Source organism: Bubalus kerabau, chromosome 7 (genome assembly GCF_029407905.1).
Source record: "Bubalus kerabau isolate K-KA32 ecotype Philippines breed swamp buffalo chromosome 7, PCC_UOA_SB_1v2, whole genome shotgun sequence".
NCBI lineage: Eukaryota > Metazoa > Chordata > Mammalia > Artiodactyla > Bovidae > Bubalus > Bubalus kerabau.
Genome location: NC_073630.1, coordinates 65179131 through 65323309, shown reverse-complemented (window position 1 = coordinate 65323309; position 144179 = coordinate 65179131). Strand labels below are relative to the sequence as shown.

The following is a 144179-nucleotide window of genomic DNA, read 5'->3' as shown; positions in this document are numbered from 1 at the left end:
AGTTGTGAGAGTCGGACTGTAAAGAAGCCTGAGTGCCAAAGAATTGATGCCTTCTAACTGTGGTACTGGAGAAGACTCCTGAAAGTCCCTTGGACAGCAAGGAGATCAAACCAGTCAGTCTTAAGGGAGATCAACCCTGAATATTCACTGGAAGGACTGAAGCTAAAGCTGAAGCTTCAGTATTTTGGTCATTTGATGCAAACAGATGACTCACTGGAAGAGTCCCTGATGCTGGGAAAGACTGAGGGCAGAAGGGGAAGAGGGCCTCAGAGGATGAGATGGCTAGATGGCATCACTGATTGCAATGGACATGAACTTGGGCAAACTCCGGGAGATGGAGAAGGACAGGGAGGCCTGGCATGCTGCAGGGCATGGGATCACAAAGAGTCAGACATGACTGGGTGACTGAACAACAGCAACCAACAATAAAAGACATTTCTAAAAACTCACGAAGTTCTTTTCCTCAGTTTATTTTCTTCTTTGTTTATAACAGTATATGTGCTTAGAAAATTGTGCCCTTAAATGTAGTTTAATGGGAACGGAAAGAAGGTGGTTAAAGCCATGCCATTCAGTTCTTTGAAATTCTTCTGAAGTAAATGCTCAGATCACAGAGTAACCATTTATCAAAGCTAAATTTAAAATTATATCAATTGAAAACCCAGTTAAACTCTATTGTAATTTACTTAAGTGCAAAGAATTCAAAACCATTAGATTTGCAAAAGATTGTACCCAGACATTAGTCATTTTCTTTCTCAGTGGTTGTGATATATTCTAAAAAGACTTTCTTAGGACTTACATGTTAGCTGCTAATTATACTAATTGTACAGGTGTTTTTGCTGAAAGACACCTTGTTTAACCTGAAATACTTAGAAAGACTTGGAGAAATTAAAATATCTATTTCAACACCCTACTACCAAGATATTTGTTATAAATTATTTTATTAAGTATATATTTTGATACAAATCTTAAGTTACTTAAATCCCTAAAACTATGCATAGGGAAATAATGGAATAAAATTTCAGTTGGTCTTCTCAACCACATCTTCAACAGTCTTAGTCATTTAACGAGGAAGTAACCTTTCTGTAGAAAGGGTCAACTAAATTGATAGCTCAAACTACAGCAGAAGTGGCAAAAAAAAATATGAAAAGACACTCAACATCATGTGTCATTTAAAAAATGCAAATTTAAACAATAATAAGATACCACTTATTTGCCTATTATAGTAACTAAAAACCGAAACACTCACACCACCAAATACTGGTGAAGACGTGAGGCAAAACACGAATTCTCATCACTGTGGTTGGGGATGCAAAATGGTACTGCTACTTTGGAAGACAGTTTCTTACAAAGCTAAACATCGTCTCACATCAGTACACGACTGCTGGAAAAAACCATAGCTTTGACTAGAGGGACATTTGTCAGCTAAGTGATGTCTCTGCTCTTTAATACGCTGTCTAGATTTGTCATAGCTTTTCTTCCAAGGATCAACTGTCTCTTAATTTCATGGCTGCAGTCACTGTCTGCAGTGATTTTGGAGCCGCAGAAAATTGTGTTTCACTGTTTCCATTGCTTCCTCATCTATATGCCATGAAGTGATGGGACTGGATGTCATGATCTTCATTTTTTGACCGTTGAGTTTTAAGCCAGCTTTTTCACTCTCCTCTTTCACTTTCATCAAGAGGATCTTTAGTTCTTCCCTTTCTGCCATAAGGGTGGTGTCATCTGCATATTTGAGGTTATTGATATTTCTCCCAGCAATCTTGATTCCAGCTTGTGCTTCATCCAGCCCAGCGTTTCGCATGATGTACTCTGTCAAAACCATAGAACTATACAACTGTACAACAGTAAAGTGAACCCTAATGTAAATGATGGGCTTTAGTTAATAATAATGTAGCATAATTGGTTAATCAATGGGAGCAAATATACCACACTAATACAAGATGTTACTAATAGGTAAAACTGTGGAGAGGGCTAGAAAGGAAATGTATACATGAGAATTCTCTGTACTTCCTGCTCAAGGTTTCTGTAAAATCAAAACTTCTTTAGAAAATAAAGTCTACAAAAGATCTCAAAAAAGAAAAAATAGAAAGAACCCTGAAGAGTCTTTAAAAGAAAAAGTCATAGAGAGTAGGGCACAAGAAATCAAAGAATGTCACAGGCAGAGGACAGTATGGACTACGGCTGGTGATGAGACACAGCAGTTCACAGTCTCAGAACTGCATTGAGTGCAAAGGGTTACGGGAGCAGATGGAAATCTGACTCATAAGACGTTGTGCACTGTGTCTCTTAGTGAAGTCAGCTTGAGCTGCTGTAACAGAATATCACAGACCAGGGGGCCTATAAACAACAGGAATTTATTTCTCAGTTAGGGTTAGGAGGCTAGGAAGACCAAGATCAAGGAGCTGGAGGATTTGGATTCTGATGAGAACAAGCTTCCTAGCTCACAGGTGGCCCTCTTCTCCCTGTGTCCTCATGGGGCAGAAGGGGCAAGACCCTCTGAATCTCCTCTATAAGGGCACTAATCCCATTCACAAGGACTTCACTCTCATGACCTAATCACCTTCCAAAGCCCCATCTCCCATACTGTCACACTGGGGATTAGGACTCAATACATGCATTTGGGGAGCACACAAATATTCAATCCATGGTGCCATGTTGAGGAGTTTTCATTTTACCCTGAGGGCAATCAGGAGTCATTCAAGGGTTGTAAGCAGGCAGTGTGACTTGGTGAGTTCCGCTTTAGAAAGAGCACTCTTGTCACATTATGGAAAATAATAAGGTGGGAAGCTTTGGAGAGGCCTTGGTGGTGCTGCCTGCTGTTTTCCTTACTCATCATTTGAGCCTCCAGATTTGCACCGTGCCCTGCTTTACACTCAAGGCTGTCCATGAGGTCTGCATCTTGGGGGTTCCCTCAACACGGCTTTCAGTTGGGTCTGGCCAGCAGGAGGTGCCAGTGGAAGGCAGGAGAAGGGGAGGAGAAAAGGAACCGCCTTCCCCACTTTGATGCTGCACTCCCTTCCGGATCCCCCTCTCCACCACAGCAGCTTCCTCTGGGGCTCTCACTGGGCTTTGGGAGCACAGTATCCTCGCAGGGTCCCTTGGCTGGGAGTGGTAATGGCACCCAACACTCCTGTTCCCTGGGTACCTCTCTCTCGCTCATTTGCTTCCTTAGCCCTGACCACACCCCTAACATTGCCTTCCCATTGAAGGCTTTGTCTGGGGTGAAATTTATTTTTCTATTAAACTCAACTGATACTGTTGCCTTAACTTGGGTAGTGGTGGTAGGAATAGACAAAAGGAAATCCCTGTAGAGGTGCTTACAGGATGAACTTGACAACAAAATTTGGACACAGCAGGGACAGAAAGGGAAGTGCAGGTAGGAAAAAGTGCAGCCATTGTGTGCAATGACGTTTAGCCTGGACCCCCGGGTGGGTGGTGATGCCATTTCCTGGCTTTATCTTGGTGCTGCTTCTTGATGCTGGTGATTTAGGAGAAACCACAATTAGAGTGACCATAACTTGAACATTAGTAAAAATTGCTTTTTGTTGGCATGTTGCTGCTGCTGCTGCTGCTAAGTCGCTTCAGTTGTGTCCGACTCTGTGCGACCCCATAGATGGCAGCGCACTAGGCTCCTCCGTCCCTGGTATTCTCCAGGCAAGAACACTGGAGTGGGTTGCCCTTTCCTTCTCCAATGTGTGAAAGTGAAAAGTGAAAGTGAAGTCGCTCAGTTGTGTCTGACTCTTAGCAACCCCATTGACTGCAGCCCACCAGGCTCCTCCGTCCATGGGATTTTCCAGGCAAGAGTACTGGAGTGGGGTGCCATTGCCTTCTCTGTGCTGGCATGTTTCAGTCACTTTTAAAACATACACTTCAGTGATTCACTTCGCTTAAGAGCCAGTAACTCTCCAGGCCTATTTAAAAGATTTCTGAAAACATCTGTCCTCGATTAAATAACAGATACTACTTACAGACCATGTCTATTTTCAAGGGTTTCAGAGCAGTAATTAATCAGGCAAATGAAAAAGCACAGACCTCATCTTTTTATCCAATTAGAGAAACCTCTTTAAGTCTAGGGCACCAAACTGTTTGGTTTTACTGAAATGCATTGTGATGAGTGACTGGTTTTATATCTTAGAAAATATCAATATTTACTTTAAACTTACAGCTAAATTAAAGAAAAACAAAGTTTATGAGTTAACTGTCACAGAATATATGGAGACTGCTATTGGGTGGCTACTGCAGGGCACCATGAGCGAGACGATGGACTCCCAAGCTCTTGGGCTCCCCTCCAGCTGGGGACATTTCACGTTTCCTCCCTGGCACTTTGCCCTTCTGTCTCCCATCCATCATCCACACATGATGGGCTTGCTGCCACCGCTGCTCCTTTACCCTCAAGTCCTAGGCTGTCCTCCTTCCTCCATATCCATCTATGCCCCACACTACCTTAAAAACATCACTCCAAACACCAATTCCAGGAAACCCTGTTAAGAGCCACCACAAGACTTTACTTCCTTTACTCAGCAGGTGGAAGAGCTATTCTCGGACTTAATCTGAACTGCCAACTTTCCAGGTAATTAAATCGCTCTAGTCTAACAAAGTCAGCTGAGGCTAATGGGTTGCCCTATTTCCCCAATGACTTCCAGAAGGCACCAAAGGTTCACTCCAGCCTAGTCCTGGAAGGGGTGGTAGACTACTTGTCTACCTAGACTACTACCTCTCAGGAGGCTGAGACCCTCAGTGTTTGGTGGTGTCAGAACTAGAACTCATCCTTGAAATTCCTAATTCAAAACTCTTTCCATTCAACTCTCAGATGAGAAGTTGGCTGGGTCTGTACTTTTGGTCATTAATCTACCTCCATCTCAGCTGGACACATCTGCCGTGGAGGAATTCCCAGGAGTAAAACAAAGTACAAACAAAAAATATCATAACTATTTGAAATAAAAGTTGTCTGTACTATACTGAAGGAAACAACTGTTCTCATAATTTAAAAATTAAAAAAACACCCACACATACGAATAAATTCTACTTCTTTTCATATTATAAAAGCAGAACATGCTTACTGAGGATAGAAAAGAATGTTAAAATAACCCATAATCACATCACCCACAGACTTGCTAGCATTTTACTATTATTTCCTCCAAGTTTTTTTTAATCTCTTCATGGCAAAAAAATTAATTTTAATTTTCTCCTCATATATAAATGAGAAAGTCATTTTAATTTTGAAAATCTCAAACATATTAAAAATCATACTGCTGCTGCTGCTGCTAAGTTGCTTCAGTCATGTCCGACACCATGCGACCCCATAGACGGCAGCCCACCAGGCTTCCCCATCCCTGGGATTCTCCAGGCAAGAACACTGGAGTGGGTTGCCATTTCCTTCTCCAATGCATGAAAGTGAAAGTGAAGTCGTTTGGTTGTGTCTGACGCTAGCGACCCCATGGACTACAGCCTACCAGGCTCCTCTGTCCATGGGATTTTCTAGGCAAAAGTACTGGAGTGGGGTCAAGTCATACTATATGTACTCAAAAAGGAATAAAATAGAATAACAGAAAAGAAAGATAGCATCTTGTGTCAAGGACGTGGGTAAAATGATTTTTTGTGAAGGAAAGAATAGAAGGTACTTCCTAATTTATGGTTATTCACATGGGATTCTGTTAAAGTGTACTTTAAGCCTCAGGATGGTCATTCTGGGGCTCCATGCACATGTGCTCTGTCTGGTCATTGCTTTGCATACTCTCAGGGTCTTGGAATCTTCTGGAAGGCAGCCAGAGACCCCAGCTGACAGTTGATGGCTTTGTCTGATGGCCCAATAGCAGGGACCATTACCCACTCTCTGGTCTCCTTTGTATCCCGTGAAGTTCAAACCAGGTCAGAGGAAGGGACAGGCTCAACAGGAGGCCACAGAGGGCATTCGTTTAGTTAAGAGGGGTTCTGTGTTCTCATCTCTAAAAGCATAACTGCAGAAGAGAGCGGCCACACCAATCATCCACAAAACTGAAAATGGACCTCTCTACTGAGTTGCAAGTGTGGGCTAGGTCCTGGGCAAATGTACTATAAATCCAAAAACACAAAGGGTCCCCAGGTTGAGGGAAGACGTGAGGTCACATTGATGCAGATGCCCAGATTTCACTGAGTTTTCTAATCACCCAGCGACGCGGGAGACCTAGGTTCGATCCCCGGGTAACAAAGATCCCCTGGAAAAGGGTGTGGCAACCCACTCCAGTATTCTTGCCTGGAGAACTCCATGGACAGAGGAGCCCGGTGGGGTATAGTCCACGGGGTCGCAAAGAGTAGGACACGACTGAGCAACTACAACACATTTGCAGGAATTCAGCTCCTCCCCACTCCGGGGCTCTCCAAGGGCAGAGGTGGGATGCTCATCTGTGCCCAGGAACCCTGACAGGGTCCCTGGTGAGGAGGCAATCTGGAGTAAGGGTCAAGAGTGGTGGCTCTGGCATCTGATGACCTGGATTCAGATACAGGCTTCCCTGCTCTTTGAAAGCAAAGTTTTCCTGTGAATCCTTTCTTAAGCTGAAATGGTGTAAAGTGAAGAAGCAATTACCTTAGGACACATCTTGCTAATGGATGTACAAAATCAGTTGGGATAAAGCACAGACGCTCACAGACACAGTCCAAAGCTATGGTGGTTTGATGCTGAGACACTGAGCGTAGTTCCTGGGGAAGGAGGCTGGCGGTACCACTCTCTGCTGGGGGTGCATGCTGCCTCTAAAACTGCTCAAGGCAAAGCAAACACTAAACTCGACCTGCACTTTTTACCTGTTTTCTTAGAAATGGAATCCTCTTTATATTTCTTTCAGTTTGCAAAAACAGATACTAATGGAGGTTTTTCATAAAAGCAAAGTGGCATAAAGCAAACATTCAAAAAGCAGGGTAGACCTGTACAGGTCCTGCCAGTTACTCTCTATCACAGTGGAGGAATTATTTAATCCCTTTTTGCCTCTGTTTCCCATCTGTAAACAGGGATTATAAATATACCAGTGGTTGTTGTCATAAGATTGCTGTGACCATTAAAAGTGATCGTGTATGTAAAGTGTTGGCAGAGTAAGGGAACCTGTGACTTTCAGTTGTTACAGTAGCTAAAGGACTCACCCTTCACCCCCTACACTAACTCATTCCATGTCCCCCTACTCTGCCCCCCACCAACACCACCCCCCCCCACCCAGGTTTCTGAACTTCCTGAAAATGCTGATCTCCCAGACACAGCCCTCTTCTTTCAGCGGCCCTGGAAGCCAGGGCAGAATGCCACAGCACGAAGCACATGGAGTGGGGGCTCCAAAACAGCCCTCCTTGTGCCTAAACTTGCACGGTCTTTCACTCAGTCAAGTCTTTCAGCCATTCCCTCTCTTTCTACTGGATCTCAAACCGGTGGGAACAAAGCCTCTTCTTATATGGCTCCTCTGAATAACTCCTATGGCCCCTCTGTGTGAATTTTCAAAGCTGACACAACCCTGTGTCCGGGCATGGATTTCCAGCCCACCTGCCCCTTTAGATAGGATCTCTTTACTGTGAACACCTGGACCATGTAGCTGGCATGGGAGGGTGGTGTTCATGCCACCAGCCCCTTCATTCTTCTCCTCTCTTTTCTCCCTGTAACCAGTACCCTACCCCAAACTACCCCTCTCCTTTTCCTGAGCCTCCCCGTGAAGCAACATGAACTATACAAACTTTAATGCATGTCAGCTCATGCAAACAGACACTTGGATGGGAGTAAGGAATATCAATTACACATTGTAATTGTACAGAATGTCAACCAGGGTTCAGCCAGTTTACCCTATTAATATGTATTATCTCATTTAATCCACTTGGCACTCTTACGAGTAAATTTTATTATGATGTCCACTTCTCAGATGAGGCCAGAGAAGTGATCTACCAAATGTAACACAGTGACAAGTAGCAGGGATTATCACACTCAGGCATGTTTTGCATATTATGCTTATAACCACTCGTCAGATATGTGTGTGTGTGCGTGAGCATGCTCAGTCGTGTCTGATTCTTTGTGACCCCATGGACTGTAGCCCACCAGCCTCCACTGTTCATGAAATTTTCCAGGGCAAGAATACTGGAGATGGTTTCCATTTCCCACTCCAATGGATCTTCCTGATCCAGGGATCAAACCCGTGTCTTTTGTGTCTCCTGCATTGGCAGGCAGATTCTTAATCACTTAGCACCACCTAGTCAAATATATCATAGCTAATATGATTCAACTTCCCAATGGTTAAAACAAGAGCTACTCAAAGCAATCAAATATTAAGATGCAATCAGATATTATCAAAGCATAGTTATACAAAGAATTCTGTGAAATAAAATATGAATCAATATATGTATCAAAAGTGATCAAAGTATAATTAGGATGGGTAATCAAATCAATCATGTATTAATATGCATTAGCATTTTCAACATCTAATCATAGAGCACATAATCAAAATATAATGGCAACAGGACTAATAAGCCACTCTTCAAAGTTTCTCATGTAAAAAAATCCAACATTCTTATCCACCTAGAGCCAGGTCCAAACTTTCTAATGAATCTGATGGGTGTTGCTCGGGATCCGGCCCTGATCCTACAAAGACCCCTCTAATTAGGGTGCCCCCAAATTTTATACTTTAAGTTTGAGAGTGACAGAGGAGTTTATTAGTACTTGCATGCTGTGCTCAGCCGCTTAGTCATGTCCGACTCGGCAACACTATGGACTGTGGCCCGCCAGGCTCCTCTGTCCATGAGATTTTTCCAGGCAAGAGTACTGGAGTGGATCACCATTCCCTGCTACAGGGTGTCGTCACAACCCAGGGATGAGCTCCCGTCTCCTGCATCGCATGTGGATTCTTTACCACTGAGCCACCTGTATATTTATATCATGTCAATAGGTTCTAGGCAAACATGAACATACGGACAGCCTACCTGTAATCAGCTCTGGTTCATTCCATTTAATTCAATTCATGCCAAATTTAAAAAACATAGTTACTAAGCCTATTTTTTTTTTGCAGAACTGATGCCAGATATTAGAATTATAATATGCAGCAAAATGTAGTTTCTGGCCTCATATTTTCTACTAGGAAAGACAGACAATAGCTATTAAGAAATTAAACTACAGTGTCATAAGGTCTCTGGTGGGGACAAAATAGAACACTATAGCAGCACAGATAGTATCGTTGCAATTATCTGCTGCTACATGGACTTCCCTGGTGCCTCGGTGGTAAAAAATCTGTCTGCAATGCAGGAGACTCGGGAGATGTGGGTTGGATTTCTGGGTTGTGAAGATCCCCTGGAGGAGGGTGTGGCAACCGACTCCAGTATTCTTCCCTGGAGAATCCCCATGAACAGAGGAACCTGGTGGGCTACAGTCCATAAGATCACAAAGAGTCGGATGCAACTGAAGCGACTGAGCTCATACGCACACACTGCTATGTAACAACCCCCCCCAGAAGCTAGTGGCTTAAAACAATCACCATTTCATTATAGCTCATGGTTTTGTCATCAGAAGTACACTCAGCTGGGTGATTCTATTCATCATGGCATACATGGAGGTCACTCACTGCTATGCATTTGACGGGTGGGCTGTTCTGGTGGGTACAAGGCAGCCCAGCCACATGCCTAGCACCTTAGTAAAGATGGCCAGAAGGCTGGGCCCACCTGAAACAGTCCACTGAGGCATCTGCATGTGGCCTCTCCAGCTGGGTGACCTTGGGTACTTGGATTTCTTACATGGCATCTCAGGGCTCCAAAAGTGAATATTTCTAGCAAATAAGGTGAAAATTACATGAACTGTTATGACCTTTAGCTTTAGAAGTTACCTGCACCCTACTCTATTGACTGAACCAGTCACCAGTACACCCAGACTCAAGGGGAGGTGACATGGTCTCCTCCTCTCTATGGATCAAGTGTCCAAAAATTTGGAGCCTTCTTTAAAAAATAGCTTTAGAAATGAAAGCCAGTCTTTGAGGACAGGGGAGGGACTCTTCAGCTCAAAGAGAGAGCACAGGGATGAGTGGAGCTTTGCAAAGGCCCCTGCGATGAAAGACAGCGTGGATTGTTCAGGGAAGTGAAAGTAGTGAAGCAGGAAGTGTAAAGAGGGAATGGAGGAGGAATTTGCAGTGAAAGAGATGTGCACCCATCAGCACAGGAAGTTCAGAGTGTGGCACATAGAAGGTGTGTAATAAGCGGGAATGAATTAACAGGTGAATAAAAGAATAAACCTCTTAGACTGGGAAGAGCAGTATGATAGTCCACTACAGTATTTTCAGACTTCTTCAAACAGACACCTCAGGAAAAATCATATTTGACATCACAACCCAGTATACACAAGCACATAAGGGTGTGTGTGTGTGTGTGTGTGTGTACACAATGGAAATGAAAGTTTCAAGAAACAATATCTACCCATATTATAGGTAATAAACTCTGAAATCTTCTAATCTAACACTGTTTCATTATTTTCCAAATGCTGGTCATAACCCACTGAGTTGATTTAAGGCTTACCAAGGCCTGGAGACCCACAGCTGAAAGACAGTTGCCCAAAGCAAATAGTTTGGAGACTGAGGGTTAAATCAAGGCCTGATTCCAGTAAATATGACTTGAGCAAGACACACTTATCTACTTCACTTCTGTAATATGTTTTTCACAAAGTTGTGAGATAAACAAAAGTCAACAAAAAATTTACTGAGCTCTATAAGGCATAAAATATGTAGGTTTCCTCTATTTCTTTCTTCCCTTTTCCCCCTAATCCTGGGAATCTGACTTTCTGGGGAGCATTGTGATTTTCAAGCTGTGGGTGGGGCTGGAAGTCTCCAGAAACTGGACAGGCAGATGGATGCCAGCTGTTCACCTGCCTGTCAGATCCTTCATCTTCCTCTTCTTCTTGGGGGCTCCCCACCTCCTCAAGAGGTTGACCCTAACCCAGCCTCCCTGGTCTCTGGCTTCTGTTTCGGTTTGACTAAAGGACAGGAATCAAGATTGCCGGGAGAAATATCAATCACCTCAGATATGCAGATGACACCACCCTTATGGCAGAAAATGAAGAGGAACTCAGAAGCCTCTTGATGAAAGTGAAAGAGGAGAGTGAAAGACTTGACTTAAAACTTAACATTCAGAAAACTAAGATCATGGCATCTGGTCCCATCACTTCATGGCAAATAGATGGGGGAAGCAATGGAAACAATGAAAGACTTTATTTTGGGGGGTTCCAAAATCACTGCAGATGGTGACTGCAGCCATGAAATTAAAAGACACTTGCTCCTTGGAAGAAAAGCTATGACCAACCTAGACAGCTTATTAAGAAGCAGAGACATTACTTTGCCAACAAAGGTCCATCTAGTCAAAGCTATGATTTTTCCAGTAGTCATGTATGGATGCAAGAGTTGGACTATAAAGAAAGCTGAGCACCGAAGAATTAATGCTTTTGAACTGTGGTGTTGGAGAAGACTCCTGAGAGTCCCTTGGACTGCAAGGAGATCCATCCAGTCCATCGTAAAGGAAATCAGTCCTGAATATTCATTGGAAGGACTGATGTTGAAGCTGAAACTCCAATATTTTGGCCACCTGATGCAAAGAACTGACTCATTTGAAAAGACCCTGATGCTAGGAAAGATTGAAGGGAGGAGGAGAAGGGGAAGACAGAGGATGAGATGGTTGGATGGCAACACTAACTCAGTGGACATGAGTCTGAGTAAGCTCTAGGAGTTGGTGATGGACCCAGAAGCCTGGCGTGCTGCAGTTCATGGGGTCGCAAAGCGTCACACACGACGAAGTGACTGAACTGAACTGAACTGAAAGGACAGGAAAAAAAAGAAACAAGAGGTGTAACCCTCCACTCCTCCCTGCCCAGCCACAGAGTTGGCAGTGGCTACATCCCATTATGGCCACAGTTCCCATCTCATGGGTTCAGTAACATTGTCCCACCCCAGCTTCATCAAGCCTGGGGACAATAATAGGTACCACCATTGCCAGTTCTGGGGAGCATCACCTCCTCTGAGGACTCCCTTGAGGAAATGGCCCCTTCACTAAACTCTGCCGTTGGACCTTCTGAGCATGCCATGTGTCCCTTGCATGATCCTGGCTAATACAAGAGGTTTGTGTAAACAGGCCTAGGACCCCCTGCACTTGTGGACATGGAAACCAAGAGAGAGGATCAGGGGGCTGGGTGACAGCCTTGCTGGGCACCCTACACCCCCCACAGTGTGTTTATCCCCTCACCACCTAAGGCGGACTATGATTTCAAAGCCAAAGGTGAGGCCTGCTCCCCAATCCCACACTCCCTCCCCTCTCTGAGCTATTTCCTGAAGTTACTGTAACCAAAGATAGAGTGGTCAATCAGGTGATCAGGTATCAGACACCTTGAAATGAACACGACTTGGTTTCAGGTGGGATCCAATTTGGAGGGTCAGCTCCCTTACACTCTGAACAAGCGGGACCTTGAGAAGGAGATATGTGTGTGTGTGTTTGAGAGAGAAGGAGAAAGTGTGTGTGTGTGTTGGGGAGGAAGGGGGACAGTGTCACTTCTAAGGATGAAAGAGATGTCAAAGCAGAGTTACACAAGGGGAAGACAAGCAGATGATAACACAGTCCTGCCCCCTGCTCTGGGTAACCTTCTCAACCGTAAGGGATAAAGCTCCACCTCTGCCTGGTCCCTAAAATCCCAGGACTCAGCCCACCTCCCTAGCCCAGCAGCTGGGACCTGAAGCTCCTCCCGGCTGCGAGGCCCACCACTGACCCTGTTCTCTCCCATCCTTTTCTGCCTCCCCTCTTTCCCCCTCTCCTTCCTTCCAAGTTCTTATACTGTTACTTTGGGAAACAATATTCTGAATATGCAGTACTCAACCAACTAAAATCAAGATGATTTTCCAAAGCTATTTGTTAAGCCCTTAATGGCCGGTGCAACACTGGGCTGGCTCTCAAGTATCAGTCATTTGTATATCACCTCTGCAAATTTTCCTGTGTCCAAACCATCAGTGTTTTTAAAACTTTCATTTGAAATTTATTGTTGATGTGCTCATTTCTATCATTTCTGCCTTAATCTTTTTTAATATTCTTTGAGTTTATTTGCTATTATTTTATTTTTTTTTATATTTCCATGCCAAACTGCTTGCTGGGATCTTAATTCTCTGACCAGGGATCAAACCTGTGCCCCTGCAGTGGAAGTACAGAATCTTAACTACTAGATCGCCAGGGGAAGTCCCTGAATAATCAGTATATTTTTTCTTTAAATTAACTAGTTAACTTCAACTTTATTTCAGCCTCATTCTAAACAGACATATCAGTGAAATTACAGACTTGATGTGCCCATGGTAGTTTTTATCTTATTAGACATTAGAATTAAAATATTTATAAAACATAATGCCATAAAATAAATATATTAAGAGAAAAATATTTGTTCACATCCCCCTTAAACTCGCCGCACTTACCACCAATGGTGTGTACACCATATTTGGAGACATATTGCTAAAAAAGAGATTTCTTTAGGAGTACAAGGCACAGTCTTCACAGTCACAAAGTTTTCCATCTTGTGAGAGATAAATGGAGAGGAAGATTTCACAGGAAGCAGTTAGAAGATGAACAAGGCAGACTAATTAAATCCCAAAGCGTGTGGCCAAGGCAGGGAAGAAATGGAGAGGTCAGAGAAACTGAGAAGTCAGTGGGGAAGAGGGGCTGCCTGCGAGAAAGCATGAAGCCATACCGAATATATTGATTTGGAGGTGAGACTTAAACTCCTCTTCTGCTGTTGCTGCTGCTGCTAAGTCGCTTCAGTCATGTCCGACTCTGTGCGACCCCATAGACAGCAGCCCACCAGGCTCCGCCATCCCTGGGATTCTCCAGGTAAGAACACTGGAGTGGGTTGCCATTTCCTTCTCCAGTGCATGAAAGTGAAAAGTGAAAGTGAAGTTGCTCAGTCATGTCCGACTCTTAGTGACCCCATGGACTCCAGCCTACCAGGCTCCTCTGTCCATGGAATTTTCCAGGCGAGAGTACTGGAGTGGGGTGCCATTGCCTTCTCCTCTAAAGGCCCCCAAAGCTGCAAGGCAAAGGGCGAACTCTTCAGCACACCCACCCCCTCAAGAACTGCTTCTGGTCTGGGATCTTAGGCTCTCCCAACTGTGTGTCTTTCTGCCAATACACCTGTCCTCTCTCCCTCCCCAGTTCGTCTGCACTCACTACTCCCTGTGCCTGCAAGACTCTCCACACTTCTGTCTTTCAGTCCATTTCTATCCAGTTTTTTTTATTCAAGGTAAATTTTCTTTACTAGAGTATAGTCACTCAGTCGTGTCCAACTCTTTGTGACCCGCCCCCCAACCATGGACTATTGCCCACCAGGCTCCTCTGTCCATGGAATTCTCCAGGCAAGGATACTGGAGTGAGTAGCCATTCCCTTCTCCAGGGGATCTTCCTAACCCAAGAATCGAACCCAGGTCTTTTTGCATTGAAGGCAGATTCTTTGCCACCTGAGGCACCCTTGCTAATCCTAAGTTTGTTTTCTACACACCTGTGACTCTATTCAATATTTTAAACTCAGTTCAAACGTCCTTTCCTCTCTCATGATAGCGTGGAAATCATGACTGTGCAAACTAGAAAGGAGTTACTTCCTCTGGGTGTTAGCATAAAATGCAACCCTTCCCTGGGTGTATGTCGTGTTGCATCAGGGTCCTTGGGCTGGGTTTCTGTCCCCTGGCTTGGCACCCTTGTGCAGGGCACAACATAAATGGCAGCCCTGCCTCCTCCCCACCACACAACTCAGGTAGAGGCAGCTGCATTCCGACCTCCACGTCTGCTGATTTATTCATGTCCTCCAATAAACAGTCAACAACTGAGGAGGGAAAGGGCTTCATCCACCTCTGTATCTCTGGCAGCTGAGAACTCATGAGGTAGAGCAGAACAAATATTTGTTGGGTAAATAGTGATCAATCAACAAATTCTTGTTGGAATAAATTTGAAATTGGAGTTTTAACTCTGCCTTTCCACATTGCCCAATACATAAATTGTGCTACCTTCTTATATAACGTGGGCAGAAAATACACACTGTGCAGTGAACAACAATGACAAATCTTCACCAGAAAGAAGAATGGCCTGCCCCTCCCTCTAGCCCAAAGATGCACCAGTTGCTTAGGGAAAGGACTATCCCTGTGCCAACTAAAGAATGTCACTTGCCATCTAGTTCTACAAGAATGAAATCACCGACTACTGTAGTCACCAATCTTCAACCCACCCTGAAAGGACTTCGAGGTGGAGATATATCAGAATGAGGCCCTCTGTGCTTGGGGGAAAACTGGCAGAACACACCATCAGATAGTAGGATATTTCCAGGAGAAAATTTAGAGTCCAAATTCTTACATCTTCTCATGCCTAGAGAAGCATTAAAATCATTAACAGTGACATCTGTTCCTAGTGACTAGCAGCAGCCTTCTGAAACCACAGAATACATCTCGGGACTTGGTAAAGCACAGGTTCTTCTGTCTCAGTGCAGAAAGAACTCAATGAAAGGCAGAGTGACAGGTAAGGAAAAAGACACTTGTGAAAGACACAAGTGGATGGGCAAGGTAGTACCACCCCAAGAACTTAGTGGGCTACAGTTTTACAATCAAAGGAAAAGTGGGAGTTGAGGGAGAAGACCACCTTCTTCCTCACTCTAAAATAGACATCAAACTTCCATTATTAGTTCCTCCTTCACGTCGGGCAGCAGTTTTCTTGTCCCTATACAGTCAGACTGATCTCGGATGGCCTCGGGCAGCAGTGGTTTGAAGCAGGGTTGCGGTTTCCAGCCACAGATTGAAGTCAGGCCATGACAGTGAGAGCTCTGAATCCTAGACCACTGACAAGGCCCTGGCCCATCAACTGCATAGAAATGGATTTCCACATAGAGACAGAAAGTAGTGAAACAAGTAAAGTGCTTATTAGGAGGAAAAAGAGTATAGTACATGTGGAGAAACACAGAAGCAGGCTCAGAGAGATAGCAGTCAAACTATGAGGTAGTCTGAATCACTTTTATGGAACATTTCTTCCAGATTTACTTTGACCAACCCTCTTGCTTTGCCTGATTCTGAGTCTATAATTCGTATATCTCGGGGCCCTCCCATGTATACGTGCATCTCTTAGTCCAGATGGATTCCAACAAAAAGGCTTATGGGTAGTTGGCATGGCTCACTGCAGGGTTGGCGCCTCCTCCCTTTTTGACCTCCCAGGAGCCTTTCTGTGCATGTGTAGTCAGGGAGGTCTCCTGATTTTGAGAATGAGAAATATGTGGTCTCTTCAATCCAGGCAGGACCCAGCCTCTTCCCTTGATTTCGTTTTTGTCTTGGAGTATCAGTCTACAGAGAACAACTCCAGCTGTTTGCCCCAGGAGCCCAACTATCTCCTGCCTCAAAACCGGGACTGTCATGACGCTATTCAAACCAGCAGAAGGGTGGTTTTGAACCAAAAGCAGAACATACACTAAAATATAGTAAATCATCTCGGGTTTCAGCATAATGTCATCTTATCTCTATGTTTCTGTTTTTGGTGAACCCAGAGAAGCATGTCCTAGGAATTATTAACTTACTTCCAGTGGGCAGGATGTGGGGCTCATGCCACCATTGTTTTATTTTGGGGGGGCAAGTCTCATGCTCCTGCTACATGGCTTTGTTGTTAAACAACCTGCTTTCTTGACTGATCATTAACTTACATGGGTCTCTCATATTTTTTCTCTATTTACAATCCTCTGGTTGGACTAGTTAATTGCCCACTTCATCCGTGTATTCTGCCCCTATCACTTCCACTGAGATGTGTGTTTGGATGCATGTATCCTCTTCACCAAAATCACATATATAATGACCTTTGGAGCAGTTCCTCAAAGCTGTCTGAGAGGCTGTCTCCTGGGCTATAGGCTACAGAGCCTTAAAGAAACTGAACTCACAGCTCCCACATTGTGTTTTTTTCCCAGTCGACACCTGTCGAGACACCTGTCTCATTCCATGCTATGACCTTACCCGTGCCCATTCCATTACTTATAGTTAAATAATGACGGGTAGAAATATAGGGGTTTAGTAGACCTAACACTGTAATAAAAGCAAAATTTACATGATGCCTCAGTGAAAAAAATAATCTATTTTGTCACTTTTACTGCTCACATTGTGATCTTGAGCCCCCTCTCCTATTGATTGTAGAAAAGAAACTTAAACTTGCAAGTTAAAAATAGTTCAATCTCTTCTCATTTAAAGCAGACCCTCTCCATCTAACTCAGTCTTCTCAGTGTTCACTTGATTCAAAGACTGACTTTTCTGTCAGGGCTCTATCCTTTTTCCAAAAGTCTGGCCAGAGTGCCAGGGGAAGCTCACACATCCTCATGATGGCCCTACTGTGGTGTGGCTAGTCTACTCTGATTTGTGGGTCCTCATTAAGGCCAATGGGTTCCTTCTTGAGCATCACGTGGGGTGACTCCCCAACTGCTGCAGGCCCATTCTGAGCCCAGACTCTTCCTTCTTCATCGCTCTTCTCCAGCATCCCAGGACACATATTCCCTGGCTTCTCACCTTGGTATCTTCCCCAGCCATTTTATTTTTATTTATAACTTTATCTATTAATTTTGGCTGTGCTGGGTCTTCTTTGATATGCAGGCTTTTCTCCAGGTGCGGAGTGAGGGCTTCTCATTACGATGGCTTCTCTTGTTGGCAAGTACTGTGGGCTCTCAGGCTTCAGGAGCTCTAACACATAGGCTCAGTAGTTGCCGTTCCCGGGCTCTAGAGCACAGGCTCAATAGTTGTGGAACACGGGCTTAGTTGCCCTGTGGCATGTGGGATCTTCCCAGACCAGTGGCAGGCAGATTCTTTACCACCGAGCCACCCGGGAAGCTCCCTTCTGCCATTTGCTAACTACACCCTGGGTGCCTCCATGAGGCTCCAGCTCCATGCTAAATATAGAGCTCCTCGAAGGGGCTGACAATTTTCCATGTTATTCTTAAGAAACAGGAACACGAGCTGATACACTAGGAACCCGCTTCTCTCTGCACTATATTTTATCACCTCTGCCCCTCTCCCAGGGAGAAGGGCCAAGATCCTCCTGTGAAATTTCAAGCTTCTTTCTTTCCCTTTCATGGATCTCCTTTTTGACTCCTGGCTCCCAAAACTGTATAACTTTCCTTATGGCACATCCTGAGTTGTCTGTCTTTGGTTTAAAATACAACTCTCAGTTCAGATCACCAAGTTGAATGCATTCCTTTTCTATTCTTGATATATAAAAGAAGCCTTTGTAATTGATAAATCCCTTTTTTCCTCTCAACAAAGCCCACTTTTCAAGACTATTGTTTGATTATAGAATTCAAGATCCTGCTTTAAATTCAAAGCTGAACACGATTCTTTTTTTATATTGGGATTCCTGCTAGGGTGCTTCTGGCTAAGTATGGAGAAAGCCCATTCAAGAGGATGAAGAGGAAACCAGACATACGTATATTCTAACAAGTAGAATCTGTTACATCAGCAAATTTTAAGTCATAAAACCTTCACGACATGCTATCTTCCGCAACCCTTGCTGAAAGGGTAAAAGGTCAGGTGACCCTAAACTCCTGTTCTGGTTTGATTGGACCAAATCCCTTTCCAGCCCAGCTTCTACTGGCTGGTCACTGACTAATCGAGGTTCTCATGAATATGAACCAAAGACACGGAGATGAGAGCCAGACACAGTAGATACTGGGCCCCAACGTCAGGTAAAGTCAGAGTCAAGGTCAGCATTTTGGCAGGATCACTTCAAGCACTTGCCCCAGAACCACAGGGAAGTGGAGGAAGAACGGAGCATATGCCCCAAGAAAAGCAAAACCCAAAGACCTCATGATCCTAGTGAGACAAGGCTTGCATGGCTTTCATAACTCTCCAGGCTGGACTTGATTTGCAAGAGATTCCCCTCCCCCATACTTTCAATAAAGCTTTGTGGATGAATTCTTGCCCCTTACCAAGACCCCTAACTGGAACACTTTAAAAATCCACAGGCACCTTGAGCCAGGGAATAAATGGAGAACAAGCTTTTGAAGGTGAGAGAGACCATGGACCCTTTGCTTTACCAAACTATTATTTCCTGAGCCATCCCTTGGGAGCTCTAGTTTCAGAACTCAAACACTCAAATCGAGCCAAACTGCTTTTCAGACTCAATAGAGCTTGTTACCCTTTCTTAAGGGATAACCGCCCAACCCTCCAGATGACAGAGGTTTGACAAAAGTTGGCTCCCCAAACATTACTAACACAAACTGTCGATAAGACAAACTGATTTTATCACCTCCTCACTAAGGGAGAATGTCATCTTGCAATGGTTTGGCAGTATTTCTGAGGGAGGAAGGTAAAGTAATCATTTATTGACAACTGAAAATTTGAGGTGGGCCTTCCAAAGCAGGGAGCCTGTTAGGATTAGGTAAGGATCATAACAGAATTGGCAGAAATAACAAGATGAGAATTTTAAGGCAAGAGATTCAAAGACGCTCTGGGGCACTAGTTGTCTGTTGATGTTGCTTTCCATTGAAGACTTGGGAAGACCCTTTTGGAAGTTCTTTGATAAACAATCAATCTACTTGCCTGAACAGAAAGACTTCAGGAAAAATAGTTTTGCTAAGAAAAGCAGCATTACCTCCACCACAGTTTGGCCTCAGGTCAAATAACAGGGAGGGAACACAGCCCCGCCCTTCAACAGAAAATTGGGGTAAAGATTTACTGAGCATGGCCCTGCCCATCAGAACAAGACCCAGTTTCCCTCTCAGTCAGTCTCTCCCATCAGGAAGCTTCCATAAGCCTCTTATCTTTCTCCATCAGAGGGCAGACGGACTGAAAACCACAATCACAAAAAACTAACCAATCTGATCTCATGGACCACAGCCTTGTCTAACTCAATGAAACAATGAGCCATGCTGTGTAGGGCCACCCAAGATGGACAGGTCATGGTGGAGAGTTCTGACAAAACGTGGTCCACTGGAGAAGGGAATGGCAAACCACTTCAGTATTCTTGCCTTGAGAACCCCATGAACAGTATGAAAAGGCAAAAAGACAGGATACTGAAAGATGAACTCCCCGGGTCGGTAGGTGCCCAATATGCTACTGGAGATCAGTGAAGAAATAACTCCAGAAAGAATGAAGAGATGGAGCCAAAGCAAAAATAACACCCAGTTATGGATGTGACTGGTGATGGAAGTAAAGTCTGATGCTGTAAAGAACAATATTGCATAGGAACCCTGAATGTTAGGTCCATGAATCAAGGCAAATTGGAAGTGGTCCAACAGGAGATGGCAAGAGTGAACATTGACAATTTAGGAATCAGTGAACTAAAATGGACTGGAATGGGTGAATTTAACTCAGATGACCATTATATCTACTACTGTGGGCAAAAATCCCTTAGAAGAAATGGAATAGCCATAGTAGTCAACAAATGACTTTTGTCAACTTTTGTCAACAAATGCAGTACTTGGATGCAATCTCAAAAATGACAGAATGATCTCTGTTCGTTTCCAAGGCAAACTATTCAATATCACAGTAATCCAAGTCTATGCTCTGACCAGTAGTGCTGAAGAAGCTGAAGTTGAATGGTTCTATGAAGACCTAGAAGACCTTCTAGAACTAACACTCCCAAAAGATGTCCTTTTTATATAGGGGACTGGACGAAGATCATGGCATCCGGTCCCATCACTTCATGGGAAATAGATGGGGAAACAGTGGAAACAGTGTCAGACTTTATTTTGGGGGGCTCCAAAATCACTGCAGATGGTGACTACAGCCATGAAATTAAAAGATGCTTACTCCTTGGAAGGAAAGTTATGACCAACCTAGATAGCATATTCAAAAGCAGAGACATTACTTTGCTAACAAAGGTCTGTCTAGTCAAGGCTATGGGTTTTCCTGTGGTCATGTATGGATGTGAGAGTTGGACTGTGAAGAAGGCTGAGCGCTGAAGAATTGATGCTTTTGAACTGTAGTGCTGGAGAAGACTCTTGAGAGTCCCTTGGACTGCAAGGAGATCCAACCAGTCCATTCTGAAGGAGATCAGCCCTGGGATTTCTTTGGAAGGAATGATGCTATAGCTGAAACTCCAGTACTTTGGCCACCTCATGCGAAGAGCTGACTCATTGGAAAAGACTCTGATGCTGGGAGGGATTGGGGGCAAGAGGAGAAGGGGATGACAGAGGATGAGATGGCTGGATGGCATCACTGACTCGATGGACGTGAGTCTGAGTGAACTCCGGGAGTTGGTGATGGACAGGGAGGCCTGGCATGCTGCGATTCATGGGGTCGCAAAGAGTCGGACACGACTGAGTGACTAAACTGAACTGAACTGGAATGCCAAAGCAGGAAGTCAAGAAACACCTGGAGTAACAGGCAAATTTGTCCTTGGAGTACAGAATGAAGCAGGGAAAAGGCTAATAGAGTTTTGCCAAGAGAATGCACTGGTCATAGCAAACACACTGGTCATAGCAAACACCCTCTTCCAACAACACAAGAGAAGACTCTACACTTGGACATCACCAGATGGTCAACACTGAAATCAAATTGATTATATTCTTTGCAGCCAAAGATGGAGAAGCTCTATACAGTCAGCAAAAACAAGATGGGGAGCTGACTGTGGCTCAGATCATGAACTCCTTATTGCCAAATTCAGACTTAAATTGAAGAAAGTAGGGAAAACCACTAGACCATTCAGGTATGAACTAAATCAAATCCCTTAGGACTATACAGTGGAAGTAAAATAGATTCAAGGGATTAGACCTGATAGACAGAGTGCTTGAAGAACTATGGACAGAGGTTCGTGACATTGTACATGAGAGAGTGATTAAGACCATCCCCAAGAAAAAGAAATGCAAAAAGGCAAAATGGTTGTCTGAGGAGGGCTTACAGCTATGAAAAGAAGAGATGAGAAAGCAAAGGAGAAAAGGAAAGATACACCCATTTGAATGCAGAGTTCCAAAGAATAGCAAGGAGAGATAAGAAAGCCTTCCTCAGTGATCAATGCAAAGAAATAGAGGGAAACAATAGAATGGGAAAGACTAGAGATCTCGTCAAGAAAATTAAAGATACCAAGGGAACATTTCATGCAAAGATGGGCTCGATAAAGGACAGAAATGGTATGGACCTAACAGAAGCAGAAGACATTAAGAAGAGATAGCAAGAATACACAGAAGAACTATACAAAGAAGATATTCACAACCCAGATAATCACGATGGTGTGATCACTCACCTACAGCCAGACATTCTGGAATGAGAAGTCATGTGGGCCTTAGGAAGCATCACTACGAACAAAGCTAGTGCAGGTGATGGAATTCCAGTGGAGCTATTTCAAATCCTAAAAGATGATGCTGTGCAAGTGCTGCACTCAATATGCCAGCAAATTTGGAAAACTCAACAGTGGCCACAGGACTGGAAAAGGTCTATTTTCATTCCAATCCCAAAGAAAGGCAATGCCAAAGAATGTTCAGACTTCTGCACAATTGCACTCATCTCACACGCTAGCAAAGTAATGCCCAAAATTCTCCAAGCCAGGCTTCACCAGTACATGAACCATGAACTTCCAGATGTTCAAGCTGGATGTAGAAAAGGCAGAGGAACCAGAGATCAAATTGCCAACATCCACTGGAGCATCAAAAAAGCAAGAGAGTTCCAGAAAAACATCTACTTCTGTTTTATTGACTATGCCAACGCCTTTGACTGTGTGGATCACAACAAACTGTGGGAAATTCTTCAAGAGATGGGAATACAAGACTACCTAATCTGCCTCCTAAGAAATTTGTGTGCAGGACAGGAAGAAACAGAACTGGACATGGAACAACAGACTGGTTCCAAATCGAGAAAGGAGTACATCAAGGCTGTATATTGTCACCCTGCTTATTTAACTTATATGCAGAGTACATCATGAGAAATGCTGGACTGAATGAAGCACAAGCTGGAATCAAGATTGCTGGGAGAAATATCAATAACCTCAGATATGCAGATGACACCACCCTTATGGCAGAAAGTGAATAAGAACTAAAGAGCCTCTTGATGAAAATGAAAAAGGAGAGTGAAAAGTTGGCTTAAAGCTCAACATTCAGAAAACGAAGATCATGGCATCTAGTCCCATCATTTCACGGCAAATAGATGGGAAAACAGTGGAAACAGTGACAGACTTTATTTTTTTTTTTTCGCTCCAAAATCCCTGCAGATGGTGACTACAGCCATGAAATTAAAAGACCTTTGCTCCTTGGAGGAAAAACCATGACCAACCTAGACAGCATATTAAAAAGCAGAGACATTACTTTGCTGACAAAGGTCCGTCTAGTAAAAGCTATGGTTTTTCCAGTAGTCATCTATGGATGTGAGAGTTGGACTATAAAGAAAGCTGAGAGCCAAAGAATTGATGTTTTTGAACTGTCATGTTGGAGAAGACTCTTGTGAGTCCCTTGGACAGTAAGGAGATCCATCCAGTCCATCCTAAAGGGAATCAGTCCTGAATATTCATTGGAAGGACTGATGCTGAAGCTGAAACTCCAATACTTTGGACATCTGATGGGAAGAACTGACATTTGAAAAGATCCTGATGCTGGGAAAGATTGAAGGCAGGAGGATAAGAGGTCGACAGAGGATGAGATGGTTGGATGGCATCACCAACTCAATGGACGTGAGTTTGAGTTAACTCTGGGGGTAGGTGATGGACAGGGATGCCTGGCGTGCTGTGATTCATGGGGTCGCAAAGAGTCGGACATGACTGAGCAACTGAACTGTACTGAACAAAAGCAGAGGAGTAGTAAAAAGTCAATTTCACAGAGACAGGAAAGTATGGTTCCAGTTCTCAGAGTCCAGGCTGAGTGTGAGGGTAGAGAGGTTTAGTTCTGAGGTAGATAAGAAGACTGACTAGATGGGTTTGAATATTCCGAAAGGCATCCCAGAGAAACCTCTTCATCTTTGAAGGCAAACTCTATGTCTCCAGGATTAAGGATAGAACAGAATGCAAAGATAACATAGGAATGGGCATCAAACCCACTCTTTGAGAGTCAGTAATGTTAGACTCTGATGCTGGGAGGGATTGGGGGCAGGAGGAGAAGGGGATGACAGAGGATGAGATGGCTGGATGGCATCACTGACTCGATGGACTTGAGTCTGGGTGAACTCTGGGAGTTCGTGATGGACAGGGAGGCCTGGCGGGCTGCGATTCATGGGGTTGCAAAGAGTCGGACACGACTGAGCGACTGAACTGAACTGAACTGAATGTTAGTGAACCATTGATCAAAACCAGCCACCTTGGCCAGGCACATTGATGACCACTTGCATGAGTTGTCTCCCAACAGGAGGTCCTGTCCAGGAGAATTCGGGAGGTGCCCAAAGAAGAGAGGAGACACCAGCCCATTACATTGTCCTGCCCACCTCCCAGAATCCTTCATGTTGTAATCCATCTTGGCTGAAAGATGTACATGCCACCAGAAAGACCCTGAGTCAGGCCAGAAAAGGGCCAAGCAACCCAGAAACCAACCTCATTACCACAAAACCTGAGACTGTGAGCCACGTGGCAGAGCAGTTCTCCTGGGTTCCCTTACCCTACTGCTCTCTGCCTGGGCACCCCCTCCCAATAAAATCTCTTACTTTGTGTCTCCTTGGACAATTCATTTCTGTATGTTAAATAAGACCCCTGAAATGGGTCTCCCTTCCTGCTACAGTAAAGCTTCTTAGAGGAACATGCACCCAAGCTGAGACTTACAGCAAGAAAAACATCAGCCAAGCTAAGGAACATGTATGTTGTGGGAGGGTACATTCAGGTGGAAGGGACAGCACAGACCTGGCGGTGAGAGATGCAGTGCTCTCCATTGCACTGGGGAGCTGCAGGTCATTCAGGAGGAAGGGCTGAGGGGGCAGATTATGAAGAGTCTTGTTAATTGTGTATGCTAGGGAGTTTGGGCTTTTTCATGAAGGCAATATGGAGCCTTTGAAGAATTTTAGGTGAAAAAGAAAACCACGATTCATATACATTTTTGAAAAATCATACTGGTTGCTAGAGAATGGTTTGGGGAGGGGCATGACCAGAGGCAAGGAAAACACTTATACCATTTACAATGCTGAAGTCACATGGACTCATTTTTATGTTCTCCTCACTTTAGAATCTGAAAATTCATGGAGTTATAGGCCCTAAGAGCTGAGTCTGACTCTTTTTGACCCCATGGACTGTAGCCTACCAGGCTGCTCAGTCCATGGGATTTTCCAAGCAAAAGTACTGGTGTGGGTTGCCATTTCTTTCTCCCCTAAGAGTTGACAAGAACCCTTAAAAATCATCCAGACCGGTACTTCCCTTGCAAATTATACTGCAGACTCGCAATGACTCACCCCTTCCCCTGACCTTGAAGGGGAGTGGGCAGAGGGCATGGAGGGGCCAAGCAAGCTCCCTGTGACTGGGGAGGCTGAGAGGCAGAGCAGAGCTTGGGAAACAGCATCCTGGTCCATCCACCCACCCAAGGAGTGATTGACTTCGCTCTACCCTGATCTCATCCAAGGAAAACACAGGTCTTTCAAAACATGGAGAAATGTGTACCCAGAGTGTGCTTCAGCAACTCAAAAGCCAATTATGGTCCATCTAATCTAACCCGAGCTGATTTTCTCAGGTGGCCAAGTGAGGGGTCAAGAGGCCATTCCTGAGGATTTCCACAGAGCTCAGCCAGAACGTGAAGTTCCCAGCACGTCCCCAGGGCCGACAGCTCAACTGCTGAAGAGTTAAGCAGTTGAATCTTTTAATTTCCCTCCTTCTCATGATAATTATAAATATGACACAGTGAACTACAGCACACTCCCTTAGAGGTAAGGATTCAGTATTCTTTCACAAAGGAAACAAGAAGAAATTGTCCATATTTTACATTCCCACATGTGCATGGTTTTCACTGATGCCTATTTGAAAAAGACAAAGAGGTATTATTTTCTAATGAAAAAAGTAATCTGCACATCCACGTATCTGTTTATGTGACTCTCTTTTTGCAGTCTGTGCCGCTTCTGTAAAACCGTGATTTCGAGAGCAGTTCATTCATGGAGAAGCTGTGAGTGCCCTCTAGAGGAATTTTGCCTCCATTGCCGCTACACACCGGTAGACTTGTATACATCGAGCCGCTCTTGTCTAGGCTGAATTATGGACAGCGTCCATTTCTCAGGATATGTGCGCAAAGTTTAGGTCCATTTTCAGCTTCTCTTTTTTTAATTCAGACCTGAAGTCAGTACTGCTGATCATAGTAAGAGCTGGGCTGGATGAAATTTGTGTGCATGTGTGCCCAGTAGCTCAGTGGTGTCCGCTCTGCGACCCCATGGACTACATGCAGTCCGCCAGAATCCTCTCCATGGAATTTTCCAGACAAGGATACTGGAGCGGGTTGTCATTTCCTACTGCAAGGGCTCTTCCCAACCCAGAGATTAAACCCATGTCTCCTGCTTGGCAGATGGATTCTTTACCACTCGAGCCACCTAGGAAGCCCAGATGAAATTTAGTGAACATTATTAACTATCGTGAAGATGCTTTTCTCTCTGCTGGGCTGATGCCAGAGCACAGCACAGCTCAGCCCCCGCAGAGGGATTTAACCAGGAAAACGTTAAGCCTATGGTGTGGACAGTCCTCAATTCCATGATGGCAAGAACCATTACTGCCCAAAAGGTGAATCTCTAACCCGTACAAGACCATCTTGTTCCCTTACTTGGAGGTTGCACAAATCAGGGCAGAGGACCAATCATTGCCATTTAGGATCAATGTCACCAGGACCCTGGGCAAGTCAGGTAACTTTTTAAAATAAAGGCTGAAAATATCCTGGAAATGTTGCATCAGCAGATTTGGGGATAGAGGGTTATAAGCCAATAAAATCTTGATAGAAATGCATTTTGAACTCTTTCCTCTGCTTGAATATGCTGCTGAATTTTGAGAGCAATCGAATGACACCAATGTGTGAAAATTCACTTCAAATAGATGAATAATTCGTATGTGAGAAGCTCTGATATATGGTGTGATTGGAAACTGTGTTATCTTGAAGTTATTTAAGTCTTCATGGGAAAAAATTATTTTTTACTTATAGAGAATACCTCTTTTGTGTAACACACTAAAAGTATTTTGAAAGATCCCTGGTGATTTGGCTCAATAAAATCTCATTAAGTTGAATGTAAATGGGGACTTCCCTGGCAGTCCAGTGGTTAAGACTTTGTTTCCATCACCAGTGAGATGGGTTTGATCCCTGGTTAGGGAAGTAGGATCCCACATGCCCCCAGGTGTGGCCAAAAAATAAGTAAATAAATGGAATGGAAATGAATTGACTTGGTTTGAATCGTGGAATATTTTAAAACTAATATTAGGCAGCTTCCCAGGTGGCACTAGTGATAAAGAATCCACCTGCCTACGAAGGAGACCTAAGAGACACTGGTTCAATCCCTGGGTCAGAAAGATTTCCTGGTGAAAGGAATGGCCAGGAACCCACTCCAGCTAAATTCCATGGGCAGAAGAGTCTGGTGGGCTACAGTCCGTGAGGCTGCAAATGCTTAGACACAAACATACACAGATAATTCAGAGACAGCAGTTGCTTCTGATTATGTCAAATTCTGGATCTGTTAATGCTGATTCCTTTTGATGTAGTGAAATGAACAGTTCTTAGAGCCAGAAAACTCCAGGTTCAATGCTGTTTGAGGCTGCAGATCCCAGTCCACAAACATGAAACTTTTTAGCTGGTCTAAGGATAGTTCAGCTGGTAAAGAATCCGCCTGCAATGCAGGAGACATGGGTTCGATCCCTGGGTTGGGAAGATCCCCTGGAGACGGGAAAGGCCAGCCACGCCAGTATTCTGGCCTAGAGAATTCCATGGACTATACAGTCGCAACGGAGAAGGCAATGGCACCCCACTCCAGTACTTTTGCCTAGAAAATCCCATGGATGGAGGAGCCTGGTAGGTTGCAGTCCATGGGGTTGCGAAGAGTCGGACACGACTGAGCAACTTCACTTTTCACTTTGATGCATTGGAGAAGGAAATGGCAACCCACTCCAGTGTTCTTGCCTGGAGAATCCCAGGGACGGGGGAGCCTGGTGGGCTGCCGTCTATGGGGTCGCACAGAGTCGGACATGACTGAAGCGACTTAGCAGCAGCATACAGTCGCAAAGAGTTGGACAGGACTGAGCCACTTTCACTTTCATTTTCAACTAAGCTTAATTTCTGTAATGAGCTCCTGTTCCACCAGGGGGCAGAAATGTGCTCTGGGTCAATCACAGCTTCTCTACGCTGGCACCTAATGGGGATGTAAAGGGGATTGTGCAATGACATAACATGGCAGGCTGGCTGCTAGTCTTGGTCATTACCTCTGCCCTCTGGCACATCCACTGAGCTGTCCCCTTCCCATCCAGTGTTAAGCTGCATCACTACACAGTCATTGCCAACATCCCCTGTGTTCCCAGAGACTCCTACCTTCCGGTCTGATCCTCCCCTTCAGGATCCATGCCTTTCCGGGAAAAACAGGAGATCACGCTGCTGCTGGGGAACTCAGTGAGGCTGCCCCAAGCCCCACTGCCAAGGCACACCACAGCCAAGCTCCTGGGGGTCTCACCGCTACCTGGAAAGAGGATCACAGATCACTCTGCACTTTGACTCTGCCCTGCCCCCAAAACTAGAGGGGCTCTTGTTTTCCCCTGATCCTCACCCCCAACCCACCTGGAGGATGAAGCATAAGGGCCTTTCTTTCTGGGGCACCCACAGTGTCTCCTCCCTTTCACTTCTCCAGTTCTCCCCACCCCACACCCCCAAGTTGTGATGGCTGATTTTACGTGTCAACTTGGTTAGGCTAGGGGATGCCCAGAAAGCTAAAGAAGCATTATTTCTGGGTGTATTTGGGAGTGTCTCCTAAAAAGACTAGCATTTGAATGCTACTAGTCTGAGTAAAAGTCAGCTGCATCAGTGTGGGTGGGCAGCGCCCAACCCCTGTCTCTCTGTCTGTCTATCATCTATCTATCTTCCCTGGTGACTCCGTGGTAAAGAATCCACCTGCCAATGTGGGATCCCTGGGTTGGGAAGATCCACTGGAGAAGGAAATGGCAACCAATTCCAGTATGCTTGCCTGGGAAATCCCATGGTCAGAGAAGCCTGGCAGGTTATAGTCCATGGGGTTGCAAAGAGTCAGTTACAACTTAGAGACTAAAACAACAACATCTATCTTATCCATCCATCCTTTACTATCTACCCTATTAGTTCTGTTCCTCTGGACAATCTTGACTAGTACACCCAGAGAATCTCTACCTGCCTGAGAGGGTTTCCCCCGAGTCATCAAGTTTTTCTGTGCCCTGTCCATTTCCTGTAAAATCCTTTCCTACGATTATGATGGTTGTGATGCCAGGGAATCTAGGTGCTACAGGAATTGGTGGAAGAATCAAGAAACACTGAAGAGAAAACAATACGTTACAGCTCCAAAACTTACTGTGGACCGTAGGCAAGCTCCTTATTCTCTCTGAGCCTCAGTCTCTTCAACAGTCAAAAGGGAAATGGTATCTATCCCATAGGGATGTGAGAAAGGTGGACTTGAAACTCTTAGCTCAGCTCCATGCGCACTGACTCCCACATCCTCTCCTCATTCTGTTAGCACTGTTGGACAGCAGAGAACAGAGGTCAGAGTGTCCAGAGCAACTGCTCTCCAATAAAGAGAAAAGGCTAGAGGGAAAGTACATAGGTAGAACAGTGGGAGAAAGAGGAGCCTGCCACACATTTGGGGAAAGGAAAGAACAGAGGTGCAGAGTGACCAGGCCCATAAGCGCTGCTCCAGCCTGACACATGCCATTCATTACCTTAGGAAGACAGCTCCAGAGGCTTGCTCAGCCGAACCCCGCCATCCGGATAATGCATGTACCGCCACAGTGCGCGTGCGCATGCTCAGTCGCCCCGGTTGTGTCCCACTCTTCGCAACCCTATGGACTGTGGCCTGCCAGGCTCTGTGTCCACGAGATTCTCCAGGCAAGAATCCTGGAGTGGGTTGCCAGGCCCTTCTCCAGGGTACCTTCCCAACCCAGGGACTGAACCCGCGTCTCTCATGTCTCCTGCACTGGCAGGCAGGTTCTTTACCACTAGCGCGGCCTGGGAAGCAGCCACAGGGACAGGATTTTAAAAACAGATCATAGCTCAGCAGCAGATACCTAGTCCTGAAGCCTCACGTCTGCCACCTGCTGGGCAAAGTCCTAAGATGGTGGTTTCTCTGACTTCTATTCTGATCCAATTGATTCCTTTCATGAAACTCGACCATACATTTCATCATTTCTCTCCCCAAGCTCATTTCATTTTTAAATGAGAGCTCTTTGGTTTTATATATCTTTAGCAACACTATCTCACCCAACCAATAATATGGTAATTAAAGAATTTCCCAAAACTCTGGTTCCTTGATGTCAGAAAGCCATTTGCTTTTCTCCGATGCATCTATTAGCCTATTATTTTCATTTAGCTTATTTTCTACACCACATTCAACTTCTCTAGACTCTCAAATTACTGATTTTTATGCTTTTTCCTCAGCACTTAATGCAGTTCATAAATTTTACTCTTAAAGTTTAGGCATAAATCACACTAAAAGCCCAAGCTGCTGAAGAAAAGTGGCACCAAATCAATATCAGCCACCAGCATCAGTTATCAGTTCTATATTCACACACTTCAGATTAAGGTTTTTCCCTGTTGTCTAAATATACGCTTTCTTAAAACTTTCCCTGACTTTATATCAAGCCCCAAACTTAAAAAAATTTAAAAAGAGAAAAGAAACTCAAAATATCCACTTGTTTTTTGTTGTTCTTTTTGCTGTTATTCAATACTGGACTTTCTGAGGTATATGCATAAAAATCACCTCAGGATAGAAAAAAAATGAAAAAAGGTGCTCCTGAATTAGAGCACTGGTTCTCAACCAGTGTATTGTAGTAACCTAGGGAGGCTTAAAAAACACTGATGCCTGGTCCCCACCCCAAAGATTCCTATTTAGTTGGTGTGGGTTTGGTGGCTATTTAAAGAATAAGCAATCAAGATGAGAACGGCATTAGAAGTAAAATATAATCGAAGTGTATAACACCAATGGCTTCCCTGGTAGCTCAGCTGATAAAGAACCCACCCGCAATGCAGGACACCCTGGTTCGATTTCTGGGTTGGGAAGATCCCCTGGAGAAGGGATAGGCTACCCACTGCAGTATTCTTGGGCTTCCCTGGTGGCTCAGATGGTAAAGCATCTGCCCACAATGTGGGAGACCTGGGTTCAATCCCTGCATAGGGACAATCCCCTGGAGAGGGCATGGCAGGCCACTCCAGTGTTCTTGCCTGGAGAATCCCAGGGACGGGGGAGCCTGGTAGGCTGCAGTCCATGAGGTCGCTAGAGTCAGACACAACTGAGCAACTTCACTTTCACTTTTCACTTTCATGCATTGGAGAAGGAAATGGCAACCCACTCCAGTGTTCTTGCCTGGAGAATCCCAGGGACGGGGGAGCCTGGTGGGCTGCCGTCTCTGGGGGTCTCACAGAGTCGGACACGACTGAAGCGACTTAGCAGCAGCAGCAGCAGCTGCAGAGCAACTTTCACTTTCACTTGTAACACTTAAAATGCTAATTTAGTGGTTCACAGAAATAATGTCATCACATTGGAGAGGTAGAAAATTTAAAAACTCAAGTTTGTAATTTTTGTTTTCATCATTTCAATATTTGTAACAAAGTCACCACTAAATCTAGCTAAACTAATACATGATTGAAGAAAATGTAATGACATTTTTAAAAAGAAAAGAAGAAAGATGTCCCTGAGAAACCACAACTCACTCTTGGCCAAGGTTGTAAGTGCAAAGTGTTCTGAAAGGGAGAAAAATTATATATACAGCTCTGAGACCCTGTATATGATTTCAGTCGATGTCAGTAGCTTTTGAGGTAACAGGTGACTGACAAAAGGCAAAGCCATCGGTGCTTCTGGATAAGAAGACAAACCCCTTGCTGACAATAGCCTGGACGTGGACCTTAACCAGGTCGCCCAGCTATATTCCATGGTGGCAACGTGGTCATGTCTTTTAAAAACAGATGAAAGAGCTTCAGAGGGCTATTTTATATGCTCAGTTGCTTCAACAGTGTCCGAGTCTTTGCGACCCCATGGACCCCACCAGGCTCCTCTGTACATAGGATTTTCCAGGCAAGAATACTGAAGTGGGTTGCCAATCCCTTCTTCCCAACCCAGGGTTCGAACCCGGGTCTCCTGCATTGCAGGCTGATTCTTTACCGTCTGAGCCACCAGGAAAGTCCATTCTATGTAGAGATATTTTTCTCTATTGGTAAATGAGTATTCCACCTGTGAGATGCAGAACATTCAAATGAAACATCAGTGACCATTCTGAAGCTCCCTTTAAATGCCAGAAAATTTCACTTAGACAACATAATAATAATAATAATCAGCACTTTGCATCCTCAAAGCAATTTTTGCACATTAACTAATCAATCTGTCCAACATTTGCGTGAGGCGGATGAATAAGGATCATTATTTCCATCGGGAAGTGAGAAATGATGAAAAAAGTTGAGTGGGGGGGTGCTCAGCTGATGTCTGGAATATCCTGGGCTGAAAGGCAGAACACCCCACTGCCAGACCAGTGTGGCTTTGGGATTATAAGACAAGAGAATAGAGGCTGAGGATCAATTCAGAAAATATTGCAATATTCCAGTGAAACCTCTGCTCTCCATGTGATGGGGACAGTGGTAGAAATGAAAAAAAGAGAAGCCAGAATGCCATGGGAGACTATCAGACCCTACCAAGAAAGCAGAGTTTCATTTATTAACTAACTCACTGATTCATTATTTGACTGTCTCCTCAATACCTCACTGAAGATGTGTTGGCTAAAAAATGGAATTTGTCCATTTACCATGTATTGGGTATCTGCCAGGAGCTGTGTCAGGTTTGGGAGATATTTAATGTAAAATACTCAACCCCTGATCTTAACTTCTTAATCTATGACATTGAGATAAAAAGAGCTGCCTTCTCCCTGTCAGAGATCACTGACTCCTGTCAACCCCTGTCAGCCTCTCTCGGCGGCCCAGCCCATCCTCTTTATCATCATCTCTGCAATGGTCCTTTCTCAGATCCTTGTCATCTCTGGCTATAGGTATCTGTCCTCAGATCCTGCTTCTCTTTTGTTTCTAGAGTGTTTTTCCAAATTTCAGATGTCATGCTAACATTCTCTTGCTTAAAGGCCTTCAGTTAGGGTTCATGTCTTCCAGAATAAATAAAGCCCTTTCCATTCAGATTGATGCCACTTCCTCCAGTCTCATTTTCCTTGTTCCTTATACTTCCGCCATATGGAAATATTTTCAATTCCCTGAACTCAATATGATGGGTGTGTGCGTGTGTGTGTTGCATCTCTGACTTGGTACATGTTTTTCTCTCTGCCTGAATTGCCCTCCACTGGCCCTCTCCACCCGGCCTGTGTGCTGAACTGCCACCATGCAGCTCTCCCTCGACCGGCCCTGCTCCCGTTTGGAGCAGCCCTCCATAACCTTTCCAGGCAGAGTCCATCACTCTCCTCTGTGTGACCATGTTAACTTATGCCCACTCCTCTGGAAATTACAGAGGACCTTGTTATCTGAGGACTCATTATATGAACATTTGCTGTAATGACTTGCAAAAATGTTCACCCATCAGTCTCTATCCAAATCAGGAAACCATTACAATAAATCTGCATAGTTATGCATGGAAATGCAGGCAACAGGGAGTACAGTGCCCTGTGGTCATATGTCAACTGTTCTCCCAAAACCATCTCATCATGAGCTTGCACTGTTCTGCACTGTGCATCATTGCTTTCACGTCTCTCCCAGTCTTAAGGGAAAATGTCACCAAAGATGTATCAGAGGAAGCATATTAATGGAAGATGCCTGGTAGAAGTCCATATATTAGAAGTGACAAAGAACAGAGAGAGCTAAACACACAGAGGACACAAGTTTGGCCGTGTATACATCACCATCTACTATGAGTATTATTTTTATAGCTATATTTTTCTTTGCAAATATTTTCCTTTTTATTTGTATTGAAGTATATTTGACGTACAGTAGTACACCATACAAAGATATTACAATACAGCTGACCGTATTCCCTATGCTGTACAATATATTCTCGTGGCATTTCTTCTTTAGATGGAAGTTTGCACCTCTTAATCCCTTCACCTCTTTCACCCAATCCCCCATGCTTTGGCCCTCTGGCAACCACCTGTTTTCTGTATTTATAAGTCTATTTCTGTTTTGATTTTTTTAGATTCAATATATAATCGAAACCATATGGTATTTGTCCTTTTCGCTGACTTATTTCACTTATACCTTCTCAGTCTATCCATGCTGTTGCAAATGGCGTTTTTCAGCTTTCAGCTTTTTACCATTGAATATGATGTTAGCTTATATGGTCTTTATTATGTTGAGGTATGTTCCCTATACACCTACTTGTTAAATTTTGTCAAATGCTTTTTCTCTATTGAAATGATCATATGATTATCTTCCTTCTCTTTATGAATGTGGTATATACCAAGTTGATTGACCATCCTTGAATCCTTGGGATAAATCCTACTTGATCATGGTGTATTTGATGTATATTTGTATTTGGTTTGTTAACATTTTGTTGAGAATTTTTGCATCAACATTCATCATAGATACTGATCTGTAATTTTCTTTGTGTTGTCTTTGTCTGGTTTTGGTATCAGGGTAATGTTGGCCTCACAAATGAGTTAGGAAGTGTTCCTTGCTCTTCTATTTTTTATAACGATCTGAAAAGGATAGGTATTAGTCTTCTTTGAATGTTTCGTAGAATTTACCTGTGAAGTTATCCAATCTTGGATTTTTGTTTTCGGATGTTTTTATTACTGTTTCAATCCTGTACTAGTGATCAATCTATTCATATTTTTCTGTTTATACATGATTCAGTCTTGGAAGATTGCATGATTTTAAAACTTCATTCATTTCTTGTAGGTTGTCCTGTTTGTTGACATATAGCTGGAGAAGGCAATGGCAACCCAATCCGGTACTCTTGCCTGGAAAATCCCATGGATGGAGGAGCCTGGTGGGCTGCAGTCCATGGGGTCGCGAAGAGTCGAACACGACTGAGCGGCTTCACTTTCACTTTTCACTTTCATGCATTGGAGAAGGAAATGGCAACCCACTCCAGTGTTCTTGCCTGGAGAATCCCAGGGACGGGGGAGCCTGGTGGGCTGCCGTCTATGGGGTCGCACAGAGTCAGACATGACTGAAGCAACTTGGCAGCAGCAGCAGCTGTTCATAATTTTCTCCATGGGAGAAGTTGTGCTCAGGATCTTTCTATTCCACCATCTTAATTCCAACTAATGCAGAAAAATTTTGAAAGTGTTTTTGGTTCTGGACATGGCAAGTTATCTTTTAAATCTATAGAAAGATCACACAAAGTGGACTGATGGCCACAATCTGAATGAGACACACTGAAATAAAATAAAAGTAAAACACGATTCATGTCCAGTGCCCATCCATATCACTATACACTTCACAAAACCATAAAGAGTTCATTAAGTGCTAAAAAATCACATGATTGACATTTAAGATGTTTTATATTAAACCAGAAATCTTTAGTGGATGGTTGCATAGGTGTTTAGAAGTGTTTTGAGATATTTTTTGGAGCAATTTATTGGGGTTTTTGAATGGGATTTCATTGTTCAGTCCTAAGTCGTGTCTGATTCTTTGTGGCCCCATGGACTGCTGCATGCCAGGCTTCCTTGTCCTCCACTATCTCCCAGAGTTTGCTCAAATGCACGTCCATGGAGTCAGTGATTCTATCTTACCATCTCATCTTCCACTGTCCCCTTCTCCTTTGGGGACACATTATTTTTCCAATTTAAAACAGTGGAGTATATTGAAATACACCTGACCTGAAAATATGCAATCCAGCGCTGTTTTAAAAGGTTAAATTTGGATGATGAGGATGCCTACATTCACTTCCACAGCCATCTTCCCTCTTCCTGACAAGACTGTGACCTCCCAAGCCAAGGACTTGGGTTTTGTTTACCTATATATCTCCAGACATCAACTCGATATCTGGCACCCAGTAAATGGGTAATGGATGAACGGACAGATAAGTGGATGTTTCAATTGCAATATTACTAAATGTCCATTTCCCTAGACTCTACCAGTGGACACTCAGCCTCATTCTGCTCTCATACATAGCCAAGAATATGATTTTTCTGTCTGGCTCATGGTGTGACGGTAATGGAAAAAGAGAAGGAAGTTCTTGAAAGGCTATCTTGAGAGTGCCAGACATTAAATAAATACAAGTGATTTAACAATTGTAGATGACTGAGTAGAAAATAGAAGCAGAATCCTAGCTGCATTATATTCACTCTTGACCCTTGTTTTTGTACTTGATTCAATTTACAGTGAGGTAGATTCTTCCAGGAAGAATTCCCCTCTTTCAGAAAGGAAAAACCAACAGGGTTCTTTTCCAATGCGTGTGTGCTCAGTTGCTCAGTTGTGTCTGACTCTTTGTGACCCCACAGACTGTAGCCCTCCAGGCTCCTCTGTCCATGGGATTTCCCAAGCAAGAAGGCTGGGGTGCATTGCCATTTCCTCCCTCATCCTTTCCCTGTTAGGAAAATTTCTCTTTGCATTATCAGTGTCCCAAAAGAGAATTATGTTTGCTCTCTGCTCAGGATTGTTTCTGTAGCCACCTACATGTTTAAGGTTCTGTTAATTAGGCCTGTAAATCAATAACCATGAAGCCACAGGTCACACTGCGCTCTGTATCAACTGAGTATTTATAAACAAAAATAAAAAGATCCCCTAAGGGTTTATTGGGTTTAGAAAAAAATATTCTGTAGCCTTAATTATAAGTAGTAACCTTTACTACCTATTATATGAGCTAAGAATCCAAGCACCAGTTACCAGGAATCAATATGTACTCAAATTCATCCATCAATATGCATGATCATTTATTCCCTTCAAGGTTATCTCAGTTCCTTCAGGGCAGATGCTCATTTTCTCCATTATAGCCTTGCCTTTTAGGTTAGATGAGACAAGAGGAAGGAAGAAGCCTTTCATACAAGGATATCATCTTGTGCATCTGCAGCCCTGGGAGTCGGGCAATGATGCCAGTAAGAGCGGTAGGAGTACATAGCCAGTATCTCCACTTGTTTTTCTGGTTTATCCATGGAATTTGTTCTCCTAAACACATCCTCCCCAGGCTCTCCTCAGATAGCATCAAGGTCACCAATCGCACGGGTAAGGTAAGAGCATAACCATCTTAACCTATTTTGTATTGGAGCTCAGCACTTATGCACATAATAAATGTTCATTGTGTGAATAAAACATGCTTTGTGGAGAGACAGTCTGGGTTCAAAATGAACCTGTGCTTCTTACTAAATTCATGTTGTTTAATTTTCCACAGAAGTTTCTGTTTGTGGGTCCCAGCTCTGGTAAGCTGTGATTCTCCGTATGTGTCTATCTCTCCAGCTTGGGGTACAGTGCCCTGTGATCCCACTGCTCTGACACACCTAAGAAGAAGAGTTGTTAATTTCCAGTTTTTTTCTTTTTTCGCTTGTTAGGATGGAGTGGTGACATCTCAGCTCCTCCATGCCAAACAGGAAACTGGAAGTTGGAGGCATGATTCTTACTTCATAAATCTGGACAGGCAAGAAACATCCCATTACTTTATATTTATTAAATATAAATATATATAATGCTTATTACTGCCAATGCAGGAGATGCGGATTCAAATCCTGGGTGGGGAAGATCCCCTGGAGAAGGAAATGGCAACCCACTCTAGTCGTCTTGCCTGGAGAATCCCATGGACAGAGGAGCCTGGAGGTCTAGCAACAACAACATGCCAGACACTTTCAAGTGCCTTATAATCATAAACTCATTTTCTTTTCAAAAGAGCTCTAAAAACCTTCAAAGGGAGGTTTTAATATCATCTTCATTTCATAGGTGAAAAAACCAAGAGGACACAGTGTTCTGGCCCCAGACTCTATGCAGGCACCCCTTTTAAAACTCAATTTAATTTGGTCTAAGCCCTCATGCTCCTAAACTGGAGGTTCCTGTTGCTGCTTGAGTGGTAGGGAGTCATATTCTGAGTAGATGGTGGGCTGAGGTAGGTGGGGGTAGGCGTGAGGGGAGGGAGGGTACCTGGGCTGTCCCTGAAGAGCTCCTGTCTGAGTCTAACTCCCCAGGGACGAGTAGCTCTGCTGATGTGTGTCCCCAGGTGGGCCCGGAGTTTGTTAAGGACTCTTGGAGGTGGTATGAACATAAAATCATTTCATTTCTTCCCATAATTTCTCCAACTGTGCTACTATTTCAAATCACCTTCCTTGTTTCTCCATCTCTCCTGGGTAAATTTTTATAACTTACAGTCCTTTTTTATTATTAAAGTCCAGTTCAATGCAGGGTTTATCTCAAAGGTACTTTAAATCCCACTTCTTGCCCTTTCTTCAAGCGCAGGCAGCAGGGTGCTGGCCTGAGGTCGTGCGGAAACATTTCCAGCCTCCTCCCAGACCTCAGTCTGGTCTGCTCTGGCTTTATCTGGCAGTCTCCTTACAGATGATGGAAGTGGTTTTCTTGGGGTGCTTTCTATTCAGCTTCATTCCAGCTCCGGTCTCCAGAACTATCTCAAAGAGGCAGTCCTGATTCCTGGCCCCACCAGGAATCCACCCCTTCAGCCAGTTCTCTGAGTAAAGACATTGCCTGGCCAGACCCAGAAGCTCCCAGGGTCCCTCCCCTAACTTCCTGCCCCTTCCTGGGGTCTGTGGGGAACACTTTGGTCCTGCTCCATTTCCTCCATATCCTCTAGAGCAGCAATCCCCAACCTTTTTGGCACCATGGACCAGTTTCATGGAAGACAACTTTTGGATGGGAGGGGTGGGGTGGAGGGATAGTTTCTAGATTATTCAAGCACATTACATTTATATGCACTTTGTTTCTATTATTATTACATCAGCTCCACCTCAGACCACCAGGCGTTAGATCCCAGAGCTGGGGACCCCTACCCTAGAGGCCTTTGGGATGTGCACAATATGGCCTTCATCCTTCACTTCCAAGATTTACTCATGACTTTCCTACTTCATAAAGAATGTGGGACTAATTTCCATGTTTGAACACAACCCCCACCTTCAGGTTATCCTGAGGGATCCTTCAACTCACCCAATTCTGCCCCACTAGAAGCTCCAGGGCTGGAATGATAGCTCAGTTGGGCAGCGAGATGCCTTCTTTTCTTTGGTACAGACACTCCCAATCTCTACAGAGTCTCTTGAAGCCCACTGCCTCCAGTTAGGCCTGAAAGTGCAGGAAGGCCCCCTCTTTCCTCTCCTACAGAGAAGAGAGGAAATCTTCCAGTGGCCAAGACCACACTCTGCAGATGGAAAAATGTGGCCACTCTCTCTCACCTCCACCCCATGCTCAATTCTGGGGAGGTGGTTGGTGGCTCAGTGTGTCATGGTGCTGGTGCCATCCCTAGCCCCGGGGAAAGCGTGGGGCACCTAGATTGTTGGCAGCTTGCTTTAGCACGTGCATGCATGCTCAGTCTCATCCGATTCTTTGCGACCCCATGGACTGTAGCCCACCTGGTGGCTCCTCTGTCCACAGGATTCTCCAGGCAAGAATACTGGAATGGGTTGCCATTTCCTACTCCAGGGGATCTTCCTGCCCCAGGGACTGAACCCGTGTCTTTTTGTCTCCTACAGTGGCAGGCAGATTCTTTACCATGGTGCTACCTGGCTGTACTTAGTTCCTCTAGAAACTGGAGGAAAAAATGAAATGGAAATTGAGTTTTCTACCACCACTTTCAGATGCTTTCCCAAGGTTACTCTTCCCGATAATCCTATGCACACTAGACATAGGAAATAAGTGAAGCCAGCAACTTGCCCCTGTTTTCAGACACCAGTCTGTCTCTGAAGTCTCTATCTTTCTAGCATAACCTGGCTTGTTGTGAGGTGAACTCCAAAAGCCAAAGAAATCCACGAGGGAATGGACTTAATCATAGGATATTTCTTATATGATCAATTGCTGTTGCTGTTAAGCTTCAGTGTTGATGTTAAACATATTATGCCTGTGTCTTTTATCTCCCAAACTATACTTTTTCTGAAATCAGGAACTTATTGATCTTCCCCAGCCCCATGGCATTTAGAACAATGCCTGATGAATGCACATGAAAAGTTCTACAGTGCTTGTTTAATGAAGTAATGAAAGATTCAAAAACAAAACACACTGTACCCAAATATCCAGACTCCATGACCTTATCTCAATAATGGTACAGTGTGAGTAGCAAGTATTCAATAAACTTCATGGAATGGAATAAGGTGCATAGAGTCTCCTGTGTGTGGCAGGTTTATGTTGACGATGAGTCTCCAAGGACACAGGTACTGATTTCACTGAGAAACAGAATTTGAAGATTAGGACCTAGGAACAAACCAGATACAGCTGTGACATAAATGAAATCAAACCCTATTTGTAAATCTTCTCCAGGCCAACCTGATTCTTCCCAACAATTTTAAATGAAACTATTAGTTTTACACTAAGCAAAATAATGCTTCTTAAAGCATGTGTTCTAATCTGACTGCAACTCAATCATTTCAAATTTTCTTAGTCTCTTACCCAGAATGATTATAAAATAATGAGACCAATATTTATGTGTGGCCTGTAGAATCAGTTTTGTTGTTTTATAGCTGCATATATTTGCGAAAGATCTTTCTGTAGAATTTGAAGCCATGGCATGTGATCGATATCCAATCAGTTTCTACAGAATATGATGATGAATTTGAGACCACTAGGGTCTGGAATGGTTTGATGCCCCAAAAGTCAATAAACCTCATTCATTCATTCAACAAACACCTACTGCACACTTACTGGTCACTAGGCATAGAAACATACAGACAACAGATGCAGTTTCTCTCCTGAAGATGCCAGAATTACTGGGAACTCAGATGGGTGGGCAGCCTGCCTAGAGAGGCAGTGGTTAAGTACCACAGCAGAGACAAGTAGGGCTGTCCCAGGAGCATGCAGGCTGGGACCTACTCCAGGTTTGGGGGTGTCAGGAGAGGCTTTCTGGAAGAGGTGATGGATGAGGAGTGTTTTGAGGGAAGAAGAATTTGCAAGATAAAGAAAGGGACAAAGTGTACCCAGGCAGAGGAGAAAGACATAGGAGAAGACACAGGTAAAGCTGTGATAGAAATGAATTAAATCCTATTCGTAAATCTTCTCCTGGCCAGCCTGATTTCAGTGTGAACTATGAGGACATGCTGTTCCCCCTGGAATCCAGGCAGAGTGAGAGGGAAATTTTCAAGCAAGTAGCATCCATTGCTTATGTCAGGAGTAAAAGCAAGGATCGTATTGCATTCTTGGCACTTAAAAAAAAAACAAAAACAGTGTGTATCTATAATAGGGGAAGATCCCCTCGAGAAGGAAATGGCAACCCACTCCACTATTCTTGCCTGGGAAATCCCATGGACAGAGGAGCCTGGTGAGCTACAGTCCATGGAGTTGCAAAGAGTCAGCCACAATTTAGTGACTAAAAAACAAAAATCTATACTAGACATATTAAAAAATCCAGGTTTGAACTGTGAGTAAGACAGGTGCACAGACCATGTATCATCCCAGGAACCATAAAAACAGAAGTGGGGGATGTTCCCAGAGTGTTTTGTTCCTGCTCCTCCCACCAGAAGCACTTGGGGATCAGGCAAGTGCCACCACTGCCATCCGGCTCACCAGCTCCCGAGGGCTCTGCGCATGGCTCTGGGCCCACCCTCAGCCCTTGGCACCCGGGGCAGGCAGCTCCACCCCCGCCATGATCCCCCTGTGCCCACATACACCTGTTCTTGTCCACGTAGATCTCAGGAAGCTAAAGCCTGGGTCTGGGAGGTCTTGTGTCACCTTTCCCAGCACCCAGCCTCAGGGCTGGGTGTGAGCAGAGAAGTTAGGGGCTCAGGCAGGAAGCCCAGGACAACCCACTTAATCTTGACACCAAGGGTCCCGCAACCTCGGTGCCCAAGCTTGGGAGGCAAGCTCAGTCATAGGTTTGCTTTCTAGGGGGAGGTAAAAGACACCACTCCATCTGAGTGTCTGACAGCACAGAGAATTCAGGTTACGTCTGTTCTGAAAGGATCTGGAGACTGGGAGAACTAGCAGAGTCTCTGGGCAAGAGGGTGACAATTTTCTAAGTCCAGGCTGTGCATTTAGGATGGAATAGGATCCCGGTCAGAACATGGGCAGTAGGATCCAGCCCTGATGGGGAAAGAACTGACAGCTCCCCATCAAGGGTTCAGGGCATAACTGGAGTGTCAGAGGTCAGAGGGTGATTCAGCGTGAGAACCCTCCTGACAGCTTCCTTCTCTTGCATGAGTCTGTGTCAAGGTCATAAGTACAATCTCTGCTGACAGGCTGCCTCCATCTCCAAGTTGCCACAAGCTCTGATTTCCCTTTATTGATGAGTTACACACAAAAAGGACTTGAAGAATGCCTTTTATTGCACCATTATGCAAATCAGTGTCAACATTAGGTGCCCATACGTTGGTAAAGTTCTCTTGGCCATTGAGCAGAGCTGGGGAAGGAAGCCAGTCTTACAGCAGTTGGTACACCATTCACAAGCAGCCAGCCAGATGCAATGAAACCCAAACACTGGTACTTGGCCCCAAGTCTGGAAACATATGAATAAACAGGTCCACCTAAGTTAGAAGCAGAGAAGGCCATGGCACCCCACTCCAGCACTCTTGCCTGGAAAATCCCATGGATGGAGGAGCCTGATAGGCTACAGTCCATGGGGTCACTAAGAGCTGGACACAACTGAGCGACGTCACTTTCACTTTTCACTTTCATGCACTGGAGAAGGAAATGGCAACACATTCCAGTATTCTTGCCTGGAGAATCCCAGGGACGGGGGAGCCTGGTGGGCTGCCATCTATGGGGTCGCACAGGGAGGCCTGGCGTGCTGCGATTCATGGGGTCACAAAGAGTCGGACACAACAGAAGTGACTTAGCAGCAGCAGCAGCAAGTTAGAGGGCCATTTAACTCTTTTCCATCCCCACCCCCACTGAGCTAGCTCACTTAGCGTCAGATGTGAAATCCAGGGTGAGTTCAGTTCAGTTCAGTCACTCAGTCGTGTCCGACTCTTTGTGACCCCATGAATCACAGCACTCCAGACCTCCCTGTCCATCACCCGCTCCCAGAGTTCACCCAAACTCATGTCCATCGAGTTGGTGATGCCATCCAGCCATCTCAACCTCTGTCGTCCCCTTCTCCTCCTGCCCCCAATCCCTCCCAGCATCAGAGTCTTTTCCAATCCAGGGTCAGGGGTAGAATTTTAAGAGAAACCTGTAGATTATGGTTAATGGAGGGGAAACTAGATTTAAAATATAGCTAGTCTATGAATACGTCTTCTAATTGTCAGACATGTATAATTTAAGTGAGGGATTCAGTTCTCAATGATGCTTAGTCAAAACAGGAATTCCATTCTGTTAGACATATGCTCAATGAGGCAGTATGTTGTTGTTGTTGTTTAGTCATTAAGTCGTGTCCAACTCTTTGCGACCTCATGGACGGTAGCCCACCAGGCTCCTCTGTCCATGGGATTTCCTAGGCAAGAATACCGGCCTGGGTTGCCATTTCCTTCTCCAGGGGCTCTTCCTGACCCAGGGATGGAACTCGTGGCTCCCACCATGTATCCTGCATTGCAGACAGATTCTTTACCACTGAGCCACCAGGGAAGCCCATAATGCAGTATATACAATTATAAACACAACATACATTAGTTCTATCTTTTGCTGGGAACCTCATTAGCTGCTAAATGTTAGCTGCTATAGTGAAAGTTGCTCAGTCGTGTGCAACTCTTTGCGACCCCATGGATATACAGTCAATGGAATTCTCCAGCCCAGAACCCTGTAGTGGGTAGGCTGTCCCTTCTCCAGGGGATCTTTCCAACCCAGGGATCGAACCTAGGGCTCCTGCATTGCAGGCACCGCAGGAATCTCATTAAACAGAACTCAATAGAATTCCTGTATTTGTAGGTACAAGCTTACAGTGGCACAGTAAACAGTGACTATTTTTGTTGTTTGTTTCTTTTTAAAATTTTAACTGGAGGATAATTACTTTACAATATTGTGATGATTTTTGCCATACATCAACATGAATTGGCCGTAGGCATACATGTGTCTCCTTCCTGCTGGAACCCCTTCCTCTTCCCTCCCCACCCCATCCTTCCAGGCTGTCACAGAGCACCAGCTTTGGGTTCCCTCAACAGTAAGCATGAAGTCACATGTTTTGTGTACCCCAGTGTACACCAGATCAGACTTTACTGTATCTGATACATCTTGTGCCAATCAAGTCTGGCAGCTCCAGAGGTGCCCTGCAAATCTGCCACCAACACAGCAAAATGGCTTGCAAAACAAGGGCTCCAGTGATAAAACTCATAACTTACTACATGCAATATGAATAATTTGATTACACAATTATATAGCTCAATACAAATAGCAGCCTTCTAAAAAATGCATTTGTATTCCTGTTTTTTATGCCTTCATTTCAGATTCATTGTTTATATTTTTGTAGATTTTTGATAAATATGATGAAGTGGTGAAAGCCAAAAACTCATTTTAAAAATTTGTTGTAATTGTCTATCCTTTTAAATATTATAATTTGTAGTGATTTATTTTCTCATTGTAAATACTCACTCTCATGCCTAAATTTATATATATAATTTTGTATTCTTTCTTTTAAAGAGAAACACCCCTATTGGATAAGCTTCAGATTCCATAAAACCGGATCTGACCCTACTAGTTAATCACTGTGATGTTAACTTGTCATGCCCAATTTGCTTACTCATGTCTATAAATATTAAATGAGTTCTTACATGTGCCAACCACTGTATAAAATATTCAGAAAATTTTATTTGTTTTTCAGGAGTAATCCTTTATAGAAAACTATTAGAATATCTTCCTGGTATATCTGAAAAATAATAGAAATATCTTAAATTCAGTACATTAGAGATTTTTTTTAAATGTGTGGATTCCTTGGAAACACTTTTAGCTATAAGAAAATATAAGGTAGAATTCTATGGAGTTTGTGTTTTCTTCAAAGGTGAAATTTTCAAGGTCATATATGCTAAATCTGCTTTTTTACAAATCAGTTGTATTTATTTTGGTCACACCATGTGGCTTGTGGGTTCCAAGTTTCCCCACCAGGGAACGAACCCAGCCATTGGCAGTGAAGTGTGGAGTTCTAACCACTGGACCCACCAGGAAATTCCCAAATTGTTTTTAATTTGGTTGATTATGTATAACAGCCTTAAATTCTCTTGAAAAAGTAGATGAACAAAATTCTGGGATTGTGCAATAGTTAAATATTACATTTTTTAAGAAAGGAACACATATACTTTCCTAGCATAACCTGTAATGGTCAAATATAACTTCCATGCAAAAGGAATTTTAATTAGAAGTTTGACTGCATTTACATGACATGCAATAATATTTAACAGTGGCAATACACAGAGTAAATGGGCTTCCCAGGTGGTGCTAGTGGTAAATAACCCAGTGTGTCCCTTGCCAATGCTAGGGACACAAGAGACACAAGTTCAATCCCTGGGTCAGAAAGAGGAAGATCCCCTGGAGAAGGGCATGGCAACTCACTCCAGTATTCTTGCCTGGAGAATCCCATGGACAGAGGAGCCTGGTGGGTTCAGTCCATGGGGTCATAAAGAGTAGGACACGACTGAAGCAACAGCGCATAGCACAGCACACGGCACATAGAGTAAATAAAATATGTTTCTTTTTTACAGGGCTTCCCTGGTGGCTCAGACAGTAAAGAATCCGCCTACAATACGAGAGACCTGGGTTCAATCCTTGGGTTGGGAAGATCCCCTAGAGGAGGGCATGGCAACCCACTCTTACAGTGGTTCCCGGAGAATCCCCATGGACAGAGGAGCCTGGTGGGCTCAGTCCATGGGGTAACAAAGAGTAGGACATGACTGAGTGACAAAGCACAGCTCACAATGCAGCTTTCACACAATATTTCTATCTCACTCTCTATGTTTTGCTGGGCCCTTAGCCCTATGATTCGTCTTTTTCGCTAGTGCATTTCTCACGCCTGGTCTGGTGCCTGGCATGTAGCACACACTCAATAAATATTTGTTGGACAAATGAATGAGCCATTTCATAACTTTCCATTCAGGAAATAGGAGTGTTTTCCACCCTCCCAGCCAGAAACCTTTGCTTGTTCCAAAACACTAACTACCAGATCTTTTAAACTATTTGTTTCTTTCTTCCTGCCTAAAATCAGATTTAGAAGCATTATCCCAACACGGGGTGCCTGGATAATGTATGTACTTTATGATGTTTTTTTACCCTCTGTCAATATTCAATTCGGAAATGACAGCCTTACAGTTTTGTAAGCATCCAGGCAATTTGTCCCTTCAAATTTGTGAATTTCAGCAGGCCTCATAATGCAGTATGATATGTTCTGATTGTGAAATTTCAGCCATACATATAATGATGGAAGCGATCAATTGCTTTAACAATGCCTAATAGCTCTTTCCTGGTGCTCAGGAGTTTCTAGCTGAAGTACTTAGAGTTTGATTATAGTAAGTGATTATTACCTTAACAAGAATCATCTTATGTCTGCAATGGTTTTCTTTCTGACAAGGAAAAAAGGTCCTGTTAATCTTCAAATCATCCACACTTCATTTTTCTTCCATTTCCATCCACTGCGACTCCTTCTTAGCTTCATCCTTTCTGATCCAGAACATTCATATGGTGACCATATTTACAACAAGCCCCAAGTCTGAATTCATGTTCCGACAAATCGTGCTTTTTATTTGTGAATTTATTTTTAGAAAGCCTCAAAAATTAGAAAAATTAAATTTTGTATGTTATACATTTAACCAATCACCTTTTATTGACAAAAGTTAATGTACATGAGAATGAATACAAAATTCTGCAAAAAATTACAGATGGGTTAATACAACTTTTGTCATTTTCATAATCCCTGTTGAAGCTGATAACAGGATTTCACATTTTTATGTTCATTTGTAGAATTCGACTTGGAAGTTAAAATTTATACTTTATCTTTTCAAACATCTCTTGGGAAGTCTGAGTAATTCATTTGGTTTATCAGGAGAGATTTTATATCAATTACTTTAGTAATTCCCAAGTTGTTATTAAAAATGACCTGATGAACTGGAGTCATAAAGGGTGGTGTGAAACTTTGAAGCATTGTTTTCCATGAAAATACTTCTGGAAGAATTTTGTTTTCTTCTGCTCCTACTTAGCAAATAAGTATTCAAGTAATTAAAGATAAGGATCTCATTTTGAAAAGTCTTCATAATAATAGAAAATAAAATATCCTAGAAACTATTCCATGCTTTCTTCAGATCATTCTTTTTAACAAGTTTCTGTTGTTTCTCCAAATAATGTAAAATTGTTAAAGGCTTTTTTTGTATAGGTTGATAAGTTAACTCCTGTTCCCTTATCAGTTTCACTAAATCCACATCACAATGAATATTTAACATTACTAGTAATTTTCTTATGAAATTCTTTTATTTTTAGAATTAAACCATTAACATTTATCTTTCTCTTCAATTCTTATTAAAATGCAGAAATTCACATGGGGAAATATTCTGTCCCTCCATTTTGAAAAAAGTGTCACAGAAAATTGCAATGGTATTGTTTTGATTTAGGATCTTTGGAAAATGTCTTGACAATGGAAGTCTTTCGACTGATAAAAACTAAGCCTGTAATGGTTGAAACATTATTAGTATTCTGAGAACAGGCATCTGTATCAGAAATCTTATGTTTGAATAGGACCAAATTTGTCTTTGATAAAATCACAGGGTTATTTCAGTATCTTCACTCATATTATAGAAACGTAACAAATTTTGAATAATTTTACAATAATGTCTACATCAATTGAGAAAATCTGATGAATTATTAATACAATTGTTGCAAATGTGTGCCATGCAACTGATCCTTACTGATATTCTGATATTGGTATTATTGGAAAAGAATCTCAAAGCTGGCCTTAGGAATATTGGATGACATGATGACAAGCTAATCAACAAGCCTGAGGTTTAGACTAGAGGGAAGATGGTCATTTAATTTGCCACTTCAGTCACCTGACAGGAGGTGACCTTCAAGAACTTTCATACCAATTCCAGAATTTTCACTGAAATATCTTATTAGTTATTTGTACACCATGAATAACATCAGCATATTCCAGAGTCATTTTAAAATTATTACTATATGCTGGAGAAGTAGCATAGGATAGTAGCTGAGAGAACAGATTGTGGAATGAAATAGCTAGGGTTCAAATCCCAGGGCAGCTACTTACTAAGCAGGAGATATTCGTCAAGTTACTACTTAATTGTCCTCTGTGTCTCTGGTTCCTTATCAAGGATGATAATAATAATATATCTTCAAAGGGTTATGATCCAAATAAATTAAAATTGTGCCATGCTTAGAACAGTCCCTGTAAGCACCATATAAGTACCCAGTAAGCACTATATTTCTTGAGAAATTTGTATGCAGGTCAGGAAGCAACAGTTAGAACTGGACATGGAACAACAGACTGGTTCCAAATAGGAAAAGGAGTACGTCAAGGCTGTATATTGTCACCCTGCTTATTTAACTTATATGCAGAGTACATCATGAGAAGTGCTGGGCTGGAAGAAGCACAAGCTGGAATCAAGATTGCCGGGAGAAATATCAATAACCTCAGATATGCAGATGACACCACCCTTATGGCAGAAAGTGAAGAGGAACTCAAAAGCCTCTTGATGAAGGTGAAAGAGGAGAGTGAAAAAGTTGGCTTAAAACTCAACATTCAGAAAACGAAGATCATGGCATCTGGTCCCATCACTTCATGGGAAATAGATGGGGAAACAGTGGAAACAGTGTCAGACTTTATTTTTTGGGGGCTCCAAAATCACTGCAGATGGTGACTGCAGCCATGAAATTAAAAGACGCTTACTCCTTGGAAGGAAAGTTATGATTAACCTAGATAGCATATTCAAAAGCAGAGACACTACTTTGCCAATAAAGGTCCATCTAGTCAAGGCTATGGTTTTTCCTGTGGTCATGTATGGATGTGAGAGTTGGACTGTGAAGGAGGCTGAGTGCCAAAGAATTGATGCTTTTGAACTGTGGTGTTGGAGAAGACTCTTGAGAGTCCCTTGGACTGCAAGGAGATCCAACCAGTCCATTCTGAAGGAGATCAGCCCTGGGATTTCTTTGGAAGGAATGATGCTAAAGCCGAAACTCCAGTACTTTGGCCACCTCATGTGAAGAGTTGACTCATTGGAGAAGACTCTGATGCTGGGAGGGATGGGGGCAAGAGGAGAAGGGGACGACAGAGGATGAGATGGCTGGATGGCATCACTGACTTGATGGACATGAGTCTGAGTGAACTCCGGGAGTTGGTGATGGACAGGGAGGCCTGGTGTGTCCCGATTCATGGGGTCGCAAAGAGTCGGACACAACTGAGCGACTAAACTGAACTAAACTGAAGCACTATATAAACATTTGATAAGTACATTTGTGGCTAAAACAGGATATGATGATTTTAAGATCTAATATTTCACACAGTACTATTACAGGTTTGTTTTTTTTTTTTGAGCTTCTGCTCCAAGAATGTTTTTCACATCCTTAATCTTTTTCTTTGTGCAGACGAAAATTTGGATCTGAACAATATGAAAATTAGCCTAGATGTACAACCCAAATAATCTGAAACAATAGTGCCTGGTGATGTGGAAAAGCAAATGATTGCTTCTTATGCCATAAATTCCATTGCAGCAGAATTACATTTACAGTGACATTTAAAAGCATGCTGATCTTTGATTGACTATGTGAAGTTGCAGCAGCCTCATAGAGGATTTGACTGGGCACTTGAACAGAAAAATACAAAGATGCTTCAGTTTGAATGAATAAGCACAAAGGAGACACATTCAACACATTCATAAAGCAACTGAGAGATATGGGGCTGGGGGTGTGGGTAGCCCCGGCTTCCCTGTGTCCTCACAGGGGGCCTGAACTCAGGGTAGTGACTGATGGTCTGTTCAGGCTTAGATCTTTCAAACTCACAGGAAGAACCTCTGAGAGAAAGGATCTAGTGTCTTATACCCCAGCAGGTGACCCTTAAACTCCAGCTTTGCTTCCATATATTACAAAGCCATACCTTCTGGATCCAGCATCTGGTTTTGGGAACCATTTCTTAGTAGGCTACAGGGCTATCTTAACTCCATTTTACAGATTATATCAGGGATGGTCAACTATGGCCTACAAGCCAAATCCAACCAGCTGCCTATTTCTTGAGTTTTGTTTCTTCAGCCCACAAAAATCATTTTTACTTTTTTTAAGGGTTTAAAAAATAATCGAAAAAATTATTTTGTGACAGAATATCAGAAACATTATTTTCTGATATTCACACTTCAGTGTGCATTTGTTGCTTTATTTGCCCAGATATGGTACACAGAATTCTAAGACAGCCCCCAATATTCCCACTCTCTAGTATATACATGCCCTGTGAAATCTCTCCTCCTCTCAAGTGTGGGTTTGAAGAGGAAAATTTAAAAATTTGCACCCAGCTAGAAATAACCTCATGCTGGTTATGCTTCTGCAATTCTGCAAGCTGCTTACAAAGTCATGTAAGTTACATAGTTTGGGTGGGAGGCTGGGGGGAAGGACAGAACCTTAAAACAATGCTAGGAGGTGAAACTTACCTCACTCACCCTTGTCAATTACCCAGTCCCTGAAATCTGGCTTAATCACTTTAGTTTGTGTAAAGGTCTGGCATCCCCCCTGCTGTGTCCATGCCTGAAACCCCTAGTTTGAATTAGCCTATTAACAGCACTACCCACTAACGTCTGGTGTCATGCACTGTTTATAAAAACTCTGTAGTTCCTTTGTTTAGGGCTAAGAGCTACAAGTGTTAACTACTGTGGGCCCGGAGGTGTAATAAACCTGAGTTCTCCAACTCCCCCAGTGTGGTGCTTGGTTTCCCAAGGGACCGACTTCTGCAACATTCTGGACCTGTGACTATGATGCAATATCATTCCTATAGATCATGTTACCTTAAATAGCAAAGATAAAAAAATTTTGCAGATGTAATGAAAGCCTTTAATCGGTTGATTGCAAGGTAACTAAGAACACCCTGGGTGGGCCTATCCCAATTAGGTGAACATTTTTAAATGGCTTAGGCTTTTCCTGAGCCTCTTGCTGAAATGAGTTAGATGAGATAGATGATATCTTGTCTATCATTAGTAAGCTGCCATGAGTTAGACAGCTGCAAGCAAATGAATTCTGCCAACACACACTTGAGAGAGGATCCAAAGCCTCAGATGAGACTGCAGACACTACCAACACCCTGATTGTATCCTTGTGAGACCAGGAGCAGAGGACCCAGCAAGCTGATTCCTGACCTATGGAAACTAAATGATAATAAATGTCTGCTGTTTTAAGCCACTAAGTTTGTGGTAATTTATTACACAGTAATAAAACAATACAACAGTCATGCTTTTTTTCTTGCGGGCGGAGGAGGGGGGGGTGGGGTGGCAGGAAGCTGCATCACCCGGCATGTGGAATCTTAAATTCCCTGACCAGGCATCAAACCCACACACCCTGCAGCAGAAGCGCAGAGTCTTAACCACCTGATCACCAGGGAAAACCCCAGTCATGCTCATTTTTTAAGTATTGTCCAAGGCTACCTTAGGCTCTTAGCAATGGAGAGACTGCTATAGCCCACAAAACATTGAATATTTATTAAAAACAAAAAAAAGTTTATAAACCCCTGGGTTGTATCATTATGACCCAGCATCACACATCCCAACCATACTGCAACTAGATAAAAGGGAAGGGTCTGTGGATGCATGCAGTGGGGTAAAGACTGGAGAAATAACAGATGTCTTGCTATAAGTAGTTTATCAGTTTAGATATAAAAACTTACATGTGGATTGTTTAAGAAATCATATTCTTTCAAATAGTCTCATGATAGGGCTCCTTTTCCCCTAGTCCCTGTACTCCTCTGGAAACAAACCAGAATTTTATAATTAAGTGATCTTGAACTTCAAACAACTTTAAACTACAGACAAAATAACTATGCTCGATTATACAAGAAATGCTCAATATTGTTATCACCTTTCATTGCAAACAACCTTGCCTGGCAGCTATAATTACCCTGGTGCTGTTTGGGTGAGTTTTACATGCAGAGGCACATAGCATCCTCGCAGCTCCCACATAGCCATGACCAGAGGAGCCCGCTTGGGCACAGTTTCCCAAGTCACCACAGTGTCTCTTCCACCTGTGCCCTTTCATGCCACCTTAAGGAATGTCCACTCTCTGCCTGCTAGGTAAGGTAGTCAGTGGTAAATAGGACAAAGGGGGCTACTGGCACATGCCTACAATCTCCTAAGGAAGATATGCATAGAATAGGACAGTAAAAATGAAAGTGATACTGACCAGGGTTCTTGTCATTCCCCAATCAATAGAAATTAACTGTAGTGTCCGGGCAAGAAATTCAGGCAAGGTTAATTGGAGCTTCTGCACTGGCTGAAGAAGAAAGCCAAAACAAGTAACAAGTTGGAGGGGAGCTGCGAGCTTGTTCCTTACCTGGGGTAAGGGTCAGGGTGTGTCCAGGGACTGGTGGCTTAGGTGGTTTGCCCACCCTTTGGTGGTGTTCAGTGCAGGGGGTCACACAGAGTACACTGCTTTTGCTCCCAACACCCTGTTTTTGCTCCTGGCTTTTCAGAAGTGGCAGTTGGGCTTTTTGTCTTTGTATCTTTTGGTCCAGAATTTCCCCAACTGAGCATGCACACAGTTATTTTTAGTCCCTTACAGTTTCTTTGTATTTTGTAGCTGGAGGAGGGGTGTGTCCAGGTGCAAGCTTTGCAGCACTGCACCAAAGAGTCCCAGGTCCCAGGCCTGTCTCAAAAGAAAAAATAGAAGTATTTATTCTAAATATATGTATGTACAGGAACATACAGGCTTCCCTGGAGGCTCAGTGGTAAAGAATCTGTCTCTCAATGCAGGAGATGCAGGTTCTATCCCTGGGTCAGGAAGATCCCCTGGAGAAGGAAATGGCAATCCACTCCAGTATTCATGCCTGGGAAATCCCATGGACAAAGAAGCCCAGCAGGCTCCAGTCCATGGGATCACAAAACAACTGAGACTAAGCAACAACAACAACATAGGAACATACATCCAGGATCCTAATTTAGTTGGTATCCTGGAAGTCTTCTCTAAGAAGTGCTGTCCAAACTGTGACCTAAGAATCTAGAAGAACTATAAACAAGGCTGTTCCTAATTCAGTGAAAACCTCACAGCCTCAGTCATGCCTTAGAATCATCTGGGAGAGTCTGTCTAAAATCCTGATGCCAAACCTGCACAACAGACAAAAGAGAATCTCAGGGGACTTCCCTGGCAGTCCAGTGATTAGGTTTCACCTTCTGATGCAGGGGGTGCAGATTCCATCCCTGGTCAGGGAGCTAGGATCTCATATGCCTGGTGGCCAAAAAACCAAAACATAAAAAAGAAGCAATACTGAAACAAATTCAATAAAGATTTAAAAAATGGTCCACATCAAAAAATCTTTAAAAAAAAACACAGAATTTCAGGGCTGGGGCAGGTCAAAGTACATATTTTTGAGCTTCTTAGGTGATTCCAATCAACACCCAAAGTTGACAACCAGTCAACTGGTTGTCTATACCCATCTCTTCCTGAAGGAGTGTTCCCTTTGCCAAGCTAAAGCAAAGTCTTCCTAAGCATTCTTTTAAATTCCACCCCCACCCCACACACACTTTCTCAGGAAATCTATTGATGATCTCATCTCTTTATTCAACATCACTCTCACTATTAGCATTTAATCATGTTCAGTCTCACCAATATTTTCTTAATTCTCCTGATCCCGCACCCCCCGCTTCTGCTACCAACCTGTCTCCTCTTTGCAGCCATACTTCCTCAAAAACTTTTCCCCACTGTTTGTCTAAACCCACTGACTCTTTCCTGGTGGGACTTCCTGGTGGCTTAGACGATAAAGAGTCTGTCTGCAATGCGGGAGGGCCAGGTTTGATCCCTGGGTCAGGAAGATCCCCTGGAGAAGGAAATGGCAACCCACCCCAGTATTCTTGCCTGGAAAATCCCATCAGTAAAGGAGCCTGGAGGGTTACAGTCACAGGGGACGCAAAGAGTCAGGCATGACTGAGGGCCTAATACACGGACTCTTCAGTGAACACAGACTTGATGTCAGCCTTCATGTCTTGCTGAGATTATCAGTAACCTTCTGGTCACTAAACACAATGAATCTTTTCAATTCTTATCTTACAAGAAGATCTCTCGGCAGCATCTGCCGTAAATGGGCGCTCCCAATCCCATGTTCTGGCACTAGTCTCTCCCCTTGGAATTTTCTGGGGCTTTAGGCTGGATCTTTTTTCTTTTTCTTACTCCACCCTCTTCTGAAGATTTTTTCTAATGGTGACCTCACTTCCCCCAGTGGCAACTAATACCATCCCTATTCTGCTGAATTTTTAAAGTTCTAGACTAGAGTTTGTCAAATTATGATCTCTGCAGAGGTTTAAAGTTCAGATTCCATAGCTTAACTCCAGACCTACCAAAGTAGAATCTCTAAGACCAGGACCCAGGAATCTGAATTTTAACAGTCTCCTTCAGATGATCCTTATCCAGTCAAGTCTGAGACTCACAGTTCCAGATCTGTGTATCCAAATGCCTATAGGATATTTCCACTTGGACATTTCAGGGGTATCTTAAATGCATCAAATGTGTGATGGGCGTTCTTAATGTCCACGAACGTCTATATGTCCTTCTTCCTGGGCACATAGAAGACACCACGTTATAGCCCTCTTTGCAGATAGGGAAAGTCATATGACTATCTCTGCACAATGGACTGTGAATGCAAGTGAATGTCACTTTCAGTCTGAGGCAGTGAATGCCCGCTCTCTCTTCCACTGCATCAGCAATCTAGAAGTCACCTGGAAATCTGGAAGTTGTGGGAGAGACCACAGAGCCACAAGATGAAAATGAGTGGCTTTCTTTCCCTGCTTGGAGAGGAGCTGCTCCAGCAAGCTGCCAAAGGCACAACAGACATTGTGTGAGCACGAATTAAAACTTTGTTGAGGTGAGTCCCTGCGATTTTGTGAGTAATTTATTATAGGGGCATAACTTAGCTTGTCCAATATGGAAGTTGTCTGATGTCTCTTTTTCTTTCCATTTCCAACCTGCTCCTCTTTCTAGTGTTCTCTCTCCACCCAACTGATGAGGCTAGAAACTCAGGGCTAGCAGTGAGGAGATATGCTCATCTATTTTTCATGTGTTCTTAGAAAAGAGGAGTCCTGCACTGTACACTTCTGTAGGGAGAAGCATTGGAGGACTCTTCCACTAGTTTCTCCACCATCTCCTAGAAGGCGAATGGGAAGAATGAATCACCTACCTTGCTAGAGTCACTGAATCACTTTTACTGTCACTTATTTTACATGTCCTGATACTGTACGTTAAACCTAATCTAGTTCTCAGCGCTGGGCTTAGTTGACACAGGGCTGAGAGGGAAGGAAGAAAGAAATGATGGTGTTCCTAAATCTATAATACAGACACCACACTGTCTTGTTTTCCTCTGTATTTGCAGCACACAGCATATGGAAGACATAAATATTTGTTGATTCATCGACCAACTTTATTTAATTGCTATTTGCTGAGATACTAGAATTTCCATGATACTTTAACTATTTATGAGAAAACAGTATAAGACTGTCACATTTTAAAAGTTGGGTCATCTAGGCCCCAGGCTACCTTTACCCCCAGTGTTTCACTGAGCACAACTTAATTTTTCAGGCACATGAGAAGTAAAACTTGGCTCACAATATCCTTCCTGCTTCCTATCTCCTTTTTTTTCCATTTTTTAGGCTGATTTTCCATGATCGGGGTGGTTAACAGCACAATCAGTGCCTGTCTTTGTCTAATGTCACTGGGTATTGCTATGTTTGTGAAGTTTTCTGAATCTTATTATGTGGTGCATTATTTCTTTGCTCTTATCTTTTAAGAATTTAAATTAAACTAAAAGCTGACCTTGCAGCATTTTCCTCCTTGTTTTAAATTCCCTTCATTTTGATTTTGTAGGGTCCTGCAGAGCAATAATTGCACACTTACCTATTTCAATTACTTATTAAAACATTTCATGATAGTCCACAAGGTGTCAGGCACTGGGGGCTAGATGTGGGGGAAAAAATGGTGAAAAGAAACAAATGCAGCACCTGCCATGAAAGAATTTACAGTCAAGTTGGGGCAGTAGACAGATTAATTAATTTATTGCACTAATGAAAGCAAAATTAGAGCGATAAGAGCTTTGGAAAGAAAATATGATTCTACATCAGCATTTTAACAAAGTCATCTGACAGAGACTGGAAGCCACCAGAAAAGGCTTCCTGAGGAAGATATAAAGGAGAGAGAAAGTACAAACAGAGGTGCCAGAGGAAGTAGAAATGGGGGTGTGGGGGGAAAGGGCATCACAGCCAAGGCTTAGCGAGGAACTGACCATCCAAGGAACAGAACAAAGGTGAGCGGCTGACCCACAGAGAAGCAGGAACTCAACACAGGAAAGGCTCAGGGGCAATGGAGTGAGGAACTGACCAGCGACATATTTTCAAGGGATTTCTTGGGTTTCACGGTGAAAAATAGATGGCCAAGGGCTGTGGCTAGTGAATACGGGGAGGCCAAGTTAGGAGGTCTATCCATCTTTTTTGACAAAGATGAGGATAAATTGATCTAAGGGGTGTCAGCGGAGAAGGAAAGAAGTGATCGATTGGAAAAATATTTGGAAGGTAAAATAATCAATAACCTTTGAATAACACTTACTATGCGCCTGGCACTGTTCTAAGCATTCTGCAGCTGCACTGCCCTTCCAGGAGCCTCCAGCCACGCAGGGCTATTAAGCATGTGGAAGAGGCCAGTCCAAACTGAATGTGCTGTAGGTATGCAATACACACCAGATTCCAAAGACTCAGAACAAAAAAAAATGAATGTAAAATACCTCACTAATAGTTATATATTAATTTCATGTGGAAACGGTAACATTTTTGATATACTGTTGTTCAGTCGCTAAGTTGTGTTCGACTCTTTGCAACCCCGTGGACCGCAGCATGCCAGGCTTCCCTGTCCTTCACCATCTCCCAGAGCTTGCTCAAACTCATGTCCATTGAGTAAGTGATGCCATCCCACCATCTCATCCTCTGACACCCCCTTCTCTTGCCCTTAATCTTTCCTAGCATCAGGATCTTTTCCAATAAATCGGCTCTTTACATTAGGTGGCCAAAATATTGGAAGCTTCAGCATTAGTCCTTCCAATGGATACTCAGGGATGATTTCCTTTAGGATTGACTAGCTTTATCCCCTTGCTGTCCAAGGGACTCTCAAGAGTTTTCTCCACACCACAGTTCAAAAGCATCAATTCTTTGGTGCTCATCCTTCTTTAAGTTCCAACTCTTGGGTTAAGTAAAATATACTATTTCAATTAATTTTACCTGTTGCTTTCCACCACAAGCAGCAATGAAGACCCAGTGCAACCAAAAATAAAATAAATAAATAAGTGTTTAAAAAGAACTTACAGCATTGTTGCCAGGACTAAATGCGATAATATACATCAATTTAGAACAGTATTTGACATACAGTAAGCCCTTAGCAGACTTAGCAGCAAGCCATTATTATTATTAAATGGACTTATATTTGTACTAAATATTTTGCTTTATATTTTTAATTTGTTTTGTTTTATTCTTTATTTACCTTTTGCCTCTTATTTTACTTCTTAGCTTATGCTACTTGTTAAGTTTAAAGTTAGGTGTAGTTTGGCTGTAAATAAAGAGTTAGAATGCTCATTTGAACTCTGTACAAAAATATGCTAGAACTTTTCTTACTGTCCTAGAATTGGAGCTAAGGCCCGATACACCACATTGTAAGCATGGTCACTGTAAGTAGGGGTGGTCTCCTTTCTCCAAGGCTTACAAGAATTGGCAAGAAGTATCTTTGGACTGGCTCTATCACCAACTGCCTCCATTTACATCACCCCAGTCAATATAAAGAGGTGACCTTAAGAATGAGGAGGTGGCATTAGGGGGAGTGTGGTAAGACAGTTCCCTCCATTCATCCCAACAAAGGCCTCAAGAGATGCACTGGTTGAGAAAAGCGTACCTAAAGGAAGAGCTGACCAACCTTTCATCACCTAGTTAGATGACTGCTTAGCTAGGAGACTTGTGATTTGGCTCCAGTGCTTGTGACCATGAAAAAAAGAATTATGAAAATGTGACATGGCAGGGTAGGAGAGGCAGGCATGAGACGGTCAGGGGAGAGGAAGCCAAGACTTTGAGTTTTTGGAGGTGAAAGGTACAGGGGGTGGAGCCTGTAATGCTGGAGAGTTAGCTCCTGGAGCAGAGACTGGGGACCCTCACAGCATGAAGGACAATGAGGTGCACACATCAGGGAAATGCAATGGAATACCACCAGCCAGGCTCTGCTGTACGATGTGCTGTATCTTGAAAGTGAGAAAGTTTTAGTTGCTTAGTCTTTGCGACCCCATAAACTGTAGCCTGCCAGGCTCCTCTGTCCATGGGATTTTGCCAGGAAAGAACACTGGAGTGGGTAGGCATTCCCTTCTTCAGGGGATCTTCCCGACCCAGGGTTGAACCTGGATCTCCCACATCGCAGGCAGATTCTTTACTGTCTGAGCCACCAGGAAAGCCCAGAATCTTGAAAGGATTTGCTAATGCTTAGGGAACTGCTTGGGCATGAGCCCTTGGTCAATAGACAATGACAAATGACTACCATCCAAATCACCACCATTCCTACATGGACATTGAGCAGGAAGAGCGCTGACGGCCAACTGAGAGGCGGATGAAACTTGCCCAGAATGGCAGGGAGGTATTTGAACTTTTCCTCCCCTTGCTCCCAGCACCTTGGAGAAGCGAGTTCTTAGAAGGAGGAGGAGATGTCCAAGAGCACGATCAACTCCCCTCCATAAATACACACACACAGACACATACCATGGTTATCACATCCATACACACTTACACCTTTACACATACAATGAGATACACTTAAACAAGTTTACACATTCTTGTGCAGGTACACATACTACAAGAGAGGGAAGGGCACAGATCTGAATCACATGCAAGGCTGACTTTTTTTTCAAAGAACAGCCCTGCATGCATGTGTGCTAAGTTGTTTCAGTCCTGTCTGATTCTTTGTGACCCCATGGACTGTAGCCCGCCAGGCTCCTTTGTCCATGGGATTCTCTAGGCAAGAATACTGGAGTGGGTTGCCATGCCCTCCTCCAGGGCGTTTTCCTGACCCAGGGATTGAACTTGTGTCTGTTATGTCTCCTGCACTGGCAGGTGGGTTCTTTACCACTAGCAGCCACCTGGGAAGCGAGTCTTCAATAATACAACTGGAGCTATTCTAATAATCAAAAGTGGATGACAAGTTATGGAGTCAGACTGAGAAGTCCTGTGGGAGACAATACTGAACAGGAAAAGGAGATTCCAAATACATAGTTGAGAGCATCCGATGAACCAGGTTAAGGGAGAACTGAATAACTGAACTGCTCTCATTGTCTCCATGGGCACAACAGTGGTGTGGGAACAGAGAGCCTCATCCTTTGCTGACATTAGGAGTTAAGAGTTCAATCACCCAACAGATATTTAAGAAGCACCTAGTATCATAGCCCGGAGAAGGCAATGGCACCCCACTCCAGTACTCTTGCCTGGAAAATCCCATGGATGGAGGAGCCTGGTAGGCTGCAGTCCATGGGGTTGCTAAGAGTCAGACACGATTGGGCGACTTCACTTTCACTTTTCTCTTTCATGCATTGGAGGAGGAAATGGCAACCCACTCCAGTGCTCTTGCCTGGAGAATCCCAGGGACGGTGGGGCCTGGTGGGCTGCCATCTATGGGGTCACACAGAGTCGGTCACTACTGAAGTGACTTAGCAGCAGCAGCAGTATCATAGCACAGGATTCAGCGTAGATGAAGAAAGGATTAGGACCTGGCTCCAATCTTCAAGGGGCTGAAGGAGACTGTTAAAAGATCTTGGCAGGGACTGAGGTGACTCTAAATCCCACCCAAAGTGAGTGGTCTAGTGTGGATCTTCACTCTCCAACTGTCTAATCACCTTTAATCTTTTCAGAATTCTAAGATCACTCCCTACTCTAAATTATTTGATGTTACACAGGTATCAGTAAGTCAAACAGCTTTCCCAATGATATTCTCTGCATTATGAATTACAACTTCTTTGCAGTCTCACAAGGTTTTCAAGAACAACCTGCTTCCCTCGTTTTCCTTCATCTTTGTTTCTCTCCCTGCTCCCTGTCTGGTAAAGACAAACAGGACAGGCATCAGGATGGGAGAGGAGAAGAATGTATCTAGACATCCATTTTAAGTTCCACTTAAAAAAACAAAACAAAACTGGATTGAGATCTCCACACTACCTCCTGGTGGTTTGAAATTATTCATGTAAACATGCTGATGATTTTCTAGTGGAATTGGCCCAAGGGAACCTGAGAGAATCAAAGCAAAGGCTAATTTTTAGTAAACCAATGACTTTTCATACTATCAAATTTCAAGCACTTCAGCCTGGCACAGTCAAAAGGCATCCATAAACCCACATTTGAAATCTCTGAAGGTAATTCCATTATCCTCACTAGAATCTTGATACATTAGCAACTTTATTCTGAGATATGGGTTCCTCCGTGACAAGTGATTTTTAATGATATGTCCCAAGGGAGGAGCTAAGATGGTGGAGGAATAGGATGGGGAGAACACTTTCTCCCCCACAAATTCATCAAAAGATCATTTAAACGCCGAGTAAATTCCACAAAACAACTTCTGAATGCCGGCAGAGGACATCAGGCACCCAGAAAAGCAACCCATTGTCTTCAAAAGGAGGTAGGAAAAAATATAAAAGACAAAAAAAGAGACAAAAGAGGGAGGGACGGAGCTCTGTCTCAGGAAGGGAGTCTTAAAAAGAGAGCAGTTTCCAAACACCAGGAAACATTCTCACTGCCGAGTCTGTGCCAAGCCTTTGAAGCACAGAGGGCAACATAACAGGGAGGAAAAATAAATAAACAATTAAAACCCACAGATTACGAGCCCTATGGTAAATTCCCCAGCAGAGAAGCAGCACAGACGCCTGCATCCGCCATTAGCAAGCGGGTGCTGGGCAGGGAGGCGAGGCGCGGGCTGCATCGCTTACAGTAAGGATCTGGCCTGAATACCCCGAGCGCTACCTGAGTGAAATAATTTGGGCTAGCAAACCAGACTGTGGGATGTCTACCACGCGAAAAGCCAGCCCTAACCTAAGACACCGCCAGGCCAGCGCACAGAACAAAGGCCTGTACAGAGATAGCCGGCTGCAGACCGTCCCCCTCCGGTGACAGGCAGCCAGAGCTGGAAGGGGGCAATCACAGCCCCAGAGAGACATTATCTACAAAACTGTAAGCAGGCTTCTTTGCTAACTAAAACTTCTTGGGGTTCTGGACAGTCAACATCCGCCTGAGAATGTGCGCCGGTTGTACACCCAGATGACCGAGCGGCGGGGAGGCGATAAGTCGCAGCAACCGTGCTCGCCAAACACCTCATCGTTGAAAGACAAGTATATGTCTTGTCTTTCTTGTCTGAGCTGCTCGGACCTGGGAAGGGCACAAAACGCAGACCCAACCGAGTCTGTGCCTCTGAGGACTACCCGAGTGCCTGAACCTGAGCGGCTTAGACCTGGGAGGTGCAAGCAGCCCAGGGCCGGCCGCGGATGGTTCCCGGCAGAGCAACCTAGAGCCTGAGCAGTGTGGGCAGGGAGGCTAGACGCGCCATGAGCAGGGGAAGGCCCAGTGTGGCTGAGGCACTGCGAGCACACGCCAGTCGTATTTATTTGAAGCGTCCCTCCTTCCCCACAGCACGACTGAACAAGTGAGCCTTAAAAAAAAAAAAAAAAAAAAGGTGTCCACCACCGCCCCCTTTGTATCAGGGCGGAAATCAGACACTGAAGAGACCAGCAAACAGAAGAAGTTATAACAGAGGGAACCGCCTTGGAAGCAACAGGCAATAGATTAAAACCCTGTGGTTAGTACCGACTACATAGGAAGGGGCCTATAGATCTTGAGGAAAATAAGCTGGAACAAGTAACTAGCCGAAAATAAACTGAACCCACAATACCCACAACAACATCAGAGAAAGTCCTATATATTTTTTTTACTATTTTTACGATCATTCTTTCTTTTTTTTTAAATTTTTAAAAAAATTTTAAGTCCTCTATTACTCCTTTAATTTTCACTTTTATAACCTACTATTACTTTGCAAAAAAAAAAAAAAAGACCCTTTTTTTAAAAAAAAAGCAAACTTCATATATATATATTTTTTTATAACTTTTGTGACCTTGTTTTTTTTTTTTTCTTCTTTTCTTTAACATTGTATTTTTGAAATTCCAAACTCTGCTCTAGATTTTTAATTTTAGCTTTTTGGTATTTGTTATCAATTTTGTACCTATATTTTTTTATATAACTTTTGTGACTTTTTTTTTCTCTCTTTATTTCTCTTCATGTTTTCTTTAACATTGTATTCCTGAAATTCCAAACTCTACTCTAGATTTTTAATTTATGCTTTTTGGTATTTGTTATCAATTTTGTACCTATATCTTCTTTATAATTTTTGTGACTTTGTTTGTTTTTGCTTTTTTCGCTCTCTTTTTCTTCTTCTTTTCTTTAACATTGTATTTTTGAAATTCCAAACTCTACTCTAGATTTTTTTAACTTTTGCTTTTTGGTATTTGTTATCAATTTTGTACCTATATTTTCTTTATAATTTTTGTGGCTTTGCTTTTGTTTTTGTGTCTTTTTTCTTTTTTCTTTTTCTCTCTTTCTTTTTCTTCTTCCTTTCTTTAACATTGTATTTTTGAAATTCCAAACTCTACTCTAGATTTTTAATTTTTGCTTTTAGGTATTTGTTACCAATTTTGTACCTTTAAGAACCCAATCTTCAGTACCCATTTTTTACTAGGGAGTGAGATTACTGGCTTGACTGCTCTCTCCCCCTTCGGACTCTCCTTTTTTTCCACCAGGTCGCCTGTGTCTCCTCCCTAACCCTTCTCTACTCTACCCAACTCTGTGAACTTCTGTGTGTTCCAGACGGTGGAGAACACTTAGGGAACTGATTACTGACTGGATCTGTCTCTCTCCTTTTCATCCCCTCCTTTTATCCTCCTGGCCACCTCTGTCTCCTTCCTCCCTCTTCTCTTCTCTGTATAACTCCGTGAACATCTCTGAGCGGTCCAGTTGTGGAGTGCACATAAGGAAGTGATTACTGGTTAACCCGCTTTCTCCTCTATTGATTCCACCTCATCTCATTCGGGTCACCTCTAACTCCCTCCTCCCTCTTCTCTTCTCCATGTAACGCTGTGAACTTCTCTTGGTAACCCTCACGGTGGAGAAACTTTTCATCTTTAACCTAGATGTATTATCAATGGTGCTGTATAGAAGGAGAAGTTTTGAGACTACTGTAAAAATAAGACCAATAACTGGAAGCAGGAGGCTTTAGTCCAAACCCTGACTCCAGGGAACATTAATTGACAGGAGCTCATCAAATGCCTCCATACCTACACTGAAACCAAGCACCACACAAGGGCCAACAAGTTCCAGGGCAAGACATACCAAGCAAATTCTCCAGCAACACAGGAACACAGCCCTGAACTCCAATATACAGGCTTCCCAAAGTCACCCCAAAACCATAGACATCTCATAACTCATTACTGGATACTTCATTGCACTCCAGAGAGAAGAAATCCAGCTCCACCCACCAGAACACAGACACAAGCTTCCCTAACCAAGAAACCTTGACAAGCCACCTGTACAAACCCACACACAGTGAGGAAACGCCACAATAAAGAGAACTCCACAAACTGCCAGAATACAGAAAGGGCACCCCAAACTCAGCAATTTAAACAAGATGAAGAGACAGAGGAATACCCAGCAGGTAAGGAACAGGATAAATGCCCACCAAACCAAACAAAAGAGGAAGAGATAGGGAATCTACCTGATAAAGAATTCTGAATAATGATAGTGAAATTGATCCAAAATCTTGAAATCAAAATGGAATCACAAAAAAATAGCCTGGAGACAAGGATTGAGAAGATGCAAGAAAGGTTTAACAAGGACCTAGAAGAAATAAAAAAGAGTCAATATACAATGAGTAATGCAATAAATGAGATCAAAAACACTCTGGAGGCAACAAATAGTAGAATAACAGAGGCAGAAGATAGGAGTAGTGAATTAGAAGGTAGAATGGTAGAAATAAATGAATCAGAGAGGAAAAAAGAAAAACGAATTAAAAGAAATGAGGACAATCTCAGAGACTTCCAGGACAATATTAAATGCTACAACATTCGAATCATAGGGGTCCCAGAAGAAGAAGACAAAAAGAAACTCCATGAGAAAATACTTGAGGAGATAATAGTTGAAAACTTCCCTAAAATGGGGAAGGAAATAATCACTCAAGTCCAAGAAACCCAGAGAGTCCCGAACAGGATAAACCCAAGGCGAAATACCCCAAGACACATATTAATCAAATTAACAAAGATCAAACACAAAGAACAAATATTAAAAGCAGCAAGGGAAAAACAACAAATAACACACAAGGGAATACCCATAAGGATAACAGCTGATCTTTCAATAGAAACTCTCCAAGCCAGGAGGGAATGGCAAGACATACTTAAAGTGATGAAAGAAAATAACCTACAGCCCAGATTATTGTACCCAGCAAGGATCTCATTCAAATATGAAGGAGAAATCAAAAGCTTTATAGACAAGCAAAAGCTGAGAGAATTCAGCACCACCAAACCAGCTCTCCAACAAATACTAAAGGATATTCTCTAGACAGGAAACACAAAAAGGGTGTATAAATTCGAACCCAAAACAATAAAGTAAATGGCAACAGGATCATACTTATCAATAATTACCTTAAACGTAAATGGGTTGAATGCCCCAACCAAAAGACAAAGACTGGCTGAATGGATACAAAAACAAGACCCCTACATATGTTGTCTACAAGAGACCCACCTCAAAACAGGGGACACATACAGACTGAAAGTGAAGGGCTGGAAAAAGATTTTCCATGCAAATAGGGACCAAAAGAAAGCAGGAGTAACAATACTCATATCAGATAAAATAGACTTTAAAACAAAGGCTGTGAAAAGAGACAAAGAAGGTCACTACATAATGATCAAAGGATCAATCCAAGAAGAAGATATAACAATTATAAATATATATGCACCCAACATAGGAGCACCTCAATATGTAAGACAAATACTAACAAGTATGAAAGGAGAAATTAACAATAACACAATAATAGTGGGAAACTTTAATACCCCACTCACACCTATGGATAGATCAACTAAACAGAAAATTAACAAGGAAACACAAACTTTAAATGATACAATAGACCAGTTAGACCTAATTGATATCTATAGGACATTTCATCCCAAAACAATGAATTTCACCTTTTTCTCAAGTGCACACGGAACCTTCTCCAGGATAGATCACATCCTGGGCCATAAATCTAGCCTTGGTAAATTCAGAAAAATTGAAATCATTCCAAGCATCTTTTCTGACCACAATGCAGTAAGATTAGATCTCAATTACAGGAGAAAAACTATTAAAAATTCCAACATATGGAGGCTGAACAACACGCTGCTGAATAACCAACAAATCACAGAAGAAATCAAAAAAGAAATCAAAATTTGCATAGAAACGAATGAAAATGAAAACACAACAACCCAAAACCTGTGGGACACTATAAAAGCAGTCCTAAGGGGAAAGTTCATAGCAATACAGGCATACCTCAAGAAACAAGAAAAAAGTCAAATAAATAATCTAACTCTACACCTAAAGCAACTAGAAAGGGAAGAAATGAAGAACCCCAGGTTAGTAGAAGGAAAGAAATCTTAAAAATTAGGGCAGAAATAAATGCAAAAGAAACAAAAGAGACCATAGCAAAAATCAACAAAGTCAAAAGCTGGTTCTTTGAAAGGATAAATAAAATTGACAAATCATTAGCTAGACTCATCAAGAAACAAAGGGAGAAAAATCAAATCAATAAAATTAGAAATGAAAATGGAGAGATCACAACAGACAACACAGAAATACAAAGGATCATAAGAGACTACTATCAGCAATTATATGCCAATAAAATGGACAACATGGAAGAAATGGATAAATTCTTAGAAAAGTACAACTTTCCAAAACTCGATCAGGAAGAAATAGAAAATCTTAACAGACCCATCACAAGCACGGAAATTGAAACTATAATCAGAAATGTTCCAGCAAACAAAAGCCCAGGTCCAGATGGCTTCACAGCTGAATTCTACCAAAAATTTAGAGAAGAGCTAACACCTATCCTACTCAAACTCCTCCAGAAAATTGTAGAGGAAGGTAAACTTCCAAACTCATTCTATGAGGCCACCATCACCCTAATACCAAAACCTGACAAAGATCCCACAAAAAAAGAAAACTACAGGCCAATATCACTGATGAACATAGATGCAAAAATCCTTAACAAAATTCTAGCAATCAGAATCCACCAACATATTAAAAAGATCATACACCATGACCAAGTGGGCTTTATCCCAGGGATGCAAGGATTCTTCAATATCCGCAAATCAATCAATGTAATACACCACATTAATAAATTGAAAAATAAAAACCATATGATTATCTCAATAGATGCAGAGAAAGCCTTTGACAAAATTCAACATCCATTTATGATAAAAACTCTCCAGAAAGCAGGAATAGAAAGAACATACCTCAACATAATAAAAGCTGTATATGACAAACCCACAGCAAACATTATCCTCAATGGTGAAAAATTGAAAGCATTTCCTCTAAAGTCAGGAACAAGACAAGGGTGCCCACTTTCACCATTACTATTCAACATAGTTGTGGAAGTTTTGGCCACAGCAATCAGAGCAGAAAAAGAAATAAAAGGAATCCAAATTGGAAAAGAAGAAGTAAAACTCTCACTGTTTGCAGATGACATGATCCTCTACATAGAAAACCCTAAAGACTCCACCAGAAAATTACTAGAACTAATCAATGAATATAGTAAGGTTGCAGGATATAAAATCAACACACAAAAATCCCTTGCATTCCTATACACTAATAATGAGAAAATAGAAAGAGAAATTAAGGAAACAATTCCATTCACCATTGCAACGAAAAGAACAAAATACTTAGGAATATATCTACCTAAAGAAACTAAAGGCCTATATACAGAAAACTATAAAACACTGGTGAAAGAAATCAAAGAGGACACTAATAGATGGAGAAATATACCATGTTCATGGATTGGAAGAATCAATATAGTGAAAATGAGTATACTACTCAAAGCAATTTATAAATTCAATGCAATCCCTATCAAGCCACCAACGGTATTCTTCACAGAGCTAGAACAAATAATTTCACAATGTGTATGGAAATACAAAAAACCTCGAATAGCCAAAGCTATCTTGAGAAAGAAGAATGGAACTGGAGGAATCAACCTGCCTGACTTCAGGCTCTACTACAAAGCCACAGTCATCAAGACAGTATGGTACTGGCACAAAGACAGAAATATAGATCAATGGAACAAAATAGAAAGCCCAGAGATAAATCCACGCACATATGGACACCTTATCTTTGACAAAGGAGGCAAGAATATACAATGGAGAAAAGACAATCTCTTTAACAAGTGGTGCTGGGAAAACTGGTCAACCACTTGTAAAAAAATGAAACTAGAGCACTTTCTAACACCATACACAAAAATAAACTCAAAATGGATTAAAGATCTAAACGTAAGACCAGAAACTATAAAACTCCTAGAGGAGAACATAGGCAAAACACTCTCCGACATACATGACAGCAGGATCCTCTATGACCCACCTCCCAGAATATTGGAAATAAAAGCAAAAATAAACAAATGGGACCTAATTAAACTTAAAAGCTTCTGCACAACAAAGGAAACTGTAAGCAAGGTGAAAAGACAGCCTTCAGAATGGGAGAAAATAATAGCAAATGAAGCAACAAACAACTAATCTCAAAAATATACAAGCAACTCCTACAGCTCAATTCCAGAAAAATAAATGACCCAATCAAAAAAATGGGCCAAAGAACTAAATAGACATTTCTCCAAAGAAGACATACAGATGGCTAACAAACACATGAAAAGATGCTCAACATCACTCATTATCAGAGAAATGCAAATCAAAACCACTATGAGGTACCATTTCACGCCAGTCAGAATGGCTGCTATTGAAAAGCCTACAAACAATAAATGCTGGAGAGGGTGTGGAGAAAAGGGAACCCTCTTACACTGTTGGTGGGAATGCAAACTAGTACAGCCACTATGGAGAACAGTGTGGAGATTCCTTTAAAAACTGGAAATAGAACTGCCTTATGACCCAGCAATTCCACTACTGGGCATACACACTGAGGAAACCAGAATTGAAAGAGACACGTGTACCCCAATGTTCATCGCAGCACTGTTTATAATAGCCAGGACATGGAAGCAACCTAGATGTCCATCAGCAGATGAATGGATAAGAAAGCTGTGGTACATATACACAATGGAGTATTACTCAGACATTAAAAAGAATACATTTGAATCAGTTCTAATGAGGTGGATGAAACTGGAGCCTATTATACAGAGTGAAGTAAGCCAGAAAGAAAAACACCAATACAGTATACTAATGCATATATATGGAATTTAGAAAGATGGTAACAATAACCCTGTATACGAGACAGCAAAGAGACACTGATGTATAGAGCAGTATTTTGGACTCTGTGGGAGAGGGGGAGGGTGGGATGATTTGGGAGAATGGCATTGAAATATGTATAATATCATATATGAAACAAGTCGCCAGTCCAGGCTTGATGCACGATACTGGATGCTTGGGGCTGGTGCACTGGGACGACCGAGAGGGATGGTATGGGGAGGGAGGAGGGAGGAGGGTTCAGGATGGGGAACACATGTATACCTGTGGTAGATTCATTTTTATATATGGCAAAACCAATACAATATTGTAAAGTTAAATAAAATAAAATTTAAAAAAAAATGATATGTCCCATAGTCAGTGCATGCAAGTATAGACATAACAACTTTGCCTTGAAGACAATGCATCAGTTCAGTTCAGCCGCTCAGTCGTGTCTGACTCTTTGCGACCCCATGAATCGCAGGCCTCCCTGTCCATCACCAACTCCCAGAGTTCACTCAAACTCATGTCCATCGAGTCAGTGATGCCATCCAGCCATCTCATCCTCTGTCGTCCCCTTCTCCTCCTGCCCCCAATCCCTCCCAGCATGAGAGTCTTTTTCAACGAGTCAACTCTTCACATGAGGTGGCCAAAGTACTGGAGTTTCAGCTTCAGCATCATCCCTTCCAAAGAAATTCCAGGGCTGATCTCCTTCAGAATGGACTGGTTGGATTTCCTTGCAGTCCAAGGGACTCTCAAGAGTCTTCTCCAACACCACAGTTCAAAAGCATCAATTCTTTGGCGTTCAGCTTTCTTCACAGTCCAACTCTCACATCCATACATGACCACAGGAAAAACCACAGCCTTGACTAGATGGACCTTTGTTGGCAAAGTAATGTCTCTGCTTTTCAATGTGCTATCTAGGTTGGTCATAACTTTTCTTCCAAGGAGTAAGCGTCTTTTAATTTCATGGCTGCAGTCACCATCTGCAGTGATTTTGGAGCCCAGAGAAATAAAGTCTGACACTGTTTCCACTGTTTCCCCATCTATTTCCCATGAAGTGATGGGACCAGATGCCATGATCTTCGTTTTCTGAATGTTGAGCTTTAAGCCAACTTTTTCACTCTCCACTTTCACTTTCATCAAGAGGCTTTTGAGTTCCTCTTCACTTTCTGCCACAAGGGTGGTGTCATCTGCATATCTGAGGTTATTGATATTTCTCCCGGCAATCTTGATTCCAGCTTGTGCTTCTTCCAGCCCAGCGTTTCTCATGATGTACTCTGCATGTAAGTTAAATAAGCAGGGTGACAGTATACAGCCTGGACATACTCCTTTTCCTATTTGGAACCAGTCTGTTGTTCCATGTCCAGTTCTAACTGTTGCTTCGTGACCTGCATATAGGTTTCTCAAGAGGCAGGTCAAGTGCTCTGATATTCCCATCTCTTGAAGAATTTTCCACAGTTTATTGTGATCCACACAGCCAAAGGGTTTGGTATAGTCAATAAAGCAGAAATAGATGTTTTTCTGGAACTCTCTTGCTTTTTCCATGATCCAATGGATGTTGGCAATTTGATCTCTGGTTCCTCTGCCTTTTCTAAAACCAGCTTGAACATCTGGAAGTTCACGGTTCATGTATTGCTGAAGCCTGGCTTGGAGAATTTTGAGCATTACTTTACTAGCATGTGAGATGAATGCAATTGTGTGGTAGTCGGAGCATTCTTTGGCATTGATTTCTTTGAGATTGGAATGAAAACGGACCTTTTCCAGTCCTGTGGCCACTGCTGAGTTTTCCAAATTTGCTGGCATATTGAGTGCAGCACTTTCATAGCATCATCTTTCAGGATTTGAAATAGCTCAACTGGAATTCCATCACCTCCACTAGCTTTGTTCATAGTGATTATTTCTAATGCCCACTTGACTTCACATTCCAGGTTGTTTGGCTCTAGGCGAGTGATCACACCATCGCGATTACCTTGGTCATGAAGATCTTTTTTGTACAGTTCTTCTGTGTATTCCTGTCACCTCTTCTTAATATCTTCTGCTTCTGTTAGGTCCATACCATTTCTGTCCTTTATCGAGCCCATCTTGGCATGAAATGTTCCCTTGGTATCTCTAATTTTCTTGAAGAGATCTCTAGTCTTTCCCATTCTGTTGTTTTCCTCTATTTCTTTGCATTGATCGCTGAGAAAGGCTTTCTTATCTCTTCTTGCTGTTCTTTGGAACTGTGCATTCAGATGCTTGTATCTTTCCTTTTCTCCTTTGCTTTTTGCTTCTCTTCTTTTCACAGCTATTTGTAAAGCCTCCTCAGACAGCCATTTTGCTTTTTTGCATAGTAAAAAAGTAGAATGCATAGTAAAGCTATAAAAGTACTTGGTGCTTTTGTCACTATGACACCCCAAAACCAAGTCTACCCGCTGAAGTAATGAAGCTGGTTGACAAGAAACTAGGATGCTAATAAGAAAGGATAAGGAATTATATGCTGTTTTAAAAGGCTCTATGTCACCTAAAGAAGAAAGAGAATGAACAGCTACATTGCTTCTATATATTAACTTAAATGAAAGAGACGACTGGCATCAAGAGCGAGTTTATTGATGATAGATGTTACCAATTTCATTTTTTGCCTCGTTATGATTTTTTCTAAATCAAATAATGGAAAACAAAGGAAATGTTACCCACTATTTTAAACCAAAGTCCTTTGGGACAAGCTGTAAATGTGACATTTGCAGGAGACACATTATCCAAAGGTTACATGTGAGACTGAAGTTTTAAAGGGACAGAACAGACAACCAAAATATTTTATTTGAGTTCTCTGTGGAGACTGTTTAATAACCTCCAGGAGGGGTCAAAGGAGATAGCCTTATCTGCTGCAACGAGCATTCAGGTCGGCACACAGGGAGGGGTGCGCTGCAGTGAGTGCCAGTTCACCTGACCTGGGTTCAAAACCAGCCCTAACACCCTGCTTGTGTGGCCTGAGAAAATCCAAGCCTCAGGGCTCCCATCTGTACAATGGACAGTCCAGCTGTTGAGAGGATTAAATGAGGTAATGAAAACAAATACTTAGAAAAATAATGCCTCATGCACAGTAAGTGCTCAATAAATGTTAGCTTATGTTATAGCTTATAATATAGCTTATATTATATATATAGCTTATATAATATAATATATTATATTATAGCTTATAATAGTTACTACTATTATAAAAGTTACTGAGCAAATGGTCCCCAAAGGCCACCTGGCCACCCCTCCTCCTTTCTCTACTGATACAACAATGTTGCGGTATCTACTTTTCTAAACCAAATGGAAATCATAGAATTCTAAGCTTCTCAAAGCAAAGTTGTTTGCAATATAAACCCCTTCATGATGAATAATAAGCAGCAGCCTGTTGGCCAGAGGAGGCTCAGAGATCTTCCCAATGCCACTCCAGAAGCCACTTGACACAGACACTGTGTGGTGCACTGTGGCGCACTGGCCTGCCCCAACAGGTGGTGGACACAAGTGGACAATGCCCAGACCCTATAGCCGAGGGCCCAGAACCCAGACACCAGGCCTGGGAGACAAGCTTGCTGACTGGCAGAAGTACAGCCTTAGGAGGTAGCATAAGTGGTTTCTCAGCACAAAAGACAACAGGCCCTCAGTTCTTAATCCTCTGAGTGACCTGGAGTCGTCTGACCAAGAGTAAAGCCCTTAGAGTGCTTTTTAATATTAATAGCTTTGGTTAAAAGTCAGAATAAAAGCAACCTTGAACTAAGTTGGAGCCATCCTTTTCAGCCATACTCACACCCAGTCAGGCCTGGCCCACATACATGCCACCGCTCCTCCACCCCGTCCAGGGCACACATTGCTAATAGATCACAGCACACTTTCCGGCCAAGTATAAACACACCTCCATCATTCTTTCAACACTGTACTTCAAGCGACTACTGCCATCCAGCCAGAGCCAGCAAGTGAGTTGGATCCAACTTCCCAACTCTGACCAAAACTGTATTTTACTGAGAAGACAGAACTTCTAAATAACTCCAAGTTAAAGACATTAGGAAACCCTTGCCACTATTTTTCAAACCAGATGGGGCAAACAATAAAAAATATTGCTCTGAATAGGCAATCTCACTTCAAATTTATATTGTTTTCAAGGCTTTCCAATCTCACATCTATTTTTAAAGTTTCCTCTCCAAGTATTTTTGACTCATCCCATGCTCATCTCCTCTTAAAGGTGGTGGCCATTCAGTGGCTAAATCCGGCCTCTCCATCTATGAAGCACTTCTCCATTTCAGACCTTTCAACACTTAATACCCTCTCAGTGTCACTATCGGTAGAGCTATGAGTGAGCTCAACCTTTCCCTGGAAGTGGTGATTTAATGTGTGAATTATATGGTTATTAGGATGGGTGTCAGGGAAACAGTCTAATATATGTAATGTGGAGGCTGATGGGGCTGGAGGAGCTGAAACAGTCTGGATGATTTCTGGCGCTTCTTTTAATGCTGTGTCAATTATTCCTACGACCGATCATTCAAAGCTGTCTATTACCTTCTAATAATAATAATAATATTTTTCACTTAACGTTGCACCTTTCACCAGAGGATTTCAGAGAGCTTTGCAAACATTCATTAGCACTTTATGAAGTGGGCAGGTAATATATAAATACCAAGTCACATGTCCCTAAAGAGCAGCCATTAATAGTTCCCTTGACACCACATTCAGGTTAGGGCAGAAACAAAAAATGAAAAGCATTTATATATGAAAAGCCAGGTGCCATAAGCAGCAGCATTTTCTGGGCATCTGTAGAATTCTAGCAGAGATGAGCCTCATTTTCTTGTCTCTCAGGGTGGCAGCAAGGCAGTCGGTTTCCCTGCTCTTGCCATCTGTCCTCAAACACACAAACACCTCTTCCTAAGACACAGCACAGACCAACGTGCGGACAATCCAGATACTGGATTCTGTCAGAACTCTTAGAAGCCCTGCTAAGAGGCGACATCCCAACAGGGGAAAATTCTGACTACCCTAGAGATGATCCTTACACAAGAATCCTAAGTAGCTTCAGTCTTCTCCTCAGGACAAAATGGAATGAGGGAAATGTTACCCCAGAGGTGAGGAAGGAGAGGCTGCCAGATCCCAGGTAAGGGAAGTTAGAACAAAAAGTGTGGGTTCAGGCAAGGACCACCAGAGAAACACGAACAGCTGGTAGCTCCAAAAGCTGAGGTTACAGGTACCCAGTTGAGCAGCAGATGGCAAAAGGCAGAGGAGGGGATTCACCCTTGAATCCCCATCCTCTATGCCATTTGTCTGACTTAGAAGATAATTAGACACAGAACCAATGGCATATTTTATACAGTCTTCTCAACTTATGTGTGTGTGTGTGTTACTCAGAATAGGCTAGCTTAGGCTGTGGCAATAACCGTCACCCAAAAATCTCCAGGCATTAACACAACAGAACACACCAAACCTATTGCAGACCTAGATGGCTCTTTGGGACATTTATTCTCCATGTAGTGGCTCATCATTTAAGGCTTTCATCTTAGGCAGCTCCATCTCAGCATGATGCTTCCTGGTTCACCCTGCTGGGAGAGGGAAGATGGGAAATAACACACCAACACTTAATGTTTTTCCCAGAAGGGACACACATCATTTTTATTCCTAGCCTATTGGCTGGAATTAGTCACATTGCTCCACCCAAAACTCCTGGAGGGGCAGGAATACATAGTCTCTCCTATGTCCAAGGAGGGGAGGAAACTGGAAATATCAGTGGGCATTAGTGAAATCTACTAGTAAGTACATAGTGCTGTTTTAGTTTGAAACCAGGGCAATAGAATCATCTCTAAACCTCAAAGACCTCAAAATATGGGATAAAAGTGTTATACACGGGCTGGCTTGCCTTGCCCCATGCTCGATGGACATGGTCGGTGTGAAGGTACAGTATCTTCCACGTGATACGATCCAGATAGAGCTAGGGATGGCTTTGTGTTTTTCTGCACAAACCTTTCTGGCAACAATTATTCCTCTCATGCTTTCTTATTTTTACCAAAGAAAGATCTTGGGTTACCATATTCCTCTCCTTCCCCAATCCCAAATTTCTTTTACATAGAGGATGTTCTCTGACTACAAAAAACAGCATGCAGAGAGCAGAAGCCCTTTGAGCCAATACTTCCATGTTCTCTAAGAGAGTTCTATCCTCTGTCCTTGAAATCCAAGAAATGAAGATCATTATACTCGCTCTGCACTATTCACTCTTGATTACCCACCAGTGCATTATCCATATTGCTTCCTAATCATTGTTGACTGGTTAGAAAGATATTTGTTAACTCACTCTCTCTTATCTTGGGCTTCCCTGGTGGCTCAGATGGTAAAGAATCTGCCTGCAATGTGGGAGACCTGGGTTCAGTCTCTAGGTTGGGAAGAGCTCCTGGAGAAGGGAGTAGCTACCCACTCTAGTATTCTGGCCTGGAGAATTCCATAGACAGAAGAGCCTGGCAAGCTGCATCTATGTGGTCACAAAGAGTCGGACACGACTAAGATACTTTCACTTCACTTCTCTCTTATCACGAGACTTTTCCTAAGGAAGACTTTTTCTTAAACCAGAACAGATTTTGTGTTCATCATATCAGAGTGTAAAACACAAATGAACCAATTCCTTCCCTCCCACTCCTTTTGGGCTCAGTGGCCCCATCCCATCAATCCTTCATTCTCATTGGGAAGCTCTTTCAGAGCAGGGCCTAATGTGTTGGAGAAATGCCAGGAAGGAAAGGAGAAGTCCATTAGGTTCCAGGTGAGTTCCCAGCAACCTTCCATTCTAATTCTGTCTAGCAGGGGAAAGAAAGGATTTGAGAGAGGTACAGGATTCTCTCAAACAGCGGACTGATTTCACAACTGCCTAGCTATGTGACTTTGGATGATTTACTTAATCTCTTGGTTAATCTGTTTACCTCTCTATAGAAAAGAAACAATAATACTGCTGACATCATATGCTTGTCATAGGGATAAATAAGACTGTATATGTGCTATGTCACAAAGAAGATATTAATATTTATCTCCCCTTCCTAAAAAGGCTGTTCCACAACAGAGGGCACATAGCCAGTATTATATCACAACTATAACCTTTAAAATGTGTGAGTTACTATATTGTACAGCTGTACTTTATATAAAATTGTGCATCAACTAAATTCCAATTTAAAAAAAAGACTGATCCATCTTACAGGCAAAACGGCAATTCTTCAGTCCTTGTCCTCCAAAAGGAAAGAGTTCAATTGAGAGACATAGAGAAGTTTCAAGTAGCAAGGGTTTATTAAGCAAAGCAAAATACACTTCCAAAAAAGAATGAGAGCAGGCTGTCTGGGAACCAGAAATGGCTCTGTAATGGGCTATGCATGTGTGCTCAGTCATGTCCAACTGTTTGAGACCCCCTGATCTGTAGCCAGCCAGATCTGTCCATGGGATTTCTCAGGCAAAAATACTGGAGTGGGTTGCCCTTCTAGTCTCTAGGGGATCTTCCTGACCCAGGGATTGAACCTGCATCTTCTGTGTTGGCAGACAGATTCTTTACCACTGAGTCATCTGGGAAGTAATGAGGGTGGAGTTGGATATTTTAGAGTGGTGATCCCTCCCTTCGTCCTGTGTTATTTGACTGACAAATTGATTGACAGCTTTAGGTTATATAACTTTTCTCCTAGAGCACAGGTAGTTAAACACAAGTGTGTGAATGAAACCATGGGGGAGGGGGACAGTAAAAACCACAATGCTAATTTATTACAAATATCGCTTAATGAACCCTGGGTCAACCTGTGCTGTTGAGTTTTATCTTGTTTGGTCCTGATAAGGCTGAAAATGTAGCAGTCCTTGACCAGAAGCGGGAGAACCTCCTGGTGCCTTCTGATCACCAGCATCCAGGTGGAGAGGGAACGAAGATCCCATCCAGAATTAGGCAGCGACCTACTCATGTCTGACTACTTGCCTAACACACCTACCACTCCCTCTTCTTTTCCCAACTTCTCTCTTTCTTTCTCGCCCCCTCTCTCCCTCTCCTCTCACCCTCTAACTTTTCCTAATGCAAAAACTGAGAGGCCCACAGTGACCATTCTTCCCCCAAGTCTAATCCCATTCTATCTTAAACAAGGAACCAGTCTCTCACTAATGATATTAAGAGGCATCAAGAGAGGAGAATTCCTAGTAACAAATCTGTATATATCATTTGTTGCCCCTTAATACAAGCACAGACGCAGTGATCCTTGGCATCTCTTCCTTAAGAAAAACCGTTTTAATGTTGACATTCTGTCTTCTGACTTGAAGCAAGAAGTATTTCATAAAACGGCAGCTAAGGGTTTTCAGATGCCACCTCCAGATGGTAACGGTTCCCAGGGAACCCCACCTTCCAGTTTGCACATTTCTGTTAAAGTACCCATCTTCTGGGTACTTTAACCCAGAAACTGCAGCCTCTCCTTTCAGAGACTGGTCTCAATCCTGAACGAATCCCCTCCCACACACCAATCCAAGGTGTATCTCTCTAAGTCTGAGAGGTGAGTGCACAGCAGCACCTTGACCCAAGCTTCAGCAGGAGGGTCGGAAGAGGCAGGCTCCCAGCTGCTCACCACTGTACAGCATCCAGAGGGCACAGACCTGCCAAAGCAAGTCCATTCATGGTCTTCTGCCCCATCAGTGTGAACTGAGGCACATCTATATATTTTCCCAATTTTATAGCTAATAACTGTTGGACTAGACAGACACATCCCCTTAAGACAAAGAATTCTCATTCATTTATTCATTCATTCATTCTACAAATATTTATTGGGCACCTATGTGTGCCAAGAACTCTCCTAGATTTTGGGGACCATTGTTCCTCTTATGAAGCCTGCATTCTAGTAGAGGCATGTGCTGGATATTGAGTACCCTCTGTCTGCCCTGCCAGATCCTCTCTCACAAGCCTACTGTGTGTCACGGAGACCCACCTTTGCAGATCGCATCAATAGGCAGCCTTGCCCTTTGGCTTCTGGTTGGGTTGGGCCAATGAGGACCTAGCAGAAGACGAGGTGGAAGCAGCAGAGCCGGATCTGAATGTCTACCCTGCTGACGGCCTCTCCGCTGGGCCACAGTACTGCCAGATGGCCTCTCCTGTAAATTATTTCTCTTCCATCCAGTTTCAGGTAGCTGTTCCCTGCCCTTGCCCCATTCAGGTCTAGAGATGGTAGCATTCCCTGATGTTGCTACCAAGACCACCATCATCACTTGTTGCTTTCCCTTTACCCACCTATATCTTTGTAAATGATCCCTTTATTAATTTCCTTTTCACTATTTCATTTGAGTGGGATGTTTCCTTCTAGAACCTCATTGATGTAAGGAAGTAATCAAAATGATTACAGGCACTGTTTATAAAACCTGTGCATTTGGCATGGGAAGGCATTATACAGCACGGTCAGGAAGGACTCTTTGAGTAGGTAATGTGACTAATGAGGAGAGTTCAGCAATGCTCTGGAGCAGAGCCTTCCAGACAAAGGGAAAAGCAAGTGCAAATGACCTGAAGCAAGAAATGAGCTCCATATATTCAAAGAAGGAAAAAAGAGTTCACTGTAGTAAAGGAGGAGGTGTGAGAACCTTGATGTCATGGAGAAGCAGGCAAGAGCCAGACCAGGTGGAGCCCTGGCCATGCTGAGCGGCTGACTCCTAATTTCATAGGAAAGACATTAAAGGGGTTTAAGCAGGAGGGTGACAGAATCAGATTCACGTCTTTGAAAGAATTCCCTCAGGCTGCTCTGTGAGAATAGATTCTTGGGGACTTGGGAGGCAGAAGAAAGATCAGTTGGAGTCTCTGGCAGCAGTCCAGAGGAGACCTGATGGTCACATGAACTAGGGTGATGGCAGCGGAGATGGACAGGGAACAGTGTCTGGATATAATACATTTTGGAGGAAGAACTCTTAGGACTTGCCATTGAATGAGTTGTGAGGAGCGAAGCAATAAGAGGAATCGAGGATGACTGGGAGATGTGGGACTTGAGCCACTGTGTATCTATGTGATGGCACCATTTACAGAGATGGGAAGACTAGGGGCCAGGAGAGGGGGGACAAATCAGACAGAACGTACACATCGGGATGTCAGGCTTGGAGACACAAACATGGGTATCATCGGCAGATAGAAAGGATTTAATGCAGATTGAGGGGCTGGGCAGGCTTGATGTGGGGAAGGGATGCATTTTATCTGCACCATCTTAACCTGGACAGATGAAGAGAAATCATTTTCTAACTGCTCAGCAATTTCAAGATGCTGCCCTCTCAAAAGAGTCAGTGCATCCCATCAATATGCAGGTCACTGTTCTGTTCTTTTCTTCATTTTCCACTTCCAAACCATGTCTCCTCAGACCCACAGAAAATAAGGACACCCAGCTCTGAGCCATATATTTTTAATAGCTGCTCCCTTAGAAATGCAAGGAGAAGTCTTCAGTTCAAGGGGTAATGTGATATATTTTAATTGGATCCTCTACCTCCTCAGTTTCTGTCTGGAGGAAAGGGAGAGATGGCTTTATTCCTTCAGATTTCAACAACATTTATTGATTACCTATTGTGGGCTGGTAGCCAGGTGCCAAAGCTACACTAGAGAAGGAAACAAACAAAGACCTCTGCCCTTACAGAACTTGCTTCCAGGGGGACAGACAGAAAATAAACAACAAACATAATTTTAAAAATTAGATGATACCATGTCTTAGAAACTGGTAAGTGCTATGGAAAACCCAGAGCAGGAGAGGAGGCCCTCAGAGCATGGAGGTGGACTCTGATTTTAAATGGTTTCAATATCAAAAGATTGGGACCGGGAGGGAAGGGTGAGGAAGCTTCAGGTGATTAAGACTCATCTGAAAGATGAATAAATTCTCAGAACAGTACAGGGGGTGCACCTAGAGACTGTCATACCGACTGGAGTAAGTTAGAAAGAGAAAAATAAGTCTTGTATATTGATGCAAATATGTAGACTCTAGAAAATGGTATAGATGACTTCATTTGCAAAAATAGAATAGAGACATCTCTACGACAGATATAGAGAACAAACGTATGGACACCAAACGGGGGAAGGAGAGGGTGGGATGGATTGGGAGATTGGGATTGACATATATACACCATTGATACTATGTATAAAATAGGTAACTAATGAGAACCCACCATTTAGCACAGGAAACTCTTTTCAGCACTCTAAGGTGACCTAAATGGGAGAGAAACTCAAAAAAGAGGGGATATACATATGTGTATAGCTGATTCACTTTACTATCTGGTAGAAACTAACACAACATTGTAAAGAAACTATATCCAATAAAAATTAATTTAAAAACTAAAAACGTAAAATAAAACAGTACAGGGCAGCCTCGTGTCTCAGGGAAGAGAGTGGACAGTAGAGGGAAAAGGGGAAAAGGCGATTTTTGTAAATTTTGTGACTTTAAAATGTTTCATCATGTGAATGTATCAATATTATTTGTTTATGAATGAACAACATGAAATGAACAACATGAAAATGAACAACAGTTCAGGAGACACTGTTTTAGTAATGGTCTAACTAGGCTGGCAAAACTGACAAATGCTTCCTCTCTCTTCAATAGCTTTTCCCAAGTTGAAAAGGAAAGTTGATGTCCTGGTAATCTGTAGCATCAGCTGGAAAGAAGTAACTTCACTTCCCAAGTAGTCTTCAAAGTGTCTCCTTTTCCACCCCATCTGATACAACCTGAGAAATCAACATGGGCAATATTATAAGAATACTTTTCCTTCCATCTCCATGTTCTTACCCTGAACCATAGACAAGGCTTCATCTCTGGTCTCTAGGGGAACACTGGAGCATCTGCACATTCTCTCTTCCATTACTGACCCCTTAGGACAATCATGGGCCATTTTCAGGAGTGGGGCCAGCTTGGGCCCACCCTTCTCACTTGCCCTCCGCCTCTCAGATCTGCATGGGTTCAACAAGATGGCTGGCTCCTTCCTCTCCCAACTAGGCAGCGGACAAATTGAGCCTGGTCAGGTCTCAACCTTTCCAATATGGGCTGAGCATGAATAGGTCAGGACTGGGATAGCATTAAAGGTTCTGCTTTGGAGAGGGAGATTAGAGGTATTGCCACATCCTTCAGCCTTGCTCATAAAAAAGCTGATCAGCATTTTACTCCTTGTCTTAAGAACCTGTAGAAAGGGGACAGTGATTAATTAGCACCCTCAGACTTCCAGCACAATTGAATTCTCCTGATAACAAGGCGTCTTAGCAGAAGTCCCTAAGATATTTAAACATTCAAACACATCAGCACTATTGCTAGTGATAAAGACCAGAATGATGAATCTACAACCATTTTTCCAAGAAACGGTGGCAAGTCTTATGGTTGTAATGTTTCATGTAGTAAGGTTTTCAAGGAGACTTTTCCAACTAAGAAATACTCCAGAGTCTTCATGTTAACGAATAAGAAGTAAAACTATTAAAAATATTTTTTAATGCCAATGAAAATGTTCAAACTGACATTGCATATCCCCTGTGATGAGGCACTGACAAGGACACAGCCTCCCAGCAGGGGCATTCCTGACAAAAACGGAACAGATCATAAAGAAACCATCAGACAAACCCACACTGGGGGACATCTTACCAGATGAGGGGCCGGTACTCTTCAAAAATGGCAATGTCAGGAAATAAAAAAGAAGGTCCAGGGAAAGCTGCAGATTAAAAGAGGCTAAAAAACACAACACCTAAACGCAGTGTGTGACTCTGGAGTGGAAGAAAACAATTGCTAGGAAGGATACTTTTAGAACAAATAGAAAAATTGGAATATGGATGGTGTAATAGATAATAGCCTTGGATCAATGCAAAATATGCCAGATTTGATGGGTTCACAATGTCAATGTTCTCAGGAAATACTGGCTGCCACCATCACTGCTTCTGCAATTTACTTTCCAAGGGTCCAGCATGAAACAAAGAAATAAAATATATTACATATCATCTATGATAGAGATATGCACAGATAGAGCAAATGTACAAAAATAATAACAGGTTGACCAGGTTAAGATGTGGCCCTTCACTACATTACTCTTGAACCTAGCAATAAATGAAACTTTACAAATTAAAAGGTGAACAGTTTTTTAAAAGGATACTCCCAACAAGATACCATAATTTTTATGTATTCTTCAAACTTTGAGAGAGGATTAAGTAAGTCTTGAGGATGCCATAAGAGAGAAAAGATAATTTTGTAACAAATCCCCTGTGTCTCCGTGTACAGAGGCTGTAATCCAGGTCACCTCACAAGGGGCTCTAACCCTCAGAGCCACTGCTTTCCAATCTGAGAGTCAAGCACAGACTACCTGACTGCAGACAGAGAGGGGTGCCCCATAAATATTGAGGCTTGCTCTGACTGATTCCATATGGGGGCCATCCCTCCTGGGGCTTGCTCCCCTCCATCTTCTCCATTTTCCTTTAAGTCTTTCATTATATTAAAAACTCAACTGCACCTTCATAAGGGCTTTGAAAAAAAAAAATCACAAAATTATGCAACACTCAGACTCGGCTATATCACAGATCCTGTTTTTAAAAGATATTCACACTGCCCTCAGGCCTTTGCCACAGAAATAGACATGCATAAATCCACCTGTATGACAGGCTTTTTTGTTAAACCACCTTTTAAAAATTTTCTTGAAAAAGAGTCCATGACAGACATGCCTTATGCCAAGTAGTGTTAAGGTGAGGTTTCAATCTATAATTATGACCATTTCATGTAATTCATTTCTGTTATAAATACCAAGTAATTTGCAAATCCTAGTTTGGTTACATGGCCATGATAACCTTCATCTCCTCTCCCTCAGCATATTTGCAAGGCAACAGGGTATTTATAGACCTTCACTATATATCAGGCACAACACTCTACAAACAGTACCTTGTTGGGTAGTCTCGCTATTAGGAATATGGTATTATCTCTGTTTTACAGATGAGAAAATTGGGCTCAAATGGTCATTTGCCTAAGGACATACAACTTGTTAATAGCAGAGCCAGAACCTGAGCCAGACCTACCTGACTGCAAGGTCCAGATTTAGCACCACTACGTCTTAGCACACCCATCTCCCCTGGTCTTCACAGCACCATCTTGGCTTACATCACACCAACATGAGGCCATGTGGACACTCTCTGGAATTGAGAAGACTCAAGGAGACACCAAATAGGAAAACAAAGGCATCTCCTACCACAGAAAGAATAAAAGACCTTTTTTCATTCTTACTGGCGTACAGTTGCTTTACAATGTTTGGTAGTTTCTGCTCTACAGCAAAGTGAATCAGCTGTATGTATTCATATATCCTCTCTTTTTTGGATTTCCTTCCCATTTAGGTCACCACAGAGCACTGAGTCGAGTTCCCTGTGCTATCCAGTAGGTTCTCATTAGTTATCTATTTTATACGATAGTGTATATATATTTAAATCCCAGCCTCCAAATTCATCCCATCCCCCCTTCCCTCTTGGTGTCCCTATGTTTGTTCTCTATGTCTGTTTCTCACAACTTTTACTAACTCTCATTATTTTTGCCCAAATCACTTAAATGTCACACATAGAAAAAAAAGCTAATATATTTTATTGCCAATTGTTCTTTTCCTGAGATTTTCCTGAACCATTTAGGTTGATCTTCTGAACCTGAATCAAGTTCTGCCACCATCCACAACTTCAAAATGCCAATTTTGTACAGACTGCACCAAAGCTCAGGATATAACTCACAGTATTATACATTTCATATTCAATACTAAATAGGAAAATCTGAAATACACACTGCATAAGTAATGGCAGCAAAAAGCCAATGATATTTTAAAGATATTTTAAAGATTTAGTATTTATCATTGTAACACAGCTTTTATGTTTGATGTTCTATGAAGCCATGAGCTCACTTCTGAATCAATGCTATTTTATCGCTTGCTGTTATATTTATGGAATGTTACTGTGAACAAAGCAAAGCAAGCCAAGTCTATTCCCAACATAACCTATAAATAATGTAAGTAAATAAACTAAGCAAATCTTCATGAAGCAATGCATTATTTACTATTCCTTGTTGCTGAAATATGAGTTTAAACTTTGGTTACATATTAATGTAAAGTCTTAGCAATTTCTAGCTCTCCCTAGGGAGATAATCCTGAAGCTTAACTCAGAATTCACCTTGCATGCTTTCCCAGCTTGGTAACTAAAAGCCACACTCCTCTCCAGAGTCAGAAGCAACCTCTCCACATAGTCCAATGATCTGCACTTATCCTAAGAAAGTCTAAGTTGGCATCATGGTGTAACACCCAAGTGGGTGTTCTACAGTCTTTGACCAGTTGGATATTGTAAAACAAAATCACTATGACTGTAGTGATCAATTGCACTCATCTCACACGCTAGCAAAGTAATGCTCAAAATTCTCCAAGCCAGGCTTCAACAGTATGTGAACTGTGAACTTCCAGATGTTCAAGCTGGATTTAGAAAAGACAGAGGAACCAGAGATCAAATTGCCAACATCCGCTGGATCATGGAAAAAGCAAGAAAGTTCCAGAAAAACATCTATTTCTGTTTTATTGACTATGCCAAAACCTTTGACTGTGTGGATCACAATAAACTGTGGAAAATTCTGAAAGAGATGGGAATACCAGAACACCTGACCTGCCTCTTGAGAAACCTGTATGCAGGTCAGGAAGCAACAGTTAGAACTGGACATGGAACAAGAGACTGGTTCCAAATAGGAAAAGGAGTATGTCAAGGCTGTGTATGATCACCCTGTTTACTTAACTTATATGCAGAGTACATCATGAGAAATGCTGGGCTGGAAGAAGCATAAGCTGGAATAAAGATTGCCGGGAAAAATATCTATAACCTCAGATATGCAGATGACACCACCCTTATGGCAGAAAGTGAAGAACTAAAGAGCCTCTTGATGAAAGTGAAAGAGGAAAGTGAAAATGTTGGCTTAAAGCTCAACATTCAGAAAAAGGAGATCATGGCATATGGTCCCATCACTTCATGGCAAATAGATGGAGAAACAGTGGAAACAGTGTCAGACTTTATTTTGGGGGGCTCCAAAATCACTGCAGATGGTGATTGCAGCCATGAAATTAAAAGACGCTTACTCCTTGGAAGGAAAGTTATGACCAACCTAGACAGCATATTAAAAAGCAGAGACATTACTTTGCCAACAAAGGTCTGTCTAGTCAAGGCAATGGTTTTTCCAGTAGTCATGTATGGATGTGAGTGGACTATAAAGAAAGCTGAGCACCAAAGAATTGATGCTTTTGAACTGTGGTGTTGGAAAAGACTCTTGAGAGTCCCTTGGACTGCAAGGAGATCCAACCAGTCCACCCTAAAGGAGATCAGTCCTGGGTGTTCACTGGAAGGACTGATGTTGAAGTTGAAACTCCAATACCTTGGCCACCTGATGCGAAGTACTGACTCATTTGAAAAGACCCTGATTCTGGGAAAGATTGAGGGCAGGAGCAGAAGGGGACGGCAGAGGATGAGATGGTTGGATGGCATTACCAACTCAATGGATGTGAGTTTGGGTAAACTCCAGGAGTTGGTGATGGACAAGGAGCCCTGTTGTGCTGCAGACCACGGGGTTGCAAAAAGTCAGACACGACTGAGCAACTGAACTGAACTGATAGTGATCAAGGCTATTTTAATTTTCATATATTATACTCAGAGTAAGAGTAGCTCAAATTTTCTCCATGTTTTAGTGTATTTTTAGTGATTCATCTATTCTTTCAAAATTATCAGGTAAGTCCTACCATGGTTCCAAGTCCTGTTCATGTTAGAATGTCACAGTGAACAAGAAAGGTAAGAATCTCTTTATAGAGACTACAGTCATGGAGAAGTAGAGAATTACACAGCAAACAAGTAAAATATTAACAAGATAATTTCAGTAGTGAAAAAAACAAAGAGAGTACTATGATAGAAAATGATAGTCATTTTAGAAAGGGAGGTTAGAGAAGGTTTGTATAAGAAACTAACATTTGAACTAAAGCACCCTGAAGACAGACTAGCACATTTTATCAGTTTCTCCTTCTTCTTCTCCTCCCACTTCTCCTTTTTGTCTATTTAGTGCCAGCTAAGATCCATTGATATATGAGAAAGGGATAGTAGAAGCCCTAGTGAAAAAACGTTCCAAGATAAGCTGGGGTGGAGTCCTCTTGGAGAGAAAAGTAAGTATAATGCTAGGCAAGTGCCAACAGGCGGATGGCCATCTCTCACTGAGAGAAACCACTCAAAATGATGCCTGGGCTCATAATTCAGGGGTGAGAGATGGATTTGTGCAGAGAGCGGGTACCAGGAGACCTCAACAGAAATAACAGTTAAGTAAGATCTGCAAACAAACCACAGGTAAGTCAGCCATGGGCAGCTGGGATGGGCTCAGGAGGAAAAGGGTTGGGATAGGGGCTGAAAAGATGCTACTGAGCTGAAAGCAAGATGTCCTGACCTAATGGCCAAGCAGATTTCATCATTGCCTTCATTCACTCCTATGTGGTCTCTGCTTGGGACTACCCACAGAAAAAGTGGTCTACTCACAGCCGGAGGATGCTGGAGGTCTTCCTTCTATTAGAAAGATAATAATATTTCATCTCCTAACCATGCTTGAAAGATTCTACAGCTTTACCATTCATGATTATTGCCCCGATAGGTTTAATTATCTGAAATAAAAAGGAGAAAAGATCTCCAGAGGGTTTCCAATCAATGCCCTGCCACTAGAGAGAATAAATAAAGAAACTATCCAGAACAAAGATTAAAAATTCAGTTAGCTGACCAGACCCTAGGCAAATTTGTGAAGATGAAAGCTGTCTTTCTATCTTCAGTTATAGCACCCTTCACTGTGTGAGGTTAATGGGCCTTATTTTCCTCATGCTTAACATTTATTTAAAGCTGTCTGCACCTATTCTCTTTATTAGGCCGCCTCCTCTGTAAAATATAAGGTGGAAAAAACTGTAACAAATGAAGTCATTCTAAGTAGTCAAGGATTCAAAACAGTTTGTAAGTCATCCCTCGGTATCCACAGGGGGTTGGTTCTAGGACCCCTATGAATAACCAAAAGCCAAGCCTGCTCAAGTCTCTTATATAAAATGGTGAAGTATTTACTTAGAATCTGTGCCTATCTGGAATACTTTAATCATCTCTAGATTACTTATAATACCTAATGCAATGTAAGTGCTATGTAAATAGCTGTACATACAATGTAAATAACTGTACATATCATGGAAATGCTTTGTAAATAGTTGTCAATGTGTGGCAAATTCAAGTTTTGGTTTTTAGAATTTTCTGGAATTTTACTTCCAAATATATTTAATCCAAGATAGTCTGACTCCATGGATGCAGAGGATACAGAGGGCTGACTGTAACACTTGGTCAGTTGCAGCCCTGATTACAGATTTACCTGGAGGATGGAAGTGTCATGGAGAAAGAACAGTTGCCGTCTACCACAGACACTAAAGCAGGTAAGAAAGGCACAAGAAATGAATTTTTCTTTTTACTTTTTTTTGGGGGGGGAGGTTCTTTTCTTATTGAGGTATAGTTCACACATAACATTATATTAGTTTCAGATGTACAACATAACTATTCAATACTTGTATACTGTGAAATGACAACCACAGTAACTCTAATTCCCATCAGTTACCATATAAAGTTAAAATTTTGTGCATGGATGACTTTGTTCAGTTTCTGAAAATTTCATCTACCTGTATAGTTATGATAGGTACATATATATGTGTGTGTGTGACGAGAACTTTGAAGATTTATTCTCGGCAACTTTCAAATATGCACTGCAATATGTTTGGCTGTAATCACAATAATGTACATTACATCTCTGTTACTTCCTTATTGTATAATTATTGACATATACATAAGAAAAATATACCTATCATAAGTATACAGGTAGATGAAATTTTCAGAAACTGAACAAACTCATAAACTCAGCACCTAGATCAAGAAATTGTGACCAGAAACCCCTTCTTGCCCCTTCCTGTCATTCCTGCCTCAGGGACAGCCACATTCCTGACTTCTGACACCATTGATGAGCTTTGCATGGTTTTGAATTCTATATAAGTGGAATCATAGAGTGTATTCTTTCATATCTGGCTTCTTGTGACTGATATTATGTTTGTGTGATTTGTTCATAATACAGCATGTAGTAAGGTGAGGATGGGGGGCCTGGAACCAATCCCCCATAGATACAGAGGATGAGCGTATTTACAGTTATTCATGCTGTATAATACAAGAAGTCACCTCGTAAATGCCAATAGTTGACCCTCAGAACTGAATTCCAGCGAGACAGCAAGAGACACAGATGTATAGAATAGTCTTCTGGACTCTGTGGGAGAGGGTGAGGGTGGGATGATTTGAGAGAATGGCATTGAAATATGTATGATATCATATGTGAAATGAATCGCCACTCCAGGTTCGATGCACGATACAGGAAGCTTGGGGCTGGTGCACTGGGATGACCCAGAGGGATGGTACGGGGAGGGAGGTGGGAGTACACCCATGGCAGATTCATGTTGATGTATGGCAAAACCAATACAATATTGTAAAGTAATTAGCCTCCAATTAAATAAATTTATATTAAAAAAAAAAAAACAACACTGAATTCCAAGCATGCTTAAAGAGGAAACAGAAACTTATCCCCAGAGTAAAATTAACTCCCTTGGCTGAAATATTTTTCTATTTTGTTCATTGAGCACTGAGCTCATAATGCATTCTCTCAGACTTTCTTATTTAATTTGAAATTTACATCTGAGCTACTCTTAACATCAGGATACAGATAGATGACTTTGAGTCACAATCCTTTCCCACTACTCAAGGAATGAAGCCAAGCTGTTCTCTTGCTCCAATTTTATTTCTTCTCTCACAAGTAACGATGCTTAAAGGTACACCAAGGCCAGCTGCCAACAGCCCATCCTCTGGGACACTCATCCAGCTTAGCCAGTCAATTGCTGGCATCTGCTCACAGGTTGCAAACATCAGGAAGTGCTTGTGATCATTATCGAGGCAATTCTAAGCCTTGCAAACACACACACATGAAGGCCTGGGCTGGCGTGCCTCTAATTCTGGAGCATGTGCTTCATCCATTTCACCAGCTTGCCTCCCCAGGCTACCTTGGCCCATGTCAGACACCTAGAGATTCATGGCACTGGACCAAGAGGCTTCCGGTTCTCACCAGACTGCAAACCATCTCTAACTTTCACCGGATCCACAGTAAAATGAACAAGACAGAAGCTAGCATCAGTTTGACTGCAGGTGTCGTGCCAGGTCTGGCAGGAAATGGTCAGGGCCAGCCTATGAAAATGTTTACTTCAGTGTCTTGAAAACCAAAGAGTTCAAAACAACACACCATCCTCAGAGCTGTGTGATACTCACAGTTCAGGATAGGAGTCTGTAAAATGCTCAGAGGTCTTCTAAATTGGTAGGAGAGAAAACATTTCCATTTTGGAGTAGGTTTGGTGCCCTTTGTCCAGACTGAGAGGTAGTATGGGGCCCTAGAAAGAACAGATTCTCGGTCAGGCATGAGGGTGCCCTAGCATTCCCAACTGGAACCCCAATATCCTTTCAGAATTCCACAGGTCCTATGATCTGTTCCTTTGGAGACTGATCTCATGTCATTTTCCAACCAAAGGGCTTTTAATTGTTTTCAATTGTTCTTATTGTCCAATGTGGCTTCCCTGGTGGCTCAGTGGTAAAGAATCCACCTGCCAAGGCAGGAGATATAGGCTTGATCCCTGGGTCAGGAAGATCCCCTGGAGCAAGAAATGGCAACCCACTCCGGTATTCTTGCCTGGGAAATCCCACGGACAGAGGAGCCTGGCAGGCTACAGTACATGGGATCACAAAGAGTCAGACACAACTTAGGTACTAAACAACAAACAACATTGTCCAATGTACTTTTTTAATATTAGTAATTAGAGACTATGTGGATGCTAACCACATGCGGATAATATCACTCTAATGGCAGAAAGTGAAGAGGAACTAAAGAGCCTCTTGATGAGGGTGAAGTAGAAGAGTGAAAGAGCCAGCTTAAAACCAAATATTTAAAAAACTAAGATCATGTAATCCAGCTCCATTACTTCATGGCAAATAGAAGGGGAAAATGTGGAAGTAGTGGCAGATTTCCTCTTTTGGGGCTCTAAAATTACTGTGGATGCTGACTGCAGCCATGAAATCAGAAGACAATTGCTTCTTGGCAGGAAAGGAATGACAAACCTAGACCGTGTGTTGAAAAGCAGAGACATTACTCTGCTGACAAGGTCCATATGGTCAAGGTTTTGGTCTTCCCAGTAGTCACGTGTGGTTGTGAGAGCTGGACTGTAAAGAAGGCAGAACACCAAAGAACTGACACCTTCAAACTGTGGTGCTGGAGAAGACTCCTGAAAGTCCCTTGGACAGCAAGCAGATCAAACCAGTCAAGCTTTTTTTTTTTTTTTTCCCAGTTTTAATTTTATTTTTAAACTTTACAAATTGTATTAGTTTTGCCAAATATCAAAATGAATCCGCCACAGGTATACATGTGTTCCCCATCCTGAACCCTCCTCCCTCCTCCCTCCTCCCTCCTCCCTCCACATACCATCCCTCTGGGTAGTCCCAGTGCACCAGCCCCAAGCATCCAGTATCGTGCATCAAACCTGGACTGGGAACTCGTTTCATACATGATATTATACATGTTTCAATGTCATTCTCCCAAATCTTCCCACCCTTTCCCTCTGCAACAGAGTCCTTAAGACTGTTCTATACATCAGTGTCTCTTTTGCTGTCTCGTACACAGGGTTATTGTTACCATCTTTCTAAATTCCATATATATGCGTTAGTATACCATATTGGTGTTTTTCTTTCTGGCTTACTTCACTCTGTATAATAGGCTCCAGTTTCATCCACCTCATTAGAACTGATTCAAATGTATTCTTTTTAATGGCTGAGTAATACTCCATTGTGTATATGTACCACAGCTTTCTTATCCATTCATCTGCTGATGGACATCTAGGTTGCTTCTATGTCCTGGCTATTATAAACAGTGCTGCGATGAACATCAAACCAGTCAATCTTAAGGGAGATCAACCCTGAATACTCATTGGAATGACTGATGCTGAAGCTGAAGCTCCAGGATTTTGGTCATCTGATGTGAACAGACGGCTCATTGGAAAAGTCCCTGATGCTGGCAAAGATTGATGGCAGAAGGAGAAGAGGGCGTCAAAGGATGAGATGGCTGGATGGCATCACTGATGCAATGGACATGAACTTGGGCACACTTGGGTGAGGGACAGGGAGGCCTGGTGTGCTGCAGTCCACGGGGTCTCAAAGAGTCAGACACGACTTGGTGACTGAAAAACGATTAGAGTCTGAAGGGAAGTAATTGGGATTTGAAGAGCTGAGATTCTAGGATTCTTTAGGAAGGCTTACTTCATGGAGTATATTTGGGAAAATATTATTTAATTAAAGAATTGGCCCATTCTCAATAAGCTGATTTTCTATTCTAGGGCCAAAAAAAAAAAAAAGAAATTAGGCAGAGGCAAGAAATAATGCCAATCAGACAAAGCATATCACATCTACTCTCATTCAGTCATTAAATATTTTTAATCATTTTTTAAATTTTTAAATGAACATGTGCTCATTGTAACAAGCGATACAATCTAACAACGTATAAAGAAAAAATTATGCATCTCTCTTTAAATCTTCCTCTATTCTCACTCTCTTCCCAGAGAAAACAGATATTAACGGCCAGCTATACACTTTCAAACCTTTTTATGTGTATATAATATATAGATACAAAAATTGGATCATACTCTTCACATAATTTTGCAGTTTGCTTTTCTCCTTTAATTACATTATAGACATCCTTCCAAGTGAACAATTAGAGGTGGAATTCATCCTTTGAAACGACTGCATAAAATTCCAGTGTATGGATCTTCTTATTCAATAGTTCTTTTGATGGAAAGTAAGGTTGTTTCCAATTTTTGTTTGTTTGCCAATGAAAGCAGTGCTGTAATAAATATTAGTACACACGTCCTTATATACTGGTGCTTTAATTCTATTGGCTAGAATTCTACTCACTCTGCAAGGTCGGAGCTTAGGTACATTACTCGTTTTAATAGCTATCGACATATTACTTTCTTTAATCCATCTGGACTTTACCTTTTGTATTAAGAGGTAGGAATTACAAATTTTGCTTTCTGCCACATGTTTAGCCAATTTTGCCAGCATCATTTGTTAACTAAGCCACCCTTTTCATAGGTTGCAATGCCACTTTTGACATATGGGCAATTCTCATGAACACCTGGATCTCTTTCTGGAGTTTCAATTCTGTTTCACTGCTACATTTATCTGATTTTATGCCAATAACAAGCCATTTTGATTACAGTGGCTCTAAAACTAGGCTTACTATCTAGTGAGGGAAGTATGTCTTATTATTCTTTTGCATTTTGTACTCTAAGATGAGCTTACCAGATGTCTCAGTGGTAAAGAATCTGCCTGCCAATGCAGGAGACACAGCAGACATGGGTTCAATCCCTGGGTTGGGAAGATCCCCTGGAGGAGGAAATGGCAACCCACTCCAGTATTCTTGCCTAGAGAATCCCACGGACAGAGGAGCCCGGTGGGACTACAATCCATGGGGTCACAAAGAGTTAGACAAGACTGAGAGACTGAGCATGCACCCACTTTAAGATACCTATTCTTCCATTTGAACTTAAATTATTTTATTCAACAAAAACATTAAAAATTCTGAATGAAATTGCAAATATTTGTTTATTGAAAGAACAGAAAATTATACAGCTTTAAGTATTCCTTATAGATGATTGTACATCTCTCTATTTATTCAATAAGTTGTTTTAGGTTTTTTTTTTTAATATGGGTTCAAATCATGTAAAACTATTCCTCTGTATTTTAAATTTTGTGCTTAAAATTGGGATTTTTTTTCAAAGTCTATTTCTAGCTTACTGACACTAGTAAAAAAAGAAAAATTACAGATTTTGTATATTTATGAATTATCCAAACACCTTATCAAATCTAGAACATTTTATAGTCTCCATGGGTGTGCTAAGTAACCAATCAATATCACTACAAATACATTATCTCTCCTAATAGTTATATCTATTACTTACTTTTCTCATCTTATTACATTAGCTAGTACCTCCAAATCAATGTAAATAATTGCAGTCATAAAAGGGAGCTCTATTTTGTTCCTGAGTTTAAACAAAATAACTTCAACACTGGACTTATGATAACAATAACCCTGTGTACGAGACAGCAAAAGAGACACTGATGTATAGATCAGTCTTATGGACTCTGTGGGAGAGGGAGAGGGTGGGGAGATTTGGGAGAATGACATTGAAACATGTATAATATCATGTATGAAACAAGTCGCCAGTCCAGGTTCAATGCACAATACTGGATGATTGGGGCTGGTGCACTGGGACGACCCAGAGGGAGGGTATGGGGAGGGAGGAGGGTTCAGGATGGGGAACACAGGTATACCTGTGGCAGATTCATTTCGATATTTGGCAAAACTAATACAATATTGTAAAGTTTAAAAATAAAATAAAATTTAAAAAAATAAATAAATAAATTCAAGCTCTTAAAAAAATAAATAAAAATAAAAAAAATAAAAGGATTTGATAGTCTTTTCATGTTTAAGTAAATATCCCTATAATCCTATTTTGCTTATAGTTTAGTCAAGAATGGCTATTTAATTTTATAAAGTTATGTTACAGTATGTTATAATTTAAATCCATGCTTGTTTCCTCTTTTAGTTTGCTCATTTAAAGAACTTTCATGTAGATAATACAGCCTACTGAGTTATGGTGTGTTATTCATTTTATACAGGGCTAGATTTGATAAACCAATGTTTTAGTTAGACTTTTGCATCATATTTATAAGTGAAATCAATATATACTTATCAGATTACATTAGTTTTATAAAATGAACTAAGGGACTGTCTGTTTTTTTTCTAGGGCCTGAAATTATTTACATAACATGGGAATTTTCATTTTACTTCATAATTTTACTTCATCAACTTAGAAAGGTATTATTAGATATTATGAGAGAGGGTATTATTTATTTTTTTTTGGAGCGAGGGTATTATTGTTATGCGACTTTTAAACATGACAAGGAGTAGATGTTTAGAAAGGTATGCAGGCTGACTAACATGAAGCAGCTATTATGTATGAAGCTAGGAATGAAATATCAGGGTCGTGATTCCAGGCCTGGACCTTGGTCTACCGTGTACCACCTCCTGTCTCCAGGATACGCCTGAAATCCTGACGGAAACAAAGACATCAGAAACTCTACAGCAGGACCAGTGAAAGAGTCACCTTTGGAGAATACCCAATGGAGCAGTCACAAGCCTTTCAAAGAAGAGTTGTGAACTGATGAGAAGCCACAACCAGAGAGCGATCTCCTTGGTATCTGATCCTTTGAAATGGGATCATCCAGATGGAGCAAATGGACCACAAACAGTGATTTAAGATAGTGGATTCATGAAGGGCAACTGTGTAGGGTTGTATAAAACTATGTTAAATAATGATAATTCATGTACATATCTTCTTTTGTAATTTACAAAGAGTAAGTTTAAAGAGGTTAATCGTTTGTTAAGGATTACACTCTATATCTTAAAGGTGATGCAACACCCTATACTCTTCATTTTTCCCCTCATACTTTTTAAGATCATGCTCTTTGTGTGTTTCCTTCATAGCATTTATCACTCATCTTGCAATTATTTCATTTATTTATGCTACTTGTTCTTTGCCTACCCACTGCCTCCCCAGTTACTATGGAGGTAACATAAGAGGTCATATTATACTATTGCTTTATCCACAGGCCTGAACACAGTGAAAAGGCATTCAAAATGTATTTATTATAAGAGTGAAAAAATAAGTACCATACACCATTTATACCCAAAGTGATCCCTGCTTGAATCCTATCTAGAAAGGACAACAGCTTTCCCTCCAGAAATGGTGGTCCCACTGCACACACAGTTAGAAATAATACTGTTTGCTGCTGCCTTTGTAAATATAAAATAGGCTATACATCCAAGTCAGAGATCTCCATATCAATCTTATACAATCACTTTATTTGACAGAGACATTCTTTTTAAAGGCAAATCAGTGTGAACTCTCAATATCCCAAATTAGATCAAGCACACAAGTTCAAATGAGTTAGCCATTAATTACTCACCACCACTGGCCTAAGTTTGAAACCACCAGATCTCATTTTTCACTGGGCTGACATCCTGAAAGGCACCATTTGTCAGGAAACCTCCCTTGTATTTTCTTCTGTTCCTTCCATTGTTTCACTGAATTAACCAAAGCAATATTAAACAAGTTGCTAAATACAGGTATTAGCTCATTTGTAGCTAATTATTACAGGTAAGTGGTGCAGTAAATGAAGCACCCTTCACCCTCCCCAGTCTTTTTTTTTTTTTTTTTCTTGAAGCTTTTGTGATGTTCTCCAGGTAAATCCCATGCATAATGTAAGAGTGGCAATGTTGTTTGCATAATAAGCTATTTTCTACCACAGAAGCAGAAACATTTTATCGCTATAGAGAAAGCTCAAATTATGAATACATTTTCATATAAGTTGATTTATGTGAAAATTACAAATAAATGCAGAGCCGAGCTGCAAGTGAATTGTTTGTTCCCAGTTCAAGGAGTGGTGTTATTTGAAATTAAAAAAGAAAACAACCCACCACATCCTGCTAAGAGAAATATTTTTAATGTTATTCAGACTGAAGCACATATCACATGACCCAAGAAGAAAAACATCATCTGGTCCAGAAGTAGGACCTGAGGTTGCAAAGGCTGATTTCTGAAGCCATATATATATGTACACACACACACACACACACACACATATAACATTTATATTATCCATGATATATGTATTTTTCTTGCATTTGGGCTGCAAAGATTCTCAGCAAACTCTATAACTACTTCTTTCAATAGTCAAAGGAAGTTAAAAGAATAAATGGAGGCCCATTATCACTTCTGCACATGCAAGAGCTAAATGTGTGTTAGACATGAAAATGGTTTTGTGTAAGACCCAAAGTTTCTCAGACAACTGCAGGGCTCTCAAAGTGGGATGCACATTTCTAGTCCAGGCAGAACCGTGGAGGGTCGAGAACTTGCCTTGTTAGGACACCCCTCCCCCGTTACACTAGTGCTCTGGCATCTGGGTGGTTGATCCATAACAGGAATATGAGCCTGGTCACACAGCTTGGGCTAATGTCCCACACCTAGAGGAGACAGGTGTTAGGGAAAGGAGATAGTGACATGGCACCTTGGACAAGTCTACATAGTAAAATACTTGCAACTTGTTTAGCAATTTGGGCACCATATGCCTGTAATTGTCCTAGACCTTTAAACTTGCCTGGATTACACTCATCAAGGGCCATGATCACAGAAAACGTCTCATCCTGGCTGTTGCCCCAGACTGCAGCCCACTTATGTCTTAACTGTTACTTAATAAATCCTTAGCTTTATAGTTCTTGATTCTGATAATGATCTCTGACCCTGTTTGCATTTCACAACCGTTCAGACCTCTTAAACCAGCTTACTGAACTTTGATGTCTTCTTCAGCTCTTTGCTCATGTGTCCCCCAGAATCTAAGGATGCTCAAAGCCACAAAGGAGAATCCTGTTTCCTGGCCTCGCTCATGGAGCTGTGTGACCTCCAGCCACTCCATCTCCCCCTTTTCCTCCCCATACCACAGAGAGGGGAATTTGAGTAATATAGATAGCTAATCTAAACACAGATCTCAAAGTCTCACCTTTACTGTTCTCAATTTATTGTCCTGTCAAGAGATGTTACATTTGTAGATCTGACTTTTTACAAGCCCCCCTCTGCCATTTCCAAACCACTAAATAAAAAAAACATTTTGGGGGGCAAGTATGTTGTTGTTGAGTCTCCTCGTCATGTCCAGCTCTTTGGAAGCCCATGGACTACAGCACGCCAGGCGTCCCTGTCCTTCACCATCTCCCAGAGTTTGCCCAAGTTCATGTCCATTGAATCGGTGATGCCATCCAACCATCTCATCCTCTGTCACCCTATTTTCCTCTGTTGCTCTCTTCTTCTGCCTTCAATCTTTCCTAGCGTCTGGGTCTTTTCCAATGAGTTAGCTGTTCACATCAAGTGACCAAAGTATTGGGGTTTCAGCTTCAGCATCAGCATATTTCAGCCCAAGCATAAATGGGAATCATGTAACTTGCCTGGCCAGTCCATTCAATCAGAGAGACCAGAGCCCACCCTTCTTTGGGCCCCAGATTCAGGTATTACACAATTGCCCAAGGATCTCTGCCACATTCATTTTGTCTTTATTTCTTATTTGCATTTCGAAGGCTGACTCTGCTTTCCCTCCAATACTATGCTGGAAGTCTGTGTAAGATATAAAAATAAATAACACTGTTTTAATTACATTGCCCTGGATTTTCATATTCAGTAGCTTGACAGTTGGAGAAGAAATACCTGGTCAATTTCTGTACCACTCAAATTTCAGTCTATCAACAAACCTTATACTTGAGGCTTAAATGCCAGGTGCCTGAAGAAGACTCTTCTCTGTTATTCTCTGGTTCTATCAATACAAACAGCCAAGAATAAGCATGCATGTGTGCATGCCTGCTAAGTCGCTTCAGTCGTATCCAAGTCTTTGTGACATTATAGACCATAGTCCACCAGGCTCCTCTGTCCATGGGATTCTCTGGGCAAGAATACTGGAGTGGGTTGCCATGCCCTCCTTCAGGGGATCTTCCTGACCCAGGGATCGAACCTGCATCTCTTTATGTTTCCAGCATTTGCAGGTGGGTTCTTTACCACTAGTGCCACCTGGGAAACCAAAGAGTAAGCATATATCTTTTTAAATTAGATACTAAAAAGACACCCACAAACACTACCATGTAGTTTGTGTCCCTTGGTAATACAGAAGGATAAAGTAAAATGGTCTTTAAAGAACAAACACTGGACGAGTCCACTCACTGAGGCAGAAAACACAGTGGCAGATGCCAGGAACTGGGAGGAGAAAGTGGGGAGTTAGTGTTTAGTAGCTACAGAGATTCAGTTCTGCCAGGCGAGTTCTGTGCATGGATGGTGGTGGTACAATACTGTGAGTGTATTTAATACTACTGAACTACATGCTTAAAATGGTTAAGATGATAAATTTCATGTTAAGCGTGTTTTACCACAAAAAAAAAACAATAAAAGATAATTATTGAGCCACATTTTTAAACTAAAAAATATCACATTTCCAAATTCTAATACAGCTATTGAGTCATTGTTTAACACCTACTCTATATGCCTTGTACTCAGCTAGGTCCTAGGGATACAATATTTACCGTGAGAGATGCATGCTCTGTGCTCGTGGAGCTGAGAGCTAGTCGGGAGAGATGAATATTTCAAAAAGCTAGAATCTGATGAGGACTCTGAAGGAAATCTGAAAGCTGTACAGGACCATTTGACAGATGCCATCCTCCTGACCCAGCCCACAGGAACAGACAAACCTTCCTGGGGAAGAGGCATTCAGTGGAACTTGAGGAATGAAACAGAATTCATAGGAGAAAAGGGTCCAAGGGATGCTTGATCATGGAACATTTCTCAACACACCATCTCCCCACTGAGGTCTCTTGGCCTCTGGATTTCTGTAATACTTGTCACCCAGCAGTATTTTAAAGGCCAGATTCACACCAAAAACAAGTATCTTTCTCTTGAAAGTGAAAGTGTTAGTCATTCAGTCGTGTCCAACTGTCTGACCCCATGGACTATAGCCCACCAGGCTTCTCTGTCCATAGAATTCTCCAGACAAGACTACTGGAGTGGGTTGCCTTTCCATTCTCCAGGGGGTCTTCCTGATGCAGGGATCAAACTCAGGTCTCTTGCATTGGCAGGAGGATTCTTTACTGTCTGAGCCACCAGGGAAGCCCTCAAATACCAACAGGGAGTTGGACCTAGACACTGGGCAAAGTCAGTAATAACACTGTTGGCATTTTAAGGGCCTCCTTCAACTTTCCTTTCCAAAGCTCTCATTGGCACACACTGAAGAGCAAAATTCTGTAAGGACCCAATAAGGTTCTTGTAAAGCTCAACATTCAGAAAACTAAGATCATGGCATCTGGTCCCATCACTTCATGGCAAATAGATGGGGAAACAGTGGAAACAGTGTCAGACTTTATTTTTTTGGGCTCCAAAGTCATTGCAGATGGTGATTGCAGCCATGAAATTAAAAGATGCTTGCTCCTTGGAAGGAAAGCTATGACCAACCTAGATAGCATATTAAAAAGAAGAGATATTACTTTGCCAACAAAGGTCCATCTAGTCAAGGCTATGGTTTTTCCAGTGGTCATGTATGGATGTGAGAGATGGACTGTGAAGAAAGCTGAGCACCGAAGAACTGATTCTTTTGAACTGTGGTGCTGGAGAAGACTCTTGAGAGTCCCTTGGACTGCAAGGAGATCCAACCAGCCCATCCTAAAGGAGACCAGTCCTGGGTGTTCACTGCAAAGACTGATGCTGAGGCTGAAACTCCAATACTTTGGCCACCTCATGTGAAGAGTTGACTCATTGGAAAAGACCCTGATGCTGGGAGGGATTGGGGGTAGGAGGAGAAGGGGATGACAGAGGATGAGATGGCTGGATGGCATCACTGACTTGATGCATGTGAGTTTCGGGAGTTGGTGATGGACAGGGAGGCCTGGCGTGCTGTGATTCATGGGGTCACGAAGAGTCGGACATGACTGAGTGACTGAACTGAACTGAACTGAAGGTTGGAATAAATTCTAAATGTTTGGCAAAATGTTTGGCTAAAAGTTTGTCATTAATTGCTGAATAGTATGTTACATATTTTAACTTATTTTTCCATACTCTCATGTCTACTGATCATCCAGTTGACCTTACACTTGGAGCCATTTTCCAGCATCTTTGACATCTGCATTATATGCAACACATGGTGCAAGTTTGGAAGCAATAGCCTCACCCTCTCAGCACTGCAAAGCACACACACATTTTCCCATCTCTGAACCTCACAAAGGCAGGGCCCTCGTTCTATTCCCTAATGAATACTCTCAGTAGTTCCTACAACATCATAGGTGCTCAGTAAATATTTTTTAACTGAATCCCCTTCTTGGTCCCAGCTTCTGAAATTCTTTTCACATATTGCTATATTAGAACTCCCGTAACATCTAGATGTGAAATCGTAAGGCTCTGGGAGTCAGACAGAACCTAGGTTTAAATCCTGGCTCTGCCATTTACTGAAACCATGAATTTAAGTCAATTACATTAGCACTCCAAACATTAATGTCCCCATCTGTGAAATGGGAACAATAATACATTTCTCAGTGACGTTAAAGGACACGAGCAGATGATGAACATGTGATGCACATGAAAATGCGGTGAGGAGGCACCGGTTGTTAGTCCCCCTTTACAAAAGAAGATGGTATGACCCACTGAGCTGAAATAACTTCACCACAGATGCAACTTCATCAGCTTCATATTCTTGACTTTAAGGAAAGTAAAAGGGGGAAACAGTGAAATTATTGAGACTAGGGCTTAATACTGGTTAAATATAATAGACTGACCTAACACCTTGTACCTCTGAGAAGGGTCTACACATCAAGACATATAGTAGCATATGAAATAAACCTAGCAGTGCTTCTTAAAACCTAATGCATAAATGAATCACGTGAGGATCTTGTGAAAATGCAGATTCAGCTTCACTGGGGTGGGAACTGAGAGTCCCCATTTCTCACAAACTCCCAGATGCTCCCCAGGCTCCTGCTGTCTGCACACCACACTTTGAGTAGCAAGGTTTTAAAGCACCACACAAAATATTAGATATTATCACTCCAAAGTGAAAATGAAGGTTGCTCAGTTGTGTCCGACTCTTTGCAATCCCGTGGGCTATTCAGTTTGTGGAATTCTCCAGGCTAGAATATGGGAATGGGTAGCTTTTCCCTTCTCCAGGGGATCTTCCCAACCCAGGGATCGAACCCAGTGGATTCTTTACCAGCTGAGCCACAAGGAAGCCCAAGAATACTGGAGTGGGTAGCCTATCCCTTCTCCAGAGGATCTTCCCAACCCAGGAATTGAACCAGGGTCTCCTGCATTGTAGGCAGATTCTTTACCAACTGAGCTATCAGGGAAGCCCAGCACTCCAAAGGCCATACCATTATAATGATGGCATCAAACCATCTCATTTCTGTGCTCCATGCAATGATTTCCCCAAAGTCCTATGATTTTCTTTCATTGTTGTTTAAATGCCATAAAATCCTACTTTGACCCTGACAATGATCATAATAAACCCATCTGAATAAAACCCCCCGAGCTCCTGCTCGGCAATCTCTCTCAGCCGAGCACCACACTGCTTGCAGTTGCCTTAGCTCTTCTCCTCTTTAACCTACCGTCAAGTCAGAGAACCAGACTCGCATCAAAGTCAATTTGAATTCATTTTGTACAATTTCAACAGATACTATTTCAAAGGGCTCTGCTAACTTCAAAAATAATATTCATTACCTGGTTGTTGAAGGAAACTGCTCTCAGGATATTGTACACTGCCATCCCCTAATTTGGTAATTCTATCAGGAAAAGCAATTAAGTTTGTCTGACATGACTTGTTTTTATAAATCCATGATGCTTACTGCTCTTAATTTAATTCTCCTCTTACCACTTATAATTTCATTCTCATCTGACAGTTCATATTTTCTCTCTGAGTGATTTTTCCCCCCTTTATATTACTAATCACAGAAAACTCAGTGAATAACATCAGCCTTTGGTTTGGAAAGAGACTGGAAAATTATGGGCAGCTCACAGGCTCCCTTCAGGGAGGGCAGGAATTTTGTTCCTTGTGATTTCCCCCACCCCTAAAGTAGTGCTTGGCATACAGATGGTGCTCAATAAATGCTAGCTATCAGTTGTCATGCCAAGTGCTGCAAAAGGCAAAGAAGACCTTCCCCATATTTCACATTAGTCAGAAGGCAGACATTTTAAAAGATGATTACAAAGCAATCTGAAAAAAAAAAAATGGTACTGTGATAGGACTGCCAGTGAGAATTGGACCTTACAATTTTATATTATTTTCAATGTTGGAAAAACGTCCATCAAAAATGTTGTCAGCGATTTCTGTTTTATTGATTGGAGACCTGTACTGCCTGCGATGGTGTGCAAATTACAGTAGCACAATTGAGGGGATGGTCCGCGGGGGTGATCCTGGGAAACCTGAGGTCAGGGAAGGCAACGGGCAGAAGCCACCTGGTGAGTCTCAAGGGATGGGCTGTGGTCACGGGACAAAGGGAAAGAACACGTTTTATGAATAAGAAGGAGTGTGGGCAAAGACACAGACTTGTGTAACTGGATGCTGTGTTCAGAGGACTGAAGGCATCTGCTCAGAAATGTGCGGCTCAGTGAGGAAGCAGCCAAAGACGGAGGCAACAGGGCCAGGAGCCAGATCCTGGAGACATTCTGTGCCGAGCTTAAAGACAATCAGTAGGCAATAGGGAGCCACTAAGATGTTCTGGGCCTTCCCTGGTGGCTCAGATGGTAGTCTGCCTGAAATGCAAGAGACCCAGGGTTCGGTCCCTGGTTCAGGAAGATCCCCTGGTGAAGGGAATGGCAACCCACTTCAGTATTCTTGCCTGGAAAATCCCATGGACACAGGAGCCTGGCAGGCCACAGTCCATGTGGTTGCAAAGAGGCAGACACGACCAAGTGACAAACATTTTCACTTTTTTGTTTTCAAGGTGTTTTGGGCAGGAGAGTGAGATGATAAGATTGTGTTATGAGAAAAATCAGTCCTGATTGAAAGAATTTAAGGAATGGATTTGATGGGAACAAGACTGGATGTAGAAGAACAGGAGACAATTGCCATTGTTGCTGTTGGCATTCAGTCCCCAAATCATCTGGCTCTGCAACCCCATGGACTGCAGCACGCCAGGCCTCCCTGTCCCTCACCATCTCCCTGAGTTTGCCCAAGTTCATGTCCATTGAATCGGTAATGTCATCCAACCAATTCAATTGATGCAGAAGAACAGGAGACAAAGAATGAGGAAAGAAGGAGGCTTAGGAGGAATGAGGTAGGATGGGAGCCAGAGAGAATGGTGTCAGGACAACCAAAGGAGAAAAAAGTTTCAAAAAAGAATAAAGTGGTCAACATTGTCAGGGGCTGTTCAAGATATACTCATTAAATTTCTTTTGGGAAAGCATCATGAGTTCATTCAACACATAGGGTCTACTTCCACATTGCTGTAATCTCTACCAAAAGCTTTCTTGCTCATCAGACTATGGCAACATGGTAGATGAAAAAGCACCCTCTGAAACTAAAGGTAAAAAAAATCAACATCTAGTAATTGAGCTTGGCCATTTATCACAAGTAACTCACAAGTAACAAGTAAGATGGTCCAGAAATGTGATTAGGAGGGTATGAACATATCGTGAAAATATAAAGGAAATTACCACTATATTATGTTGTGACTTGCCTAGTATGAATTTATGAAATGTTAAAGTTGAGGGGGAGCATGTGCTTCCAATAAACAATCAAAAATGGGTATTGGAGAATAAATGACCTATAAGCATATGAAATGATGCTCAATGTCACCAACCATTAGGGAAATTAAAATCAAAACCTCAGTGAGATACCACTTCACACCCATTAGGATGACTGCTATTTAAAAGCAATCACAAAAGTAGAAAAATAGAATCTAAAAGGTGTTGGCAAGGTTGTAGAGAAATTGGTAACCCTTGTGCATTATTGGTGGAAATATAAAAGGGTGCAGCCATTGTGGAAAAAAGTATGGTGATGGTTTAGTCGCTAAGTCATGTCCGACCCTTTGCAACTTCATGGCCTTCACCCTGCCAGGCTCCTCTGTCCATGTGGATTCTCCAAGTAAGAATACTGGAATGGGTTACCATTTCCTTCTCCAGGGGATCTTCCCCACCCAGAGACTGAACCTGGGTCTCCTGCATTGCAGGCAGATTCTTTACCAACTGAGCCACCAGGAAAACAGAATATGGCTCCCCCAAAAAATCAAACACAGAATTAACATATAATTTAAGAATTCCACTTCTAGGTCTATAGCAAAATAACTGAAAGCCAGGACCCAAGTGGATATTTGTACACTCATGTTCTTAGCAGCATTATTCACAATAGTCAAAAGGTGGGGAGCAACCCAGCCATGTATGAATGGGTAAACACAGCATGGTATAAACATACAATGGAACATTTTTCAACCTTAAAAAGGGAGAAAATTCTGAAACATGCTCTAACATTAACAGACTTTGAAAACATTATGCTAACAAGTCGGTCTCAAAGGATAAATATTGTAGGTCAAAATAGTTAAATCATGAAAACAGAAGTCAAAATGGTGGTTGTCAGGAATGAGGAACAAAGGGGACTGGAGAGTTATTGTCTAATAGGTACAGAGTTTCTGTTTGGGAAGATGAAAAATGTTCTTGAGATGGATGGTGGTGATAGTTTCATAATGATGTGAATGTATATATTCACATATATACATTTGCTGATTAGACTACTCCTGGAGTTTAGGTCTGGGCAACATGCTGTGAAAAAGATGGAGATCAATCAGACATGATCATCAGAAAGAGGCCACGGTGATGAATGAACTTGAATCCACATCATGGAAACAATGACTGAAAGCCTATCTTCCCAAGCTGTGTGCCTTGGCATTCCTGTGCTCTGAATCGTGTACAGCTGTGCCTGGAGATGAATTGTTCAGTCCTTGAGCATGATTTGGAACCGCTGAAGACTCTATACCAGCCAGGTGTGGCCAAGGCAACCCTAGTAGGGGCTCTGCATTATTCAAGCACAGTGGGTCTGAGGATGCCTTTCATGATTCCCTGGAGGAAAGCACAAAAAGTAACTATTTTAGGCTGTGCTGGGTCTTCCTTGCTGCGTGCAGGCTTTTCTCTAGTTGTGGTGAGTGGAGGCTACTCTCTCTGTGCAGGCTTCTCATTACAGTAGCTTCTCTTGTTGCAGGGTCTACCCACGTGGTTCTAGTGGTAAAGAACTGGCCTGCAATTCAGGAAACATAGGAGATGCCGATTCAATCCCTAGGTCAAGAAGATCCCCTGGAGGACGGCACAGCAACCCACTTCAGTATTCTTGCCTGGAGAATCCCATGGACAGAGGAGCCTGGTGGGCAACAGTCCCTAAGGTCACAAAGAGTCAGACACAACTGAAGTGACTGAGCATGCTCTTGTAGCAGAGCATGTGCTCTGGAGCACAGGCTTTAGTGATTGTGGCACAAGGGCAAAAAATGACTCGTGGCCCTGATTCTCAGCCTGGATATACTGAGCATAAACAAGGTGCTGTCCACCTGAGACATCCACCTTGGCAGCCAGAATCAGAGCACACTGTTGCCCATCCTGAAAGTGGGACTGAGGAACTTGATATTGAGGTAGTTCATATTCCAGATGCCCAAAGAGCATGTGTCTGACCCTAGGTGCTGCCAGTTGGAGACAGGGGGTTGGGGAAGGAAGCTGATAGGTGCCCCAGTGGATGTGTTTCCGGGGCTGTTCAGAACCTTTCTTCACATACAACAGCTACTTCTCTCCCTGTGGAGCTCACATACCCCTCCGGGAGGCATTGGTACCACTGGGTAGCTGCTCTAACAATGCACCTGCATTCTGCAAAATAGAGCTTCAGCATATTTTGAAACACTTAATAGAAAAAACTGTTCAACTGGATTAGAAGTCTTTTCTCACCAACATTAGAAATTTACACATTGGGTTTGTCAATGAAAGTAAAGAAAGAACTATGAAAGTCTTTAATTATATCTGCAACTGTCATACATTTTGAAGGTTGTAAAAAAATGGTATTATATTTTAAATCATTGTTTCTTGTCCATTATGGCTACCAAGAATTTGAAGAAACCAGCATTAACAAGTCTTGATCAGGAATTATATGTAGCCATTTCAAATGTCAAACCTGATATCACAGGTTATATTCATGGAATCAAGCTAAGTTTCACTGTCAAAGCTTCAAAAAGATTTTATTTGGAAGCTTTATACAAATTCAATATTTAATCTCCTGCCTAATATTTTATATTTATTTTCTTATCATAATTATATACTACTAAAAAGAAAATATAATGAGTTTTTCATTAATCTCCAGACAGACATCCTTAATTCACTTCAGGTTCACCCCAGGATGTCATGCAAGTATCATTTTCTGTATCTGCCTCAGAGTTCAAAAGCCTCAGAAACACTACTAGAAAAAAATTGTTCATGTAGGAGAAACATCATGGAAAACCAAATCAGAATAGCGATGGGGGCCAAAAATTTAGTTGTTCTGAGTCTCTATAGTGGTGGACTTGTAACTCAAGTAAAGGCTTCAGGAAGATGAATTTCAGTCAAATATTGAGCCAGCTCTGCCCAAAGAGAGGCCATGATATTCCAATAGCATCTGATGACCACTTATCAAAACGTCATACATGGAGATTCAAACTTCACAGTATGACTGGCCTGAGGAAACTGTAAAACCTCTTCTGACCTTTAGAGTCAATGATTCTGAACCACCCAGTTCAGGAAGGCTTCCAGCCTCTCCTTCCTCGACATTTCTTAAATTCTCTGATTAGAAAGACAAGCAGTCATCAAGGACTAAAAATCCATTGGTATGCCATGACTGGCAGAAAGATGTTGAAATAAGATTGATACGTTGCACACAGAAACCTCTCTACATCTACAGTCTTTACCCTTGAGAAAGACGTGGGGGGAGATAGACACTGATCATGGCTCAGGATTCTAGACTTTACTAATCTACCCTCTAACTACTAGATACTGGAAAAGTCAACTTCCTTTTAATTAAATTTTCTAATCAATACAAATAGTGGAGATGAGGTGGAGAGGTTTAATTGATTTCTAAGGGTTTTCCTAGCTGTAAATTTTTATCTAAGATTGTTGATATACGTCTTTTGGCTTAATTGTTCCTCATATGTCTAATGACTATGGAAGGGCCTCTATTTCACAGAGTAGTTGTTCCATTCATTTCAATGTTTACTAAATAAACATACATTGTATGTCAGGCCTTGTGCTGGACACAAAGGTATCAAATTATAATAACAAGGACAGACTACAAAAAAGGCAAGTTAAAGGACAGTGTACCCAATGATACCCTTGAAGGACCTATAGGCATTTAAATAACTCTCAAGTTTTACGAGGAAATGATATGGAAGAACAAAACCGAGATGGCAACCATCATGGAAATGAGACAAATTGTCCCTCCCAATCCTGCTTCCGGAGCATCACAGCAACCACTGCGTATGCCTCAAACAAAAAGCATGCTGGACAGGCCATAGCTTCTTCATTACCCAGGGCTTCCCCAGAGGAGCAGGAAATAAAACACTGGACGATGAGCAACACACAGGCATGGGTGGCACCAACAGGAGAGGTCCCATCTGGTCCACCTGAGACAAAACTGAGAAGAATTCCTGAAAACTTACTGATGGAGTTCTAGGACACCAGGAGGCTGAGTGAAGATGTACACATGTTCGCCGAGACCTTGTTAGTGTCCTTGAGAAAGAGAACACAGTGACAGTGGCTGTGGATGAGTTTTGCAGACTGGCTCATCCAAGAATTCCATGTGCAAATTCAAGCCACCTGTGTTAATGTGACATGGTATTTCCTGCTCATTTATCAACTTAATTTAATCATATAATTTTGCCATAGCAGTATTTGTTCTTTATGCCAGATAATCCCAAAAATGCTGGCAAAGAGAGATTTTCCACCTGGCAGTGTTCTTTGAGACAAATTACTTGTACGTGAACAATTAAATGGAAAGAGGAAGAATTTCATAAAATGAGTAAGATCGAGTTCCTGCAGTCATGGGATTCAAACACTAACTGGGTGTGCAGATATGGATTCAACTATTAACATGAAAATATTGTGAAGATTAAACAGGATAACAAATGTCAAGGGTGAGGTAAACAGGAAATCACAACACATATCACATATAAGGTGTCTAGGCAGTAGTAGCAATAGTGGCAGTAGGGGTATTATCACGGAGAAGTTCCCAGTTAGACTCATTTCCCTAAAATGAAGGTGCATAACCTTTTTCTCCTGATCATTTGAGCAGCACCTAAACAGTGTCTGTTTCTAAAAATCATTATTCTAGGCAAGGCTATGTTTGTCATTCAGCTGTGCTGTGTCCTTTTAACCAAGATGTCTAACACCACTTCAGTCCGTTATGTAATCCCCAGTTTTCCCCCATTTTGATTGTCTCTGTTGTTTATTGCTCTGCTCTCACAGAGGACCTGTCTGAAAGGTCCGGGTGCTTTCAACTGGGTCTTATCAGAGATCCTGGTTATTGGAACTCTCTGTATTTTATGGCTTCCATCTCATTAATGCCAGCACTAATTTGTGGTCCAATCCAATACCACCCCCATAAGATCTGCATGAATACACACTGGATTTCAATCTGCCATTCAACAAGCATGAAGTCCTTTATGTTCATTATTAGCCAATCAAACAGCCCCAGTTTCTTTTCTTTGCATATTTTCCATAGTGAAATCATTTTGTTATCCCAAAGCAGTAGCTTGACAGGAAATATTAGAAAAAACAATCACAATAACAGCCCTGCCTCCTCTTCTTTTTCTCCAATAAATGCAACTGTTTTAACCTGGAAACTCCAGTGCAAATTGAGTTGCCAATTTGTTTGTGAAAATGCTCCTTCCCTAAAATAGCTCTTACCCTGAGATAGTTTGTGGTATATTATAAAATGGGCCTACTTTTTGCCCTCAAAGGAGAGGAAGGATTGTTGAGATAAAAACTAACTCATGCTCTGGCACAGAATCAAACCAGGTTGCCAAATGCAAGTGGAGTGATGGATCTAAGATGCCACATGTGTCAGGGTGATCTGATTCTGATGCCCACCGTTTTCATTTCTTAAGAACTGATGCCTGGAATCATTAACATGGAATTGTCCTTTGTTCACTTTATATGCTTAAATGATATCCCTTTTGCATCATTTCAACCCCATGCATTATTACCAAAAGTACTCCAGTCTCCTGTAATGTTCTGTGCTTCCTGTTTCAACGAATGCCCTGTCCTTTAAGTTCCTTGTGTAATTTTCTGTTTCACAAAAATTTCGATGGTGAAATGAATTCAAGTAGGCTTGGCTATTTGTATTTTGAGATAAATTAAAACTAGAATGAAAGTTGGTAAATAAAAGGAAACAACAAACAGCAGAGTGTCTAGTTCCACCAAAAGAGATGGTAAATTCCAAGAGGGTCATTTCTTTCCTTTAATGAACAAGGACAGGAAATCTCAGAAGTGGGTCTTCTCTCATACAATAAGGACCTGGAAACTATTTTTTTTTTCCCACTTCCCACTGAGGCCTGGTTCTGCAGTTGGGTTCCCCAGGAAGTAGATTCTGACAGGATGATTTAGGTGTGGGGTTTATTTAGGTGAACACTCTTTGGCTCAACCCCTGTGGAAGGAAGGAGGGGAAGGAGGATTGGACAGGGGAGGAATTGGGTGACGGTGCAGGCACAGCAAGGTCTCAGCCAATGCCACAGCAAGTCTAGAGCAGGAATGGACCTCAGAGCTGTGTGTCCAGTCAGGTAGTCAGGGGAAGCGGGGCCGGGCCTCTATATCAGCATCAGGGGAGGCGGGCTGCCCCCAAAGCGGGAGTGGGACTCCCTTTCCACCTGATGGCAATTCCCACAGAGAGGCCAACAACCTTCCCAGGAGCTAAGGGGCTGAGCCTTTTAGTCCTGAAGGGCGGATCTGGGTGGTACAGCAATAGCATCCAAAGCACAGGCTGTGTGTGTATTCAGTCACTAAGTTGTGTCTGACTCCTTGTGACCCCATGGTCTCTACCCCACCATGCTTAGCACAGGGTAACCCCATATAATATGAAATATTTGATTATTTACCTAAAGCTGAAACAGGTTCCATGAAATGTTTTGCCAAAGCAATTTAGATCCTATTGTGACTGTTGGCACCAACGGCTGCTAAACATTTTACTCTTTTGGAGTTTAAAAATATATATTCACCCCTATTTTCACAAAGCACATGAAGAAAAAAAGAGCCAGATTTGTGTCTAAGATCAGCTACAACTGTACCTTAAAGTGACACAAATGGTCTAAGACTCTGCTTCTTCACCAATAAAACAAGGATAATCTCATTTACTCTAGCCCCCTTATCAGATTACTAAAGAGACAATGAATGTGGAAGCACTTGCTAAACATAAAATGCTGCATAGATAGAGCTTCTAATGTCTAGCACAGAACAAGTACTCAAAAATATATATGTTGAATAGATAAAGGAGTATGATTCTAATACCCCACATCCCACCAAGAGCCTGGCTTCCTCCCAGTGCCTGGCCAGTCTGGTCTCTCAGTCTAGCAGCCTGTGTAAGAAACAGGGAGGACTTGGTGTGAAGTGAAAGGACATCCTCTGCTGTGACAAACAGCTCAGCACGAAGACAAGCATTCTCTTTATACTGAAGGCACAGCTTTTGCCTGGGAAACCAGGAGAGATCTCCAGAAGCATCTCATATCAGTGCCAAGTTGAGTCTAAAATATGGCTCTTTATCAATTATGCCTAAACAAAAATCATTTTTCTAATAGATGTACTCCAGTGTTCAAGCAGAAAATATTAAGCTCATCTGGCAAGTCAATTGTTTTTCAGGATCTTCAAAACATTATTGTGTGATGTGAATCTGCAATTCCTTAGCCACAATTCCAAAATCCAGAGCTCTGAAAATGAATTTTTTCCCAAACTGATTTGGTAGCAAAAACTGACCTGAACGAGTAGGAGGTTATGGTCTTTATTTACTCCTCTTAGTGGATTTCACTGTAGAAATATGACTGTATTTGATTACCAGAGATGTTATGCAGCATACAGTACACATTCTGTAGGCTTCAGATATGGAACTACAGCCAACCTGTAAGTTCAAGACTTACTGGGAAGTTGGCCTTTTATAAGAGCTGGACTGTAAAGAAAGTAGAACAGCAAAGAATTGACGTCTTCAAACTGTGGTGCTGGAAGAGATTCTTAAAAGTCCCTTGGACAGCAAGGAGATCAAACCAGTCAATCTTAAGGGAGATCAACACTAAATATTCACTGGAAGGACTGATGCTGAAGCTCCAGTATTTTGGTCATCTGATGTGAACAGACAACTCTTTGGAAAAGTTCCTGATGCTGGGAAAGATCAAGGGCAGAAGGAGAAGAGGGCATCAGAGGATGAGATGGCTGGACAGCATCACTGATGCAATGAACACGAACTTGGGCAAACTTAGGGAGATGGTGAGGGACAGGGAGGCGTGGCATCCTGCAATCCACAGGGTTGCAATGAGTCGGACACGACTGGGTGACTGAACAACAACATTGAAAAGTTGCTACATATCAGAACCTATTCTAAATGCTTGACATCTATTATCTCAGTTAATCTTCACAGAACCTTACAAGGTTTATCCAAACATCTGTCCCATTCTACAAATGAAAAAACTGAGGTACAGGGAGAGTAAATAAGCTGTCAAGTCACAGAGCAAGTAAGTGGTGGAGCTGAAGGCTGAAACCTACTTGAAGCAGTCTGCCTCCAGAGTCTGCCTCTTCTCTTTGTAGCAAACTCATCTTGGTAAATCCTACAGGAGTTAGCAACAGGCAAAGCTAGTCACACCTTAGGAGATATATTGAAAATCTGTAGCGGCGGAGGTGTTTAGTAATTTCTACTTGACTTAGTTAGGGTGTGTGAATGTGTGTGTATATACATATATGTATATGAGGCAGGGGTGGGGGGTTGGTTAAGAAATTGGCTTAAGCTGTTATAGGGCTGGCAAATTCAAAATCTTGAAAGCTACAGGATGGGCCAGCAGGCTGGAGACATATGGGAGGGTTGATGTTTCAGATTGAGTCTGAAGATTTTGGAGGCAGGATTCCCTCTTTCCCATGAGACCTCAATCTTTCTTCTCCTAAGGCTTTCAACTGATTAGATAAGGCCCACCTACATTAAGGATGATTTGCTGTGCTCCTGCTGTTGCTGCTAAGTCGCTTCAGCTGTGTCTGACTCTGTGCGACCCCATAGATGGCAGCCCACCAGGCTCCCCCGTCCCTGGGATTCTCCAGGCAAGAACACTGGAGTGGGTTGCCATTGCCTTCTCTGGATTTGCTTTATGTGACATCTATTAATGTAAACTTTTTTAAACTAATGAGTGATACCATGTATTTTTCTTTTATTTTTGGTTGTGCTGGGTCTTCATTGCTGCGCGTGGGCTTTCTTTCGCTGCAGTGAGTGGGGGCTACTCTTCACGGCGGTGCATGAGCTTCTCACTGCAGTGGCTTCTCTTGTTGTGGAGCACAGGCTATAGGGCTTGTGGGCCCTAAAGCCGTGGGCTTCAGTGCTTGTGGCGCACAGGCTCAGTTGCTCCAAGGCACGTGGAATGCCTCCAGGACGAGGGATCAAACCTGTGTCCCTTGCACTGGTAGGGAGATTCCAATCCACTGTCCCACCAGGGAAGTCCTACTAATTTAAATGTTTATCATATTTCTAAAATATCTTCAAAGAGACATCTAGACTGGTATTTGAGCAAGTATTTGGGTATCATGGCACAATCCAGTTGACACAAAAAATTAACCATCAAGCTACTTTTAAAATAATCCAATCTAAACTGGATCTGTTAATGCTTAACATTATAGTTTTATGTGAAAGGTAAAGGAGAAAAGGAAAGATATACCAGTCTGAACAAAGAGTTTGAGAGAACAGCAAGAAGAGATGAGAAAGTCTTCTTAAGTGAACAATGCAAAGGAATAGAGGGAAAAAAATAGAATGGGAAAGACTAGAGTTCTCTTCCAGAAAATTAGAGATACTAAGTGAACAGTTCATGTAAAGATGGGCACAATAAAAGACAGAAATGGTATGGACCTAACAGAAGCAGAAGATATTAAGAATAGGTGGCAAGAATACACAGAACTAAAAAAAAAAAAAGAAAAAAAAGAATACACAGAACTATACCAAAAAGTCTTAATGACCCAGACAACTATGGTGGTGTGATAACTCACTTAGAGCCAGACATCCTGGAATGTGAAGTCACTCCTTAGGAAGCATTACTACCAACAAAGCTAGTGGAAGTGATAGAATTCCAAATGAGCTATTTCAAATCCTAAAATATGACGCTGTTAAAGTGCTGCATTCAATAGCCAGCAAATTTAGAAAACTCAGCAGTGGCCACAGGACTGGAAAAGGTCAGTTTTCATTCCAATCCCAAAGAAGGGCAATGCCAAAGAATGTTCAAACTGCCGCACAACTGCACTTATTTCACATGCTAGCAGGATAATGCTCAAAATTCTTCAAGACAGGCTTTAACAGTACATGAACTGAGAAGTTCCAGATGTTCAAGCTGGATTTAGAAAAGGCAGAGGAATCAGAGATCATATTGCCAACATCTGTTGGATCATAGAAAAATCAAGGCAATTCTAGAGAAACATCTACCTCTGCTTTCTTGACTACACCAAAGTCTTTAACTGTATGAATCACAACAAACTGTGGAAAATTCTTCAAGAGATGGGAATACCAGACCACCTTACCTGCCTCCTGAGAAACAAGTATGCAGGTCAAGAAGCAAAATTAGAACCAGACATGGAATAACAGACTGGCTGAAAATTAGGCAAGGAGTACATCAAGGCTGTATATTGTCAAGCTGCTTATTTAATTTATATGCAGACTACATTATGTGAAATGCTGGGCTGGATGAAGCACAAGCTGGAATCAAGATTGCCAAGAGAAATATCAATAACCTCAGAAATGCAGATGACACCACCCTAATGGCAGAAAGCAAAGAGGAACTAAAGAGTCTCTTGATAAAGGTGAAAGAGGAGGGGCGGTCCTAAGATGGTGGAGGAACCACTTTCTCCCCCACAAATTCATTGAAAGATCATTTGAACGCTGAGCAAATTCTGCAAAACAACTTCTGAACACTGGCAGAGGACACCAGGCACCCAGAAAGGCAGCCCATTGTCCTTGAAAGGAGATAGGACAAAATATAAAAGATAAAAAGAGAGACAAAAGAGTTAGGGATGGAGACCCGTCCTGGGGACAGAGTCATAAAAGAGGAGAAGTTTCCAAACACCAGGAAACCCTCTCACCGGTGGGTCTGTGGGGAGTTTTGGAATCTCAGAGGGCAACATAATTGGGAGGAAAAATAAATAAATAAATAAAACCCACAGATTACATGTCTAACAGCAACTCTCAGTGGAGAAGTAGCCCAAACACTCGCATCCGCCACCAGCAAGCAGGGGCTAAACATGGAGGCGCGGGCTGCATTGCTTAGGTAAGGACCAGGCCTGAATGCCCTGAGGGCAACCTGAAGGAGCTAAGGAGAGATAGCAACCCAAACTGTGGGATAGCCAGAGAGAGAAAAAAAAGAGGAGAGAGAGAGAACTTTCCCACGAAAAGCTCTAACCTAAGGCACTGCCAGGCCCACTCACAGAACACAGGACTGAGCAAATGTGAGAGGAGAGCTAGCTGGCAGCAGACCAGCCCATCCCCCACCAGAGGCAGGGAGGCAGGCAGGCAACAGCCAGAGCCAGAAGGCTAAGGGCAAACTCAGCCCCAGAGATGGCATACTCTACCAAACTGCAAGCAGGCTCCCAGTTGCTAACCAAGTCTTCCTGGGATCCTGGATGGTTGACATCCGCCAGGAGGGTCGCAGCCAGGGATCAGCTCCCCCAAAAGAGACACATGGCACACCTGAGAGATGGTGCTCCCACTACACACCCAGGAAACTCCTGACTCCAGGGAACATTAATTGACAAGAGCTCATCCAAAAGCCTCCATACCTACATTGAAACCAAGCTCCACCCAAGAGCCAACAAGTTTCAGAGCAAGGCATACGAAGCAAATTCTCCAACTATGCAGGAACATAACACTGGGCACAAAAATACAGGTGGCCAAAAGTCACACCAAACCCACAGACACCTCAAAACTCACTACTGGACACTTCGTTGCACTCCAGAGAGAAGAGATCCAGCTCCACCCACCAGAACACCAATGCAAGCTTCCCTAACCAGGAAACCTTGACAAGCTATTCATCCAACCCCACCCACAGGGAGGAACCTCCACAATAAAGAGAAACCACAAACTTCCAGCATACAGAAAGGCCACCCCAAACACAGCAACCTAAACAAGATAAAAAGGCAGAGAAATATTCAGCAGGTAAAGGAACATGATAAAAGCCCACCAAACCAAACAAAAAAGGAGGAGTTAGGGAGTCTACCTAAAAAAGAATTCAGAATAATGATAGTAAAAATGATCCAAAATCTTGAAAACAAAATGGAGTTACAGATAAATAGTCTGGAGACAAGGATTGAGAAGATGCAAGAAATGTTTAACAAGGACCTAGAAGAAATAAAAAAGAGTCAATCAATAATGAATAATGCAATAACAGATCAAAAACACTCTGGAGGGAACCAACAGTAGAATAACTGAGGCAGAAGATAGGATAAGTGAGGTGGAAGATAGAATGGTGGAAATAAATGAAGCAGAGAGAAAAAGAGAAAAAAGAATGAAAAGAAATGAAGACAACCTCAGAGACCTCTGGGACAAAGTTAAATGCCCCAATATCCAAATCATAGGAGTCCCAGAAGAAGACAAAAAGAAAGGCGATGAGAAAATACTTGAGGAGATAATAGTTGAAGATTTCCCTTAAACGGGGAAGGAAATAGCCACTCAAGTCCATGAAACCCAGAGTCTCAAACAGGATAAACCCAAGGCAAAACACCCCAAGACACATATTAATCAAACTAATGAAGATCAAACACAAAGAACAAATATTAAAAGCAGCAAGGGAAAAACAACAAATAACTCACAAGGGGATCCTAACTCACAAGGGGATCCCCATAAGGATAACAGCTCATCTTTCAATAGAGACTCTTCAGGCCAGAAGGGAATGGCAGGACATACTTAAAGTGATGAAAGAGGAAAACCTATAACCCAAATTACTGTACCCAGCAAGGATCTCATTCAAATATGAAGGAGAAATCAAAAGCTTTACAGACAAGCAAATGTGAGAGAATTCAGCACCACCAAACCAGCTCTTCAACAAATGCTAAAGGACCTTCTCTAGACAGGAAACACAGAAAAGGTTTATAAACTCAAACCCAAAACAACAAAGTAAATGGCAATGGGATCATACTTATTAATAATTACCTTAAATGTAAATGGGTTGAATGCCCCAACCAAAAGACAAAGACCGGCTGAATAGATAAAAAAAAACAAGACCCCTATATATGCTGTCTACAAAAGACCCACCTCAAACCTAGGGAAACATACAGACTGAAAGTGAAGGGCTGGAAAAAGATATTTGATGCAAATGGAGACAAAAAGAAAGCAGGAGTTGCAATACTCATATCAGACAAAATAGACTTTGAAATAAAGGACGTGAAAAAAGACAAAGAAGGACACTATATAATGATCAAAGGATCAATCAAAGAAGAAGATATATCAATTATAAATATATATGCACCCAACATAGGAACACCACAATATGTAAGGCAAATGCTTACAAGTATGAAAGGGGAAATTAGCAGTAACACAATAATAGTGGGAGACTTTAATACCCCACTCACACCTATGGATAGATCAACTAAACAGAAAATTAGCAAGGAAACACAAACGTTAAATGATACAATGGACCAGTTAGACCTAACTGATTTCTATAGGACATTTCACCCTAAAACAATTAATTTCACCTTTTCCTCAAGTGCACATGGAACCTTCTCCAGGATAGATCACATCTGGCCATAAATCTAGCCTTGGTAAACTCAAAAAAATTGAAATCATTTCAAGCATCTTTTCTGATCACAATGCAGTAAGATTAGATGTCAACTACAGGAAAAACAAAAACTATTAAAAATACAAACATATGGAGGCTAAACAACGCACTTCTGAATAACCAACAAATCACAGAAGAAATAAAATATGCATAGAAATGAATGATAATGAAAACACAACAACCCAAAACCTATGGGATTCAGTAAAAGCAATGCTAAGGGGAAGGTTCATAACAATACAAGCCTACCTGAAGAAACAGGAGAGAAATCAAATAAATAACCTAACTCTACACCTAAAGCAACTAGAAAAAGAAGAAATGAAGCACCCCAGGGTTAGTAGAAGGAAAGAAATCATAAAAATTAGGGCAGAAATAAATGCAAAAGAAACAAAGGAGACCATAGCCAAAATCAACAAAGCTAAAAGCTGCTTCTTTGAGAAGATAAATAAAATTGACAAACTATTAGCCAGACTCATCAAGAAACAAAGGCTGAAGAATCAAAGCAACAAAATTAGAACTGAAAATGGAGAAATCACAACAGACAACACAGAAATACAAAGGATCATAAGAGACTACTATCAGCAATGATATGCCAGTTAAATGGACAACTTGGAAGAAATGGACAAATTCCTAGAAAAGAATAACTTTCCAAAACTGAACCAGGAAGAAACAGAAAATCTTAACAGACCCATCACAAGCATAGAAATCAAAACTGTAATCAGAAATATTCCAACAAACAAAAGCCCAGGACTAGATGGATTCACAGCTGAATTCTACCAAAAATTTAGAGAAGAGCCAACACCTATCCTACTCAAACTCTTCCAGAAAATTGCAGAGGAAGGTAAACTTCCAAACTCATTCTATGAGGCCACCATCACCCTAATACCAGACAAAGATGCCACAAAAAAAAGAAAACTACAGGTCAATATCACTGATGAACATAGATGCAAAACTCTTTAATAAAATTCTAGCAAACAGAATCCAACAACATATTCAAAAGATCATACATCATGGCCAAGTGGGCTTTATCCCAGGGATGCAAGGATTCTTCAATATTCACAAATCAATCAATGTGATACACCACATTAACAAATTGAAAGATAAAAACCATAGGATTATCTCAATAGATGCAGAGAAAGTCCTTGACAAAAGTCAGCATTCATTTATGATAAAAACCCTCCAGAAAGCAGGAATATAAAGAACATACCTCAACATAATAAAGGCCATATATGATAAACCCACAGCAAACATTATCCTCAATGGTGAAAAATTGAAAGCATTTCCCCTAAAGTCAGGAACAAGACAAGGATGCCCACTCTCACTACTACTCAACTACTATTCAACAAAGAAGACAAAGAAATAAAAGGAATCCAGATTGGAAAAGAGGTAAAACTCTCACTGTTTGCAGATGACATGATCCTCTACATAGAAAACCCTAAAAACTCTAAATACTAGAGCTAATCAATGAATATAGTAAAGTTTCAGCATATAAAATTAACACACAGAAATCCCTTGCATTCCTATACACTAACAATGAGAAAACAGAAAAATTAAGGAAACAATTCCATTCACCATTGCAACGAAAAGAACAAAATACTTAGGAATAAATCCACCTAAAGAAACTAAAGACCTATATATAGAAAACTATAAAACATTGATGAAAGAAATCAAAGATGACACAAATAGATGGAGAAATATACCATGTTCATGGATCAGAAGAATCAATATAGTGAAAATGAGTATACTACCCAAAGCAATCTATAGATTCAATGCAATCCCTATCAGGCTACCAACAGTATTTTTTAGAGAACTAGAACAAATAATTTCACAATTTGTATGGAAATACAAAAAACCTCGAATAGCCAAAGCAATCTTGAGAAAGAAGAATGGAACTGGACGAATCAACCTGCCTGACTTCAGGCTATACTACAAAGCTACAGTCATCAAGACAGTATGGTACTGGCACAAAGACAGAAATATAGATCAATGGAACAAAATAGAAAGCCCAGAGATAAATCCACTCACATATGGACACCTTATCTTTGACAAAGGAGGCAAGAATATACAATGAAAAAAGACAATCTCTTTAACAAGTGGTGCTGGGAAACTGGTCAACCACTTGTAAAAGAATGAAACTAGAACACTTTCTAACATCATACACAAAAATAAACTCAAAATGGATTAAAGATCTAAATGTAGGACCAGAAACTATAACACTCCTAGAGGAAACATAGGCAAAACACCCTCTGACGTAAATCATAGCAGGATCCTCTATGACCCACCTCCCAGAGTAATGGAAATAAAAGCAAAAATAAACAAATGGGACCTAATTAAAAGCTTTTGCACAACGAAGGAAACTATAAGCAAGGTGAAAAGACAGCCTTCAGAATGGGAGAAAATAATAGCAAATGAAACAACTGACAAATAATTAATCTCAAAAATATACAAGCAACTCCTGCAGCTCAATTCCAGAAAAATAAACAACCCAATCAAAAAAATAGGCCAAAGAACTAAACAGACACTTCTCCAAAGGAGACATACAGATGGCTAAAGAACACATGAAAAAATCTTCAAGATCACTCATTATCAGAGAAATGCAAATCAAAACCACAATGAGGTACCATCTCACACCAGTCAGAATGGCTGCTATTGAAAAGTCTACAAACAATAAATGCTGGAGAGGGTGTGGAGAAAAGGGAACCCTCTTACACTGTTGGTGGGAATGCAAACTAGTACAGCCACTATGGAGAACAGTGTGGAGATTCCTTAAAAAACTGGAAATAGAACTGCCATACGACCCAGCAATCCCACTGCTGGGCATTCACATCAAGGAAACCAGAACTGAAAAAGATACATGTACCCCAATGTTCACTGCAGCACTGTTTACAATACCCAGGACATGGAAGCAATCTAGATGTCCATCAGCAGACAAATGGGTAAGAAAGCTGTGGTACATATACACAATGGAATATTACTCAGCTATTAAAAAGAATGCATTTGAATCAGTTCTAATGAGCTGGATGGAGCCTATTATACAGAGCTAAATAAGTCAGAAAGAAAAATACCATACAGTATATTAATGCATATATATGGAATTTAGAAAGATGGTAACAATGACCCTATATGTGAGACAGCAAAAGAGACACAGATGTAAAGAACAGATGTTTGGACTCTGTGGGAGAAGGTGAGGGTGGGATGATTTGAGAGAATAGCATTGAAACATGTATATTATCATATGTGAAATAGATCGCCAGTCTAGGTTCTATGCATGAGACAGGGTGCTCAGGGCTGGTGCACTGGGATAACCTTGAGGGATGGGATAGGGAGGGAGGTGGGAGGGAGGGTCAGGATGGGGAACATATGTACACCCATGGCTGATTCATGTGAATGCATGGCAAAAACCACCACAATATTGTAAAGTAATTAGCCTCAAATTAAAAGAAAAAAGAAAAAAAAAGTGAAAGAGGAGAGTAAAAAAATTGCCTTAAAACTCAACATTCAAAAAACTAAGATCATGGCATCTGGTCCCATCACCTCATGGAAAATAGAAGAGAAAAAAGTGGAAGCAGTGACAGACTTTCTTTTCTTGGGCTCAAAATCACTGTAGACAGTGACTGTAGCCACAAAATTAAAAGATGCTTGCTTCTTGGAAGAAAAGCTATGACAAACCTAGATGGCATATTAAAAAGCAGAGACATTACCTTGCAGACAAAAGTCCATCTAGTCAAAGCTATGGTCTTTCCAGTAGTCATGTATGGATGTGAGAGTTGGACCATAAAGAAGGCTGAATGCCGAAGAACTGATGCTTTTGAACAGTGGTGCTGAAGAAGACTCTTGAGAGTCCCTTGGGCAGCAAATCAAACTAGTCAATCCTAAAAGGAAATCAAGCTTGAATACTCATTGGAAGGCCTGACAGTGAAGCTGAAGTCCAATACTTTTGCCACCTGATATGAAGAGCCAACTCATTGGAAAAGCCCCTGATGCTGGAAAGATTGAGGGCAGGAGGAGAAGGGGATGTCAGAGGATGAAATGGTTGGAGGGCATCATCGACTCAACAGACATGAGTTTGAGCAAATGCCGAGAGATCGTAAAAGACAGGGAAGCCTGGTATATTGCAGTCCATGGGGTTGCAAAGAGTTGAATACAACTAAGTAACTGAAGAACAACAACAACGGTGGTTTTATGGGTTTGCAAACTGAGTGTTTAAGCAGATAACCTAATGCTGCCCCTAGAGAAAGAGATGTTCCTGGTTGTAAGCTCCATTTGACCCACCTCTGAGCTGAAAGGCTAGGAGCTGATCAGATACAAATTGGGCCCTTCATTTTTGACTAGTAGGCTGCCTCCTGCATCTACTACACTGCGTTTGTTAGTACTGTTTGACTCACAAGTGAAAGAACTCCAACTTGAACCAGATTAAGCAAACAGGAGGTATATGATCAGGACACTAGAACCAGTGAAGATAGACAGACTCTCCCCCTTCAATACTAAAGTCAAACAATTAGCAGAAATTTCACCAATATCAACCAAACATGGGGAGGGCAGCTAATGAACAAGAAAGAAGTTTCTGATCTAACACAGCTCCCTAATATGACCTTTGGACCATATCCCCTCCAGCCATACCATCACCCTCCCCTGGTCCCCCACAGATGCAGTAACAGGGAATCAAAAAAATCCTAAACTTCAGCTCCTTTATTTTCAAGCAGGAGAGAATGGATTGAGGGTATATCTTCATATTTTCCCTCTTCTTATTGGGAGGGAATAAGAATGGCTCCCAACAGAAGAGGAGAGAATAGAAAATAGATGGACGGATGAAATAGGAAGAGACACCCAGAGCCCATTTTCTCTGCTAGAAATGAAAGCTTCAGGACCCTCCAGTGAATCTAGGTCCTAGAGGGTGGGGATGGAATACTCTGGAGCTCTAACACATGGGAATGTGATCCACTCCAACTAACTGGGGTGAATTATCATAAAGTACATTTGACAAAATTAACAGACAAAACAAAGCATAGACTTTCTGGTGGAGATTTCCCACATCTTCAGCCCCATCTTCCCTCTTTTTTTAACCCATTCCCAAAGGATTAAAAAAAAAAAGGTGGAAAGAAAACAAGATATCTATCCTTTAAACAACACAGAATGGACGATTAGGTTTCAGACACAGGGGAAGGAAAGGGTCAAGAGGAATTCATCCATGTGGAATTCATCCACATGACATGAGAGTAGATATCATTTGGAAAATCCTCTCGGAGTAAGCGTAAGTACCAATAAAATGAAAAGAGATGACAAGAAAGCTTCCGCACAAGCTACAGCAAAGGAGGAGGGAGAAATGTGAGGGGAAAGGGGAGAAAAGGAGGAAGGAAGAGGGAGGAAAGAAGAAAGAGAGGGATTGTCCAGTGGGAGAGGGATCCTGAGGTGCATCCTAGCCAGGCGCTCACATGGCAGGACCTCAGCTGAGTTTTCTCATTGCTTCATCTCTCTCAGTTCCTGCCCACCTCTGAGCAGGCTTCCCCTACCTTCCCACTTGTGAGACACCCAATATCCTTCTGATCAATTCCTCTTCTGCTTAAATTAACCAAAGTTGGTCTTTGTTGTTTGAAATCACGAATCTAAATTGATACAGATGGTGAGCAGTTAATCCATTTAAACAGAAAGCTAAGATAAGTAACTGAGGGAATTCACAGGTGTAGATGTTACGGACCTTGCCAATATATAATAAAATAATATGACCAAGAAAAACAGAGGGGGATGAGGAGAAAGAAGTGGGAGTGTTAATTCCCTCACCTTTCCTAGCAGGGAATTAATAGGTACTAATTAAAATGGAAATATCGTTTTAAAAACATAATGACTCATAAGGTTTCTCATAATCATTTTATAAATCTTAGGGTGATACTTTAGGGGATGAGGTGAGGAAGTTTAAGTTCAGAAATGATAACTGACTTAACCAAAATCTCACAGCTGGTTCATTCAAAACTTCAGCAAATGTGCCTCCTAGGTGCTAAGCATTATGCTAAGTGTTGGGCTCACTATGAAGGACAACCCAGCACGGTTCCTGCCTTCACGGGGCTGACAGTCTAGTGGGAGAGCCAGACATAAACAAGAACAAAGGCATAAATATGAAATCACCACTGTGATCAATGCTGTGAGGGCAAAGAGCAGCATGCTATGTAAGAGAATAACAGAGGTGGAGACACATTTGATAAAGGGTGGCCAAGACCCTCTTGTCTATAGGAGGGGAGACATGTACAAAGAGACTTCACAGTTGAGAAGGAACCAGCCTAACAAAGACTGAAGGGAAGATAATCCCAGACAGAGGAACAGCATGTATCAAAACCCCAAGGAAAGTGTGTAGGCACCAATATCTTATAAACAACAGAAATTTATTTCTTGAGTTCTGGAGGCTGAAATCCAAGAGCAAGGCGCTGACGGATTTTGTATCTGGTGAAAGCCTGCTTCCTGGCTCACAGACGACTGTGTCCTCCCATGGCAGAAAGGATGGGGGAGCTCTTCAGAGTCTGTTTTAATCTCATGACCTAATCGCCTCCCAAAGACCCCATCTCCTAGTAACATCATGGTAGGGGTTAGAGTTTCATCGTATGAAATCGAAAGGACACAAATATACAAACTATAGCCGTTCACCTCTGGCCCTCCAAAATTCATGTTCTTCTCACATGAAAGTAGATTCATTACATCTCAACAGCCCCGGAGTTTCAACTCATTCCAGCAACAACCCTAAAGTCTAAAGTTCAAAGTCGCATCTAAATATCATCTAAATTAGACATGGGTAAGATTCAAGGCATGATTCATCTTGAGGAAAATTACTCTTCATATGAGAACCTATGAAATTAAACAAGTTGTATGGCTCCAAAATATAATGGTGGGTGGGCATAGGATAGACATTTCTATTCCAAAAGGGTGAAACAGGAAAGAATAAAGTGTTAATGGGTCCAAAATAAGTCCAAACTGCCAAGCAAACTCCATGAGATCTTCAGTTCAGTTCAGTTCAGTTCAATCGCTCATTCGTGTCTAACTCTTTGCGACCCCATGGACTGCAGCACGCCAGGCCTCCCTGTCCATCACCAACTCCCACAGTTTACTCAAACTCATGTCCATTGAATTGGTGATGCCGTCCAACCATCTCATCCTCTGTCGTCCCCTTTTCTTCCTGCCCTCAATCTTTCCCAGCATCAGGGTCTTTTCAAATGAGTCAATTCTTTACATCAGGTGGCCAAAGTATTTCAGCTTTGAATATTCAGCTGAATATTTCAGTTTCAGCTTCAACATCAGTTCTTCCAATGAACACTTAGGACTGATCTCCTTTAGGATGGACTGGTTGGATCTCCTTGCAGTCCAAGGGACTCTCAAGAGTCTTCTCCAACACCACAGTTCAAAAGCATCAATCTTCAGCACTCAGCCTTCTTTATAGTCCAACTCTTACATCCATACATGACTACTGGAAAAACCATAGCCTTGACTAGATGGCCAACTCTCACATCCATACATGACCACAGGAAAAACCATACCCTTGACTAGACGAAACTTTGTTGGCAAAGTAATGTCTCTGCTTTTGAATATGCTATCTAGGTTGGTCATAACTTTCCTTCCAAGGAGTAAGCATCTTTTAATTTCATGGCTGCAGTCACCATCTGCAGTGATTTTGGAGCCCCCAAAAATAAAGTCTGCCACTGTTTCCCCATCTATTTCCCATAAAGTGATGGGACCAGATGCCATGATCTTAGTTTTCTGATGTTGAGCTTTAAGCCAACTTTTTCACTCTCCTCTTTCACTTTCATCAAGAGGATCTTTAGTTCTTCTTCATCTTAAAGCTCAAGAATAATCCTCTTTAGCACAATTCTCTGTGCCCCAGGCCTATTGAAACAGAAGTCCTACCTTTCAAACCCACTAGGGCAAGAGTCCCACCTTCTGGACCCACTGGGGGAGTGATCCACCCTGACCTGAAATTTTGTCCTGCGGGGGTGGGGACTCCCAGGTTCTGGATGGCCCTATCCCCATGGCTTTAGGCAGAGGTAAGCTGGCCTGCTGAAAGTAAGGCAATGGTTCTCCCTTTTGAAATGAAGTAAACAGTCCTAAAGATCTCTGTCACCTTTGGGGTCATTTCCCCCTCATCTTAAAGGATAACACCTGGCCTCTATCTAGATGGCTGATGAGGTCCGTGTTGCAACCCTTACTAATCTCCTTATCCAATGGTCAATTGGATATACCCTTAGAGTTCTTTCCTGAACATGCTTTCGCACTTTTTCTGATATGGATAGGCTGAGAATTGTCCAAATCTCTAAGTCTAGTTCCTTTCTCCTTAACAATTCCATCTTCCATTCATTTCTCTCTTCTGGCATTTACTATCAGCAGTCAGGAAGGGTTGAGCCACACCTTCAATACTTTGCTTAGAAATCACTTCAGCTAAATGATTGGGAATCATTTACGTGGCTCAGTGGTAAAGAATCTACCTGCAATGCCGGAGACGTGTGTTCAATCCCTGGATCAGGAAGATACCCTGGAGAAGGAAAGGACAACCCACTCTAGTATTCTTGCCTGGGAAATCCCATGGACAGAAGAGCCTGGCAGGCTACAGTTCATGGAGTTGTAGAAGAGTCGGACACAACTTAGCAACTAAACAACAATCCATGCAGGGCAGGCTTGTATGGACATGGAACAGCATTCAGTTTTTATTCCAAAAGAACAGATAGTCTCTAAATAGTCTTTATCAGAGAAATGGAAGGATGAAATCTACATTGTGTAATCCACTGTGGCAGCTGGGTAGAAAGTGGTTTGGAGAGCTGCAAGAATATAATTAGAAAGACAGGTTAGGAACAAGTGGTCCAGAAGTGAAGTTATATTGGTTGCACTTTGTTGACGGCAGTAGAAATGGAGAGATGTAGCTTAATTGCAAAAATATTTTGGAAGTCAAGTCCAAATGTGATGTATTAGATATGGAAGGTAAGGCAGAGAAAAAAATCAAGAAAAATCCTGAACTTCCCTGGTGGTCCAGGGGTTATGAACCTACCTGCCAATGCAGGGAACACGAGTTCAATCCCTGATCCAGGAAGATTCAATATGCCAAGGGGCAACTAAGCCCACATGCCACAGCTACTCAAGTCCATGTGCCCTACAGCCCGTGCTCTGCAACAAGAGAAGCCACTACAATGAGAAGTTCATGCATTGCTAATAGCCCCCATTCGGCACAACAAGAGAAAGCCCATGAGTAGCAACAAAGACCCAGTGCAGCCAAAAATATTAAATAAATAAACTTTAAAAAAAAAAAAAAAAGACTAACTCCCAGGTTTTTCAGCTGGTTTACTATGTATTAGCATTTCCTGACATGGTAAAGAGTTTGAGATAAATATTTTGAGAAGTGACTATAAAGAATTATAGACATTTCATGACTAAGATCTATGCAAAACATCCAAGTGGAGATGTCAGATCTTCATCAGTTCTGAAGTTCAGAAGACAAAGTGGAGCTGGAAACATCATCACTCTATCAGCTCAGTTCAGTTCAGTCACTCAGATCAGATCAGATCAGATCAGTCGCTCAGTCGTGTCCGACTCTTTGCGACCCCATGAATCGCAGCATGCCAGGCCTCCCTGTCCATCACCAACTCCCGGAATTCACCCAGACTCACGTCCACTGAGTCAGTGATGCCATCGAGCCATCTCATCCTCTGTCGTCCCCTTCTCCTCCTGCCCCCAATCCCTCCCAGCATCAGAGTCTTTTCCAATGAGTCAACTCTTCACATGAGGTGGCCAAAGTACTGGAGTTTCAGCTTCAGCATCATTCCTTCCAAAGAAATCCCAGGGCTGATCTCCTTCAGAATGGACTGGTTGGATCTCCTTGCAGTCCAAGGGACTCTCAAGAGTCTTCTCCAACACCACAGTTCAAAAGCATCAATTCTTTGGTGCTCAGCCTTCTTCACAGTCCAACTCTCACATGACCACAGGAAAAACCATACCCTTGACTAGATGGACCTTTGTTGGCAAAGTAATGTCTCTGCTTTTCAATATGCTATCTAGGTTGGTCATAACTTTCCTTCCAAGGAGTAAGCGTCTTTTAATTTCATGGCTGCAGTCACCATCTGCAGTGATTTTGGAGCCCAAATAAAGTCTGGAGAAAAATAAAGTCTGACACTGTTTCCACTGTTTCCCCATCTATTCCCCAAGAAGTGATGGGATCAGATGCCATGATCTTCGTTTTCTGAATGTTGAGCTTTAAGCCAACTTTTTCACTCTCCTCTTTCACTTTCATCAAGAGGCTTTTTAGTTCCTCTTCACTTTCTGCCATAAGCATATATAGATGGTATCTAAAAGCATGGGAATGGAGAGGATGATGTGGAAAGATAGCATGGAAAAAAAAGAGGGCCTATGACCAATTCCTAAGAAAATGTGATACTCAGAGATAGATGTATAAAAAGACATATAAAATTAGAAGGCAGTAGTACCTCGTATTAAAGAGGAGTTTTTAACTTTGTTGACTTGCTGCTACTAAGCCAAACAAAATGAGAAATGAAGAGGGTCCATCATATTAGGCAATCGATGAAAATGAAGAGTGTTTTTGGTAGAAATACAGAGACAAAAGACAGCCCCTTTGAGAAGTCTGACAATGATGAGAAGCAGAGAAATGGAGCAATTACAGGAAGAAGATTGGGTCAAGGAAGGAATTTGAGGAGGCTTCTATGCTCCATTAAGAAGAGGAGACAGTCAGGTAGGGAAAGAGGAAAAGGCACAGAGATAGCAAGTACAGGAAATACATGACAGAGGGAGAGCCAGGATGATGCAGACACAGAAAGGTCTGTAGATACCATAAGTGAAAGATAAAGGAGATCTCATTTGATGGCTCCTATTTCTCCAAGAAGATAATTTCATCAGCTGACAACTACTTGGAAGAAATGGAGGAAGGGTTGGGAAGTCTGGGTATCAAGCGAGTCATAAAATGTCACTGGGAAAGTAGGAAAGCAAGCTTATTTCAAGTTAAGGTAAGACCACCACAAGTACAAGGTAGCAATGCCCAAGTATTCAGGTGTAAGGCTAGAGAAGGCAAATGCTTGGGTTCATCCAAGGTCAGAATTTTACCATGTAAGAGTAACAAAAGATGAAAGAATCAAGCGAATTCAGGATATCTATTAGACGGTGATTACAATGATGTGTTGTGGAATCTAAGTTAGATAATGAGGGAAGGAAAGGGCAGGAGGGCTCCACAAGATACAGAGAAAGGAATTTGATCAGTGGACCAGACATCTCAATGATAGCAATGAAATGTTACAGCAGGGAATCAAGCAAAACAAATGGAAGTATAGGAGGTTTCAGTTAAGGAGTGGGATGAGTGGAGCAGTCATTTTGGAATGTTGCAATATTTGAAGATGACTAGTATGGCAGCTGCAATGGGATGGAGATGAAAGTCACTGCCTCAGATGTTGGATGGATCAGCTCTTAGAAGTTGAAGTCATCAGTGATGACAAGCATAGGGGTGACCAGAAAGACCACTGGACAAAAGACTTCAGGAAGTGAGTAGGAATGGTGGAGCTAAGACGAAAGGGCAGACACATAGCACCAGGTCCAGCATCAGTACCTCTTCACCAACTGTTTCCTTGTTTGGCTTCTGCTCCTAGAACTCCCCTGCCTTTTACTGCTGAGGAGCTCCATTTGATTTCCTCCAGTTTCATGCTCACAGGTGAGCTTGAGGAGATGAGGAGACAGTGGGATAAAGATGAGGAGACAGTGGGATACACAGTGGAAACATCAACTCTGACTCAATATATGTGGGGACCAGAAAAATCAAGTTATATTTGCTCTCCATGGAGAGTCCTCATTAGGGGGTCATGGCCACTCGAATCAGAATGGAGACAACTCAGATAAGGTTGCAAGGTCTACCAATGGGAGTGCTCTGCCTGAGGGGAAGAAAGGAAGACCAAGATAGCAGACAGAGAGACCAAGACAGGAGACAGAGGGAAGAAGAGAAAATATACATTAAATCTGCACCTACTATGTGCCAGACTTGTGAATAGCTCTCCAAGTCACACTCTGCACAGCAGCACCACATTCAAAGTGTAAACACCACAGATTTGACTATTTAGTCTGACAATTTTTTGGCAGACAGTAGTGTTACGGAATGAACTGTCCCTTGTAAATGCGTACGTTGGAGTCCTAACCCACTGTAACTGTATTTGGAGATAGGGCCTTTATCAAGGTAATTTAAGTTAAATAAGATCAAAAGGATGGAGCCCTAAACCCAGAGGACTGGTGTCCTTATAAGAGGAGGAAGAGACAGCAATGGTGTATGCACATGGTGAGTCCATGTGAGGACAGGGTGAGAAGGCGTCTGTCTACAAGCTAAGAAGAGAGGCCTTAGGAGAAATCAACCCTGTCAGCACCTTGATTATGACTTTACAGGCTGCAGAACTATGAGAAATAAACTCTTGCTGTTTAAAAGCCACACAACATGTGATATCCTGCTATGGTTCTGGAAAATTAATGTAAGCAGTAAAGTGTTTTGTTCTAATTATCAGTAAATTAGGAAGATTCTTTAATAGGCAGAAGTCAAACCACTTGGAGAAGTTTGCAATTCATATAAAGATGTCATATAGGCCAGCAGTGACTCTGAGAGTCACTATGCCAGATGCTTTCTTCTTTTATGCTATCTCATTTAAATCAATATATAACTTTCCAAAATAAGAGTGTGAAGATGAAGACAACAAGACTCAAAGGAGTTCAGTCAACCAAGCTCTGGTAAAAAGCTGAGCTAAAATTTGTATCTAGATCAGCCTATTCCAAAACTCACTTGTCTCCCACTCCACTATATTGTCACCCATTACAGATCCTCATTATTAAAGAGATGCTACCAACATCAATTGCACTTTTACTCTGCCTCAGACACTCTGCTAGATGCTTCCCCGTACAATAGTGAAGTAGGCCCAGTTAACCCTGTGTGGAAAACTCAGCAGTGGCCACAGGACTGGAAAAGGTCCGTTTTCATTCCAATCCCAAAGAAAGGCAATGCCAAAGAATGCTCAAACTACCACACAATTGCATTCATCTCACACACTAGTAAAGCAATGCTCAAAATTCTCCAAGCCAGGCTTCAGCAATACGTGAACCATGAACTCCCAGATGTTCAAGCTGGTTTTAGAAAAGGCAGAGGAACCAAAGACCAAATTGCCAACATCTGCTGGATCATCGAAAAAGCAAGAGAGTTCCAGAAAAACATCTATTTCTGCTTTATTGACTATGCCAAAGCCTTTGACTTGTGTGGATCACAATAAACTGTGGAAAATTCTTCAAGAGATGGGAATACCAGACCATCTGACCTGCCTCTTGAGAAATCTGTATACAGGTCAGGAAGCAACAGTTAGAACTGGACATGGAACAACAGACTGGTTCCAAATAGGAAAAGGAGTACGTCAAGGCTGTATATTGTCACCCTGCTTATTTAACTTATATGCAGAGTACATCATGAGAAATGCTGGACTGGAAAAAGCACAAGCTGGAATCAAGATTGCCGGGAGAAATATCAATAACCTCAGATATGCAGATGACACCACCCTTATGGCAGAAAGTGAAGAGGAACTAAAAAGCCTCTTGATGAAGGTGAAAGAGGAGAGTGAAAAAGTTGGCTTAAAACTGAACATTCAGAAAACGAAGATCATGGCATCTGGTCCCATCACTTCATGGGAAATAGATGGGGAAACAGTGGAAACAGTGTCAGACTTTATTTTGGGGGGCTCCAAAATCACTGCAGATGGTGACTGCAGCCATGAAATTAAAAGATGCTTGCTCCTTGGAAGAAAAGTTATGACCAACCTAGATAGCATATTCAAAAGCAGAGACATTACTTTGCCAACAAAGGTCCATCTAGTCAAGGCTATGGTTTTTCCAGTGGTCATGTATAGATGTGAGACATGGACTGTGAAGAAAGCTGAGTGCCGAAGAATTGATGCTTTTGAACTGTGGTGTTGGAGAAGACTCTTGAGAGTCCCTTGGACTGCAAGGAGATCCAACCAGTCCATTCTGAAGGAGATCAGCCCTGGGATTTCTTTGGAAGGAATGATGCTAAAGCTGAAACTCCATTGGCCACCCCATGCGAAGAGTTGACTCATTGGAAAAGACTCTGATGCTGGGAGGGATTGGGGGCAGGAGGAGAAGGGGACGACAGAGGATGAGATGGCTGGATGGCATCACTGACTCGATGGACGTGAGTCTGAGTGAACTCCGGGAGCTGGTGATGGACAGGGAGGCCTGGCGTGCTGCGATTCATGGGGTCGCAAAGAGTCGGACACGACTGAGCGACTGAACTGAAGTGAACTGAGATATAAGGAAGGGCTTCTCTGGTAGCTCAGTGGTAAAGAATCCACCTGCCAATGCGGGAGATGCAAGAAATGTGGTTTCGATCCCTGGGTTGGGATGATCCCCTGGAGAAGGAAATAGCAACCCACTCCTGTATTCTTACCTGGGAAATCCCATGGACAGAGGAGCCTGGCAGGCTACAGTCCATGGGGTTGCAGAAGAGTTGGACCTTACTGAGTAACTAAGCAACAACAGAGATAAGGAAGCAGAGAAGTGAAGTGACTTGCCCTAGGCCACACAGTTTTGCAAGCCGTAACCTGTCTGCTTAGTGCTCCTTTCCCCCCTCTTCACCTCATATGCCACCACTGAACATAACTGCTGCTCAGATGTAGGATTTTCCAGGCAATCCATAAATACAAAATAGCCCTTCTCCTGCTCATCATAGTATTCATATCCTTTTAGCAAAAACAACATCATCCAGAGTCATTTACAGGGACTCCCCTAGTGGTCCAGTGGTTAAGAATCGCTCTGCCAATGCAGGGGACAGGCGTTCAGTCCCTGGTCCAAAAACAGATCCCACATGCCATGGGGCAACTAAGCCTACGCACCACAACTACTGAGACCCTGTGCTGCAACTACTGAAGCCCGAGCGCCAAGCGGTCATGCTCTACAAGAGAAGCCACTACAATAAGAAGCCTGTGTACCGCAACAAAGAGTGGCCCTGGCTCACTGCAACTAGAGAAAGCCTGTGCACCACAAAGAAGACCCGGCACAGCTAAATAAATAAATAAATATTAAAAGTCATGTGCAAAGTAGATATGGTAGCAATTGTCTGATAATGCATTTGCTCCCCAAAAGTAAATAGATGAAGATCAAGTTGAGTTAAGCAGCAGCTGCAATTCATTGAACAAATTTCTAGCTCTTTTGCTTGATGTATGTAGTTTTTATTTGGTTGAATTATGAATTTTATTCTAAAGATTAATTTGGCCCTCTATAAAGAGCATAAGAATTAATATTCAGCCAAGATATGAATCTTTTTTCATTTTAGTGGAAATCAATTTGTTAAAATATTGTTGAGTGTAATTTGTTACTTATTCACTCCCACTTTCCTGCTCAAGTTGAGGTATTTGGAAAAATCTACATAAACACTTTGTCAATACTACCAAGATTTATCTTGCCAAGTTCCTATAATTGTTATCTTTAAAAGCACTCTGAATTATGCTATGTGATGTTAGATTTTATTGAACTTACATAATAAAGAAATGATCAATTAGAAAAAAAATCACAAGGATTTTTGTCTCCAGCAGGCAGTAAGTAGAAGTGACTTCTAGGTCATTTGATCAAAGAGATGCAACCAAAACACTGGATGTAGGCCTCTACAAGTTGCCTAGTTGGTTCGGAAGCATTTCCACATATCCTTTAACAAATCTCCCACGGTGGTCACTAAGCAGATGCTGCTGACATTACCACCCAGCCAGAGCCTTCGACTTAGGCTTTATTCAGGTCTCCTCTTCCCATCCCTCCCTTCTCCTACTCTGTTGTCTCTTTTTTTCCAGGGCTCCCCCATCAAAGTACCACTTAAACAACGGAAGTATTGTCTCACAGTTTTGGAGGATAGAAGTTGGAAATCAAACTGTTGCCAAGGTGCTGGCCTCCCTGAAAGGGCTAGAGAAAGACCTGTTCTAAGTCTCCCACCTCAAGTCTGGTGGTTTGCTGACAATCTTTGGTGGTCGTAGGCCTGTAGACACATAACCCTAAGCTCTGCCTTCCTGTTCATATGGCATTCTCTCTGTTTGCATATCTCCCCACAACATTTCCTTTAAGGCTTCCCCAGTGGCTCAGCCATAAAGAACCCACCTGTGAAACCAGTCATATTGGACTAGGGCCCACCCTACACCAATATAACCTCATATGAATTAATTATATCTCCAAAATCCCTGTTTCCAAATAAGTCACATTCTAAGGTACTCCAGGTTAGAACTTCAGCACATGAATTCTGGAGGACACAATTCACCCCATAATGTTCCCCTACTCCCTCAGTATATAAGCATGCTCTACTAATCCTTTCTCATAAATAAAACTAAAGAATAATAATGGCCCCTACCATAACCTGAATTCTTTCCATCCTTTCACAGCCAGCTTCTCAAAAGAGTCATCTCTCAATTTCTTCATCCATCTATTCCTAAACCCACTGTAACCTGGCCGGGCACCCCGTGTTCTCAGGGAGGCTGCCAACAACTGTCTAACCTTTAAACATCTTTCTTTTTAACCCTGATCTTGCTAAACCTCTTTGTGGCTTTTCAACCTGTGAATCACGTCCTCCTTCAGGAACTGTATCTTTTCTCAGTGTCACCAACTAACCAGAGCTTTCCTGCCCCCGGGCACTTGCCACCGAAACCTCTGGAAGCATTCTGGTAGTACCGTTCTTAGGTCACCTCCTTCTCACCACTCTCTCAGTCACTCACCCATCTTGTGTCATCACCCACTTCCTGTCCTTTGATGTCTTAAGCCCATGGATCTAGCACACTTCTCCCCTGAGTTCTAGGACATCCCAAGGATTTACTTTCCACCTCCTTCTTCATTTCAATATGCAACTATCTGATTGCTTGTGACATTAAAAGTATTTTCTTAAACACTTACTGGACAGTTTTTTTTTTCAGCAAAATCGATGTTAAGTATGTTCATCATTCTGTTAAACTATGATATTGGAGGGATTATTTTTTCCTACTCAGAAGGGCTCCTCATATAATAAAGATAATAACTTTTATAAGATTGTATATCTTGGTCCAAGTTTATATGTCTTTCAGTTGGGTGTTACATTTTTAATCATATACAAGCTCTTAATTAAAATTTAATAAAATCAATCAACTGTTCCTGTTTCTACTTTAGAGTTATGCTTTAAAAACCTTTTACCATCCTAAGATATTTATTTTCTTTCTAATATTTTATCGACCTAAGTTTTTACATGAAAATCTCCTCCAAATGGAATTTACTTTGATGTAAGCAATGAGAAAATACCTTGTCATTCTTTTTTCCTAAAGAATTAGAAAATGACAGAACAAATTAATTTTTAAATATCCATCCAGTCACTTTCTCACTGATTCTGTTTTCCTTTACCCAACTGGAAGTAATCTGATTCTTATCTTCTAATCTAATCTCCTGCCTAATGAGAAGAGCTGACTCAGTGAAAAAGACCCTGATGCTGCGAAAGATTGAAGGCAAAAGAAGGGGACGGCAGAGGATAAGATGGTTAGAAAGCATCACTGTAATGGACATGAGTTTGACCAAACTCTGGGAGAGACTGAAAGACACAGAAGCTGGGTGTGCTGCAGTCCATGGGGTCACAAAGAGTCAGACATGGCTTAGGGACTGAACAACAACTGCTGCCTAATCCCTGGTCAAGCACTGTTTCAATATTTGTAATCTCACAATGTGTTTTCAAATTACTAGGTTAAGTTCCCACTTTCTATTCTACTTTTTTTTTGTAATTTTGTTGGTTATCCTAGTACTTTTTATCTTTCAGCTAAAAGGAGGGCAACAGAGAGAGAGAGAGACAGAGAGAGACACACTCAGACAGAGAAGGTAGAGAGGACACTGAAGAAAACTATTTTCGTTCCTCCTCAACCTGATTCCTCCAGCTGAAGAACTTCAGATTCCATCAACATTTAATGAATACACTGTGACCCAAGGGCATTCACACATGTAATGTCTGTTCCTTCTCCTTAGTGTCAATATCTAACTTTTAATCCATTTCTGTTTTTTTACACATTTAAACCCAAATACTATAGACTAGGCTTTTATGTTTTCAGAATTAAGAAATAAATCTATTCAAGCAAAGAACATTCTAAGGACTTATATTCCTAGATATCTTGATTTCTTGAGGAAAAAGATATTGACAAACATATCTTAATATCAGGGGTTCACATCTAGCAACATACTATGCAGGCAAGCGCAATTAGTATTATTTTATGGCTATCAAAAATTTGAGGGTTCATTAGGTAATTTTTTTAAAGTTACCTCAGATGGTAAATATCCATCCCCAGAAGAACTCCAAGATGCTGATCTGCAAAGGTTCCAAACTCCAGAGCATTAGGAACAACTTTCTTGTGGTCACAGGATGACAGGCTCACGTGAAGATAGTTTCACAAAGGCACAGAGGCTGTGAAATTTCTGTCACCAAGATCTGGACCACGTCTGGAGAATTCCAGACAAACCACCCTTCCCTTCCTGGGAGAATGGCTCCATGCAGCCATAAAAGGGCTGGCCTTGAGGCTGACAGATCCATTTCCCAAGCTCAGCTCTCCTAGTCGGGGTCAATCATTTTACTTTCTGTGACTCAGTTTATCTGTGGAACATAAAATAATGCCAGATTCTGAGTGGCGGTGGAAATTAAAACATCTAATGCATGTAAAATGAACGTTCAACACAGAGGCTAGCAGAGAGCAAGCTTCCTTTCAATAATGACATACTTTTACTGAGGTTTTGAGTTTTAAAGATTTATATCTTTTTAAATCAATCACATTAAAAACACACACCCTATCATATTGTTGTCACTTAGTCAATGTAGCCAACAACTTAATAATACCTTAAAAATACCTCTCTGAGATAATGAATTTTAAAATTCATGAAAATATTTTAAAATATCAATTTTTTAAAATTCTGACATTAGATTTTTTTCCTACTCAAAAAAGTAATGCAAAAGGCAAGAGGCAAAAATGACAAGTTCTATCTAAAATTTAAATTTACAGCTTTTATTTTTAAAGCTCAGTTTTGCACTGCACAAGGAATCCCCGTCTTGACTACACGTGTTCTTAAAGATGGATGTGAACAATCCACTGGTTTTGAACAGCCTTCTATTCCCACCCAACTGAAAGGTATTATAATTTCCCTACATAATCCTCACCCATAATTTCGCCCTTTTACTTTGTAGTTAACACAAAGGAACAACCAAACTGGTCTAAATGCAGATGGTCCAGCTGAGGTTCAGATCGACCACGCCTGCCTTCATAGTCGTTCCCATGTTTGTCTTCTCAATGGAGTAAAATGTATGAGATACTCATTTCCTATTACTTTAATTTTTCCACTTGCCACTCATTTTTATGAATATCAAAAGTAATATAAAACAACAATTTTCAGAAGTTTTTTAAATAATGAGAACCTTTCTTTTAAAAATTTCTATCCAGAAGTCAAACATGTGAAGTAGACCAAAGTGAGGTTGCCCTGGTTAGAGCGAGGTGGGAGTCCTGGAGCCCTTCCAGGGACAACAACTCACAGTCTGACAACAAAGGCCTCTGCCATCCTAGGATCTCTCAGATGGAACCTAAGTTGGATCATGTCAGACCTTGCTCAAGACCTTCCAAGTCCTGCCCATCACACAGGGTTTGTTAAAACCTTGCCCGACTTGTTCTGGCCTCTGACTACTTCTCAGACTTTTATGTCCCAACACATTTTCCTTCCCACCCACCATCATCTCAATGCCCCATCCCACACCCACAACTGTGCTTACTATTCCTTGAACAAGAAAAACATACTCGTTCCTCAGTTCTTTGGCATTTGCTGTACCCTCTGTGCAAAACCCTGGTGGCTCAGTGATAAAGAATTTGCCTGCCAATATATATAATGCTTATTACTGCCAATGCAGGAGACACAGGTTCGATCCCTGAGTTGGGAAGATCCCCTGGGGAAGGAAACGGGCAACCCACTCCAGTATCCTTGCCAAGAAAATCTCATGCACAGAGGAGCTTGACAGGCTACAGACAGTCCACAGGGTCACAGAAGAGTTGTGCATGACTTAGAGACTAAACAACTGCGCAAAATGCTCTTTACCCACAAAACCATGGAGTTTCTTCCCTTATTTCTTTCAGGTCTCTGCTAAAATGTTTTCTCCTCAGAGAGGTCTTCTTGGCTGCCCTGTACCAAGTAGTATACCCTCCTCCCATCACTCCCTATCACTTGTCATTTTTTTTTGTTCTTAGCACTTATATTATTGACATATTTCTCTCTGTATAATACATATATACTTGTTCACTGCCTGTGCCTCTCAGTTAAATGTGAGCTCATTAGGATAGGAAATTTGTTTTGTTCACCACCAGCTCATAAAACAGCACCTGATACACAGTGTTTATTGAGCTTAGTCGCTCAGTCATGTCCGACTCTTTGCGATCCCATGAACTGTAGCCAGGCTTCTCTGTCCATGGGGATTCTCCAGGCAAGAATACTGGAGTGGGTTGCTGTTTTCTTCTCCAGGGGATCTCCCCAACCCAGGAATCAAATAGGGGTCTCCTGCATTGCAGACAGATTTTGTATCACCCGAGCTACACGGGAAGCCCCATATTCAATTAGTACAATAAATATGTGCTGATTGAATGAATGAATGGATGAGATATCTATGCATGGCTCATGAGGCAGTTTTAAAGTGCTATGCATAAGTCAATACTATTCTATAGACAAATATGGGAACTCTGTGAAAATTGGCATAAAAAAGGGACACTGGAGTGTCATATAGACAGATATGGGAACTTATGAAAATTGGCATAGAAAAGGGACACTTGGGTGTTATCATGTACATAACACCCAGGAGTACAAGTTGCTTGGATATCCAAAGTTTGTGTCCTTGTCTTAGATGCAGGAGACACAGAGATGGGTTTGTGGATGGTGGAAATAAATCTCATGAATGCAGATTAGTTTTACTTACAAGCTTCAGGAACTATCAAAAAGGATATGAGGACTTCCCTGGTGATCCGTGGTTAAGAATTGGCCTGCCAATGCAGAGGACATGAGTTCAGTCCCTGGTCCAGGAAGACCCTGCACGCCTCGGAGCAACTAAGCTGGCCCTCCACAGTTACTACAGCCCACTTGCCCAGAGCCCATGCTCCACAACAAGAAGAGTCACCGCCTCGAGAAGCCTGGGCCTGCGACCAGACGGTGGCTCCCACTCACCACAGCTTAAGGAAGCCCGTGCACAGCAACGAAGACCCAGCACAGCCAATAAACAAATGAATTAAACTGTAAAGATAAAAGAATACGAGAATGATAGAAGCAAAGGCTATTGCTGGATGTTTCTGGCATCCACCAAGGCTGTGGTCCATGATTCATGAAAACTCCAGTATGTCCAAAGGCTGCACAGAAAGGCTTCTTAGTTCTACTTCACCCCCTTCCAGAAAGGTCATGTCAGTTCCCAGAAACAGTTATACCTGTACGTGTGCATGTGTGCATGCTAAGTAGCTTCAGTCATGTCTGACTCTTGGTGACCCTATGAACTGTAGCCTGCCAGGATCCTCTGTCCATGGAATTTCCCAGGCAAGAATACTGGAGTGGTTTGCCATGCCCTCCTCCAGGGAATCTTCCTGACCCAGGGATCAAACCCGTGTCTCTTACATCTCCTGCACTGGCAGGGGGGTTCTTTACCACGAGCGCCACCGGATAAGCCAGAGCAAGAAATGTGCTTATCATCGAGCTGCCCTCACTGTGCCCTGATGTCCAAGGTCTCCATACTGAAATTCTTGCTGCACCTTTCTTACGCAACATGTTTTTTTCCTTCATTTGTGCATCAAGACACAGAAATTCCCTTACATGTACACTTAGGGGCTTTTCAAGCACTGATCCAGCCCACCAAAGCACAAAGCTGATGACCACTTTAAAAAACATACCAAGAAATTCCATGGCGTAAGCAAAGGACTAGGTTCTAGACATTGCTTATTTTTCGGCTGCATCATGCAGCTTGTGGGATTTTAGTTCCCTGTGACCAGGTATTGAACCTGGGCTTTCGGCAGTGAGAGTATAGTCCTAACCACTGGACTGCCAGGGAATTCCCTGGAAAATGACTTAAATTATCAAAAACTAAACAAACAAAAAAAAAACCAACCCTGATCAACCAAAAGGTCCTGACATTCTCATAAATATTCACTTACCACAGGTTTTGCAGAGCAGGAAGCAGGTACAAAGAAAATGTGTCCCGAGTCACTGGGAATAAGATGGGTTATTTTGGATATTATTATTACTACAACCCATGTTTAAACTGAATATGCTGCAGTCAGCCATTTCACTAGTGACAAATTAATGTTTTACATATTTTATAGATTCCGATACCTTGATCTTAAAAATTTTTTCTCTGCCTAGAACATCATTCTCCTCTTTACTCCTGTGTAACTCCTACCTATGCTTCAGGTCTCGGCTTCCCTCTGTCAGTCCTCAAGGCGGGGCTGTCCCAGAAACGCTTTCCCACAACCCAGGAGACTGTCCCAGTACCCCCTCCCCATACAATCTTAATAAACCTGGCTTTTCCTTTAATGGTCTTAACTCATCTGTAATCAATGTGCATTTGATTGTGTAACACCTGCCCCCTTTTTAGACCACAGGTGGACAGGAGTCATGTTTGTATGGTTCACTGTTGTCTTCTCAACAGGTCATGGAGTAAGCGCTCAGTGGATCTGGTGAATAAAGGAATGAATGGAACACAGAGTGAATGATGTGCTAACACCACCATGGATCCTTGCAACAGTCAGCTTCACTGGGGTAATGGGTTCTCCTACAAGAATAAAGTAGCGATTCTTAGAGCAAGAGGAGGATCATTTTCTCAAGGCTCTCATTCCCAGACCTCCCCCATGGGATAATTCAAATCCTTGCAAGCTCAGACAGCATCAAGAAGCTCATGTGGGGCTTCCCTGGTGGCTCAGTGGTAAAGAAAATCAGCCGGCCAGTGCAGAAGACATGGATTCAATCCGTGATGTGGGAAGAGCCTACATGCCGTGGAGCAACTAATCCTGAGCATCACAACCATTGAGCCTGTTATCTAGAGCCCAGGAGCTGCAACTACTGAAGTCCGTGTGTCCTAGAGCCTGTGCTCAGCAACAGGAGAAGCCCATGCACTGAAACTAGAGAGTAGGCCTGGAATGATGCAACTAGAAAAAAACCCTAGCAGCAAAAAAGACAGCCAGCACAGCCAAAATAAATAAATAAAATTATTTTTAAAAAGAAGCTCATGTAGAATCTTGGGTTTGAGTTCTGATTAAAAGTTGACCTTAAGATTTTTGAAACATTGGTAGGAATGGTAGAAGTCAAGTCAACCATCACTTCAAAGCTTTAAGAAGACAACAAACAAACAGCAACCAAAAAAAAAAACAAACAAACAAAAACAAAAACAAAACAAAACAAAAAACCCAAGCAATGCTTTTCAATATCCAGAGGACCAAATGCAGCAATATCCTTGGCCCACAGTCATTCCTCCACTTCTCAGCAGTGAGAACTCCAGAGGACTGGCAGCCTTGGGAGCATCAGGAAGCAGCGGCCCCCAGTGAACACCACCTGCACTGATGAGAGTCCTTCAAGAGATGTCTTTGGCACTGGACCTCGATTATGGACAGCTAAAGCAAGAGAGAAAGAATATAGCAGACACTGAATGGTGTCTACAGCTGACATTCAAGTTGTGGGGCTCACCTTTGAGGACTCTAAGAAATACCTATTAGGAGAGGTGGTTTCAGGGCAAGAGACTCTGCAGCATAAATGAAGGTAAGAACAGAAAATCTAAACTGATGCTGTGCTTCATTTCTAACTGTAAACTGTAAGATGGTGTGCTTGATAACCTTGGACAATATCATTATACATTAGGCTCTCAGAGAAAGAAAGGAGAGGAATGATCAGAACAATGTATAACATGGAATGAGGGGATCCTAGCATCAAAAACGGAGAAGGCAATGGCACCCCACTCCAGTACTCTTGCTTGGAAGATCCCATGGACGGAGGAGCCTGGCGGGCTGCAGTCCATGGGGTCGTGAAGAGTTGGACACAACTGAATGACTTCGCTTTCACTTTTCGCTTTCATGCGTTGGAGAAGGAACTGGCAACCCACTCCAGTGTTCTTGCCTGGAGAATCCCAGGGATGGGGGAGCCTGGTGGGCTGCCATCTCTGGGGTCACACAGAGTCGGACACAACTGAAGCGACTTAGCAGCAGCAGCAACATCAAAAAAAAACAAAACCCTCCCTGGAGAGAGAGGGGCAGCATCAGAATTGTCACTGTGGGCTATGAGTGTTGTACAGAAGCAAGAACAGGCAGGTGAATGCCAAGGCGGCAAGTAAACACAGCATGACAATGATGCCCAGAATGTCACAGATTTGGAAGCTTTCCTAATCCTTGTTTCTGGGAGACTTTTTTCATAGAAATGCATCTTTAATTTCATTATGAAAATCAAGAGGTAAACAGATTTGATTTCATAGCCAACTTACAAAAAAAAAACCTATTCCATTAGATGGTGGACATCTGTATTTCTCTATTTTTAATGGGGGGGCCAGGGGGTTTTTAGGTAAGGATCATTTAGCCTCTGAAGAAATTGCCATCAATTCATTAATTCAACAAATATTTATCGAGCCAGGCAGTGTTACAGATGCTAGGGATACTGCAGAGAAAACCACCATCTCCAAGGAGCTTCCTTTCTAGCGAGGGGAGGTACACTGCAAATGCAGGAGGCAAGCAGAAAGAAGTAGTGATCAACTCTGGACAGGAAGTGGTGAGCAGGTCAAGGGAGCAGAGACGATCTCAGTGAGAACTGAGGGTTTGCTCTCTCACTCAGGGCCTGCTTTACTTACACGGAGAATTTGATCAAAGACTTAAAGAAGGAAGGACTTCCCTGGCAGTCCAATGGTTAAAACTCCTAGCTTCCACTGCAGGGGACATGGATTCAATCCCTGGTTGCGGAACTAAGATCCCACATGCTATGGTGTGGCCGAAAAAAAAAAAAAAAGAAGCTGCTGCTGAAGGAGCAAATTGTGTGGATATGCAGGGAAGAGAAATCAGGCAGAGGGAACAGCCAGCGCTGAAATGGCAACCCCTCAACTGACCCCTAGAAACAGCAAGGCTGGTGTGGATGGAGTGGGGGGAGCACAAAAGGGTGAGAACAGAGATGGGGGACAAGATGGGTGGATAGATAAGGAAGTCGTGGTACATATACACAATAGAACATTACTCAGCTAAAAAAAGGAACATATTTGAGTCAGTTCTAATGAGGTAGATGAATGCAGAGCCTATTTCTACAGATTGAAGTAAGTCAGAAAGAGAAAGACAAATATGGGATATTAATGCACATATACAGAATCTAGAAAGACGATACCAACCATCTATGTGTAGGGCAGCAAAGGAGACAAAGATGTAAAGAACAGATTTTTTGACTAAGTGGGAGAAGGAGAGGGTGGGATGATTTGAGAGAAAAGCATTGAAACATACACATTGCCGTACGTAAAATACATAACCAGTGGGAGTTTGATGTATGATGCAGGGCACCCAGAGCCAGCGCTCTGTGATAACCTGGAGGGGTGGGGTCAGGGGGGAAGAGGGAGGAAGAGACACATGTGTGCCTATGGCCAATTCATACTGACGTATAGTGAAAACCAGCACAATATTGTAAAGTAATTATTTCCAATTAAAATGAATAAATACAGTTTTTAAAAAAAAAAAGAGGAGTGGATAGTAAGGGCCTTGGCAGGCATTGCATTGGCTTTGGTTTGAGTGAGAGCAGAAACCACTGGGAATCTGAGCAAAGCAGTGATGACCCAACTTCCCTCTAAAAATCATCCTCTGGGGCAGCAGTACAGGCGCTGGATACATTGACCTGAAGTTCCCCAAAAAGACGAAGATCAGCTTCCAAAGTTTGTACCCATCCACCAATTCAAATTCAATATTCCCACTGAGATATTAAAAACTGGAGTGAGAGGTCACTTGGCAAAGATGCAGAAAACAGCCATTCTGTCATTTTACACATACTACAGAGAAGACCAGAGCAGTCCAGGGTGGGGTACAGAGCTGCCCCTCCACGGGACGTCAGGCTCTGTGTGCATCCAAGTCTATAGCCTCTGGACCACACTCAGAGCTCAGTTTTGGTCCAGGCAGAGGTTTGCAAGTACAGTTGCTGAAAGGAACCTGAGGGGAGAAGAAAGGAAAAAAAACAAAAAGACTGCACCTGACCCAAATCCTAAAATTCAGTCTTGACGACAGAAGCAAGGATTACTGCCCCAGATGGCAGCATGCTCTCTCTACCAGGAACTCAGCACTTACTCTGATGTTGGATGGTGACCTCCAGTTCTAGAAATCCCAGGACAGTCATAGTTTCATAGTTTGTATCCCACTGGCCCCACGAATCATCTAAATGAACCTAAAAAACTTCCCACAAAGCTGCAAACAGAAAGCATCAGGGGTGTCTGTCACAGAGAAAGGAACGAGAATGGAAGGCTGGAGGAGGAGAGATTCTTTCAAGGGAAACTAACTCAGGATTGGTGAGGAAGTGGACAGAGGAGATTTAGCAGGGCACAGTGGTTGAGCCCTAGGCTGGAACCACTATTCATTCCTGCGTTCCTAGGTTCACAGTTCTGATTAAACGAGATAATGTGCCTATACCCAGGCACTTAAAAAGACCAATTCTCTTCCCTCTCTCCTGAGTTATCCTATCACCTTTTAGAATGGCTGCTACTGCTGCTGCTAAGTCGCTTCAGTCGTGTTCGACTCTGTGCGACCCCATAGACAGCAGCCCACCAGGCTCCCCCGTCCCTGGGATTCTCCAGGCAAGAATACTGGAGTGGGTTGCCATTTCCTTCTCCAATGCATGAAAGTGAAAAGTGAAAGGGAAGTCGCTCAGTCATGCCCAACTCTTAGCGACCCCATGGACTGCAGCCTACCAGGCTCCTCTCTCCATGGGATTTTCCAGGCAAGAGCACTGGAGTGGGGTGCCATTGCCTTCTCCGAAGTTGTATGCTATGATTTCATTTTTGCTAAACATACACATCAACACACACGCACATACTAACAAAGAACATCCAGAAGAATGTAAGTCAAGTGTTTACAGTCGCTTTCTGGATAGTGGTATTATGGGTAACATTTTGTTGTTCATTTGTATTTTTTCCTTTTTCACAATGAACACAGATTGCTCACATTTTTTTTAAGAGACAGGAAAGTATGCATTATATTGTAGAAAGTTCCAATACAAATGGTTTAGATAAAAAAAGCAAGTCCCTGCAAAGCTAATGTTTTGTTATCTAAATCCTGAATCACTGATGAGTCTGGGTTTTGGAATATAGGACTGGCACATAATCCAACCCATAAACAGACTGGTTTGAGGATGGCATGGATGTTGGGGATCAGAGTATGTCTTCCACATCTCCTAAAGTGAATGTGCCATACCCATCCTATTGCTTAATTATAAGCTTGCCAGTAAAACCACTTCAAGTCACTGGATCTTGGAATGGTTTCACTGCTAGGGGAAAGACTGCTTCCTATCCCTGTCTATCTAGCAGCATTTGGAAAAGGCTAAGGACCAGCCACTGACACAATTTGCTCTCCATTTTCCCTTTTCTCTAAGTAGGAGTTTTTATGTGTTTATCTTCTTTTGCCTCCATTGTGATACAGCCATTGATATCCATTGGGTATTTTGGAAATGGTTAGTCACAGGTTTCTGGGTCATAAAGAGCCACACATTGGAGCTAGATGTGGTAACTGGATGTGACATCAGGTTGCTTCTCTCAGAGGGA

General features: G+C 42.2%; 1 long non-coding RNA gene across 2 annotated transcripts; it reads right to left on the bottom strand.

The window, feature by feature from the left end:
• Positions 1-42401: 42401 nt before the first annotated feature.
• Positions 42402-138929, bottom strand: LOC129657812 (uncharacterized). Of its 2 annotated transcripts, none has more exons than XR_008717121.1 (4): positions 138825-138929; positions 138580-138631; positions 89005-89123; positions 42402-42572 (listed from the first exon to the last, which is right to left on the bottom strand). It is a non-coding gene; the product is annotated as an uncharacterized LOC129657812 (long non-coding RNA). The 2 variants fall into 2 exon arrangements; XR_008717122.1 differs by lacking the exon at positions 42402-42572 and adding an exon at positions 79489-80352.
• Positions 138930-144179: the final 5250 nt, after the last annotated feature.